Below are 144,179 nucleotides of genomic sequence, written 5' to 3'. Positions count from 1 at the left end.
TATTTGTACAGTAGTGTATGCAATTGAAGAATGGAATCGGAGTTATCTTTGTACAGTGGTGAATGTAATTGAAGAATGGAATCGGGGTTATCTTTGTACAGTAGTGTATGCAATTGAAGAATGAAATCGGAGTTATCTTTGTAGAGTGGTGTATGTAATTGAAGAATGAAATCGGAGTTATCTTTGTACAGTGGTGTATGTAATTGAAGAATGGAATCGGAGTTATCTTTGTACAGTGGTTATGTAATCGAAAAATGGAATAGGAGTTATTTTTGTACAGTGGTGTATGCAATTGAAGAATGGAATCGGAGTTATCTTTGTACAGTGGTGTATGTAATCGAAGAATGAAATCGGAGTTATCTTTGTACAGTGGAGTATGTAATTGAAAAATGGAATCGGAGTTATCTTTGTACAGTAGTGTATGCAATTGAAGAATGGAATCGGGGTTATCTTTGTACAGTAGTGTATGCATTTGAAGAATGGAATCGGAGTTATCTTTGTACAGTGGTTTATGTAATTGAAGAATGGAATCGGGGTTATCTTTGGACAGTGGTGTATGTAATTGAAGAATAGAATCGGGGTTATCTTTGTACAGTGGTGTATGTAATTGAAGAATGGAATCGGGGTTATCTTTGTACAGTGGTGTATGTAATTGAAGAATGGAATCGGGGTTATCTTTGTACAGTGGTGTATGTAATTGAAGAATAGAATCGGGGTTATCTTTGTACAGTGGTGTATGCAATTGAAGAATGGAATCGGAGTTATCTTTGCACAGTGGTGTATGCAATTGAAGAATGTAATCGTTGTTATCTTTGTACAGTGGTGTATGCACTGATAACAAGCAGGTGGTGTATGCAATTGAAGAATGGAATCGTTGTTATCTTTGTACAGTGGTGTATGAATTGATAACAAGCAGGTGGTGTATGCAATTGAAGAATGGAATCGGAGTTATCTTTGTACAGTGGTGTATGCAATTGAAGAATGGAATCGGAGTTATCTTTGTACAGTGGTGTATGCAATTGAAGAATGGAATCGGAGTTATCTTTGTACAGTGGTGTATGCAATTGAAGAATGGAATCGGAGTTATCTTTGTACAGTGGTTTATGCAATTGAAGAATGGAATCGGAGTTATTTTTGTACAGTGGCAGTAGTGTATGCAATTGAAGAATGGAATCGGAGTTATCTTTGTACAGTGGTGAATGCAATTGAAGAATGGACTCGGTGTTATCTTTGAACAATGGTGAATATAATGGAAGAATGGAATCGGAGATATCTTTTTACAATCTTTGTACGGTGGTGAATGCATTTGAAGAATGGAATCGGGGTTATATTTGTACAGTAGTGTATGCAATTGAAGAATGGAATCGGAGTTATCTTTGTACAGTGGTGAATGTAATTGAAGAATGGAATCGGGGTTATCTTTGTACAGTAGTGTATGCAATTGAAGAATGGAATCGGGGTTATCTTTGGACAGTGGTGTATGTAATCGAAGAATGAAATCGGAGTTATCTTTGTACAGTGGTGTATGCAATTGAAGAATGGAATCGATGATATCTTTGTACAGTGGTTTATGCACTGATAACAACCAGGCGGTGTATGCAATAGAAGAATGAAATCGGAGTTATCTTTGAACAGTGGAGTATGCAATTGAAGAATGGAATCGGAGTTATCTTTGTACAGTAGTGTATGCAATTGAAGAATGGAATCGGGGTTATCTTTGTACAGTAGTGTATGCAATTGAAGAATGGAATCGGAGTTATCTTTGTACAGTGGTTTATGTAATTGAAGAATGGAATCGGGGTTATCTTTGTACAGTAGTGTATGCAATTGAAGAATGAAATCGGAGTTATCTTTGTACAGTGGTGTATGTAATTGAAGAATGAAATCGGAGTTATCTTTGTACAGTGGTGTATGTAATTGAAGAATGGAATCGGAGTTATCTTTGTACAGTGGTTATGTAATCGAAGAATGGAATAGGAGTTATTTTTGTACAGTGGTGTATGCAATTGAAGAATGGAATCGGGGTTATCTTTGTACAGTAGTGTATGCAATTGAAGAATGGAATCGGAGTTATCTTTGTACAGTGGTTTATGTAATTGAAGAATGGAATCGGGGTTATCTTTGGAAAGTGGTGTATGTAATCGAAGAATGAAATCGGAGTTATCTTTGTACAGTGGTGTATGCAATTGAAGAATGGAATCGATGATATCTTTGTACAGTGGTTTATGCACTGATAACAACCAGGCGGTGTATGCAATAGAAGAATGAAATCGGAGTTATCTTTGAACAGTGGAGTATGCAATTGAAGAATGGAATCGGAGTTATCTTTGTACAGTGGTGTATGCAATTGAAGAATGGAATCGGGGTTATCTTTGTACAGTGGTGTATGCACTGATAACAAACAGGTGGTGTATGCAATTGAAGAATGGAAACAGAGTTATCTTTGTACAGTGGTGTATGCAATTAAAGAATGGAATCGGAGTTATCTTTGTACAGTGGAGTATGTAATTGAAGAATGGAATCGGAGTTATCTTTGTACAGTAGTGTATGCAATTGAAGAATGGAATCGGGGTTATCTTTGTACAGTAGTGTATGCAATTGAAGAATGGAATCGGAGTTATCTTTGTACAGTGGTTTATGTAATTGAAGAATGGAATCGGGGTTATCTTTGTACAGTAGTGTATGCAATTGAAGAATGAAATCGGAGTTATCTTTGTACAGTGGTGTATGTAATTGAAGAATGAAATCGGAGTTATCTTTGTACAGTGGTGTATGTAATTGAAGAATGGAATCGGAGTTATCTTTGTACAGTGGTTATGTAATCGAAGAATGGAATAGGAGTTATTTTTGTACAGTGGTGTATGCAATTGAAGAATGGAATCGGGGTTATCTTTGTACAGTAGTGTATGCAATTGAAGAATGGAATCGGAGTTATCTTTGTACAGTGGTTTATGTAATTGAAGAATGGAATCGGGGTTATCTTTGGACAGTGGTGTATGTAATCGAAGAATGAAATCGGAGTTATCTTTGTACAGTGGTGTATGCAATTGAGGAATGGAATCGATGATATCTTTGTACAGTGGTTTATGCACTGATAACAACCAGGCGGTGTATGCAATAGAAGAATGAAATCGGAGTTATCTTTGAACAGTGGAGTATGCAATTGAAGAATGGAATCGGAGTTATCTTTGTACAGTGGTGTATGCAATTGAAGAATGGAATCGGGGTTATCTTTGTACAGTGGTGTATGCACTGATAACAAACAGGTGGTGTATGCAATTGAAGAATGGAAACAGAGTTATCTTTGTACAGTGGTGTATGCAATTAAAGAATGGAATCGGGGTTATCTTTGTACAGTGGTGTATCCACTGATAACAAGCAGGTGGTGTATGCAATAGAAGAATGGAATCGGAGTTTATCTTTTTACAGTGGTGTATGCAATTGAAGAATGGAATCGGTGTTATCTTTGTACAGTGGCAGTAGTGTATGCAATTGAAAAATGGAATCGTTGTTATCTTTGTACAGTGGTGTATGCACTGATAACAAGCAGGTGGTGTATGCAATTGAAGAATGGAATCGGAGTTATCTTTGTACAGTGGTGTGTGCAATTGAAGAATGGAATCGGAGTTATCTTTACACAGTGGTGTATGCAATTGAAGAATGGAATCGATGTTATCTTTGTACAGTGGTGTATGCACTGATAACAAGCAGGTACTGTATGCAATTGAAGAATGGAATCGTTGTTATCTTTGTACAGTGGTGTATGCACTGATAACAAGCAGGTGGTGTATGCAATTGAAGAATGGAATCGGAGTTATCTTTGTACAGTGGTGTATGCAATTGAAGAATGGAATCGGAGTTATCTTTGTACAGTGGTGAGTGCAATTGAAGAATGGAATCGGAGTTATCTTTGTACAGTGGTGTATGCAATTGAAGAATGGAATCGGAGTTATCTTTGTACAGTGGTTTATGCAATTGAAGAATGGAATCGGAGTTATTTGTGTACAGTGGCAGTAGTGTATGCAATTGAAGAATGGAATCGGAGTTATCTTTGTACAGTGGTGAATGCAATTGAAGAATGGACTCGGTGTTATCTTTGAACAATGGTGAATATAATGGAAGAATGGAATCGGAGATATCTTTTTACAATCTTTGTACGGTGGTGAATGCATTTGAAGAATGGAATCGGGGTTATATTTGTACAGTAGTGTATGCAATTGAAGAATGGAATCGGAGTTATCTTTGTACAGTGGTGAATGTTATTGAAGAATGGAATCGGAGTTATCTTTGTACAGTGGAGTATGTAATTGAAGAATGAACTCGGTTTTATCTTCGTATTCTGGTTTATGCACTGATGACAACCAGGTGGTGTATGCAATGGATGAATGGAATCGGAGTTATCTTTGTACAGTGGTGTATGCAATTGAAGAATGGAATCGATGATATCTTTGTACAGTGGTTTATGCACTGATAACAACCAGGCGGTGTATGCAATAGAAGAATGAAATCGGAGTTATCTTTGAACAGTGGAGTATGCAATTGAAGAATGGAATCGGAGTTATCTTTGTACAGTGGTGTATGCAATTGAAGAATGGAATCGGGGTTATCTTTGTACAGTGGTGTATGCACTGATAACAAACAGGTGGTGTATGCAATTGAAGAATGGAATCGGAGTTATCTTTGTACAGTGGTGTATGCAATTAAAGAATGGAATCGGGGTTATCTTTGTACAGTGGTGTATCCACTGATAACAAGCAGGTGGTGTATGCAATAGAAGAATGGAATCGGAGTTATCTTTTTACAGTGGTGTATGCAATTGAAGAATGGAATCGGTGTTATCTTTGTACAGTGGTGAATGCAATTGAAGAATGGAATCGGGGTTATCTTTGTACAGTGGCAGTAGTGTATGCAATTGAAAAATGGAATCGTTGTTATCTTTGTACAGTGGTGTATGCACTGATAACAAGCAGGTGGTGTATGCAATTGAAGAATGGAATCGGAGTTATCTTTGTACAGTGGTGTGTGCAATTGAAGAATGGAATCGGAGTTATCTTTGCACAGTGGTGTATGCAATTGAAGAATGGAATCGTTGTTATCTTTGTACAGTGGTGTATGCACTGATAACAAGCAGGTGGTGTATGCAATTGAAGAATGGAATCGGAGTTATCTTTGTACAGTGGTGTATGCAATTGAAGAATGGAATCGGAGTTATCTTTGTACAGTGGTGTATGCAATTGAAGAATGGAATCGGAGTTATCTTTGTACAGTGGTTTATGCAATTGAAGAATGGAATCGGAGTTATCTTTGTACAGTGGTGTATGCAATTGAAGAATGGAATCGGGGTTATCTTTGTACAGTGGTGTATGCACTGATAACAAACAGGTGGTGTATGCAATTGAATAATGGAATCGGAGTTATCTTTGTACAGTGGTGTATGCAATTAAAGAATGGAATCGGGGTTATCTTTGTACAGTGGTGTATCCACTGATAACAAGCAGGTGGTGTATGCAATAGAAGAATGGAATCGGAGTTATCTTTTTACAGTGGTGTATGCAATTGAAGAATGGAATCGGTGTTATCTTTGTACAGTGGTGAATGCAATTGAAGAATGGAATCAGGGTTATCTTTGTACAGTGACAGTAGTGTATGCAATTGAAAAATGGAATCGTTGTTATCTTTGTACAGTGGTGTATGCACTGATAACAAGCAGGTGGTGTATGCAATTGAAGAATGGAATCGGAGTTATCTTTGTACAGTGGTGAATGCAATTGAAGAATGGAATCAGGGTTATCTTTGTACAGTGACAGTAGTGTATGCAATTGAAAAATGGAATCGTTGTTATCTTTGTACAGTGGTGTATGCACTGATAACAAGCAGGTGGTGTATGCAATTGAAGAATGGAATCAGGGTTATCTTTGTACAGTGACAGTAGTGTATGCAATTGAAGAATGGAATCGATGATATCTTTGTACAGTGGTTTATGCACTGATAACAACCAGGCGGTGTATGCAATAGAAGAATGAAATCGGAGTTATCTTTGAACAGTGGAGTATGCAATTGAAGAATGGAATCGGAGTTATCTTTGTACAGTGGTGTATGCAATTGAAGAATGGAATCGGGGTTATCTTTGTACAGTGGTGTATGCACTGATAACAAACAGGTGGTGTATGCAATTGAAGAATGGAATCGGAGTTATCTTTGTACAGTGGTGTATGCAATTAAAGAATGGAATCGGGGTTATCTTTGTACAGTGGTGTATCCACTGATAACAAGCAGGTGGTGTATGCAATAGAAGAATGGAATCGGAGTTATCTTTTTACAGTGGTGTATGCAATTGAAGAATGGAATCGGTGTTATCTTTGTACAGTGGTGAATGCAATTGAAGAATGGAATCGGGGTTATCTTTGTACAGTGGCAGTAGTGTATGCAATTGAAAAATGGAATCGTTGTTATCTTTGTACAGTGGTGTATGCACTGATAACAAGCAGGTGGTGTATGCAATTGAAGAATGGAATCGGAGTTATCTTTGTACAGTGGTGTGTGCAATTGAAGAATGGAATCGGAGTTATCTTTGCACAGTGGTGTATGCAATTGAAGAATGGAATCGTTGTTATCTTTGTACAGTGGTGTATGCACTGATAACAAGCAGGTGGTGTATGCAATTGAAGAATGGAATCGGAGTTATCTTTGTACAGTGGTGTATGCAATTGAAGAATGGAATCGGAGTTATCTTTGTACAGTGGTTTATGCAATTGAAGAATGGAATCGGAGTTATCTTTGTACAGTGGTTTATGCAATTGAAGAATGGAATCGGAGTTATCTTTGTACAGTGGTGTATGCAATTGAAGAATGGAATCGGGGTTATCTTTGTACAGTGGTGTATGCACTGATAACAAACAAGTGGTGTATGCAATTGAATAATGGAATCGGAGTTATCTTTGTACAGTGGTGTATGCAATTAAAGAATGGAATCGGGGTTATCTTTGTACAGTGGTGTATCCACTGATAACAAGCAGGTGGTGTATGCAATAGAAGAATGGAATCGGAGTTATCTTTTTACAGTGGTGTATGCAATTGAAGAATGGAATCGGTGTTATCTTTGTACAGTGGTGAATGCAATTGAAGAATGGAATCAGGGTTATCTTTGTACAGTGACAGTAGTGTATGCAATTGAAAAATGGAATCGTTGTTATCTTTGTACAGTGGTGTATGCACTGATAACAAGCAGGTGGTGTATGCAATTGAAGAATGGAATCGGAGTTATCTTTGTACAGTGGTGTGTGCAATTGAAGAATGGAATCGGAGTTATCTTTGCACAGTGGTGTATGCAATTGAAGAATGGAATCGTTGTTATCTTTGTACAGTGGTGTATGCACTGATAACAAGCAGGTGGTGTATGCAATTGAAGAATGGAATCGGAGTTATCTTTGTACAGTGGTGTATGCAATTGAAGAATGGAATCGGAGTTATCTTTGTACAGTGGTTTCTGCAATTGAAGAATGGAATCGGAGTTATTTTTGTACAGTAGCAGTAGTGTATGCAATTGAAGAATGGAATCGAAGTTATCTTTGTACACTGGTGTATGTAATTGAAGAATGGAATCGGGGTTATCTTTGTACAGTGGTGTATGTAATTGAAGAATAGAATCGGGGTTATCTTGTACAGTGGTGTATGCAATTGAAGAATGGAATCGGAGTTATCTTTGCACAATGGTGTATGCAATTGAAGAATGTAATCGTTGTTATCTTTGTACAGTGGTGTATGCACTGATAACAAGCAGGTGGTGTATGCAATAGAAGAATGGAATCGGAGTTATCTTTTTACAGTGGTGTATGCAATTGAAGAATGGAATCGGTGTTATCTTTGTACAGTGGTGAATGCAATTGAAGAATGGAATCGGGGTTATCTTTGTACAGTGGCAGTAGTGTATGCAATTGAAAAATGGAATCGTTGTTATCTTTGTACAGTGGTGTATGCACTGATAACAAGCAGGTGGTGTATGCAATTGAAAAATGGAATCGGAGTTATCTTTGTACAGTGGTGTGTGCAATTGAAGAATGGAATCGGAGTTATCTTTGCACAGTGGTGTATGCAATTGAAGAATGGAATCGTTGTTATCTTTGTACAGTGGTGTATGCACTGATAACAAGCAGGTGGTGTATGCAATTGAAGAATGGAATCGGAGTTATCTTTGTACAGTAGTGTATGCAATTGAAGAATGGAATCGGAGTTATCTTTGTACAGTGGTGTATGCAATTGAAGAATGGAATCGGGGTTATCTTTGTACAGTGGTGTATGCACTGATAACAAGCAGGTGGTGTATGCAATTGAAGAATGGAATCGGAGTTATCTTTGTACAGTGGTGTATGCAATTGAAGAATGGAATCGGAGTTATCTTTGTACAGTGGTTTCTGCAATTGAAGAATGGAATCGGAGTTATTTTTGTACAGTGGTAGTAGTGTATGCAATTGAAGAATGGAATCGGAGTTATCTTTGTACAGTGGTGTATGTAATTGAAGAATGGAATCGGGGTTATCTTGTACAGTGGTGTATGTAATTGAAGAATAGAATCGGGGTTATCTTGTACAGTGGTGTATGCAATTGAAGAATGGAATCGGAGTTATCTTTGCACAGTGGTGTATGCAATTGAAGAATGTAATCGTTGTTATCTTTGTACAGTGGTGTATGCACTGATAACAAGCAGGTGGTGTATGCAATTGAAGAATGGAATCGGAGTTATCTTTGTACAGTGGTGTATGCAATTGAAGAATGGAATCGGAGTTATCTTTGTACAATGGTATATGCAATTGAAGAATGGAATCGGAGTTATCTTTGTACAGTGGTTTATGCAATTGAAGAATGGAATCGGAGTTATTTTTGTACAGTGGCAGTAGTGTATGCAATTGAAGAATGGAATCGGAGTTATCTTTGTACAGTGGTGAATGCAATTAAAGAATGGACTCGGTGTTATCTTTGAACAATGGTGAATATAATGGAAGAATGGAATCGGAGATATCTTTTTACAATCTTTGTACGGTGGTGAATGCATTTGAAGAATGGAATCGGGGTTATATTTGTACAGTAGTGTATGCAATTGAAGAATGGAATCGGAGTTATCTTTGTACAGTGGTGAATGTAATTGAAGAATGGAATCGGGGTTATCTTTGTACAGTAGTGTATGCAATTGAAGAATGAAATCGGAATTATCTTTGTAGAGTGGTGTATGTAATTGAAGAATGAAATCGGAGTTATCTTTGTACAGTGGTGTATGTAATTGAAGAATGGAATCGGAGTTATCTTTGTACAGTGGTTATGTAATCGAAGAATGAAATAGGAGTTATTTTTGTACAGTGGTGTATGCAATTGAAGAATGGAATCGGGGTTATCTTTGTACAGTAGTGTATGCAATTGAAGAATGGAATCGGAGTTATCTTTGTACAGTGGTTTATGTAATTGAAGAATGGAATCGGGGTTATCTTTGGACAGTGGTGTATGTAATCGAAGAATGAAATCGGAGTTATCTTTGTACAGTGGTGTATGCAATTGAGGAATGGAATCGATGATATCTTTGTACAGTGGTTTATGCACTGATAACAACCAGGCGGTGTATGCAATAGAAGAATGAAATCGGAGTTATCTTTGAACAGTGGAGTATGCAATTGAAGAATGGAATCGGAGTTATCTTTGTACAGTGGTGTATGCAATTGAAGAATGGAATCGGGGTTATCTTTGTACAGTGGTGTATGCACTGATAACAAACAGGTGGTGTATGCAATTGAAGAATGGAAACAGAGTTATCTTTGTACAGTGGTGTATGCAATTAAAGAATGGAATCGGGGTTATCTTTGTACAGTGGTGTATCCACTGATAACAAGCAGGTGGTGTATGCAATAGAAGAATGGAATCGGAGTTTATCTTTTTACAGTGGTGTATGCAATTGAAGAATGGAATCGGTGTTATCTTTGTACAGTGGCAGTAGTGTATGCAATTGAAAAATGGAATCGTTGTTATCTTTGTACAGTGGTGTATGCACTGATAACAAGCAGGTGGTGTATGCAATTGAAGAATGGAATCGGAGTTATCTTTGTACAGTGGTGTGTGCAATTGAAGAATGGAATCGGAGTTATCTTTACACAGTGGTGTATGCAATTGAAGAATGGAATCGATGTTATCTTTGTACAGTGGTGTATGCACTGATAACAAGCAGGTACTGTATGCAATTGAAGAATGGAATCGTTGTTATCTTTGTACAGTGGTGTATGCACTGATAACAAGCAGGTGGTGTATGCAATTGAAGAATGGAATCGGAGTTATCTTTGTACAGTGGTGTATGCAATTGAAGAATGGAATCGGAGTTATCTTTGTACAGTGGTGAGTGCAATTGAAGAATGGAATCGGAGTTATCTTTGTACAGTGGTGTATGCAATTGAAGAATGGAATCGGAGTTATCTTTGTACAGTGGTTTATGCAATTGAAGAATGGAATCGGAGTTATTTGTGTACAGTGGCAGTAGTGTATGCAATTGAAGAATGGAATCGGAGTTATCTTTGTACAGTGGTGAATGCAATTGAAGAATGGACTCGGTGTTATCTTTGAACAATGGTGAATATAATGGAAGAATGGAATCGGAGATATCTTTTTACAATCTTTGTACGGTGGTGAATGCATTTGAAGAATGGAATCGGGGTTATATTTGTACAGTAGTGTATGCAATTGAAGAATGGAATCGGAGTTATCTTTGTACAGTGGTGAATGTTATTGAAGAATGGAATCGGAGTTATCTTTGTACAGTGGAGTATGTAATTGAAGAATGAACTCGGTTTTATCTTCGTATTCTGGTTTATGCACTGATGACAACCAGGTGGTGTATGCAATGGATGAATGGAATCGGAGTTATCTTTGTACAGTGGTGTATGCAATTGAAGAATGGAATCGATGATATCTTTGTACAGTGGTTTATGCACTGATAACAACCAGGCGGTGTATGCAATAGAAGAATGAAATCGGAGTTATCTTTGAACAGTGGAGTATGCAATTGAAGAATGGAATCGGAGTTATCTTTGTACAGTGGTGTATGCAATTGAAGAATGGAATCGGGGTTATCTTTGTACAGTGGTGTATGCACTGATAACAAACAGGTGGTGTATGCAATTGAAGAATGGAATCGGAGTTATCTTTGTACAGTGGTGTATGCAATTAAAGAATGGAATCGGGGTTATCTTTGTACAGTGGTGTATCCACTGATAACAAGCAGGTGGTGTATGCAATAGAAGAATGGAATCGGAGTTATCTTTTTACAGTGGTGTATGCAATTGAAGAATGGAATCGGTGTTATCTTTGTACAGTGGTGAATGCAATTGAAGAATGGAATCGGGGTTATCTTTGTACAGTGGCAGTAGTGTATGCAATTGAAAAATGGAATCGTTGTTATCTTTGTACAGTGGTGTATGCACTGATAACAAGCAGGTGGTGTATGCAATTGAAGAATGGAATCGGAGTTATCTTTGTACAGTGGTGTGTGCAATTGAAGAATGGAATCGGAGTTATCTTTGCACAGTGGTGTATGCAATTGAAGAATGGAATCGTTGTTATCTTTGTACAGTGGTGTATGCACTGATAACAAGCAGGTGGTGTATGCAATTGAAGAATGGAATCGGAGTTATCTTTGTACAGTGGTGTATGCAATTGAAGAATGGAATCGGAGTTATCTTTGTACAGTGGTGTATGCAATTGAAGAATGGAATCGGAGTTATCTTTGTACAGTGGTTTATGCAATTGAAGAATGGAATCGGAGTTATCTTTGTACAGTGGTGTATGCAATTGAAGAATGGAATCGGGGTTATCTTTGTACAGTGGTGTATGCACTGATAACAAACAGGTGGTGTATGCAATTGAATAATGGAATCGGAGTTATCTTTGTACAGTGGTGTATGCAATTAAAGAATGGAATCGGGGTTATCTTTGTACAGTGGTGTATCCACTGATAACAAGCAGGTGGTGTATGCAATAGAAGAATGGAATCGGAGTTATCTTTTTACAGTGGTGTATGCAATTGAAGAATGGAATCGGTGTTATCTTTGTACAGTGGTGAATGCAATTGAAGAATGGAATCAGGGTTATCTTTGTACAGTGACAGTAGTGTATGCAATTGAAAAATGGAATCGTTGTTATCTTTGTACAGTGGTGTATGCACTGATAACAAGCAGGTGGTGTATGCAATTGAAGAATGGAATCGGAGTTATCTTTGTACAGTGGTGAATGCAATTGAAGAATGGAATCAGGGTTATCTTTGTACAGTGACAGTAGTGTATGCAATTGAAAAATGGAATCGTTGTTATCTTTGTACAGTGGTGTATGCACTGATAACAAGCAGGTGGTGTATGCAATTGAAGAATGGAATCAGGGTTATCTTTGTACAGTGACAGTAGTGTATGCAATTGAAGAATGGAATCGATGATATCTTTGTACAGTGGTTTATGCACTGATAACAACCAGGCGGTGTATGCAATAGAAGAATGAAATCGGAGTTATCTTTGAACAGTGGAGTATGCAATTGAAGAATGGAATCGGAGTTATCTTTGTACAGTGGTGTATGCAATTGAAGAATGGAATCGGGGTTATCTTTGTACAGTGGTGTATGCACTGATAACAAACAGGTGGTGTATGCAATTGAAGAATGGAATCGGAGTTATCTTTGTACAGTGGTGTATGCAATTAAAGAATGGAATCGGGGTTATCTTTGTACAGTGGTGTATCCACTGATAACAAGCAGGTGGTGTATGCAATAGAAGAATGGAATCGGAGTTATCTTTTTACAGTGGTGTATGCAATTGAAGAATGGAATCGGTGTTATCTTTGTACAGTGGTGAATGCAATTGAAGAATGGAATCGGGGTTATCTTTGTACAGTGGCAGTAGTGTATGCAATTGAAAAATGGAATCGTTGTTATCTTTGTACAGTGGTGTATGCACTGATAACAAGCAGGTGGTGTATGCAATTGAAGAATGGAATCGGAGTTATCTTTGTACAGTGGTGTGTGCAATTGAAGAATGGAATCGGAGTTATCTTTGCACAGTGGTGTATGCAATTGAAGAATGGAATCGTTGTTATCTTTGTACAGTGGTGTATGCACTGATAACAAGCAGGTGGTGTATGCAATTGAAGAATGGAATCGGAGTTATCTTTGTACAGTGGTGTATGCAATTGAAGAATGGAATCGGAGTTATCTTTGTACAGTGGTTTATGCAATTGAAGAATGGAATCGGAGTTATCTTTGTACAGTGGTTTATGCAATTGAAGAATGGAATCGGAGTTATCTTTGTACAGTGGTGTATGCAATTGAAGAATGGAATCGGGGTTATCTTTGTACAGTGGTGTATGCACTGATAACAAACAAGTGGTGTATGCAATTGAATAATGGAATCGGAGTTATCTTTGTACAGTGGTGTATGCAATTAAAGAATGGAATCGGGGTTATCTTTGTACAGTGGTGTATCCACTGATAACAAGCAGGTGGTGTATGCAATAGAAGAATGGAATCGGAGTTATCTTTTTACAGTGGTGTATGCAATTGAAGAATGGAATCGGTGTTATCTTTGTACAGTGGTGAATGCAATTGAAGAATGGAATCAGGGTTATCTTTGTACAGTGACAGTAGTGTATGCAATTGAAAAATGGAATCGTTGTTATCTTTGTACAGTGGTGTATGCACTGATAACAAGCAGGTGGTGTATGCAATTGAAGAATGGAATCGGAGTTATCTTTGTACAGTGGTGTGTGCAATTGAAGAATGGAATCGGAGTTATCTTTGCACAGTGGTGTATGCAATTGAAGAATGGAATCGTTGTTATCTTTGTACAGTGGTGTATGCACTGATAACAAGCAGGTGGTGTATGCAATTGAAGAATGGAATCGGAGTTATCTTTGTACAGTGGTGTATGCAATTGAAGAATGGAATCGGAGTTATCTTTGTACAGTGGTTTCTGCAATTGAAGAATGGAATCGGAGTTATTTTTGTACAGTAGCAGTAGTGTATGCAATTGAAGAATGGAATCGAAGTTATCTTTGTACACTGGTGTATGTAATTGAAGAATGGAATCGGGGTTATCTTTGTACAGTGGTGTATGTAATTGAAGAATAGAATCGGGGTTATCTTGTACAGTGGTGTATGCAATTGAAGAATGGAATCGGAGTTATCTTTGCACAATGGTGTATGCAATTGAAGAATGTAATCGTTGTTATCTTTGTACAGTGGTGTATGCACTGATAACAAGCAGGTGGTGTATGCAATAGAAGAATGGAATCGGAGTTATCTTTTTACAGTGGTGTATGCAATTGAAGAATGGAATCGGTGTTATCTTTGTACAGTGGTGAATGCAATTGAAGAATGGAATCGGGGTTATCTTTGTACAGTGGCAGTAGTGTATGCAATTGAAAAATGGAATCGTTGTTATCTTTGTACAGTGGTGTATGCACTGATAACAAGCAGGTGGTGTATGCAATTGAAAAATGGAATCGGAGTTATCTTTGTACAGTGGTGTGTGCAATTGAAGAATGGAATCGGAGTTATCTTTGCACAGTGGTGTATGCAATTGAAGAATGGAATCGTTGTTATCTTTGTACAGTGGTGTATGCACTGATAACAAGCAGGTGGTGTATGCAATTGAAGAATGGAATCGGAGTTATCTTTGTACAGTAGTGTATGCAATTGAAGAATGGAATCGGAGTTATCTTTGTACAGTGGTGTATGCAATTGAAGAATGGAATCGGGGTTATCTTTGTACAGTGGTGTATGCACTGATAACAAGCAGGTGGTGTATGCAATTAAAGAATGGAATCGGAGTTATCTTTGTACAGTGGTGTATGCAATTGAAGAATGGAATCGGAGTTATCTTTGTACAGTGGTTTCTGCAATTGAAGAATGGAATCGGAGTTATTTTTGTACAGTGGTAGTAGTGTATGCAATTGAAGAATGGAATCGGAGTTATCTTTGTACAGTGGTGTATGTAATTGAAGAATGGAATCGGGGTTATCTTGTACAGTGGTGTATGTAATTGAAGAATAGAATCGGGGTTATCTTGTACAGTGGTGTATGCAATTGAAGAATGGAATCGGAGTTATCTTTGCACAGTGGTGTATGCAATTGAAGAATGTAATCGTTGTTATCTTTGTACAGTGGTGTATGCACTGATAACAAGCAGGTGGTGTATGCAATTGAAGAATGGAATCGGAGTTATCTTTGTACAGTGGTGTATGCAATTGAAGAATGGAATCGGAGTTATCTTTGTACAATGGTATATGCAATTGAAGAATGGAATCGGAGTTATCTTTGTACAGTGGTTTATGCAATTGAAGAATGGAATCGGAGTTATTTTTGTACAGTGGCAGTAGTGTATGCAATTGAAGAATGGAATCGGAGTTATCTTTGTACAGTGGTGAATGCAATTAAAGAATGGACTCGGTGTTATCTTTGAACAATGGTGAATATAATGGAAGAATGGAATCGGAGATATCTTTTTACAATCTTTGTACGGTGGTGAATGCATTTGAAGAATGGAATCGGGGTTATATTTGTACAGTAGTGTATGCAATTGAAGAATGGAATCGGAGTTATCTTTGTACAGTGGTGAATGTAATTGAAGAATGGAATCGGGGTTATCTTTGTACAGTAGTGTATGCAATTGAAGAATGAAATCGGAATTATCTTTGTAGAGTGGTGTATGTAATTGAAGAATGAAATCGGAGTTATCTTTGTACAGTGGTGTATGTAATTGAAGAATGGAATCGGAGTTATCTTTGTACAGTGGTTATGTAATCGAAGAATGAAATAGGAGTTATTTTTGTACAGTGGTGTATGCAATTGAAGAATGGATTCGGAGTTATCTTTGTACAGTGGTGTATGTAATCGAAGAATGAAATCGGAGTTATCTTTGTACAGTGGAGTATGTAATTGAAAAATGGAATCGGAGTTATCTTTGTACAGTAGTATATGCAATTGAAGAATGGAATCGGGGTTATCTTTGTACAGTAGTGTATGCATTTGAAAAATGGAATCGGAGTTATCTTTGTACAGTGGTTTATGTAATTGAATAATGGAATCGGGGTTATCTTTGGACAGTGGTGTATGTAATCGAAGAATGAAATCGGAGTTATCTTTGTACAGTGGTGTATGCAATTGAAGAATGGAATCGATGATATCTTTGTACAGTGGTTTATGCACTGATAACAACCAGGCGGTGTATGCAATAGAAGAATGAAATCGGAGTTATCTTTGAACAGTGGAGTATGCAATTGAAGAATGGAATCGGAGTTATCTTTGTACAGTGGTGTATGCAATTGAAGAATGGAATCGGGGTTATCTTTGTACAGTGGTGTATGCACTGATAACAAGCAGGTGGTGTATGCAATTGAAGAATGGAATCGGAGTTATCTTTGTACAGTGGTAAGTGCAATTGAAGAATGGAATCGGAGTTATCTTTGCATAGTGGTGTATGCAATTGAAGAATGGAATCGTTGTTATCTTTGTACAGTGGTGTATGCACTGATAACAAGCAGGTGGTGTATGCAATTGAAGAATGGAATCGTTGTTATCTTTGTACAGTGGTGTATGCACTGATAACAAGCAGGTGGTGTATGCAATTGAAGAATGGAATCGGAGTTATCTTTGTACAGTGGTGTATGTAATTGAAGAATGGAATCGGAGTTATCTTTGTACAGTGGTGTATGCAATTGAAGAATGGAATCGGAGTTATCTTTGTACAGTGGTTTATGCAATTGAAGAATGGAATCGGAGTTATTTTTGTACAGTGGCAGTAGTGTATGCAATTGAAGAATGGAATCGGAGTTATCTTTGTACAGTGGTGAATGCAATTGAAGAATGGACTCGGTGTTATCTTTGAACAATGGTGAATATAATGGAAGAATGGAATCGGAGATATCTTTTTACAATCTTTGTACGGTGGTGAATGCATTTGAAGAATGGAATCGGGGTTATATTTGTACAGTAGTGTATGCAATTGAAGAATGGAATCGGAGTTATCTTTGTACAGTGGTGAATGTAATTGAAGAATGGAATCGGGGTTATCTTTGTACAGTAGTGTATGCAATTGAAGAATGAAATCGGAGTTATCTTTGTACAGTGGTGTATGTAATTGAAGAATGAAATCGGAGTTATCTTTGTACAGTGGTGTATGTAATTGAAGAATGGAATCGGAGTTATCTTTGTACAGTGGTTATGTAATCGAAGAATGGAATAGGAGTTATTTTTGTACAGTGGTGTATGCAATTGAAGAATGGAATCGGAGTTATCTTTGTACAGTGGTGTATGTAATCGAAGAATGAAATCGGAGTTATCTTTGTACAGTGGAGTATGTAATTGAAGAATGGAATCGGAGTTATCTTTGTACAGTAGTGTATGCAATTGAAGAATGGAATCGGGGTTATCTTTGTACAGTAGTGTATGCAATTGAAGAATGGAATCGGAGTTATCTTTGTACAGTGGTTTATGTAATTGAAGAATGGAATCGGGGTTATCTTTGTACAGTAGTGTATGCAATTGAAGAATGAAATCGGAGTTATCTTTGTACAGTGGTGTATGTAATTGAAGAATGAAATCGGAGTTATCTTTGTACAGTGGTGTATGTAATTGAAGAATGGAATCGGAGATATCTTTGTACAGTGGTTATGTAATCGAAGAATGGAATAGGAGTTATTTTTGTACAGTGGTGTATGCAATTGAAGAATGGAATCGGAGTTATCTTTGTACAGTGGTGTATGTAATCGAAGAATGAAATCGGAGTTATCTTTTTACAGTGGAGTATGTAATTGAAGAATGGAATCGGAGTTATCTTTGTACAGTAGTGTATGCAATTGAAGAATGGAATCGGGGTTATCTTTGTACAGTAGTGTATGCAATTGAAGAATGGAATCGGAGTTATCTTTGTACAGTGGTTTATGTAATTGAAGAATGGAATCGGGGTTATCTTTGGACAGTGGTGTATGTAATCGAAGAATGAAATCGGAGTTATCTTTGTACAGTGGTGTATGCAATTGAAGAATGGAATCGATGATATCTTTGTACAGTGGTTTATGCACTGATAACAACCAGGCGGTGTATGCAATAGATGAATGAAATCGGAGTTATCTTTTTACAGTGGCAGTAGTGTATGCAATTGAAAAATGGAATCGTTGTTATCTTTGTACAGTGGTGTATGCACTGATAACAAGCAGGTGGTGTATGCAATTGAAGAATGGAATCGGAGTTATCTTTGTACAGTGGTGTGTGCAATTGAAGAATGGAATCGGAGTTATATTTGCACAGTGGTGTATGCAATTGAAGAATGGAATCGATGTTATCTTTGTACAGTGGTGTATGCACTGATAACAAGCAGGTACTGTATGCAATTGAAGAATGGAATCGTTGTTATCTTTGTACAGTGGTGTATGCACTGATAACAAGCAGGTGGTGTATGCAATTGAAGAATGGAATCGTTGTTATCTTTGTACAGTGGTGTATGCACTGATAACAAGCAGGTGGTGTATGCAATTGAAGAATGGAATCGGAGTTATCTTTGTACAGTGGTGTATGCAATTGAAGAATGGAATCGGAGTTATTTTTGTACAGTGGCAGTAGTGTATGCAATTGAAGAATGGAATCGGAGTTATCTTTGTACAGTGGTGAATGCAATTGAAGAATGGACTCGGTGTTATCTTTGAACAATGGTGAATATAATTGAAGAATGGAATCGGAGATATCTTTTTACAATCTTTGTACGGTGGTGAATGCATTTGAAGAATGGAATCGGGGTTATATTTGTACAGTAGTGTATGCAATTGAAGAATGGAATCGGAGTTATCTTTGTACAGTGGTGAATGTAATTGAAGAATGGAATCGGGGTTATCTTTGTACAGTAGTGTATGCAATTGAAGAATGAAATCGGAGTTATCTTTGTAGAGTGGTGTATGTAATTGAAGAATGAAATCGGAGTTATCTTTGTACAGTGGTGTATGTAATTGAAGAATGGAATCGGAGTTATCTTTGTACAGTGGTTATGTAATCGAAGAATGGAATAGGAGTTATTTTTGTACAGTGGTGTATGCAATTGAAGAATGGAATCGGAGTTATCTTTGTACAGTGGTGTATGTAATCGAAGAATGAAATCGGAGTTATCTTTGTACAGTGGAGTATGTAATTGAAAAATGGAATCGGAGTTATCTTTGTACAGTAGTGTATGCAATTGAAGAATGGAATCGGGGTTATCTTTGTACAGTAGTGTATGCATTTGAAGAATGGAATCGGAGTTATCTTTGTACAGTGGTTTATGTAATTGAATAATGGAATCGGGGTTATCTTTGGACAGTGGTGTATGTAATCGAAGAATGAAATCGGAGTTATCTTTGTACAGTGGTGTATGCAATTGAAGAATGGAATCGATGATATCTTTGTACAGTGGTTTATGCACTGATAACAACCAGGCGGTGTATGCAATAGAAGAATGAAATCGGAGTTATCTTTGAACAGTGGAGTATGCAATTGAAGAATGGAATCGGAGTTATCTTTGTACAGTGGTGTATGCAATTGAAGAATGGAATCGGGGTTATCTTTGTACAGTGGTGTATGCACTGATAACAAACAGGTGGTGTATGCAATTGAAGAATGGAATCGGAGTTATATTTGTACAGTGGTGTATGCAATTAAAGAATGGAATCGGGGTTATCTTTGTACAGTGGTGTATCCACTGATAACAAGCAGGTGGTGTAGGCAATAGAAGAATGGAATCGGAGTTATCTTTTTACAGTGGTGTATGCAATTGAAGAATGGAATCGGTGTTATCTTTGTACAGTGGTGAATGCAATTGAAGAATGGAATCGGGGTTATCTTTGTACAGTGGCAGTAGTGTATGCAATTGAAAAATGGAATCGTTGTTATCTTTGTACAGTGGTGTATGCACTGATAACAAGCAGGTGGTGTATGCAATTGAAGAATGGAATCGGAGTTATCTTTGTACAGTGGTAAATGCAATTGAAGAATGGAATCGGAGTTATCTTTGCACAGTGGTGTATGCAATTGAAGAATGGAATCGTTGTTATCTTTGTACAGTGGTGTATGCACTGATAACAAGCAGGTGGTGTATGCAATTGAAGAATGGAATCGTTGTTATCTTTGTACAGTGGTGTATGCACTGATAACAAGCAGGTGGTGTATGCAATTGAAGAATGGAATCGGAGTTATCTTTGTACAGTAGTGTATGCAATTGAAGAATGAAATCGGAGTTATCTTTGTAATGTGGTGTATGTAATTGAAGAATGAAATCGGAGTTATCTTTGTACAGTGGTGAATGTAATTGAAGAATGGAATCGGGGTTATCTTTGTACAGTAGTGTATGCAATTGAAGAATGAAATCGGAGTTATCTTTGTAATGTGGTGTATGTAATTGAAGAATGAAATCGGAGTTATCTTTGTACAGTGGTGTATGTAATTGAAGAATGGAATCGGAGTTATCTTTGTACAGTGGTTATGTAATCGAAGAATGGAATAGGAGTTATTTTTGTACAGTGGTTATGTAATCGAAGAATGGAATAGGAGTTATCTTTGTACAGTAGTGTATGCAATTGAAGAATGGAATCGGGGTTATCTTTGTACAGTAGTGTATGCATTTGAAGAATGGAATCGGAGTTATCTTTGTACAGTGGTTTATGTAATTGAATAATGGAATCGGGGTTATCTTTGGACAGTGGTGTATGTAATCGAAGAATGAAATCGGAGTTATCTTTGTACAGTGGTGTATGCAATTGAAGAATGGAATCGATGATATCTTTGTACAGTGGTTTATGCACTGATAACAACCAGGCGGTGTATGCAATAGAAGAATGAAATCGGAGTTATCTTTGAACAGTGGAGTATGCAATTGAAGAATGGAATCGGAGTTATCTTTGTACAGTGGTGTATGCAATTGAAGAATGGAATCGGGGTTATCTTTGTACAGTGGTGTATGCACTGATAACAAACAGGTGGTGTATGCAATTGAAGAATGGAATCGGAGTTATATTTGTACAGTGGTGTATGCAATTAAAGAATGGAATCGGGGTTATCTTTGTACAGTGGTGTATCCACTGATAACAAGCAGGTGGTGTAGGCAATAGAAGAATGGAATCGGAGTTATCTTTTTACAGTGGTGTATGCAATTGAAGAATGGAATCGGTGTTATCTTTGTACAGTGGTGAATGCAATTGAAGAATGGAATCGGGGTTATCTTTGTACAGTGGCAGTAGTGTATGCAATTGAAAAATGGAATCGTTGTTATCTTTGTACAGTGGTGTATGCACTGATAACAAGCAGGTGGTGTATGCAATTGAAGAATGGAATCGGAGTTATCTTTGTACAGTGGTAAATGCAATTGAAGAATGGAATCGGAGTTATCTTTGCACAGTGGTGTATGCAATTGAAGAATGGAATCGTTGTTATCTTTGTACAGTGGTGTATGCACTGATAACAAGCAGGTGGTGTATGCAATTGAAGAATGGAATCGTTGTTATCTTTGTACAGTGGTGTATGCACTGATAACAAGCAGGTGGTGTATGCAATTGAAGAATGGAATCGGAGTTATCTTTGTACAGTGGTGTATGCAATTGAAGAATGGAATCGGAGTTATCTTTGTACAGTGGTGTATGCAATTGAAGAATGGAATCGGAGTTATCTTTGTACAGTGGTTTATGCAATTGAAGAATGGAATCGGAGTTATTTTTGTACAGTGGCAGTAGTGTATGCAATTGAAGAATGGAATCGGAGTTATCTTTGTACAGTGGTGAATGCAATTGAAGAATGGACTCGGTGTTATCTTTGAACAATGGTGAATATAATGGAAGAATGGAATCGGAGATATCTTTTTACAATCTTTGTACGGTGGTGAATGCATTTGAAGAATGGAATCGGGGTTATATTTGTACAGTAGTGTATGCAATTGAAGAATGGAATCGGAGTTATCTTTGTACAGTGGTGAATGTAATTGAAGAATGGAATCGGGGTTATCTTTGTACAGTAGTGTATGCAATTGAAGAATGAAATCGGAGTTATCTTTGTAATGTGGTGTATGTAATTGAAGAATGAAATCGGAGTTATCTTTGTACAGTGGTGTATGTAATTGAAGAATGGAATCGGAGTTATCTTTGTACAGTGGTTATGTAATCGAAGAATGGAATAGGAGTTATTTTTGTACAGTGGTGTATGCAATTGAAGAATGGAATCGGAGTTATCTTTGTACAGTGGTGTATATAATCGAAGAATGAAATCGGAGTTATCTTTGTACAGTGGAGTATGTAATTGAAGAATGGAATCGGAGTTATCTTTGTACAGTAGTGTATGCAATTGAAGAATGGAATCGGGGTTATCTTTGTACAGTAGTGTATGCAATTGAAGAATGGAATCGGAGTTATCTTTGTACAGTGGTTTATGTAATTGAAGAATGGAATCGGGGTTATCTTTGTACAGTAGTGTATGCAATTGAAGAATGAAATCGGAGTTATCTTTGTACAGTGGTGTATGTAATTGAAGAATGAAATCGGAGTTATCTTTGTACAGTGGTGTATGTAATTGAAGAATGGAATCGGAGTTATCTTTGTACAGTGGTTATGTAATCGAAGAATGGAATAGGAGTTATTTTTGTACAGTGGTGTATGCAATTGAAGAATGGAATCGGAGTTATCTTTGTACAGTGGTGTATGTAATCGAAGAATGAAATCGGAGTTATCTTTTTACAGTGGAGTATGTAATTGAAGAATGGAATCGGAGTTATCTTTGTACAGTAGTGTATGCAATTGAAGAATGGAATCGGGGTTATCTTTGTACAGTAGTGTATGCAATTGAAGAATGGAATCGGAGTTATCTTTGTACAGTGGTTTATGTAATTGAAGAATGGAATCGGGGTTATCTTTGGACAGTGGTGTATGTAATCGAAGAAGGAAATCGGAGTTATCTTTGTACAGTGGTGTATGCAATTGAAGAATGGAATCGATGATATCTTTGTACAGTGGTTTATGCACTGATAACAACCAGGCGGTGTATGCAATAGATGAATGAAATCGGAGTTATCTTTGAACAGTGGAGTATGCAATTGAAGAATGGAATCGGAGTTATCTTTGTACAGTGGTGTATGCAATTGAAGAATGGAATCGGGGTTATCTTTGTACAGTGGTGTATGCACTGATAACAAACAGGTGGTGTATGCAATTGAAGAATGGAATCGGTGTTATCTTTGTACAGTGGTGAATGCAATTGAAGAATGGAATCGGGGTTATCTTTGTACAGTGGCAGTAGTGTATGCAATTGAAAAATGGAATCGTTGTTATCTTTGTACTGTGGTGTATGCACTGATAACAAGCAGGTGGTGTATGCAATTGAAGAATGGAATCGGAGTTATCTTTGTACAGTGGTGTGTGCAATTGAAGAATGGAATCGGAGTTATCTTTGCACAGTGGTGTATGCAATTGAAGAATGGAATCGATGTTATCTTTGTACAGTGGTGTATGCACTGATAACAAGCAGGTACTGTATGCAATTGAAGAATGGAATCGTTGTTATCTTTGTACAGTGGTGTATGCACTGATAACAAGCAGGTGGTGTATGCAATTGAAGAATGGAATCGGAGTTATCTTTGTACAGTGGTGTATGCAATTGAAGAATGAAATCGGAGTTATCTTTGTACAGTGGTGAGTGCAATTGAAGAATGGAATCGGAGTTATCTTTGTACAGTGGTGTATGCAATTGAAGAATGGAATCGGAGTTATCTTTGTACAGTGGTTTATGCAATTGAAGAATGGAATCGAAGTTATTTGTGTACAGTGGCAGTAGTGTATGCAATTGAAGAATGGAATCGGAGTTATCTTTGTACAGTGGTGAATGCAATTGAAGAATGGACTCGGTGTTATCTTTGAACAATGGTGAATATAATGGAAGAATGGAATCGGAGATATCTTTTTACAATCTTTGTACGGTGGTGAATGCATTTGAAGAATGGAATTGGGGTTATATTTGTACAGTAGTGTATGCAATTGAAGCATGGAATCGGAGTTATCTTTGTACAGTGGTGAATGTTATTGAAGAATGGAATCGGAGTTATCTTTGTACAGTAGTGTATGCAATTGAAGAATGAAATCGGAGTTATCTTTGTACAGTGGTGTATGTAATTGAAGAATGAAATCGGAGTTATCTTTGTACAGTGGTGTATGTAATTGAAGAATGGAATCGGAGTTATCTTTGTACAGTGGTTATGTAATCGAAGAATGGAATAGGAGTTATTTTTGTACAGTGGTGTATGCAATTGAAGAATGGAATCGGAGTTATCTTTGTACAGTGGTGTATGTAATCGAAGAATGAAATCGGAGTTATCTTTGTACAGTGGAGTATGTAATAGAAGAATGGAATCGGAGTTATCTTTGTACAGTAGTGTATGCAATTGAAGAATGGAATCGGGGTTATCTTTGTACAGTAGTGTATGCAATTGAAGAATGGAATCGGAGTTATCTTTGTACAGTGGTTTATTTAATTGAAGAATGGAATCGGGGTTATCTTTGGACAGTGGTGTATGTAATTGAAGAATAGAATCGGGGTTATCTTTGTACAGTGGTGTATGTAATTGAAGAATGGAATCGGGGTTATCTTTGTACAGTGGTGTATGTAATTGAAGAATGGAATCGGGGTTATCTTTGTACAGTGGTGTAGTAATTGAAGAATAGAATCGGGGTTATCTTTGTACAGTAGTGTATGCAATTGAAGAATGGAATCGGAGTTATCTTTGTACAGTGGTTTATGTAATTGAAGAATGGAATCGGGGTTATCTTTGGACAGTGGTGTATGTAATCGAAGAATGGAATCGGGGTTATCTTTGTACAGTAGTGTATGCAATTGAAGAATGGAATCGGAGTTATCTTTGTACAGTGGTTTATGTAATTGAAGAATGGAATCGGAGTTATCTTTGTACAGTGGAGTATGTAATTGAAGAATGGAATCGGAGTTATCATTGTACAGTAGAGTATGTAATTGAAGAATGGAATCGGAGTTATCTTTGTACAGTAGTGTATGCAATTGAAGAATGGAATCGGGGTTATCTTTGTACAGTAGTGTATGCAATTGAAGAATGGAATCGGAGTTATCTTTGTACAGTGGTTTATGTAATTGAAGAATGGAATCGGGGTTATCTTTGGACAGTGGTGTATGTAATTGAAGAATAGAATCGGGGTTATCTTTGTACAGTGGTGTATGTAATTGAAGAATGGAATAGGAGTTATTTTTGTACAGTGGTGTATGCAATTGAAGAATGGAATCGGGGTTATCTTTGTACAGTGGTGTATGTAATTGAAGAATGGAATCGGGGTTATATTTGTACAGTGGTGTATGTAATTGAAGAATAGAATCGGGGTTATCTTTGTACAGTGGTTTATGTAATTGAAGAATGGAATCGGGGTTATCTTTGTACAGTGGTGTATGTAATTGAAGAATGGAAACGGTGTTATCTGTGTACACTATTTCTCATCAATAAAAACTGTAAGATTAAAGGGGTCAATCATTACAAATAACTGTAAACAATACATACAAACTATAGACACTTAATATATCACATTGTTCTATGCTCAGATATATAGAATATCTTGAAAATCGTCGTTGTAAAATATATTAAGGGTCTTTTCCTTTTAGTTTATTATTTAAAGTCTATTGCTTATTAGTTGTAATGTATCAGCCCCCCTCCCCCCCCAAAAAAAAATAAAAATAAATAAATTGTAATACATTTACATAAAACAAAATGTCCTATCTAAAGCATGACAGTAATAGATTCAGAAAGAAATTTGTTTAACAACACAGAACATTATTTTACTAATGTGGAAATCATAATTTCCTAATTATGTAGCCTTTGTCATATTATATAGACAATTGTCTATTGTTAAAGACAGTATGTTGACCCCTAAATGACTTTTGTGTTGAAAGTGTGATGTTTTTGTGTTGCTGTCTTCTCTGACCCGCATATTATGTTTCATACCTAACAAGTTCTTCTCTTCGGCATGGTCGCGATAAACAAAATGTAAACACATGTCATATCAGATTTAAAAGAACAGGAAAAGCAAACAAGGCCTCAGAGTTTTGAGAGGCTGTCATACCAATAACACACAGCTGATAAAATAATAAAGCTGATTATCATTTCTCAGCATGCATTTTCTTTTTAAAAAAATCGTAAGGGTTCCGCAAAAACCCAGTGTCTCGCCTACTTTTGCTGTTAATCGCAGGCTCAACAAAAATGAGGAAAAACATCAATAAAAATATTCCTCTCTATACTATCTTCTGATTGTAAGAAGCTTCTGTCCCAGTTTGGTAAAAATAGTTTATGAATCTAATAAATGTTTTAAAACCTTTTAACTGCAGACTGTATGTTATGATAACTAGAAGAAAAACTAAGTCCATAATCATTTATAAGTAAAATACGGAAAAATTGGATTTTTTTTATACAAAATTTACTTCTGGATACTATCTTATGATCATAAACAAACTTTTGTCCAATTTTGGTACAAATCCAGGATAGTTTAAGAAAGTTATAAATTTTTTTAAAAGCTTTAACGAGAGTGAATGAAATGTTTCCTGGCAGAAAAACTAAGTCCCTTTATGAGTAGAATACGGAAAAACGGGATTTTTTTTTTTACAAAATTTACTTCTGGATACTATCTTATGATTATAAACACGCTTCTGTCCCAGTTTCGTAGTTTATGAATCTTATAAATGTTTTAAAAACTTTTAACTGCATGTAATGTTAACTAGAAAAAAAACTAAGTCCATTTATAAGTAAAATACGGAAAAAATGGAAATTTAGTTTTACAACATTTACTTCTGGATACTTTCTTATGATCATAAACAAGCTTCTGTCTAAGTTTGGTACAAATCCAGGATAGTTCAAGAAAGTTATTGAAATTTCAAAAACTTTAACCGCAGAGTGAATATTTGTGGACGCCGCCGACGAAGACAACGACGACGACGACAACGACAACGACGCCGACGACTGAATGTAGGATCAATATGTCTCGCTTTTTCGACTAAAGTCGAAGACTCGACAAAAAGAATGAAAAATTTGTGCTATTTCATCCAAACCACATCTCCTTATTTTTTATATTCCTCATATGTACTGGATGTGCATATATTTATTTTTGCTTGGTGGTGTATGTAAACTTCTTTGATAGTTATCTTGTTCGGAAAAAATTAATGGCTGGTAATGAGTTGAATAGCAAATTTGTTGTCCCTTCGGAACAAACTTTTCCCCTCGGCTGTGCCTCAAGCAATCGTTGGCATCCCATGGATAAAAAAATCCGTGCCATTCCTAGGAAAACATGTCAACCGGTCTTTGCTCTGACTTCTAAAATGCCGCGTGCTGATCGGAAAAGCAAGAAGTACCCATGTGTAAGTCTTTGGTTTGACACGGCCGGGGTTCGAACCAACGACCCCCCACACGCGAGACAAGCACGCTAGCACAAACATTGTATTTACCTATTCAAGAGATAGTTATTGAATATTGTCATACATTTTCAAGTGATATCCGTATTTTGCATTGCAGATATGGGATAAACAGAAGATCACGTTTGCCAGCGGGCTGGTACATGTATATGAAGGATTAATTTGGGCTTCACATTGTGTCTGCGTTGCTAGAAAAGTACTGATTTGTTCAAAATTTAAGATCGGACATCGCTACATACATGACATAAGCTTAAATTATCAGGGAATCAATGCAATGTTGAAAGCAGAATCAATAGAAAACACAAAAAAATACAAAGAAAAAAATTGGAATAAATAAACGGCTACTTTTTTGTTGAAGTGTACTTCCACGAGCGACGAAAAAATCTAACTGAGCAAAGTGTACCTTCACGGGCGACAAACAAATATATTTTAGCAAAGTATACTTACACGAGCGACCAACATCTAACTGAGCAAAGTGTACTTACACGAGCGACCAACATCTTACTGAGCAAAGAGTAATTACACGAGCGACCAACATCTTACTGAGCAAAATGTACTTACACGAGCGACCAACATCTTACTGAGCTAAGTGTACTAACACGAGCGACCAACATCTAACTGAGCTAAGTATACTTACACGAGCGACCAACATCTTACTGGGCAAAGTGTACTTACACGAGCGACCAACATCTTACTGAGCAAAGTGTAATTACACGAGCGACCAACATCTTACTGAGCAAAATGTACTTACACGAGCGACCAACATCTTACTGAGCTAAGTGTACTAACACGAGCGACCAACATCTAACTGAGCTAAGTATACTTACACGAGCGACCAACATCTTACTGAGCAAAGTATACATACACTGGCGACACACAAATATATTTGAGCAAAGTATACTTACACGAGCGACCAACATCCTACTGAGCTTAGTGTACTTACCGTAGCAACCAACAGATCTAATTTAACAAAAAGAAACATCTATTTTTAAACAAATTTAATATTTGATATTCAAAATGCAGTAGGTTTTTTAAAAACACTTTCTTTTTTTAACCTGTCCGTTAAACAAATATTAGCACAGGGTAAATGGGTTCTTCCCCTTTACAAAATATGACCTTTTTCGTATGTTGATGTATTTAAGTTTTTTGTGTTTTCATGTTGCTGTCTAATTGGCTTATTTCATATGTTGATGTATTTCGGTTATTTGTGTCGTCCTTTTTCTGTCTAATTGACGTATTTTGTATGCTGATGTATTTATTTGTGTATTTATTTGTGTAGTGAGGTTGCTCTCTAATTGACGTATTTTGTATGTTGATGTATTATAAGTTATTTGTGTAGTGAGGTTGCTCTCTAATTGACGTTTTTTGTATGTTGATGTACTTTAGTTATTTGTGTCGTGAGGTTGCTGTCTAATTGACGTATTTCATATGTTGATGTATTTTGGTTATTTGTGTCGTCAGGCTGCTGCCTAATTGACATATTTCATAAACGGACAGAAATTTATTAGACAAAAAAGTACATATTTTTCACGTGTTTGTTTTTCTTGCTTGAAAAGTATGCAACGTAACAAAACTGATCTTCGTGAATGCTAAACTTGTTTGTATTAAAAAAAGGGATTTATTACTAAATTGAACGTCAAATATACTATCGTGATACATGTATCTGACTTGCTTAAAGTGCAAATTACAAAAAGGAAAATTTGGGTTAAAAATGGACAATACATAAAATATCAAATGAGTCTTGGTTGGATAATACATTTAGGTTTTATATTTTCACAGCAAACTGGATGCATATTGTTTAAACATTAAAGTTCTATATTGTCAATACAGTTCTTTCGTGGTTTTACAAACAAAACGCATCAGTATGAATAAGAATGCAATGATAGTTGTTGTTATTTCGTCATGTTGATGGGATATTGATACAATGCCTTGGTCTTCTCATCCTATTGGACCTGATTTTTTAATAAGTGGTACCATTGGTTTGTAACTTTACTGCCGATCAACTCCGTCGATCGAATATCATTACTCGATATTGTTTGGTGTCATTGATAAAATCTTTGTGTCAATAATGACACGTGACTCTCTGGTCTTTGATGTTAAAATGTTTACATCTTCTCATCCCTTTTCACACATAAAAATGTCGTTTTTAGAGGGCAAAAAATATAGCGAGTTCAACATCTCGTGACTGGACTAGACGGATTAAGAAAAAAATAATACCGCTCAACTGTATCAAGGATTTGATATTTTAAATATGTGCAACTTAACTTTTTTGTCAAGATGTATTTCCCGCCGAGATATTCATTTGGCATCCAACTTAACGTTTAAGTTAGTTTTTCAGACTATTATTCAAAATAACATAACTTCCGTAAGTTTCAGTTTGTGATCAATTCCCAGTCAAATGTAAAAAAAAACCTCAGCATAGATACCAGCAGCCAGATGAGTTAAGCAAGAATAGAGAAAAGTGCATTAAAAACATCAGGAATAGATAAATACATTTAGATAGATTAAATTTATTTCAAATAGGGGACCCTTCATAGGCTTAGTCAGTATATTAATTTTTATATCAAACAATTGCAATAGACAATACATAAGAATAGAAGAAAAAAACCAACATGAAATATGAATTGAGTAAATAAGATATGGAGTCATGTAAACCATTATGTTTTGTGTTTATTAACCATGAACCAGAAGCAGCATCATATCCATTATAAAAAAAGTTTTTGAGTCAAGTCCTTTCTTGTGGCTGATGCATCTGTACAAATATAATTGGTGTTCATATGCAGGAGTTATCAAGGGCAGATGCCTAAAGGATAAAGACGATTTCTGATTGATCTCGAATACACGATTACCAGATATTATTTAATTCAGATTGCATACTTTAACATTGCCATAAAAGCGCGAGGTTTGGCTAGCTGCAAAACCAAGTCCAACCAACCATTTTATTTACTTGGCATGTCCTGTACCAAGTCAGGAAAATGGCCATTGCTATATAAAGTTTGTTTCTTTTTATGTTACATTTTAGTAATGTGTTTCTGTGTCGTAGGTCTCCTCTTATATTGATGTGATTCCCTCGGTTTTAGTTTGGAGCCCGGATTTTTTTCTGACAATTGATGAATTTCGAACAGCGGTATACTATGTTTGCCTTTATGTAACTCAATATTTGGACAATGTATGAAAAAGTCTTTGGCTTTTTCTTCTGCAAACAACAAGGAACAATATTTGAAAAACTAAGACACTTCACTATATCCATGGTGATGTAAAATTATTTCTGTAATATCATATGTGTTAATATCAACTTACACTCTTTAAAATGGTTTACATGCACACATTGCAACAGCTTTGTCCCTTCATGGTTTATTGTTGTTTGTTTTTATTTTGATAAAAACAACTGGCAAATATTTCAAGAAATACAGTGAACTAGTCAGACTATCAAACAACTACCAATAATTATTAAAATTTTCCTTTTATTATGAAAATTAATGAAACAAGATGGTGGATATATGTTAAAAATTGTGGGACAGATACATAACAAAACAATATTCCAGCCATAAAGTGGTAACTAAATGATAATTCTGTGAATATATATATGGCATCAACACCTGATGCCCTTATTGGCAAATATTTCTTATATCTTTCTTATCAAAAACAAAGAAAAAATGTTTTCCGGTTTTGTCTCATGTTTCTCAAGGCACTATACCCTTACTGAAAAAATCAACCTCCTGCAGACATTTGCTGCAAGTCTACTGCGAACTCGCAGCAGACTTGCAGCGAACACAGAGTCCGTATTTGCGGCGTATTTGCTGCCAATATGCTGCAAACAATTTACCATGCAAATGAGTGTTTGCTGCATACCTGCTGCAAACGTTTATATGCAAATGAGTGTTTGCTGCAGACCTGCTGCAAACATATTTATACAAATTAATCTCCCTCCTGCGTGTTTGCTGCAGACCTGCTGCAAATATTAATATGCAAATGAGTGTTTGCTGCAGACCTGCTTCAAACATATTAATGCAAATTAATCTCTTTCCTGCGTACTTGGTGCAGACCTGCTGCAAACATATTTATTCAAATCAATCTTTTTCCTGCGTGTTTGCTGCAAACTTGCAAGAACTACACACGTTATACTATTAACCAATGTCATGCTGTGTACACATCATATTTACTATATCACACAGCAAATTTTGAAAAAAGTTATGTTACATCCATACATATAATAATTCAATTACTTTATCATCGGAAAAATTATCATACCATAAGTTTATACCTTTTAATAAGTTAGATTAATTCCAGGTACGTTCTCAAATGAATTACATGCATGAATCTTAAATTCAAGAAAGGTTTATTTGAAATTTATTTTGTGCATATATTTAACAGCTAGTTAAATTAAAATTGTCAAAAAATTCAAGTAGACTTACAACAAAATATGTCACAAGTTATAATCTCTAAGCATATGAGGGAGTACTGAATATTGCATGGCTACTTATTTGAAAATGTATTTTAAACCTCATGCAGATATCTGTGGAGCCGCCGGGAAAGAATTTCACAAGTTAACATTCTATGCTCAATTTGAACTCACAATCAATGTCTTTGAAAACTTATCTGTTAATTTCCCAACTATAATGCCTTTTTGGAAACTAATATATATCACGACACAAACATCACCAACATTTTCAAATTTCTAATCTTTATCTTGCAAGAAGTTACCAATAGGCATGCTCAGTCGTTTTATGTAGTTTTTTGCAATGCTCTTGCAAACATAAAATTGTCAAAGATTTCTGCAATCTAGCTGCGAACCTCTCTTAAATTCTAGTTTTTCCTGCAAAAAGCTGCAATGTTTGTATGAGGTTTGCAGCTAGCTGCAAACACCTGCAAACATTATTTTAAGGGTTCCTGCAAGTTTTTTGTTTGCAGCAGACCTGCAGCAAGTTTGCAGCAAATCTGCTGCAAACACTTCAGTTCTGTAATATACAAGTTTTCTTGATTTCCATGCAAGAATAGATACATGTTTATAAAGTTTAACATATATTTGTTATAGTATGTAAATAGCAATTAGATGAGTAGTAAGGTATTACCAATATTACCATTACAGTGTTAGTTGCATTTGAATCCTCTTGAGAAAAAAAACCCAGTAATTATACATTCACATATTGGTCAAATCTTTAACGTTAGTCCAATATTTTCCATTTGGTTCACTTTCTTCATCTTGCTGTCTATAGTTTTATGAATAAATAGTTTCAACCTAAATTTCACAAATTTATGTTTCTATTTAATATAGAAGATCGACTGCATATCTGTTGCTTTGGTAGACTGTGTACTTCTGATGATATATTTCTCTATTATGGTGGAACATTGATTTAGTGCTCAATTTCAACTTCAATTGTCATCCCTAAAATAAAATTACAAGCTCCTTATTGAATGAAAGGACGAGAACAGTTTAACAAAGTGCAATTGGTATGTCATGCCATAGGTGTCCAACAGAATGAATTACGAGAAATTAGAATTGCCACTGGAATTTGAGGGCGTATTTAATAACACATTTTAATATACAACATACAGACCTAATAAATGGCTTTGTAAGGGTTCTTACACAAAGCATCTCCCTTTGACTAAAGACTAAACATGACCATATTTCTATTCCTGAGTCACCCTTGTTATAACTGTTTCAAATTATACTTCAAATACAAGTTTTCCAGAAAAACTCTTTTATCACTGGTAGAATCAGTAGGCGCAGCTAGAATGACTACTCATATCAGGTTACGGAATGCATACAACTTATCGAAACATGGTCTAAGCAAAACTAAACTTTGATAAATAGTTAAGTCTGCATACATTTATATTGTGAAACTGCCTATTCTAGAGGTGGCGTGAATCAGATGTGGATACTTAAAAATTCCAAAGATCTTTTAGAGTACATACAATCTAACTCTCTTTCATCTTGTAACAGTATTAAAACATTTGACTTTTCTACTCTTTACACAAGTATTCCACATTCCAAACTAAAAGACAAATTAAAAGAGTTGGTATTACTTTGCTTCATAAAAAAGAATGGCAAACGTAGATACAAGTATCTTGTCTTAGGGAGGGATAAATCATACTTTGTAAAGAATCATTCTGATTCAAACAAAAAATTCTCTGAAATCGATATTATCAAGATGCTTGATTTCTTGATTGACAACATATTTGTTACGTTCGGAGGACGTGTTTTTCAACAGACTGTCGGCATCCCAATGGGAACAAACTGTGCCCCTCTACTTGCTGACTTGTTTCTTTATTATTATGAGGCTGACTTCATGCAGGAACTTCTTAGGAAGAAAGATAAAAAGTTAGCAATATCCTTTAGCTCTACTTTCCGCTATATAGATGACGTTCTTTCACTAAACAATTCAAAATTTGGTGACTATGTGGATCGCATCTATCCCATCGAATTGGAGATAAAGGATACTACAGATACAGTTAAGTCGGCTTCATATCTTGACTTACATCTAGAAATTGACAATGAGGGTCGGTTGAAGACAAAACTTTACGACAAAAGAGATGATTTCAGCTTTCCAATTGTAAACTTTCCATTTCTAAGTAGCAACATTCCAGCAGCACCTGTATACGGGGTATATATCTCCCAATTGATACGATATTCCCGTGCTTGCATTTCCTATCATGATTTTCTTGATAGAGGGTTACTGCTCACAAGGAAGCTATTAAACCAAGAGTTCCAAATGGTGAAGTTGAAATCATCCCTTCGTAAATTTTACGGACGCCATCACGAGTTGGTTGACCGTTATGGAATAACCGTTTCACAAATGATATCGGATATGTTCCTTACGTCGTAACTACAATCCCCTTCCCTTTCATGAATTTGACCTACCGAATTAGACTATTTACCGGATTTGTAATCACATAAGCAACACGACGGGTGCCGCATGTGGAGCAGGATCTGCTTACCCTTCCGGAGCACCTGCGATCACCCCTAGTTTTTGGTGGGGTTCGTGTTGTTTATTATTTAGTTTTCTATGTTGTGTCATGTGTACTATTGTTTTTCTGTTTGTATTTTTTTATTTTTAGCCATGGCGTTGTCACTTTGTTTTTGATTTACGAGTTTGACTGTCCCTTTGGTATCTTTCGTCCCTCTTTTAATACAAACAAGTCTCAATTCAGCCTTATTCTTATACAAACAATTCTAGTAATGGTTATTGTCATTATAACGAAATCATGAAAATAGCCCAGATTATATTAATGGACATCAAACATTACAGGAAAAACAAAAAAGGCTCAGAAATAGAAAAAAAAACAAAAAAAAACTGTTAAACGAATATTTACCTAATATTTCATTTTCAATTGATTTCACTTCCTCTGCAGAAATAGTTTTAGCCAAAATGTCATTTAGATGATCTGTATACAGCCTTGTTGGTGTGTTATGACGATCAAACCTTTTTAAAATGTCTCTTGACTTATTACTTAGCTCATTAAAACGTGTTTCGTCAAGTTTAAATATCCTCGAGTGTTGTAGTTCATTTCTCGTAAGTCTAATGCGCTCAATATCATCTCCAATCGCTATGTCTGTTGTCTGAATTGTTTGCCATGATCCTCCCCAAGAATTACTAGGAATGTGTTTATTTAGTTTCCTGTGTTCACGATATAAATATGTTATATCACAATCGGTCCTTGTGCATACATTTGCTTTGTCTTGTATTAAGAGGTCATATAAAACATCAGCAAAAATATTCAGCGCAATCATTCCCATCTTTGTAAAATTTATTTCCTCTTTGGTGAACTGAAATGAATATATGATTATAACGAAAAGTGATTTAAAATATGAAAAAGGTCAATGTACTTTAACGTTAATCAACCTAATGACAATTCACGTCAAATGCTGAACACATACTACCAACACGTGTTAGGCTGTCTGTGTATTCTTGTCGACTCATAAAAGTGTACATACAATGCTGAACACACACTTATAACCTCACATTTTAAGACTTTAACAGTACAGATGTTTGTGTATGTTTATCGACAAGATGGCAGTTTAATTCCTATGTTAAACACACACTACATACTTCACGTGAATACTAGTATGATGAAACTCAGTTTGTGTTATTATGTTAATATCAACTCGATATCATATGTGGTATAATTGTCAATGAGACAACTCTCTACCAGAAAACAAATGTCATAGAAATAAACAACTATAAAACTATAGGTCACTATACGGCCTTCAACAATTAGCAAAACATATACCACAAAGTCAGCTCTAAAAGGCATCGAAATGAAAAATGTAAAACAACTCAACTAAAAATACTAACGGCCTGATTTAGGAAAAGGAATGAACGAAATACAAATATACAGCAACAAGCGACAACCACTAAATTACAGGCTCCTATCATGTTTACCCTCTCCAAATTTACATCCAAAGCTGAAAAAATAGTACTCACTTCACATATTAATACGCAGAGTTATTCAGTGAACCTGTTTTTGTTTCTTTCCTAAAAGACTAGTACAAAAATACCGAACTCCAAGGTAAATTAAAAAAGAGGATGTCCATATCGGAAAACTGAACATCTCTCATTTCTTTTTAAAAACTGTATCTGTCATGAAAGTTCATGTTACTTACCACTGACGAACTGTCTGTTCCTGTTGCTTCATCGTTGATATTTGAAAATACTCTTTCACCAGCTTGGACACGGACACGTACCTGCAAAGAAACAAGAATGGCAATATCAACAGTAAAAAGTATAAACTTCAAGAAAATTGTCAATGGGGGTAGCACCTATCATTTTAATTCACACTATTTTGAAAATAGAACATAAACTGGTTTGATAAATCAACACGATCAAGCATGCACTGTCTAAATTCTCTGGATCATTGATAAAAGAGATAAAAAAACCAGTGAATCCAAAGAGTCACAAAGCGTGGTATGTGCCTTATTAATGGTACATTTCTTTTCAATAATAAAATCCTGTAAACATTGTTTTGTAGGTTTTTAACGTAGAACAATAAAGTTCTGCATCTTAGTTATATGACTTGTAAGGAACTTTTACAATAATCTATGATCGCAAGTTTTGATTTGGTGGTTCTAGAAAATTGAACCATTGAATCAGTATTGGCACCTGGAATGAAATTGAGAATGGAAGTTCAAAGAGACAACAACCCTACCAAAGAGCAGACAACAGCCCAAGGCTACCAATGATGCAGCCAGAAACTCCCGCACTCAAGAGTCGTGCTTCAGCTGGAAGCATAAAGAGCATTTCCGGACAACGTAAGCAACACTTAGATTATAAGGAACACATCTGCATAGTTTGCTTCATTTAAATTTTTTTTTACATTCCAGTTTATAAATATTTTATACGCTTTCATTGTAAACGTTTACGTTCACTGGAAGTCATTTCACAGACATTTTATGTTGACCAACAAGCCATGAAAAAATAAAGTCATAATCATATCAAGTTTATTCACATGTGATATAAATACTGCAATATAATGCATGTAATGGGAAAACAAAGTTCCAGTTATCGGCCAAATAATCAAATAAAACTTTTCCAAAACAATCAATTTGAGACCTTTAATGTAACACTTTTAAAGATGTACTCATGTTCTATGTATATTCTTTTTATTAATAATCAATGACATTTTCAATCCAAGTACTGAAGTACTGAACATCGGGTGATAGCAAGTTATTGTGGATTGTCACAAGAACTTGTTTCAGAAAAAAAACATATCTCTTAACTTGAAAGTGATATTTAAGTTCGCTCATCCGATGTTAAACTTACTTGGCCGTATAACTGAAACTTTACTTTGTTTTTCTATTATATGGCAGTATTTACCAGATAAGAGGATCTATCTATACTTAATATAAAAAAAATCTTGCAACAATTTCTTTAGGTTGCATTTATATGCCATTGTCTGTTGAAGCGTACCTTACATTATATCATCATTGATGAATATGAGTAATTACTAATTAATAAATCGATCACACCGAGCTGTCTCTGTTAATTCTATCAACCGACCGTTGATGGTCTGTTAATTAAATATGCATGTTTGTGGGGACAAAAATTCAACTTAATACATGAAGCATATGTCCAAGCTATCATTTGCACGTCTGTGTCGACATGAATTATCATTGATATGGAAATATTTATGAATTAACTGTTCACAAAAACTTCGAATTTTTGAAATGCTTAGGCATTTCTACCTCAGGAATAGATAACCTTAGCTGTATTTGGCCCAATGTTGACGAAATTTGGTCCTCAATGCTCTTCATTATTTGAGCTTTTTAACCTTTTAGATTGGAGCTTCACTCGTGAAACTGTTGTAGTCGAACGCGTGTCTGGCGTAATTGCAAAATTAAATCCTGGTATCTATGATGAGTTTGTTTGGTATATGTTGGGACCTATTGCCTATGTCGCTCCCCTTGGTCTATGTGTATATCAATCAACGACACCGATGAATTCATGTCAAAATTGTGTTTTGGTGATGGTGATGTGTTTGTAGATTTTACTTTACCGATTTTTTTGGAAAAAAATACTTTGATTTAACCAAATTTATGAAATTTGTTGAAAATTCTAATGGGTTCATTTTGGGCATGTGGACATATTTGTAAATCTTACATTGCTGCACATCATTGCTGTTTACACTTTATCTCTATTTATAATATTATTGAAGATAATAACCAAAAACAGGAAAACTTCCTAAGGAATTACTTATTCAGGGGCAGCAACCCAAGAACTGAAAGTCTGATTCATCTGAAAGTTTCACGGCACATAAATCTAGACCGGATTTACATTTTAAACCTCATGTAGGCTTTGCTGTAAATACTTTGGTTACAGAGATATAGGCTGATAACAACCTTTTACCTCCATGTTCTATTTTTAGCCATGGTGGCCATCTTGGTTGGTTGGCGGGGTCATCCGACATCGGACACATTTTTTAACAAGATACCCCAATGCTGATTGTGGCGAAGTTTGATTATCTTTGGCCCAGTGTTTTAAAAGGAGAAAATTTTAGTAAAAGTTAACAACGACGGATGAATAACAGCCTTCTGACTGATCTTCGTTATATTTTTGGCTATGCGATAAACTGAAAAACCTAGATTTTTCAAAATGATAGCTAACAATCAATTTTCACTGGTAAAATGTTTAATCGTAAGAAAGTTTGCTTTATTTAAACTGTGTTGTTATTATGAAACCAGATGACATTTCGTTAACGTTCAAGGACAACGGATATATAAAACTATAGCCAAAGCTCAAATGGTCAGATGAGATAAGAATTATCACGAGAAACAACTTAATTCAACTTATATTGAATTAACATGAGTTTTCTGACTTGTTTTCATTCCAACAGTTACCAATATGTCATAGGATGCTTTATCAATCTATAAAGTAATACAATCAACATTAGATTATCTTATCTTAAATGTGTAATAATTACTGCAAGTCATATACATAATAATCTATGCTAACTTATAAGCTTCAAAAAGTAGCTTGTTACCTTGGTGGATGTACCCGTAGTTTGGATTTGTCCCAAGCTTTCTGCGTTAGGATAATATCTGGGAATATCTTCAGGACTCTTTGACAACTAAAATCATTTGCAAAATAAACATTATCGTTATTTGATAATCACCGCTTTCTAAAAACGATAGCACTGTACTTAAATCTATAAAACATTATTGAAACACATTACAGCTTTCCAAAGCCAAACAAGGAAATCACATTTGCTTCAAGTCTACTTGGATAATTTGCTATTTGACAACAATAGTTCTTCAGATTTGTAAACAAATATGTGTTTGATGACAAACATGATAAAAGCACTAAAGTTGACATGGTATTGCAAGGTGTTGCGAGCCACCGAGACATTTCAATACATCAGGTATTTCAAAGATGGCCGCCATAAAACATAATAAAATGCTCTAGAGGGTGCAGCTTGATATGACCACAGAGGTTGAACCCTAAACAGATGGGGCAAGTATGGACACTACATTCAAGTTTGATACAACTCTGTATAGAGACACAGACACGTTAACTTTTATTTCTATAGAAGTCGCTCTTCACTATACTACTACCTGTCGAAACATTTATTTTTGGCATTGCACAAGTCAAGTCTTCTTTGACTATTAATGACGTTAAAATACTAAATCCCTGTGATGTGTTTTAGTCGATTTTAGTCTCTGATGCATGATTTTTTACTATTAATTGGTTTTGGCTTTTAACTAGCTGTCAGTAACTGCGAGTACTCTCAAATCGTATTTTCTTGTTAATTCGACCTGTTGATACTGTTTATAATGCTTTTTTGTCATTTTTTATTTATATGGATCTTGTCTGTACACCAGCTTTGATTATTTGTAATATCTTCAATTCTTCACTTATTCTTACAACATTTGTATAAACTTCAAGATTATAAAAAACCGTTTTTTTTCTGAAGTGAACATTGATTTGTTAAATATTTCTCAGTGTGTTTGAATTTGTTTGTTAGCCTTTTGGTCATGAATGTTTGTCTCTTATATTTAATTAACTGTGCATTTGTATACAGATATCGCAGATCAAATTTATTCGTTCATTGTGTAATCATACGTTTTTTGATTGAGTTAAGTCTGCCAATTGATATTTTATCGTATGTTTTTCTCTGTTGTGATGTTATGCTATTGTTTCAGAAAAAGGGAGAAGGTTTGGATCCATTAAAACGTTTTATCCCGCTGCAAATGTTTGCACCTGTCCTAAGTCAGGAATCTGATGTACAGTAGTTGTCGTTTGTTGTTGTAATATATACGTGTTTCTCGTTTCTCGTTTTGTTTATATAGATTAGACCGTTGGTTTTCCCGTTTGAATGGTTTTACACTAGTAATTTTGGGCCCTTTATAGCTTGTTGTTCGATGTGAGCCAAGGCTCAGTGTTAAAGGCCGTACTTTAACCTATAATGGTTTAATTTTTAAATTGTTATTTGGATGGAGAGTTGTCTCATTGGCACTCACACCACATCTTCCTATATCTATTTACCTGTTATGGTCCATTATCCAGAATTTAAATACATGGTTAGTATCAGCATATCAAAGAATCCCAAGAATTCAGTTTGAATAGACAAAGTTTTATTTTGGACCCTTTTGACCTCAATGAGGGCCAATTTGATAACAGGGTCAAAAAATAAAAATTATAAATACATGGTTGGATTCAGCATATCAAAGTACCCAAAACATTCATTTTTTGTTGAAATCAAACAAAAGTGAATGACTTCCACCCTGATTTGGACCAACTTAAAAACTGGCCCTATAATCAAAACTCTAAAAACATGTTAAGATTCAGCATATCAAAGAACCCCAAGAATTCAATTTTTGTTGAAATCAAACACAGTTTATTTTTTTACCTTAATGTAGACCAATTTGAAAACGAGACCAAAAATAAAAAATCTAAATACACGATTAGACTCTGCATATCAAAGAACTCCAATAATTTATTTTTTGATAAAATCAAACAATGTTTAATTTTTGGACCCTTTGGATCTCAATGTGAACCAATTTAAAAACAGGGCCCAAAATCCAAAAACTTAATACTTGGTTAGATTCAGCATATCAAAGAATTCCCTATATTCAATTTTTTTTTACCAAATCCATGATTTTACAAATTTACTGTAACATATATGTACATGTATAGTTGATAGTTTCCAATGTCCATCCGTCCATTCGTCGTCAACATGTGGGACATTGACTCAAAAATGCTTTATTCAATTTGCATACAACTTTGGTGAATTGTTTATATCTATTGACGTAAGCTTTCATTTGTTTTATAAATTTTAGATTTTACGTTTCCGCATTATGGTATACACGTTTGTCATTGAACACGAAATGGTTTGCCCTATGTATGAAGACATAAGATATGATTTGTTTAAAATGGCACGTCAATGTATTGAAAACTTTGAAAACATGAGTACAGAGCTAAAGGTCAATGCTTCAATGATTGACTTATAATGACATTCAAATAACACTGTCCTACTCTATTCACAAATTCTATGTCACGAGGAAAATATTTTTGTAAACATATAAATGTCCATAGAGCCTATTTTTTCAGGATAAAAGATAATTTATGTTTCAGGGAAAAACTTTTGGTACATAAATAACGAAAGTAAATTTGCCCCTTCCAAAATCCTGGAATCGCCCCTGACAAAAAAAATAGGATATAACATTGTTGGGCTGATGTTATGATGAGTTATATATACAGAATGTATTGACAACCTTGTATCACCATCACTGCTGGTGATCCGAATGATGCAATCTATTGTAGATTCATCAGTGGTTCAGAGGTACTTATAATATACTTATAATTCTGTGGCTTGTATGTATCTGCTGCTGTCGAGAATACCGCGGGAGTCAAGACGTCGCGTTTTACTGTTATGTATCTAGGGTTGACGTCAGTGGTATACGTCGCCTTAGCAGTTCTGATATACGGGAGTAAACGTCAAACTGTATGGTTGTTATTGCTTTCTGTATACGATATTAGAAGTTAGCCTCGACATTTATGGTGCCGTGACCAAAAGAGAAAATGGACACAAAGCTGAAAGCCGTTCGTTCCGGACATAAAGGAGCAATTACAAGACTTTGGAAGAATTTTGGTGAGATACGAGACCTTTCCGAAATAGAAATTGGGGACGTCACAGCTATTTTAGATTCCGTGTTACAGAAAAAGGATATTCTTAAAGATTTGACTGATAAAATTGTGGAAGCAAGCTCGGATGAAGACGTGGTGGATGAAATTCAACAAACAGATGAGTACATGTTTAATTTAGATTAAAAAATTCGTCAAATTAGAAAACTCATTAACCCCTCCCGAAAAGTCATAATTCACCCGTCAATACTACAGTTTTTCAAGCTAGTCACGTTACTCCCTCTTATACACCCATGCATACCTTGATTTCACCTACAGCAAAAAGTGTACCCGCAAGCGACTTCTCTCAATTGAACCCGCACGCCAATTGTTTCACATCGACATCTCATGTACAATCGAATGCAGTCTCGTTTTATACAAATAACCCCGCTATATCAGAGACTATTCCTACTACGAACCCGTCTATGCATATTCCAAGTTTACATTCGTCTTCTAGCACAAATAATCAATACCACAAATTACCAAAGTTGAACATGCCTACGTTTAAAGGGAATATTTTAGATTGGCAATCCTTTTGGGAATCAAATGAGACATCTATACACACAAATCCAACACTCAGCGACGCACAGAAGTTTAACTTCTTAAGGTCACTACTACAGGGAGAAGCGTTTCAGACCATATCAGGTTTTTCGATGACAAACACTAACTACGGCAAAGCTATTTCGTTGTTACAAGAGAGGTATGGACAGATACATACTATAATACAAACATACATGCAAGCTCTACTTGAGATTTCGCCGCCGATTTATACTTTAGTAAGCCTCCGCAATTATTATGACAAAACTGAAACTTACGTACGAGGTCTAGAGTCACTCGGACAGACTACAGACACTTATGGTTCATTACTGGTACCCGTTATTCTGAACAAGTTGCCCGCAGAAATACGCCAAAACCTAGCAAGACAACACGGACCGTCAAGTTGGAATTTGAAAGATTTGAGGAGGAGTATACAGAAAGAAATTCAAATCATAGAGGCAGGACAAAATACAGGTACTTATCTTGTTTCTATATATCATCAGTTTGCGAACTCATCTATAAGCACATTTCACACAGGAAATAATTCACCACAAGGAAATACAACACACAACGCGAAGAAAAGCCAGCCCCAGAATATTAAGGAGAGACCATGTGAGAGACATACATCCACCAACATACTGTACCAAGATTAGTGATCATAAAGCCCGCATATCTAAAGTCAAACGAGACAATTTGTGCTGTATTTGTTAAGGAAATCATCATGCTAATGAGTGTAAATCTAAAATAACGTGTAGACACTGTGACAAGAGACACCATTCCAGCTTATGTAATGTAAGTAACCATGGTAACAGGGAAACTACAAACAACCCAGATCTACAGAATAATCAAAGTCAGAATCAATCTACATCTGTAAGTCTCATCAATACTACTGAAAACAAGGAAGATACGAACATTTTACATTCATCGACACAGATGCGCACAACTGTGCTATTGAAGACGGCTGTAGCTCCTGTATGGTCAGGTAGTATATGTACGGATACGAATATTTTATTTGATGAAGGTGCACAAAGATCTTTTTTAACAGATGATCTAGCGAAAAAATTGAATTTGAAAACTGAAGGACTTGAAGTTGTACACCTATCGGCATTTGGAAAGGAAAACACCATTACGAGAGAACTACGTAAATCCACCGTGCACATTGAAACAGGAAATAAACATAAATTTCCAATTGAAGTTCTAATTTTACCTACAATAGCAGTCCCACTTCAGAATCACATGCGCAACGTTAACCGAGATATGAACTATCTAAAAGGATTGAGACTCGCTCATCCAGTTACCAAATAAGATTCTTTTGAAATTTCTTTACTTATTGGTGCCGACTATTATTGAGATCTTATTGAAGACGAGGTTATACAAGGAGATGGACCGACCGCGGTAAGATCAAAGCTTGGGTATTTGCTGTAAGGACCCTTACAGTCAGGTATAGCACGTTCGTCTACGACAGCTGGCATCTTTAACTAGTTTCGCACAAATCAGAAGAATTTAACTTGGAAGCGTTCTGGAAACTTGAATCGATAGGCATAGATTCATCCGAAAATCAAGAGAAAGAGACAAATTATTTGAAAGACAATCCGGAGTCATCAATTGAATTTCTAGGAGATAGGTATTCGGCGAAATTACCATGGAAACAAGATTACGAAGAATTACCGTCAAATTATGATGTTGCAAAAAGGAGAACGAACGGAGAATGTTATCAGAAGAATAGGCAAAGATGTGACCATGTTAAAGAAATACGAAGATTTTATAAAAGAACAGGAACGTCGTGGATTTATTGAGAGGGTTGATGAATGAGAACCAACAATTCACAAGGTACATTATATACCACACCATGCCGTTGTTAAGAAAGATTCCAGTACAACACCAATACGTATAGTGTATGACTGCAGTTGTAAGATGTATCAAAATCAACCTAGTCTGAATGATTGCTAAAAAAAGACTCCTCCAGATGTAACGACTTATCCAAGATCTTGGTAAGATTTAGACTTCATCGTTATGCTATCACTACCGATATTGAGAAGGCTTTTTTACAGGTAGGACTCAACAAAGACGACCGAGATGTAACACGATTTATATGGTTAAGTAACCATTCAGACGTAACCAGTCCGTTAATGACGTATACATTTAAAGTAGTACTATTAAGAGCAACTTGCTCACCATTTATCTTGAGCGCTACTCTGTTGAAACATTTACAGCAAACCAACAGTAATACCGCAAGAATGCTTGAACGTGATTTATATGTGGATAACATTTTGACTAGAATTGACAGAGAGAGTGTCGCTTTAAACTTCGTTGAGCAAGCAAAGGAAATGATGAGTAAGGCAGGATTTTATTTGAGGTCTTGGAATTCGAACAGCATAAAGGTACGACAACAAGCAGTATCTCAGAATGTTTTAGACACGGACACAGACACGAAAGTATTGGGAATGAGATGGAATAGTTACACAGATTATCTTTTCTATCAACACAAATGCAAGGAAGAAAGTACGACAAAACTTGTAACTAAACGAGAAATATTGAGATATTCGTCAGGAATTTACGATCCGATAGGATTACTGAGTCCAGTGACAATAACGGCTCAAATTTTGTTGCAAGAAATATGGAAACTTTGATTACAATGGGACAGTATAATAGAAGGAGACCTATGTAACCAATGGATCGGTATACGCGAGAATATTGAGACCGCTACACAAACAGTATTTCCTCGATATTATTTCACTGAGACTACAGGATCAACACTACACAGTCTTCACATATTTGTTGACGCAAGTACAAAGGCATATGGTGCGGTAGGATATGTAATGGACAAGAGACAGCACTTGCAATGGCAAAGTCACGAGAAGCTCCGTTAAAGGAACTGACACTCCCACAACTTGAGTTAATGGCAGCCGTAATCGGAGCACACCTTCAATCAATGTTGGAGTGCGAAAACATCACATTTTGGCCAGATAGCCAGATTGTTTTACACTGGCTTAAGTCAACAAAGACATTAAAACGTTTCATACAAAATCGTGTGAACGAAATAAACGAATTGACAAAATCATGGGAATGGAAGTATTGCCATACAAGCGATAACCCAGCTGATCTAGAAACACGATGGATAACGACCGAACAATACACAAACAACACATTATGGATTAAAGGTCCGCATTGGTTAACAGACAGTTCAACATACCTAAAATCAACATTAATCGACACATCTTTATCAGTTTTGTTAACAGAAAATGAAAGTACAATTCGATTTGTAAAATTTGGAATTTGGAATTAACTTTATTATTGATATTGAACGTTATTCGTCGTACCAGAAACTGTTACGTATCACGTCATATGTACTGCGATTTATAGAAAACTGTAGAATTGAAAAAAGTTTAAGGACACTAGAACATTTAAAACCAAGTGAATTATCCAAATCTGTTGAGTTATGGATTCGAAATTGTCAGGAAACGGCTTTTGCTACGGAATATAACGCATTGAAGTATAACAGTAAATCACGGAAATGTTTACCGAGAATCAGACAATTAAGATTATTTCTTGACGGCAAAAACATTATCAGATGTGGAGGAAGAATCCAGAATGCATCCTTATCGGAGTCCACCAAATTTCCATATATCTTACCTAACGATCATACAATTTCTAAACTTATTGTATTAGATGCCCATGAAAGAATTTGTCATTCCAGAGTAAATGCCACAATCGTACATTTGAGACAAAGGTTTTGGATACATGAATCCGCCAGTTTGTTCGTAAAACACTCAGGAAATGTGTTACTTGTAGAAAGACTGTTGGACAACCATATGCAGCACCGGATCCGCCGCCATTGCCTTAAATTCGACTACAAGATGCTGACCCTTTTACAGCTACAGGGATAGATTTCATAGGCTCATTACAAGTAAAAGATAACGAAAATGTCATAAAGAAAGTCTACATATGTTTATTCACTTGCGCCTCTACTAGAGCGAAACACCTGGAAGTCGTTACAAATTTGTCAGAAGAAACATTTCTACAAGCCTTTCTGCGCTTTTCAAGCAGAAAATCGTTACCAAAAGAAGTTATGACAGACAATAGTTCTACTTTTGTATCAGCGTCAGAAGACATCAAACAACTTTGTAATTTAAAAACATTTAAAAGAGACATTATCAGCACAAGGAATCGACTGGTTTTTCATCCCTAAACGAGCTCCATGGTTTGGTGGATGGTGGGAGCGTCTTATTGGAATGACGAAAACGAATTTGAAAAAAGTACTAGGAAAATCACTTGTAAATTTAGAGACTCTTTAGACAATTGTTAAAGAGATAGAATCCGTCTTAAATGATTGACCCTTAACATATGTGTCTTCAGACCCGGAGGATCTTCAACAACTTACACCAGCTCATCTTCTTTATGGATCTAGGATAAATACATTACCGTACATGGATACTCGTGAAATTGACATGTTTAATGAGACATTTATGAACAAAACAAAGTTTATCAAATGTGTGCAAAGACAATCATTACTATTACAACAATTCTGGAACAGATGGAAAACAGAGTATTTGACGTCATTGCGTGAATTCCACAAGAAAACGGGAAACAATTCCACTATAATCAGAATAGGCGATATAGTTCAGATTCATGATGAAAACAGAAGAATAATGTTGAAAACCGGGATATTGGAATAACTAACCAAAAGAAACGATGGTCTAGTTCGTTCCGCTATTATTCGAACCAAAACTGGAACTACATCACGTCCGATTGTCAAGTTGTATCCTTTTGAACTTTGTACAAACATCGAAACATCAAAGGACGAAGAAGCTCGACAGAAGAAAGAACCAAGTGCGACGACAAGCCGGATATTGCCAAACCGAGAAGCAGCCAGAAGAGCCAGGGAAAATATAATAAAATGGACTAAATAATGCGTAATCTATTAACTGTTCAGATTTATTATGGACTTTACGAATAGGCTTGATTTAATTGGCTAAGTGCAAAAAACAATTATTTACTATGTGAACAAGTGCGCGGAAAATATAGACACTGTTAATTATCGAAATAGACTAATTGGGATTTAATCGAAAGATAACTAGTCTGGAAGCAAGTGACTGTGCTAAAGTTTTAAGTTTAAGTTTGAATTTGAGAGACAGTAATTTTAATTCATTTGTTTTCTTGATTTAATTTTGATATTTACTTTTCGCCGCCAGGAGAATGTCGAGAATACCGAGGGAACTCTGTATACGATATTAGAAGTTAACCTCGACATTTATAGCCTCGACGGCTGCTGAGTTCAGATGTACGTATATATATAATTACAATGATTATCAAACTTTTAATTTAAACTTTCACTTACAGACAGCACTTCATGTCCTTCTTTTGACCATTCGCCAATAAATGGATGAAGTGTTGTACATGACCCACAAAGATATTCTGTTATCTCCTCCTCACTAAATTCATTAGATCCTGTCACTAGTTCTGGTTCTGTAAGGCCACAATCAAACTTTTTCTCAAACTCTACATTTGGCATTTTGAATCTTGTATGTATTATCTTTTGTAATTCGTCTGTTACAAAGTCGCCAATGTCTTTGAACAAACCTCTTTTGATAACAGCACCTGTTCCAAATTCCAGAACCTGAACCTGAATTATATTTTGAAATTTCATTAAAAGCAATTTTCTCAATTTTGTCTGCTTTAACTCAAATACCACATTGTCTTTAAAAAGAGCAACTTGCAATTTCTTATGATTAGGGACAGTCAGTTGTGCAACTTCGAACACTCGACTCAGTGAAGCAATTAAATGATTAATTAGATGTGGTGGTAAGAACCTAAATTTGAAACATAACCATGTGGATTTCTGACAGGTATCTTTGGTTACATTCAACATCTTAAATGTGTCATACTCGGATTGTGATTTTACCATGCAAGGAACATAGTAGCAAGGTTTTTCATCAGCACTTTCTCGGGTTGCAGGTATAATGATATCAAACTTCTCCATAATATTAAGGATATCATCTTTATGTTGCTCATGTTTATACAAAACATTTCTTTTATCTTTAAAAATATCGTCCAAAACCTCAGTATGTAATATTCCTCTAACATTTAAATCCTCCAGTTTGTCCTTCATTTTATGTCTGCTTACATCAAATTGAAATTTCTCTGCTGTTACTATGCATTTAAAAGCGTCCGACAGCCACTGTGTATCTAAAATAATAAAATCAGGAAGATCCCCAAAATAAACTATAGCTCTTAATTCATGGTGAAGTTTCAAAAACAACTTAAGTTCCTCATCATTCATTGGCATTGGTGTTTCAAGAGAGATTTTCATCAGTTCATTGAAAGTTATAATTGGAATTTGTAACTCCAGCATCTTCTCTTGAAGACTTTTTTCCAGTTGTGTAAATTTCAATGGGTAGGCTTTATTCCATGATTTCATTCCTCTGGCTAAGTTTAATATGTCCTGTTTTATTTTCTGGAATACACTATCATCATCTTTTGTATTTGAAATGAAGTATTCAGATCGTATATGTCCACAGGCATAATCTGAAACACCTTTCATATAGTTTTCAATCTGCTTCTTGCATTTAATCCCCATCTGTAATGAAAGTAATTTAATTACTAATTATGTGATAAAGGAAACCTAACAAAACATGTCAATGTTAAAAATTATACTATGAGGTTAACTGACATAAATATATTAGAAAGGGAATATCTACATGTATATTTAATATCCCTCATGTATCGTTCGCCCCTCTTTTATGACCGTTTTGAAAATTTCAAAAATCGATGGGCGACCTTTCTTTTTATTTCTGACTCATCATATTGGGTGGGCATTCTAGAAGTTTCAAGTCCGTCTGTTATGTACATATGTTATTGTAAATCGTCATAATTTATATAGCAAATTATGGATGACCTGAAATACTTGGGGACTTTCATCAATTCTTTAGGATATCCTGGATTCGAATTCTGTTGATCATCTAATACCTAACGAATATGAATTAAACGACCTCCTGAAATAAAGCAATTTCTATCCTATCATCAATTATTTGTGTAAGTCCATACTCGAATTATCCTCAAATAGAATAATGAAGGTCCTGAAACATTTCAGGATAAAAGGCAATCAGCAAGCAAATTTTCGAGGTCCTGAACTTTTTCTTGAGGTGCTGAATGATAATATGTATTGTGTCTTTTTGTGTTGGGATGTATAAGTACCCCGGCCACATCCACTTGTATTTTTGTCCATCTCATGAGTTCAGCCTTTTTCAACTGATTTTTATAGTTCGTTCTTATGTTGTACGTACTGTTATACCACTGTCCCAGGTTAGGGGGAGGGTTCGGATCCCGCTAACATGTTTAACCCCGCCACATTATTTATGTATGTGTCTTTCCCAAGTCAGGAGCCTGTAATTCAGTGGTTGTCGTTTGTTTATGTGTTACATATTTGTTTTTCGTTCATTTTTTTTATATACATAAGGCCGTAAATTTTCTCGTTTGAATTGTTTTACATTGTCTTATCGGGGCCTTTTATAGCTGACTATGCGGTATGGGCTTTGCTCATTGTTGAATGCTGTACGGTGACCTATAGTTGTTAACGTCTGTGTCATTTTGGTCTCTTGTGGACAGTTGTCTCATTCGCAATCATATCACAATTTCTTTTTTATATTGATACCCAGAATTCAAATATGTATTCCTAAACTATTTCCGGGATGCTGGGTGATTATATGTTTGGATACCCTGAATTTAAATATGGAGTTTGTAAGCTATTTCAGGACGTGCTGAACTATCGTTTGTATGGTTATCCAAATTCAATTACAAAGGTTCTGAAATATTTAAGTGTCTCCAAAAATACATGCATTTTTAAAATAAAAGAAATTACATAGAGCACATATTTGGTAGTCAACAATAATACATATTGGTCAAAGACATCGATTTAATCAACAATCGAATCAGTTATATTACTACGACACCAAATGTCTACAATTATTTGACATCGAAACAATGTATGTTATATCATTTTAGTGATTATTTCTCTCTTAACACTTTATTTTAATATGTATAGAGTACTACATTAAGGTCTGGTATACATGGTGATTATTTGTAAAACAACAGGGTCAATGACACCGTTGGTAGATGTAGAGTACTCCATTAAAGTGGTATACATGGTGATTATTTGTAAAACAACAGGGTCAATGACACTGTTGGTAGATGTAGAGTACTCCATTTAAGTCTGGTATACATGGTGATTATTTGTAAAACAACAGGGTCAATGACACTTTTGGTAGATGTAGAGTACTCCATTAAAGTCTGGTATACATGGTGATTATTTGTAAAACAACAGGGTCAATGACACTGTTGGTAGATGTAGAGTACTACATTAAAGTCTGGTATACATGGTGATTATTTGTAAAACAACAGGGTCAATGACACTGTTGGTAGATGTAGAGTACTCCAATAAAGTCTGGTATACATGGTGATTATTTGTAAAACAACAGGGTCAATGACACTGTTGGTAGATGTAGAGTATTTTGCTGTTCATTTCATTATTTTGGTCAATTTTACCAACACAGTTATTAATATTAACTACTAAAATATTATATATATATTTAAGATCTTTTTTTTGTGCTTATCCAAATCGAAGGCTAGTAGTCTCGTTTCGATCAGGGGTAAAGAAGGACTGTTTGGTCTTGAACTTATCTTATCTAACATCCTTCAAGATGTGGTGTGAATATGCGAATGAAAATCAGTATGCTGCTACGGTTTGTATGCTTTGAAAACATATTGTTCTATGTTTTAAGGGTTTGTGTGCTTTAAACACATGTTATCCTGTACTGTTCTTTGTCAAGGCAAAGCATCAAACCAGTGAACTTTGTCGCAAAACTAACAAGACATAAATTGATCTAATTAAACATTATTTTGTTTATTCAGGTAAATAAATCAATAAGGGTTGACTTTCTCTATGAACAAATTTAAATAAAGAACACAGAGAACAAGCATGACAAATGTGATGGTATAAATTAAATTGGACAATATAACTAACAAAGGTTTAAATTCCTTCAAACAACCAGATGACACTGTTGGAAAGTATCATTTGTTTTTCTAATTATTTAAATCAACTTTCAACGAATTTGCCTCTTCCTTTTCAGAAATATTGATTTCTTGACTTTTGCCATCATAGTAACCCAAATCTTATTCAGTCATGTAAAGTTAACTCTGTTTGTACAGTAATACAATTAAATGTTTTTTTCTGCTTTGACTTGATATGAATATTTTAAAACTGTATGCTGGTGATCTCACATACCGTTTCTCCCTTTGAATTTCTGACTTTGTCTTTATGTGAACCAACAAGAATTACTGGTGGATCACACATATTTGTCTCCTCTTTTTCCGTACTCTCATCCATTTTAACACTTTCAGGTTTATTTTGCTGATCATCAAGTCTACAGTAGCAATGTATTGAATTCATCCACAACTGAAACATTTCTACAAAAAAAATGATTGTAGCATGCAGCAATTTCTAGAGGTGTTCATTTTAGTTAATACCACCCGTTGCTTACATTATCATATTATCACCTGATACCACAAGAATTTAATAAGCATCGAATATTTTTGTGTCTAATAGATGAATAGGGAAATACCGAATATAGAATAGTATTTTCATATGAAGCCTGATACCAACTACAGAAAGCCCTGACTTCCCGTAAGAAAATCCAATTATACGTAAACATTATGCGTAATAAAATATAGACATGATAGATGTTCAAGATAATAATCAAAAACTCGATGCCTAAAGGAACATGCAAAATAACATACTAATGCAAAATATATAAATGTATAAGTATTATGTACAGGCTGAATCTTAAACCTGTATAAGTTAAAACTGCATAGCTAGTATATTTATTGATTTCACATCTGTTTGTCGGAAGGATTTATGTAGTATAATGTTATAAAATAAAAAATTAAATACATTTGGTCAAATAAATGCCCCTATTACACAATATCCATACAGAAGTGTTGATAAAGGTGAACTGAAGCTACCATAAGGAAACAAACAAAAAAAGACTTACAGACGAATGCACAGAAGGAAATATATTTGAATTAATATATACATGATATACATGAACCCCAGTTTCTGTTCAAAGAGATGTAATTAAAGTAAATGTAATCAAGTCAGTCTTGTTAGCCAAGTTTTGTGAAAACTGGTGAGTGGTACAAGTAATGATTATACCAGAATCATGTTCATCACATATCATTTTTTTTTCTTTTCAAATTTATGTATTTTTCAATTACTTATAACAAACACGTTTGAATAATATGCATTTGGTACTTAAAAGTCCTAAATTTACAAAGAGGATAACAGTCAAAACCCAAGAGTAAATAAAGACTCACAAAACCAAAGGACATTTACATCAACAGTTATAAATAATAATTAAGAAACAACACAAACTCCACTAAATACCGGGAGTGAAATCAGGTGCTCCGAAAGGGTAAGCAAAATTGACAACATGGTAATTTCACCCACAAAAAATATCACAATATGATACAACTTTCTGATTTTAACACCTATCTATATTTTTTTTAAGTTAATTTATTCCAAGGCCCACTTCATCTTTATTGAAAGTATAAAAACAAAATTTAGTTGTATAAATGAGATTTTTTTTCACGATTATAGCCTGAAAATAGGAAAACTATGATGAATAATGGGAAAATCATGAAAAAAAGGTATTTTCAAAGGGGGATTGTAAAAAACAAATGAAGCTCAATATGATGCTTTTCTTCACAAACTAATTTTTTGTAGTCATATAGATCTAAAAATCAGTATAAGAAAAAAATGTGAATTCACAAAATGTTTGGCTCATCAGAGGTGGACATCCTGAATTTGAAAATAATTTCAGCACAGCATTTTCATGTTAATGGACGAACACTGTTTAGCAGCGCCCGATTTTTTCTTTCGAAAATCTGGTAAAAAAAAAGTTTTAAACATCATATATCAATACTTACCTTGTGCATTTTTGTCATCAGCCTCATTCAGTTTTGTAACAACGAGATAAATTGCATCTTGGGACAGAAATGTCTGGTGTGTGTGGTAAAATTCTTCATCACCTGCAAAATCCCATAATAAAAAGTTGACATACTCCTCTTTGTCATGTAAATGAATTTTAGATTTGTCCATCATGGCTTTGATATCCATATGTGCTTTTGATAATAGTAGGTTTTCTTGCTCTTGGTTGGTTATTTTAGATTTAGTGGTTACTGGAGGTTCAACTTGAGTGACTACTGGAGATTTTATTTTTTCACACTGTTGAGAAAAAATTATTGAATCATTTGATTCATCAACACGTCTGTAAACATTGGTTATGAGGGTATTGTCTTTAACCATTTCATGAGCTCCGTCTGAATGTTTAACTTGAGTGTCTTCTGAGGGTTTTTCAGTATAGACAGTGGCTACTTGGCCTTCGATTTGAGAGTCTTCTTGTGTTTCTTCAGTGTCTAGTGGATGTTTTAGTTTTGTAGGCTGAGATGTTGATAAAGGTATCTTTGATTCATCAAAACCTGTCGGTGAAGTGGTGTCCTTAAAGGTATTGTGGGCTGCTTTTACAATGCTGGCTAAGCTATGCTTATTGGCTAGTTTTTCTTCGTATGGTTTTAATAATCTTGCATTAAGTTCAGTTTCTTTATAGTTACCTATAATAAAAACAAATTTAACTGCTATATGTTTCCCTTAAAACGTGTTAAAACAGATATGAAATGAATTATTAGTAAACAAAAATTAAAAGAAATATGTGTTTGATGACACCAATAGGCCTGAGAACACAGTTATTTCGTAGTGCATTTCTTTAAGACAATAAATTCAAATTAAAATAATCCCACCTTCTCTATTTCAAAAATAATTTTATAGTGTAGTGTTCTACTACAAATGTACTATTGGAACAAATAATACCAAAATTACAGAAACGTCTACCAGCTATCTCAAAATATTGACAATTCTGTGTTAAGGTAGATAGAGTGTCTTCCTCCATCTTGGATTTTGAAATACTAGAAAACAAGGTCTAGATCGTTGATGAAATGTGCAAATTTTTATAGTAGTAGGTAATTCATGTGTAAGAATTTATTTTCATTATAATATAGAAAATGCCATGTTTGATCATATTTATGATTGTATTTTACAAAAATAAGAATTATTTTGTTTGATTCATTTTTTTCCAACTTTGTCAAATAAGGGGAGGCAACTCAAATGCAAGGGCAGATAATTCAGATAGTGTTACTTTTACAATAGAATGTGTTAGGAATTTACCCATTTTTACATGTAGCAAGAAAACGAGTCCAGTGACCCCATTTTTTTCTTTTTCTTGTCTGAAAGCATAATATTAGAGCTATCTTTTCATATCTTATCTCAAAATTCTATGGTGTGGTTTGCGTTTTATGGCGAAAAAATGGGTTATCCATGCATAATCTATACAAAATCTTGACAATTTTGAACAACCTGTAGCGTGAAAATAAGTCCGGTGACCCATTCTTTTTATTAATGTTTTTAAACAAGCAGGATATGAACTACATTTTGGCAAATTATTAAAAGATTCTATGGATTATAATTTAGACACCCCATCTACCTTAAGATTCAGCACCCAATTTTTTTTAACATATAATCCACCTACTTATTATTGCATGCATTAAATACTAAGAAACAAATTGGGACAATTTATAAAAAAACTAATTATACACTGTTTACACTAGGGACTTTATTCGTAAACAACGAAAACCAAAGGTTAATAACTGTGTCCTTGAACCTAGTAGAGCAGAGAAACTTGAACAATCTTAATAAAACTTTACATAACATACGCTTAGGGAATGAGATAGTTGGCCAAATTTTGTGGAATTATATTATAGGGTCACTTTAGTATCGACATGTAGATGGTTTTTTTTAAGTTTAAATAAAATATTTTCATTTGTCAAAATGTAGGCCTAAACAATTTAAATATTGCAAAAATTAGCTTTTTAAATGCTTTTGAGTATTATATATTAAGTATTATAAGCATCTGAACACTTATTTTATACATCAGATTCATAACAATTTTTCCAAAGTCAAATTTATATGAGCCTATATCTGTAAATAGAGCTATTCGAATTAAGGGAAGTCTTACATAAACATGCATTTTTTCAACCAATTTGAAGATTTTAAGGTTTTTTAACCATCAATTATTCTTTCATATATATTTAATGTACTTTAAATGTAGATATGAGATGAGAACATGTTAATGTAATGTGAAAAAATATCCTTTGTACTAGATGACCCTGCTGATCTGGATTGTAATTTATTAATGTGAATACATATAAGATACAAAGAGTGTATTAATAATAGACATATACAGACTTACAGCACACATCATACATCTAACACAGGCTTTATTCAAATGTTTACTTTTTTTACTTTTTCGAATTTATGGCACTTTTGCTTTGATAGATACATTGTACTATATTTGTTTTACTCATTGATATCAATATGCCGGCATTTAGTTAGCAAGCTAGTCAAGCTGGCTACATTAATCTATAATTGTTTATTGTTTATATATTGTGACTTGGATGGAGAATTGGATCACTGGCACTCCTACCATCTCTTTTTATTTATAGTCATTACATTAAAGCTACAGACGTCATTGATGTTATAGTGTCCCACTTTCACTTCACATGCTAGACATCTCTTGTCATTCAAACTTTAAAAAACAAATTATACCGTACTGTTAGCTATAATTTCTTTTTGACAGAACTTTTTTTTCATAATGGGGTGTTGTGGTTTTCAATCGTACCGCATTCTCATTTTTGACAAGTTAATTCTCATTGTTCACTACAGGTGGTCTTGTTTGTTAACATGCTAGTTCACAAGAAGCACAGGAAGACATGTCATCCTACCTGGACACATTATTCTTACTCCGAGATGATGAGTCTACGCTCTTACTTCTTTTAATGCTTTGTGCTTATCACTTTAGCTGCACAAAGTTAAAAAGGAGTAATCTAATTTTATTTAGCAATAGTGCAAAGTGGGTAGTGCTATACATTTTAAGCATTTTCAAATAGACATGGTGACTTAATAAATCTGAACTTGAAATTAGTCTTCATTTTTATTCAGGTTGAAAACTTACAATGACTTACATCCATATGTGTTAATTAATTATATATATCAAAACAGCTCTGATCTTTAAAATGATATAATTTCTAATTCATACATGTAAACCTGTCTGAGAAAATGAAGTCATAGAGGTAAAACATCTTAAATTTTAATACCATATATGCCATACCTTCTAATTTATTCCAAATGCTATCACCAAATTCTGCTTTACATTTTATCACATGAATTTCTATTCCATTCGTGCTTGAAACATCTGCATTATTTCTTCCAAACAATCTTTTAAATAATGATGTGGGTCCACCATCTTTCTTTCCCTCTTTGAATAACCTGTTAACCAATGAAGTCTTACCCGCACCTTTCTTCCCAACTATTACTAAACGTATGTCTCTTTTTTTCTCAGATCCTGACTCGAGTAATTTGAGGTACAAAGGAACAGATCTTTTGTCAGCCATTAATTCTATTTCAGTTGGAACTTTATTATCTACAAAGATATGATAAAGAGCTATTTTCATTAATTAGAACATTATTCTTTTATTTATTTGAAATTATATGTTATCAATGTAGGAAACTATCAAACATTTCGTTTAAAGTAAAGTAAATATGCTCAAACGCTTATAAAGCAAGACTGTCGTGAGTTGAAATTTTTTGCTCCGTGCTTGAGGACTTACTGTGGATTTTAAACAGGGAACAAAAGGTAGAATGCCTACGACATCTATGATGCCTTATTGTTACAAAATCATAACCAAAGTTGAAGCGTCCCAATGATCAAATTAATATCTAAACAGGGGACGGTTACGTAACGGTAATGAAATAAAATGTGTAACAAATAGACAGCTGTTAATCGTTACACAATAGTGTTTGACAACAATTTAGAACAATTTTAGTGAAATCATCTTTGTATCAATCGTTTCAAGTCTAATAATAAAATAAAGAACATACCTTTAATCCTTAGTACAGCAGTCTGTAAAATAAGTAGTAAATATTGTGAGTATATAAGAAAACTTGTAGAAATGTTAGATATACAATATAAAACCATAAAACATAGTCTGCATAACCAATTATGGAAAACAAATTGACTGTAATTGATTGAATTTTCGTGTTAAATGCTACTTTCTGTATAACTATAGGCTAATTCTTGCGTGCCAACTTTTATTAGGTGAGGAAGCCAAAGTACACAAAAAGAACAACATTAATTTGCCAAGAAAACTGACAGAAGTTTGACATCCACTAGATCAATGTAGATCATGACTAAGGGGACGGGGTCACATTATATCATAGACACTAACCAATAAGGGTATACAGTTTAAGTAGACCTCACAACCTCATTTTATAAAATACAAGCCAGTACGATGCTCATTTGCCTATATGTTGTGCAAACGACCATTTATCATTATTATAGTTTATTATCATAAAACCATGCAAGTACAAAGGTTACAGAGAAGTTAAAAAAATAATATGCATAATAACAAAAATAAAAATGCATTAAAAATGCGTAAAAAATTTCGGATGAGATAACATATAAAAGAATATATATATACTTATACAGTCAAATGTGAAAGCTAAAATTGTATAAAAAAATACTTTTTGTGTATAAGGCCACACCAATTAAGTTTCTTGTTCTACGTATTTTTGGACTCCAAAATTTGGGGCGAGCGAGCGATTTGAAAATTTTAATAAAAAAAAAATTATTTTGCAAATTTTTGAGGCGAAGTCTGAAAAGTAAAGGCGAGCGATTATAAATTTTTTTTTTAAACATATAATAGTAGGTTTTGACAATATTAAAACTTGATTTGTCACTTGTACTTTGACATTTCTTTAATTTCTGAAGTATTTTTTCCATGTTCACCAAGAAATAATTAAATCTGGACTATTAGGTTGAGCCAAGGCTCCGTGTTGAAGGCCGTACTTTAACCTATAATGGTTTAATTTTTAAATTGTTATTTGGATGGAGAGTTGTCTCATTGGCACTCACACCACATCTTCCTATATCTATGTATATGTGACTGACATTGAGACAATTTTCCATCCAAGTCATAAACAGTTTTGGGGCAACCCCTTAATGTTATAAATATCCCTTTTACATGTTTTAGGAGGGATCAATATAAGTTATAATACATTTGGTTGTACGAAAGGGCCCATATTTTCTCAAAGAACTATACATCTATCTGGTATTAAATGGTCAACACATGTCCAAGAATTTTGTAATATTCCTGGACTTTAACCATGTTAACACATTTACTTTTACAAGTTTACTATTATTCAAAATAAGTGGACCACTATTGTAGCATGTTTAGAAAAATTTGTTTAAAATATGATGTAACTCTCCTCATTTTGAGTACAAAATTCTAAGTTTTCAAGGTTTTGTATAGAAGAACTATACACATCCTTGGTATTTCTATTTTCTTTTCTACATCAGTAAAATGACCTTTGTCTGAGGATTGTTCTCAACCTGAAAATAACAAACACAGGTCAAAGTACGGTCTTTTACACAGGGCTTTGATACAGGCCAAACAGCAAGCTATAAAATACCCCAAAATTATTAGCGTACACAATTCGAACAGGAAAATCAACGATCTAATTTATATATCGAAACGGGAAAATACCAACAACATCAACAAACGATAACTGCTGAACGACAGGCCTCTGAATCAATCAACACAGGTGCATAAACATGCAGCAGTTATGGATAGTTTTGTTTCGCCAGCATACAATATCATTGCAGTTGAAGGCAAATCCTTCAGAAGTTCTTTGTACTTTATTCTAACAACAAACATTTTTTGATAGGGAATATAAGTAAGGGGAAAGAAACAAGTTTTTTGTTCTTTCCATGTATTTCCGCTGTTATAAATTTATATCGAAGCACTCCCACTTTGGATAAATAGGTTTCATGCTGAAACAAATATTCTCACAGATTTACAGTGTGGTGGGGTGCTTTTATGTTTTAAATTGTTATATACAGGTTAGACTGTGTTTTTAAAAACAAATGTTGATATCTTTTTATAATATTTACAAACAAAAAAAACGGTGCGGGAAATGGACATGATTACTTTTCCGGATGCGGGAAGCGGGAATATAAATTTAAAAAAAAAAAATCTGTTTTGAAAAAAAGAGGTGCGGGCGGGTCCGTCGAACATGGAATCAAATTGGTGTGGCCTAAGTATGATAAATAAATTATGCTTGTTAGGAAGGAGTAAGCTTAGTATTAATACATCATATAAAATTGCAGAGATTTCTTATTGTCTTTGGTTGTTTTGAAAATAAACAGTGTGTTAAATTTGATAATGTGTCTGAGTATTAGATTAAGGAAGATGTGGTGTTAGTGCCAATGAGACAACTGAGTATTAGCTCATTTGGAATAAATCTTCTTCTTTCATCTTTTTCAATGTTATGCAATCTCCATTTTTCTATTGGCAGTGAATGATTTGATGTTCGGAAATTACAAAGTTTATATAAATCTCGGCCCTTTATGATGTTGAAATAATTCTCAAATTCAAAATGTTCTTAAAGCGTCTATACATATTATACCCGCTATATGGAACAGTGTTTACTTTCACTGCTGGTAATCCATTGAATACCAGTACTTTCGATCTTGTAAAAGGTGTAAAAACTACAATTGATTAGTTAGGAAACAGGCGGACATTTGATATACTAATTAGGTTGTAAATTTATTTTTATAACTTTGACACTAATTAATAAAGATAATAAAGAACAGAGTATCAATGTCCTCCGTGTTGCACATATTTCATATTTCTAAAACTCTTTTTTTTTAAAGTCGATCGTCCACCATTATAGAATGTGTCTGAGATATTGCTGATAGTAAACTATAGAATAAGTTTCATAAAAATCTTACAAGAATTATACCTGTGAGAGCGTTAACGAAGCCCTTTTCCATAAATTTGATATTTCCAAGGATTGATTTTCCATATAATATTATGTCTTGTGATCATGTGTCCATAAGTATAAATAACAGATAAAAATCGGATTCAATCTTAAAAAATCCGTTTTATTCATAAGAAAAAAGACAATTTTATACCCATTTGAATTGCCCGCGTATTTTTTACTCTTGGATGATCTCCCTTTACCTACTACTTCATACGTGTTATCGGCGTTTGACATTGACAGAAGTTGAAATTAATTGAGCGTGTATGAATTGAAATCTATATTTAGTATGGTGTATTGTGTTGCATTTAACTGCAAAACTGGGTCAGGTCAAGGAGTAGGATTATTTGAGTTTCCGAAAGATGATAGACGACGTAAACAATGGACAATCAAAGTGAAACGGAAGAAGAACTTTCAGCCATTCAACACATCCGGATTGTGCGCTAAACATTTTAGCAATGATCAGTTTGTGGTAAATCCACTATTTGCAGCTTCAATTGGATACAAATTTTTAAAAATACAGTTAAAATCAGACGCAGTGCCGACTATTTTTGACTTTTCTTCCCCCAAAAAGCTACATGACACAACACTGTCAGTGTCAGCAGAAGATAAAAGAGAAAGAATGTTCGGCAATCGGGAGCGGTCAGAAAGAGAAAAAGAATAGAGGTATTTTAATTTTTACATTATCTTTTTTAATTTTTCATTACTCGCAAAAAAATTCATTTTCAAACAATTTTTAATTTATAATGAAATTTGTGAAAGGGCAGTGGTGGATCAGGGGGGGGGGGGGGGGGGTTGACCCCCCTTTTTAGGCGATCAATGCATTTGAATGGGGACATATGGTTTGACCCTCCCCCTTTCGTCCTAGGTTGGGCACCCTGCCTCTTTTTAAAATGGCATGATCCACCCCTGTCAGAAGGGGTCATCTATTTATTTTTTTAAGGGTGGGTTTGGAAGTTGGTGGGGGCGTGTCCCTTGGATGAAGAATTTTGTTCAGGATTTTTTTTTCGTTTGTAACCCTGGACTGGTTGTTTTTTTTCATACATTGTCAGTCATCTTTGCAAAGTTGAGGTTCCTCATCCGGATTTTTTTGGATCTTTTTCTGTTCTTTCTTTTTAAAATTTTATCTGAGCCCCTCCCCTGGAATATCAATTGGTACAATGTACAATGTAGCTCCCTATGTCTGTTTTTAGCGTTGTGATATATCTTATCTCATTGTCAGTCAGGGGTACTACTTGTACAAGTGTATTTTATTTATTTGAAGAAGTAAAAAAAAAAATAAACATATAAGTAAATTTGTAGGATACTTATACAAGTGAATTTTATTTACTTGTATAGGTAAAAAAAATTGACTTAGTTATGTCCCTTGCAGCAATCAGATTTTTTTACTTGTATAGGTAAAAAAATCATCCTTTCTTCTTTTCTTGAATTCTGAAGATTTTTTTGCTCTAATAGAATTTTAAATTGTGTACCCTTTGCAGATGTCTTTACTAATCATTTAAGTGTAATTTCATGGACAATGAAAGTCCCATTTGGCTGTTATCTTCTTAACACTGCTCATTTACAAGCCCCAAAGGAGCAATTTTTGATTGCCTTGCGCAAATATACAAGATCTTTGCTCAATCAGTTTCTTTGATGAATTAATAAGATGAAACATTGAACTGTAATGAAAAAATTTCAGCAAACCTGGAAAAAATCATTAAGGCCATGATTTTACATCTCAAAATTTTTGTGGGATTGTAAGAAAAATTTACTTATACAAGTAAATTTTTCAGAAAATTAAGGGGAGATTATTGAAACATTATTTTTTTACTTATATGTGTATATTTTTTTTCACTTCTTCAAGTAAATAAATTACACTTGTACAAGTTGGTCGGACACCATTATAGAACTTGTTTGAGATATTGCTCATATTAACCTATACATGCTATAGAAGAAGTTTTATTAAAATCTGGCAAGAATTGTACCTGTGAAACTGCTAAAATGACCAAAAAGGACAGACAGACGCCAGTATTTCCATGTCACCTGAAGCACATTGCGCAGGGGACACACATACCCGACTGAGTATCTAACAATTAAATATTTTGACACTTTTGAATAAGATATACAGTTTAAGACCTGGCAACATCATTTTATAAAAGACAAGTGAGTACAATGCCCATTTGCATTTATGTTGTAAAAGCTACCATTGTATCGTTATTTACCTGCTGACAAAAAAAGATCATTCAAAAAACGCTTTAACTATTTAAAATTAACAAAGGTATGCATACATTTTCCGCTATTTTCATTTATCCGCCTAAAAAGGCGAAAATAAACACCCTGCGAAAATAACCCGCTATATGGAACATAACAGTGTGAAGTTTCACTGCTAGTTAGGGTATCATCTACCTAACAGACTGCGTCAACTACCACTACTGGTTAATGGTATCATCTACCTAGCAGACTTTGTTTAGAAATTAGTACCACTACTGGTTATGGAATAATCTACCTAACAGACAGTGTTTAGTACCACTACTGGCAATGGTATCATCTTCTTAACAAACAGTGTTTAGTACCACTACTCGAAATGGTATCATCTACCTAACAGACAGTGTTCAGTACCATCACTGGTAAGGGTATCACATACAGTACGGGTAGGGACTTATTTTTATGGATGTCTTAATCCGACTAGTCGGATATCAATAATCGGACATTTTTATGGTAGGTAGTATGGCCATCAATCAACAAATCCAGGTGTGATTGGCAATATATTTGTCCTTTCATCTTAATCCGTGCTGCTAGAATTACGGTTCACTGATTTCAGAATCAGGTTACCTGTAATTTTAACCTCTCAGTCACTTTATTGATTACATCGTTTTTGACATAAAATATTTTTTACAGGTGAAGTACTGGAGAAAACTTTGTTTTAATAAAAATAGCCTATTTTTTTAATTATGGTTTTTATATTTCTACTGCTATTTATTTTCTAATTTGTTCCTCAAAATTATTTTTGTTCTATGTTTTTTGTTGTTTATTTTTTTTTTTTTTGTGTATCTGTTTCTTATTTGTTTGCATAAAATTTCAAACATTAATATTTTTACATGTATTCTATTTCTGGAAGCTTACGGTTATTTTTGTTTTACTCGTAATTCCATTAGCAGAATGCTGTCTCCAGGGTTAGTTTGACGCGGCCACATGCAAAATATTTCTATAAGGCCACACCAATTTGATTCCTTGTTCGACGGACCCGCCCGCACCTATTTTTTTCAAAACAGATTTTTTTTATTTTTATTATATTCCCGCTTCCCGCATCCGGAAATGAAATCATGTCCATTTCCCGCACCGGTTTTTTTTGGTAAATATTATATAAAGATCTAAACATTTGTTTTTTAAAATCACAGTCTAGCCTTTATTTAACGATTTTAAACCTATCAGCACCCCACAACACTGTAAATATCTGCGAGAATATTTGTTTCAGCACGAAACCAATTTATTCCAAGCGGGAGTGCTCCGATATAAATAGAAATACCAGTACAGAACAAAACGTTGGTTTCTTTCCCCCTAACTTATATTCCCTATAAAAATGTTCGTTGTTAAAATAAAGTACAAAGGACTTCTGAAGGATTTGCCTTCAACTGCAATTATAATGTATGGTGACGGTCATACCCGCTGCAGGTTTGTGCACCTGTCCTGGTTGATTCAGAGACCTGTCGTTCAGCAGTTACCGTTTGTTAATGTGGTTCATTGGTATTTTCCTGTTTGAAAATATAATTTAGATCGTTGGTTTTCCTGTTCGAATTGTTTACAATACTAATGTGTGGTCTGTTATAGCTTGCTGGTTGGTCTTGATCAAAACACTGTGTAAAAGGCCGTACTTTGACCTGTGTTTGTTATTATCAGGTTGGGACCAACCCTCCCTCAGACAAGGGCCTTGAAGGGGTCATTTTACCATGTTTATTGTTCAGTCTGTTGTAGAAAAGAAAATAGAAATACTAAGGATTTGTACAGTGCTACTATACAAAACCTTTGACAACTTAGAATTTTTTACTGAAAAAGAGGAGAAATACATTATATTTTAATCAACTTTTCTAAAAGAGGGATTGGTCCACTTATTTTGAATAATATTTTAAGTTAAAAACTTTTAAGTAATTTTTTTAACATGGTTAAAGTCCAGGAATATTACAAAATTCTTGGACATGTTTTGACTGTTTAATACCAAATATTATAGTTCTTTGGGAAAATATAAGCCCTTTTGTAATTTAAGTGTTTTTACAAAAAAAAATATTATAACTTTAATATTTTGACCCCTCATGAAAGATATATTCATTGCTTTAAGGGGTTGTTCTGAACCTGATTATGACTTGGATGGAGAATTGTCTCATTGTCAGTCACACATACATAGACCAGATTTAATTATTCAATTATTTCTTGTTGAACAGGGAAAAAATACTTCATAAATTAAAGAAATGTCAAGGTACAAGTGATAATCAAGTTTTAATATAGTCAAAACCTACTATTTTATGTTTACAAAAAAAAATTATAATCGCTCGCCTTTACTTTTTAAGCTTCGCCTCAAAAATTTGCAAATTAAATATTTTTTTATTAAAATTTTCAAATCGCTCGCTCGCCCCAATTTTTGGAGTCCAAAAATCCGTAGAACAAGAAATTAAATTGGTGTGGCCTAATATGTATTTAATATTCAATTCAGTCTGTGTTGGGTCAGTTCCGAGATATAAAAAATAATTACAGTGAGCAATACTTGTATATTATTTAGTAGATTGCTGATTCTTTGTAGTTTTTACTTTTTACTGTAAACAATTTATTGTCCGAAACTTCAAAGTTGGAGATGTATCAATAAAATATAACGCAAATAATAACACTAGAAGAAGATATTGATTCTTCCCGGACATAAGTTTATTTTAAGATTTCCGTGTTTGTTCATTATGTTAAATTTATATAATTGATCTGCATTTGGGGGTAGGGGGTAAATAGGGTCCGGATCTCGAAATCCTGGGCTTAAAAACACGAAGTCCCAAGGTCCCGAATTTAAATAAATAAAAATCCCGATATCGCGAAAAAAAGAATTCCCAGATCCCGAAGTGTTAATCCCGAAATCTCGAGCTTAAATTAATTGCGTAATATTAATTTACGCACAATCCATGTAAAAAGGAAACTTGTATGTTATATATTTTTTAACAGCAATTTGTTAAGAAAAATTTGCCGTGAAAAGATAATTGCATGATACACATATTAGTGATCAACAGCGTGTGCACGTGGTTGAACTTTAACTTAACTCCACTCACAATATTATTGAATGCTAATAAAAGATGTTAAAGATCGATTTTGTCCACTGCACGAGATTCTTATATGGCGGGAAATGTCGTAACAGTAAACTCAGGTGACCTTACTGAACGACCGTGGGAAAATCCATTCAATATTAAATTTGATGTGGAATGATTGACAGTATTGTGCGTTAGTTTTGAGGCTCTTGGTCGATTGACCAGAATAGAAATTTAATCGATTTACATACATGTAAAATCAAAACAAGATTTGGTCTTCTTTAACTATTTTTTATTTTATTTTTATCAGTCATTTCCCGGATTCCCATTTAAATATTCTACTTTGGAGAACTCCTTTAAACTTTGGACAACATCGATTTAAAAATTCTTACGGACTGCGCGAGCTAGAAGTACGACGAAAAAGTAAAGACAGCTGATCATGAAATAGTACGATTAACCTTCAACCCCATTGGGGTATAAATGTGCATTTATTCAATAAACTATATAAGGTTAAATTTTGATTTTCGTGTATCGATTCGTAAAATATATTTATAATAAAAACACCGGCGATTTTCATAAAAGAGTCGACTGAGACATGAAAATAGAAAGGCAATATTTCGATTGTCAACAATTTTTTGTTAAATAAAAAATAGGAATCGAAATATGATCACGGCGTTATAAATATTGTATTTAAAGAAACCAATTGTTTGACTTTCAAAGAGATTAACGGGAAATATGTCAAAATAGAAAGCACGAGTGATCGGGCGCACTACGTTTGCGCGCATTTGGGGATTAAAATATTTTACGTTTGCGCGCAGCTTTTGATTACATTTGCGCGCATTTATTTTACAGGTAAGTCTCAGGTAGAAATATAAATGAAAATTATATTAAGTTATAAATAACTATCTTTTTTTTTGTATTTTCATATTAATCAATTATTAATTTTGAAAATAGTTTGTTTATCAGTCAAATTATAAACTGTTCATATTGAATTCTAAAAGCAAGTAAAAACTTTTGTTATAGCTTAAGGTCATGTTACAATATATGAATGGGCTATGTCACGGATTTTCTTAAATTTTTGCATACACCTTTGACTCATTGAATTGTGTCTGAAAATCGAAAAAAATCTGCGGTTTTATCTCTTTTTTTCTGCCTAGTGAGACTTATACTAAAGGAAGGGGCCGTACTGATACCTGTAAATAATTGAACAAATTAATAGATAAATAAGCATTATTACCTGTATTTTCCCTAAAAATGCTGATTGAATACTTTCAAAATATGTGCCTTATGATAACATTAAGAATGGAAAATAAGAATGGAAATGGGGAATGTGTCAAAGAGACAACATACTAAGACTAACAACGGAAGGGATACTGATACTTATAAATAATTGAACAAATTAATAGATTAATAAGCATTATTACCTGTGTTTTACCTGAGTTTACCTGAGTTTACCTGCCAAAAAAATGCGCGCAAATGTAATGGGAAGCTGCGCGCAAACGTAATGATTTTTGCGCGCAAATGTAATGGTAATGCGCGCAAACGTAATGCACCGGAGTGATCTGTCTGACCAAAATGTTTTACTTGCGAGAAATGATTGACAGGTGTGAATTGATGTAGAGGCTCCGACGGGGAAAGTTGTATCAAAAGGAAAATAACTTTATTCATGTGTGCAATGCCTATACATATTTTATAAATACGATATGTTGGCCTTATACTGAAAATTGTGTTTCTAATAATAACATATAAAGGAACAGGACCTTAAAAGGGGGAAATAATATAACCATCAATGAAAACTCGTATAATTTACGGGATTGATGTCTCAACAATTTGATTTCAACTTCGATTGAAAACAGTCTTGGTTGTTATTAGGCTTATTATTTTGAATTAGATGAAATATTTTCGGTTTACAAATACAAATGCAAATACAAAATAGTTTATTGGCACAAAACTATTATAATAATTGGCAACACAATATATTGTTAAAAATCGTCTTTATTTCATTTTCAAATTATAAAAAAAAAAATCCCACATTCATGATATTCAATTTTAATTTTAATTCTAAATATTCAATTTTTAATTTAAATTCTTAAATTTAATTTTAATTTCAATTCTTTCTCTGAATACAAAACAATATTTTACATTTATCTATTCTCCATAAATACAAATATATCTGTACAGGTAAAATTTAATTCTAATCAAGCTGGTACAGATTGATTTACGACCTTCCACTTGGATATTGCACAGCAGGTGTTTATTACTCTGGGACAACTGTCCGACCAGTCTGACATCTAGACGGATTAAGGCTTCCATAAAAATAAGTCCCTACCTGTACTGTACCTAACATACAGTGTTTATTACCAATACTGGTAATGGTATCGTCTTCCTAACAGATAGTGTTTAGTACCACTACTGATAATGGTATCATCTACCTAACAGACAGTGCTTAGTGCCACTGCTGGTAATGGTATTATCTACCTAACATACAGTGTTTAGTACCACTACTGGTAATGGTATCATCTACCTAACATACAGTGTTAAGTACCACTGTTGGTAAGGGTATCATCTACCTAACATACTGTGTTTAGTATCACTACTGGTAAAGGTATCATCTACCTAACATACAGTGTTAAGTACCACTGTTGGTAAGGGTATCATCTACCTAACATACTGTGTTAAGTATCACTGTTGGTAAGGGTATCATCTACCTAACAGACTGTGTTAAGTACCACTGTTGGTAAGGGTATCAACTATCTAACAGACTGTGTTAAGTACCACTTTTGGTACGGGTATCATCTACCTAACATACTGTGTTTAGTATCACTACTGGTAATGGTATCATCTACCTAACATACAGTGTTAAGTACCACTGTTGGTAATGGTATCATCTACCTAACATACTGTGTTAAGTACCACTACTGGTGATGGTATCATCTACCTAACAGACTGTGTTTAGTACCACTTTTGGTACGGGTATCATCTACCTAACATACTGTGTTTAGTATCACTACTGGTAATGGTATCATCTACCTAACATACAGTGTTAAGTACCACTGTTGGTAATGGTATCATCTACCTAACATACTGTGTTTAGTATCACTACTGGTAAGGGTATCATCTACCTAACATACAGTGTTAAGTACCACTGTTGGTAAGGGTATCATCTACCTAACATACTGTGTTAAGTATCACTGTTGGTAAGGGTATCATCTACCTAACAGACTGTGTTAAGTACCACTGTTGGTAAGGGTATCAACTATCTAACAGACTGTGTTTAGTACCACTTTTGGTACGGGTATCATCTACCTAACATACTGTGTTTAGTATCACTGCTGGTAAGGCCCCCATCTTCTTGACAATATGAAGTACCAATGTAGGTAAGGGTATTATATACTGTATAGCGGGTTTTTTTCACGGGTGTAAAACATCTTGATCAAGGGGCAACCATGTATACGAACGGTTTTGGCGGATTCATAATTCTCCATTCAATATTTTGACTGAAAAGGTTGCAGTTAAAAATGTCAATCAAACAATTGACCATTGTCAATGATTGTTGTGATTTAATTGTTGTTTTTTTTGGTTTTATTCACTTTAATGACACCTTAGTTATTGATTATATCTTGATGCAGTTAATCAAAAGAATACCAGTATCTTCAATATTTGTCACAGGTGTACAAACTACAGTTGCTTAGTTTCGAAATTAAGCGGACCTTTGATGTACTAACTAGGTTGTAAAATTATTTAGAAATTTGGCACTAATTAACATGATTAATAAAGATATAAAAGAACAGAGTTCCTATGTCCCCCGCGTTGCACATACTTTACATTTTCAAGGGTCATATCTATGTTTAAAAAAGTCTATCGTCCACCCTTATAGAATTTGTCTGAGATATTGCTGATTGTAACTTAAAGTATAAGTTTGATAAATATCTGGCACTAACGAAGCCATTTTCCATAAATTTAATATTTCCAAATGGCATAACTCTTTTAAAAAAAGTCAATCATTAATAAATATTGCTGATATTAACCTATAGTATAAGTTTTATAAAAATCTGTCAAGAATTGTTCCCATGAGAATACTGACGAGGCCATCTACCATAAATTTAATATTTCCAAGAGGCATACACTCTTTATAAAAAGTCGATTGTCCACAATTATATAACTTTTCTGAGATAGTGTTGATATGTACCTATTGTATAAGTTTTATAAAAAAATCTGGCAAAAATTATACCCGGGAGAGCACTTAGGAGGCCATTTATCATGAATTTAATATTTCCAAGAGACATAACTCTTTTAAAAAAAGTTGATCGGACACCATTATAGAACTTGTCCGAGATACTACTGATATTAACCTATAGTATAAGTTTTTATTAAAATCTGGCAATAATGGTACCCGTAAGAGCGCTAACAAGGCCATTTTCAATAAATTTAATATTTCCATGGGGCATAACTCTTTTAAACAAGAGGCTCTCAAGAGCCTGAATCGCTCACCTTAATTCTTTTGGTTAAATCTCTCATCAATGATTATTTTGGCTTTTCAATTTATTTAAATGTTTTTTGGATCGTCCTATTTTCTTCAAAAGCCAAAAAAAATAATCATTTTCTCCTATGTTCTATTTTAGCCATAATAGCTATGTTTCTTGACATACAAGGAAATAAAATATAAAATTTATACTAAATACTCTGAAACTCATTTAGCCTAAGTTTGGCTGAAATTGATACAGCAGTTTCAAAGGAGAAGATTTTTTAAAGTAAGTCAACATGATGAACAAATTGCAAAAAAAGTCCTTAAAGGGCAATAACTCCTTAAGGGGTCAATTGACAATTTTGGTCAAATTGACTTAATTGAAGATCTTACTTTGCTGAACATCATTGCTGTTTACAGTTTATTTCTTTCTATAATTATATTCAAGATAATAAACAAAAACAGCAAAATTTCCTTAAAATTATCAATTCAGGGGCAGCAACCCAACAACAGGTTGTCTGATTCATCTGAAAATTTCAGGGCAGATAGATCTTGACCTGATAAACTATATAACCCCAGGTCAGATTTGCTCTAAATGCTTTGGTTTTTGAGTTATAAGCCAAAAACTGCATTTGACCCCTATGTTCTATTTTTAGCCATGGCGACCATGTTTGTTGATAGATCATAACTTCGGATACAATTTACAAACTAGATACCATAAGGAACATTCAGTTAAAGTTTGAAAGTATTTTGCCCAGTAGTTTCAGAGGAGAAGATTTTTGTAAAAGATTACTAAGATTTACGAAAAATGGTTAAAAATTTACTATAAAGGGCAATAACTCCTAAAGAAGTCAACTGACCATTTCCGTCATGTTGACTTATTTGTAAATCTTACTTTGCTGAACATTATTCCTGTTTACAGTTTATCTCTATCGATAATAATATTCAAGATAATAACCAAAAACAGCAAAATTTCCTTAAAATTACCAATTCAGGGGCAGCAACCCAACCACGGGTTGTCTGATTCATCTGAAAATTTCAGGGCAGATAGATCTTGACCTGATAAACAATATTAACCCATGTCAGATTTGCTCTAAATGCTTTGGTTTTTGAGTTATAAGCCAAAAACTGCATTTGACCCTATGTTCTATTTTTAGCAATGGCGACCATGTTTGTTGATAGATCAAAACTTCGGATACAATTTATAAATTAGATACCCTAAGGAACATTCAGTTAAAGTTTGAAAGTATTTGGCCCAGTAGTTTCAGAGAAGATTCTTGAAATAGTTTACGACGACAGACGACGGACGACAGACGACAGATGACGACGGACGCCAAGTGATGGCATAAAAATAGTCGATCGGATATCATTATATAACTTGTCTGAGATATTGCTGACATTAACCTATAGTATAAATTTTATAACAAATATGGCAATATTGGTACCAGGAAGAGGGCTTACAAGGCCATTCTCAATAAATTTAATATTTCCAAGAAACATAACTCTTTTCAAAAAAGTTGATTGGACACCATTATAGAACTTGTCCGAGATACTACATATATTTAAAAAAAGTCGATCGGACATCATTATATAACTTTTTCTGAAATATTGCTGATGTTAACCTATAGTATAAGTTTTATAAAAATCTGGCAAGAATTGTACCTGTGAAAGTGCTAACAAGACCAAACGGACGGACAGACGCCTGGTATTTCCATGGTCCCAGCAAAACGTTACGCAGGTGACAAAAATACCCAACAGAGTATCTACCAATTAACTAGACATCACTGAGATGGGAGCCATCTCTGTAGGCCCCACTGTGAATAATGTGTGGTAAAAAATTGTATTTTTACCATTGGACATGGGGTTGTCAACTGAAACCAAAGTTTTTGACCTTGACCTTTGACCTAGGAAGTTGTACATACATTATGACACACCCTCTGGTGTTGGTTAATATACATTTCAAGTATAAACTTTGAAATCAATCCGGTTCTCTAGATATAGAGCAGACACAATTTGTTACAGACGGACGGACAGACTGATCACTATAGGGGGTCTGCCATTTGGCGGGGCCTAATTTAATTGTTTGACACAAGAAATATAATCAAAAAGGGTATACAGTTTAATTAAGCTTCACAACCTCATTTCAAAAAAATACAAGTGAGTACAATGCCCTTTTGCATTTATGTTGTTAAAACGACCATATATAGTTATTGACCTGCTGACCAGAAAAAAAAGATCGTTCAAAAAACGCTTTTAACTATTTGAAATTAACAAGCATATGCATACATTGTTTGCTAATTTCATTTATCTGCCAAAAATAAACGAAAATAAACACCCTGCGAAAATAACCCGCTATCTGGAACCCAACAGTGTTTAGTTTTACTGCTGGTAAGTGTATCCTCTACCTAACAGACTGTGTTTTGTACCTGATTTGTTCTAAGTGTAAGCATATGTAATTCAAAAGTATATGTACCTGTAAGTATTCCATCACTTCTTTATACTGCCCATTTTTTCCTGCTGCTGCTAGATCGTATGGAGTCTTACCCTGAAATATAGACAAATCTTTATATTGCCTTCATCTGTTAATTACAAAGAAGACTTTTGTAACACATATCATACAATAATCAAGACCAGTAGCAGCTGAGTGGTGTGTTATTTTGTTTTTACATGTGCTAACCATATCATGTTCATTTATAAAATATAACTCATGAACAACATTCTGATTATTTTTATAACTTTTTCTGTAGCCTTTAAGAAGAATTTTACCTTTTTTTTCTTAAAGCATTTGAAATAATCTAAGTCTGTCAGCATTTGGTCTTTGTAATTTTTTTCGCGTTTTTTTTTAAAATCTGTTAATGCATCCTTATGTCTAGATGAGGGTTGTAGGATTAGGGGGTCTTTTTAACCTTTTTTTTTTTAAATTTTAGCACCTCATTTTTCTTTATTCTTTATATTTTTGCACCCCATTATTTTCTATTCATCATCTTTTTGCCCAATTCTCTCTTTTCCTGAAGTTTTTTTCTATCATTCATGATTTTTCTACTCTGTATACCCTATCCATATCCTCCTATAACTATATATTGTTATTGTACAGATTTCATAGTTTTTAGTTTTATCACTGACATCGTATAAATAAGGAAATACATAAATTATGGCACAGATGAGAGATTTTCTGCAACTAGATAGCTTAAATACAAAAATATGAAGAACTTTGCAGTCTTGAGGAGGCTGGGGCGTCTTCTATCTTGGATTTTGAAAAAAACAGACAACAAACAGTCTAAATCTTTAGTGAAATGTGCAAATTTCGAAAGTTGAATGTAATTTATGTGTAAGACTTTTCATGTTGATATAGAAAATTATGTGTTTTATCATATTGACGGCTATATTTTACAAAAAAAACCAGATTAGTGTTGTTTTAATAATTTATTTAAAACTTTGCCATATAAGGGGAGATAACTCAGAGAAAGTAACTTTTACAATAGAATGATTTTTTAATTATTTAATTATCAATATACGATGAACTTATTTTAATGTATTGCTTAAGACTATTTTGATACTATTTAATAACTTTGTTATCATTGTCACAACAACAGATTGGTGTGTGTGTGTCTTTTGACAGTTTGTTTGTTTACATTGGGTTTAATGACAACAAGTGTCATATTCAGGATATTGCGAGGTCTAATTTTGAATCAATACAAATGATTATTTTTGATATCAAAAACTATTTTATCCATTTACTTATAGGTTATTACTATTGCTTATTTTCCCTAAAACTGAGATATTCATATAATTTGGCTAACAAATTATGGAATAATAAAATTATCTCCTTTTAGTATAACTAATTACCCAAAAAGTGTTAGTGGTCTATACACAAAATCGTTTTATTTTTGAAGATTTTGAAAACAAATACTGGATTTCTTTTATATGATCATCTATGTTCACGTGTTTTATAGTAAAACTAAGTCATCCAAGTCTATAAAACACTTTAATATTTTTAGTTCAATTTAAAGGATCATATGACATATGTGTAACTATAACCTTGAGAAAAAAAATCCATTTGACCAAAAATATCTTAAACATCATTTTAGTGATGCATTATTTACTACATGTAGCAATAGTTGAATATTAGGCATTTACTATATAATATTACCTGATGTGTTTTAACCAAGGGACTGATATCTCCTTCTTCTACAAGACATCTTGTGGTCTGTAGATATCCCCACTCAGCAGCCAGATGTAAAGCTGTTTTTCCATCTACCTATAATAATACCAAATAACATGTAAATATTATGTACAATACTTTGTTATCAATATCAATAATATACAACATATCCTACAACTGACATTAAAACTTGTCTGATAAACTGGACAATGTTGTGTAATAAATATAAACAAAATGTATATCACATGAATCAGTGGTCAAAACTGAACAAAATGACCAGTCAAACTTGTATTCATATTGTACATAAACAACAAATAAACAACAAGTTTTTTTGTGGGATGTCAGACCTTCCATCAGAAATGTCATGTTAACAAAATAAAATATTTTTCATGAAATGCATAAAATATTTATATCAATGGATTCAGTGTAATGCACAGAGATAAATGAGATCTCACTTTATATAATTCTAGCAAGTATTTGTTGATATAATAATGAAATCTGTCTGATCAACATGGTTCAGAATAATTATCAATTTAAAAAAAAATAACTTTTTAAAAGAAATATGAAAAATAGTTACATTTCCTAATTAAGTACGAGGAGACAAGTAAAATGAGACCCCACTTAATATGATTCTGACAAATATTTGTTGTCCATTAAACCTGTCTAATTAACAACATGATTTTGTGTTGATTAAAAGTAAAGTGATCAGATTTAGTAGATAACATACATATGTGATATCTGTTTTACATCTGTTCTCCAGGAGAAGTTGACACACTTCCACATGTCCTTCACTGGCAGCCGACATTAATGCTGTCCATCCTCTAACCTGGAATAATACAACTGACATCAAAACTTGTCTGATAAACTTGACAATGTTGTGTAATAAATATAAACAGAAATAAACTGTCGCATTAATTAAAACTGTCTGATTAACAACAGGATTTAGTGCAGATTCAGATTAATCATTAATTCTAATAAAATAATTTTTTTAAAGAAAAATTAAAAAAAGTTGTATTTTCTGATTCAGAACAATACTATGAGTAAAATGAGACCCCACTTTATATAATTATAACAAATATTTGTCCATTAAAACTGTCTAATTAACAACATGATTTTGTGTTGATTAAAAGTAATGTAATCAGATTTAGTAGATAACATACATCTGTGATATCTTTGTTACATCTGTTCTCCAGGAGAAGTCGACACACTTCCCCATGTCCTTCCATGGCAGCAAACATTAATGCTGTCCATCCACTAGCCTGGAATAATACAACTGACATCAAAACTTGTCTGATAAACTGGTCAATGTTGTGTAATAAATATTAACAAAAATAAATAGTCACATTAATTAAAACTGTCTGATTAACAACAGGATTTAGAATTTTAGTGTATATTCAGTAAAATCATTAATTGTAATAAAAATATTTTTTCAAAAAAATATGAAAAAAGATATATTTTCTGATTCAGAACAATACTATGAGTAAAATGAGACCCCACTTTATATGATTCTGACAAATATTTGTTGTCCATTAAACCTGTCCAATTAACAACATGATTTTGTGTGTTATAAGCATTTAGTGTAGATTCCATTTAATCATTAATTTTAATAAAATAAATCATTCAAAAAAGCTTGAAAAAAATTATTATTATTATTATTATTATTTATACAAGTATTTGTTGTCCATTAAACATGTCTAATTAACAACAGGATTTAGTGCAGATTCAGTATACTCATTAATTTAAAAAAAAATCGAAGAAAAGTGAAAAAGAATAGTATTTTCAGACATGTCAGATACAGAACAATTATATGATTAAATGGAATTACATTTTATATGAATCTAACGACTATTTGTCCTTTTTACAAGATGTTTCTGCATTAGATCTTTATACATATCACTACCTGACCGAAGTTGTTAACACAACATCAAGTGAAACATAAGTGTAAAAAAATATTTCTTGTCAAGAAGCAAAATAAGAACTTCACCATCCATAACTCAAACAAAAAGAGAAATATTTTGAAATCAAACCATGCATACATTTTTTCCATTAAAACTGTCTAATTCAATTCAGAATTTTGATTTAATCTTGACTCAGTATAATGACTAAGTATCAGCTAACATACAGACCAATGGTATTTGAACAGTGCAGGGTTTATTATTGTCTGTTTTATTTTTAATACCAATGGTCTAGATAGGCCAAGGGGGAATGGTACAAAAGCAAATATGGTTTAACCCCTCCACATTTTGTGCCCGTACCAAATCAGACAACCTGGACCATGTGTTGTTTGTTGTTATTTTTGTTTGTCTATTTACTGAGTAGTCAGGTCAGGTCTGGTCCATGTGTTGTGTGTTGTTATATTTGTTTGTATATTTACTCTGAGTAGTCAGGTCCAGACCGTGTGTTGTGTGTTGTTATATTTATTTGTCTATTTACTCTGAGTAGTAAGGTCAGGTCCAGACCATGTGTTGTGTGTTGTTATATTTATTTGTATATTTACTCTGAGTAGTCAGGTCAGGTCCAGGCCATGTGTTGTTATTTGTTGTATTTGTTTGTCTATTTACTCTGAGTAGTCAGGTCCAGACCATGTGTTGTTAGTTGTTATATTTGATTGTATATTTACTCTGAGTAGTCAGGTCAGGTCCAGGCCATGTGTTGTTAGTTGTTGTATTTGTTTGTCTATTTACTCTGAGTAGTCAGGTCAGGTCCAGACCATGTGTTGTGTGTTGTTGTATTTGTTTGTCTATTTACTCTCATTAGTCAGGTCCAAACCATGTGTTCTGTGTTGTCATTTTTGTTTGTCTATTTACTCTCAGTAGTCAGGTCCAGACCATGTGTTGTTTGTTGTTATATTTGTTTGTATATTTACTCTGAGTAGTCAGGTCAGGTCCAGACCATGTGTTGTTTGTTGTTAAATTTGTAAAATTGTTTGTCTATTTACTCTGAGTAGTCAGGTCAGGTCCAGACCATGTGTTGTGTGTTGTTATATTTGTTTGTCTATTTACTCTGAGTAGTCAGGTCAGGTCCAGACCGTGTGTTGTGTGTTGTTATATTTGTTTGTCTATTTACTCTGAGTAGTCAGGTCAGGTCCAGGCCATGTGTTGTGTGTTGTTATATTTGTTTGTCTATTTACTCTGAGTAGTCAGGTCAGGTCCAGGCCACGTGTTGTTAGTTGTTGTATTTGTTTGTCTATTTACTCTGAGTAGTCAGGTCAGGTCCAGACCATGTGTTGTGTGTTGTTGTATTTGTTTGTCTATTTACTCTCATTAGTCAGGTCCAAACCATGTGTTCTGTGTTGTCATTTTTGTTTGTCTATTTACTCTCAGTAGTCAGGTCAGGTCCAGACCATGTGTTGTTTGTTGTTATATTTGTTTGTATATTTACTCTGAGTAGTCAGGTCAGGTCCAGACCATGTGTTGTTTGTTGTTAAATTTGTAAAATTGTTTGTCTATTTACTCTGAGTAGTCAGGTCAGGTCCAGACCATGTGTTGTGTGTTGTTATATTTGTTTGTCTATTTACTCTGAGTAGTCAGGTCAGGTCCAGACCGTGTGTTGTGTGTTGTTATATTTGTTTGTCTATTTACTCTGAGTAGTCAGGTCAGGTCCAGGCCATGTGTTGTGTGTTGTTATATTTGTTTGTCTATTTACTCTGAGTAGTCAGGTCAGGTCCAGGCCATGTGTTGTGTGTTGTTATATTTGTTTGTCTATTTACTCTGAGTAGTCAGGTCCAAATCGTGTGTTGTGTGTTGTCATATTTGTTTGTCTATTTACTCGAGTAGTCAGGTCAGGTCCAGGCCATGTGTTGTGTGTTGTTATATTTGTTTGTCTATTTACTCTGAGCAGTCAGGTGCAGAACATATGTTAGTATTAGTATGTCAGTGTTATGCTTTAAAAAAAAAAAGGTAGGTTTCACATTTAGTGCAGTACTCTGATTACATGTATAGTTAAGTGAGGTGTAATGATGTGTCTCATTTTCTGTGTGGAACATTAGTGGTGTGTCCTGTTGTGTATCATGTTCTGTGTTGAACATCAGTGTTGTGTCCTGTTGTGTCTCATGTATTGTGTTGAACATTAATGTTTTGTCATAGGATTCATGTTCCGGTGTTGTACATCAGTGTTGTGTCCTAATATGTGTCTTGTTCTGTGTTGAACATAAATGTTGTGTCCTGTTGTCTCTCATGTTCTGTGTTGAAAATCAATGTTGTGTCGTATGATTCATGTCCTGTGTTGAATATCAGTGTTGTGTCATAATATGTCACATGTTGTCTTTAAATGCATGTTGTTTCATGATGTGTCTCCTATTTTGTATTGAAAACTAGTGTTGTGTCATGATGTGTCTCACGTTTTGTGTTTAACATTAGTTTTGTGTCATGATATGTCTCATGTTCTGTGTTGAATATCAGTGTTGTGTCATGATGTGTCTCATGTTATGTATGAACATCAGTGTTGTGTCATGATGTTTTTCTAGTTCTGTGTTGAGCATCAATGTTGTGTCATGATGTGGCTCATGTGTTGTGATGAACATCAGTGGTGTGTCGTGATATGTCTCATATTCTATGTTGATCATCAATGTTATGTCATGATGCATCATGTGGTGTGTTAAAAACCATGTTCTGTGTTGAACACCATTGTTTTGTGTCCCATGTGTTGTGATGAACATCAGTGTTTTGTCAGGATGTGTCTCATTTTCTGTGTTGAACATCAAAGTTGTGTCATGATGTGTCTCATGTTCTGTGTCGACATCAATGTTATGTCGCTGTGTCTCATGTTTTGTGTTGAAAAATTTGTAAGGGTTCCGCGGAACCCAGTGTCTCGCCTACTTTTGCTGTAATTCGCAGGCTCAACAAAAATGAGGAAAAAAATCAATAAAAATATTCCTCTTGATACTATCTTATGGTTGTAAGAAGCTTCTGTCCAAGTTCGGTAAAAATCTAGGATAGTTAATGAATCTAATAAATGTTTTGAAAACTTTAACTGCAGACTGTATGTAATGTTAACAGGAAGAAAATCTAAGTCCATTTAAAAGTAAAAGACAGAAAAAATGGAGTTATCTTTTACAAAATTTACTGCTGGATACTATCTTATGATAATAAATAAGCTTCTGTCCAAGTTTGGTACAAACCCAGGATAGTTTAAGAAAGTTATTAAAATTTTAAAAACTTTAACCACAGAGTGAATGTAATGTTTCCCAGCAGAAAAACTAAGTCCATTTAAAAGTAAAATACGGAAAAAATGGATTTATTTTTTTACAAAATTTACTTCTGGATACTATCATATGATCATAAACAAGCTTCTGTCCAAGTTTGGTACAAACCCAGGATAGTTTAAGTTATTAAAATTTTAAAAACTTTAACCACAGAGTGAATGTAATGTTTCCCGGCAGAAAAACTAAGTCCATTTAAAAGTAAAATACGGAAAAAATGGATTTATTTTTTTACAAAATTTACGTCTGGATACTATCTTATGATCATAAACAAGCTTCTGTCCAAGTTTGGTACAAACCCAGGATAGTTTAAGAAAGTTATTAAAATTCCAAAAACTTTAACCACAGAGTGAATGTTATGTTACACGCAGAAAAAACTAAGTCCATTTATAAGTAAAATACGGAAAAATGGAATTTTTTCAAACAAAATTTACTTCTGGATACTTTCTTATGATCATAAACAAGCTTTTGCCAATTTTGGTAGAAATCCAGTATAGTTTAAGAAAGTTATTAAAATTTCAAAAACTTTAACCACAGAGTGAATATTTGTGGACGCCGCCGACGACAACGACGACGGAATGTAGGATCGCTTAGTCTCGCTTTTTCGACTTAAGTCGAAGGCTCGACAAAAATCAGTGTTTTGTAATGATATGTCTCATGTTGTGAGAACATAAATGTTTTTGCATGATGTGGCTCATGTTTTGTGTTCAACATTCATGCTGGGTGTCATGTTCTGTGTTAACATTTTGTTAAACGCCAGTGTTGTGTCATGATGTGTTTTGAGTTGAATATCAATGTTGTGTCATGATGTGTTTCATTTTTTGTATTGGACATCAATTTTGTGTCAAGTGTCTCATGTTGAACATCAGTGTTGTGTCATGTGTCTCATGATCTGTGCTGAACACAGATGTGTCATGATGTGGCTCATGTGTTGTGATGAACATCAAAAGTGTGTCAGGATGGGACTCATATGTTGTGTCATGATGTAGCTTGTGGTCTGAGTTGAACATCAATGTTCTGTCATCATGTTTCTCATGTTTGGTGTAAACACCGGTGTTGTGTCATGTGTCTCATGGTCTGTGATTATCATCAGTGTGGTCATTATGGAGCTAATGTTTTGTATCAAATATCTGTGTTGTGTCTTATGTGTTATGATGTTGATAATGTTCTGTGTTGAACATCAATGTTCTGTCATGATGTTTTGTATCAAAGTGTTGAATCATGATGTGTCTTATGTTTTGTGTTGAACATCAATATTCTGTCATGATGTGTCCCATGTTCTGTGATTGATATCAATGTTGTGTCATGATGTGTCTCATGTTGTGTCATGATGTGTCTCATGTTGTGTCATGATGTGTCTCATGTTGTGTCATGATGTGTCTCATGTTTAGTGTTGATCATCAGTGTTGTCCTAATGGAGCTAATGTTTTGTATCAAATATCTGTGTTATACATCAGTTTTGTGTCTTGATGTGTCTCATGTTAAGTGTTGATCATCAGTGTTGTCCTAATGGAGCTAATGTTTTGTATCAAATATCTGTGTTATACATCAGTTTTGTGTCTTGATGTGTCTCATGTTAAGTGTTGATCATCAGTGTTGTCCTAATGGAGCTAATGTTTTGTATCAAATATCTGTGTTATACATCAGTTTTGTGTCTTGATGTGTCTCATGTTAAGTGTTGATCATCAGTGTTGTCCTAATGGAGCTAATGTTTTGTATCAAATATCTGTGTTATACATCAGTTTTGTGTCTTGATGTGTCTCATGTTAAGTGTTGATCATCAGTGTTGTCCTAATGTAGCTAATATTTTGTATCAAATATCTGTGTTATACATCAGTTTTGTGTCTTGATGTGTCTCATGTTAAGTGTTGATCATCAGTGTTGTCCTAATGGAGCTAATGTTTTGTATCAAATATCTGTGTTATACATCAGTTTTGTGTCTTGATGTGTCTCATGTTAAGTGTTGATCATCAGTGTTGTCCTAATGGAGCTAATGTTTTGTATCAAATATCTGTGTTATACATCAGTTTTGTGTCTTGATGTGTCTCATGTTAAGTGTTGATCATCAGTGTTGTCCTAATGGAGCTAATGTTTTGTATCAAATATCTGTGTTGTACATCAGTTTTGTGTCTTGATGTGTCTCATGTTAAGTGTTGATCATCAGTGTTGTCCTAATGGAGCTAATGTTTTGTATCAAATATCTGTGTTATACATCAGTTTTGTGTCTTGATGTGTCTCATGTTAAGTGTTGATCATCAGTGTTGTCCTAATGGAGCTAATGTTTTGTATCAAATATCTGTGTTATACATCAGTTTTGTGTCTTGATGTGTCTCATGTTAAGTGTTGATCATCAGTGTTGTCCTAATGGAGCTAATGTTTTGTATCAAATATCTGTGTTATACATCAGTTTTGTGTCTTGATGTGTCTCATGTTAAGTGTTGATCATCAGTGTTGTCCTTATGGAGCTAATGTGTTGTATCAAATATCTGTGTTATACATCAGTTTTGTGTCTTGATGTGTCTCATGTTATGAGTTGAGTGCCCAGAGAGAACCATCAACTTTTGGTTGGAAAATTGGAGTCGAACATACCTGCCAAGGCGGACTAGAACTTATAACATTAGTGTTGGCAGGAAAGTGGTACAGTAGTTGAACTACTTAGAAAACTCGTTCACCAAGCCTAGCTATTTTTTAAGTATCCTGCATTTTTGTGTCATGTACTGTTTATGTACAATCTGCTGTGTTTTGAAGTACCTTGTATTTGCATGTTTTATACTGCCTATGTACATTCTTCTATGTTTGTATTGTTGTTTGTTTTTACTGTATATGTACAAAGTAATAGTCTGACCTCATGTTTTATAGTACTTATTCAAAGTTGTCTTGAATTTTACAAGTTTACCTTCTTGATATTCAATGTCACAAGTTTACCAACTTGATATTAAATGTTACAAGTTTACCTACTTGATATTCAATGTTACAAGTTTACCCTCTTGGTATTCAATGTTACAAGTTTACCTATTTGATATGCAATGTTACAAGTTGAAATTCAATGTTACAAGTTTACCTATTTGCTATTCAATGTTACAAGTTTACCTATTTGATAGTCAATGTTACAAGTTTACCTATTTGATATTCAATGTTACAAGTTCACCAACTTGATATTCAATGTTACAAGTATTCCTATTTGATATTCAATGTTACAAGTTTTCTTATTTGATAGTCAATGTTACAAGTTTACCTATTTGATATTCAATGTTACAAGTTCACCAACTTGATATTCAATGTTACAAGTTTTCTTATTTGATATTCAATGTTACAAGTTTACCTACTTGATATTCAATGTTACAAGTTTACCTATTTGATATTCAATGTTACAAGTTTTCTTATTGGATATTCAATATTACAAGTTTACTAACTTTATATTCAATTTTACAAGTTCACCTACTTGATATTCAATGTTACAAGTTTACCTACTTGATATTCAATGTTACAAGTTTACCTATTTGATATTCAATGTTAAAAGTTTACCTATTTGATATTCAATGTTACAAGTTTTCTTATTGGATATTCAATGTTACAAGTTTACCAACTTTATATTCAATTTTACAAGTTCACCTACTTGATATTCAATGTTCCAAGTTTACCTACTTAATTTTCAATGTTACAAGTTTACCAACTTGATATTCAATGTTACAAGTTCACCTACTTGATATTCAATGTTACAACTTTACCTACTTGATATTTTATGTTACAAGTTTACCTACTTTAAATTCAATGTTTGCTCCATTCTCTATGCAAAGCTTTAAGTCCTCTACGCTTCCATCTCTAGCAGCTTTAATAAGTTTCTGTAAGTAAAAAATAGATTTTACATATAACAGAATGTAAAGTGTGTAGTAACTGAAATGGTTTTCACAGACAATAATTATCAGACACTTTAAAATTACAAATTTTTTTGGTTGATACAAGGGAGACATTTTACTCTATACCATGGCTCAACTGGAAACCTTTTTTTGAATGTCACTTTTTCCTGCAGATCAATCAAACATCAATAATTTAAAAGAAAACAAACTGAATTGTTCATTGACCAGAAAAACCTAGTTTCCCCCTTTTTTTGCCCCTAATTTCCCTTTTTTTTGCCCCTAATTCCAAAACATTTTAAGAATACCCCCCCCCCCCCCAAAAAAAAAAAAAAAAGTCATAACTAACGATCTCTTAATGGTATGGAAACTTGTGGTATAATTTCAGAGATATTCATTCACTTAAACACAAGTTACTGTTTGAAAACTACAAAAATGCTTATTTTGGACACCCTTTTTGGCCCCTAAATCCTAAACTATTAGGACCATAACCCCAAAAATCAATCTAAACCTTCCTTAAGTGGTATTGAACCTTCTGGTAGAAATAAATAGAGATCCATCCAGTAAATCTGAGTTAGTCTGGAAAATCTAGTTTATCCCTTTTTTAGCCCCCAATTCCATAAAATTTAGTCATAACCAACCCCCCCCCCCCCCCCCCCCCCCCCCCAAGTCATTAATTACCATCACTTCATGGTATGGAAACATGTGGTGTAATTTCAGAGAGATTCATCCACTTAAACACAAGTTATTGTTTAAAAACTTCAAAAATGGTTATTTCGGCCCCTTTTTTGGCCCCTAATTCCTAAACTATTGGAACCATAACCCTCAAAATCAATCCCAACCTTCCTTTAGTGGTATTAAACCTTCTGGTAAAAATTTATAGAAATCCATTCACTAAATCTAAAGTTATGACGACGACGACATGAAACCATTATACAACGCTAAAAAAAAATTTGCGGTCGTATAAAAAGACATCTTGCTTCATTTTTGTTGTTTTTTTAAATAACTGTAACAATGTTATGTATATGACATCATAGTTAATCACTTTCAATTTACGATTTGAAGAAGATGACATTTTTTAAATAATACCAAACTTATAGATGTAATACTTTCAATGTTAACAAAAGACAGGTCACAGATATTTCAATTATTCACTGAGGGATGTCAAAGAGTGCAACATTTTGTGTGTATTCAAAAATATTATCTTGTCAAAGTTTTCAGGGGAAATTCTGTTTTGCAACTTTGTAATAAACAGCCATACAAACCAAACTATTTGCTCTGACTTTGCTCTGACTTAACCTTTGCTGCAGAAACGTTACGGTGTAACAAAACAGATGTATGTTTAACCCAGACACATTCTGTATGTATGTACCTGTCCCAAGTTAGGAGCCTGTAATTCAGTGGTTGTCATTTGTTACATATTTGTGTTTCGTTAATTTTTTTGTACATAAATTAAGCCGTTAGTTTTCTCGTTTGAATTATTTTACTTTTGTAATTTTTGGGCCTTCCAGTCTGCTTATGTGGTATGGGCTTTTCTCATTGTTGAAGGCGGTATGGTGACCCATAGTTGTTATTTTTGTGTCAGTTGGTCTCTTGTGAACAGTTGTCTCATTAGTAATCATACCACATGTTCCTTTTTTTATATAAGCCAAAAGTGCTGGTCCAGGAAACTGATTAATCAAGTATCATTTTGAAGTATGGAGTATTCGAGTACTAGTTGATATCCCTACAAATTATCACATGCTTATATTTTCTATCCGATAAACAAAAAGCACTAGACTGTATTGACTTTAAAGAAGAAATAATCTTACAAGATTCCAATCTTCCATTATTTCCTAAAATAGAAAAAAAAAATATTTATAAACTTTTGTCAGATCTAGAGTTATTATTGTTACTGTTACATGCAACTGAAAATCAAATACTGTTTTTGAACATGTAAATACTGACCTAATCTTTTCAGATATATACAAAATCAAATCATGTCGTCAACCAATGACTGCATTGTTATCCTCTACCCTAATATTAAAGGGACATAACTCTGGAGGATAAATGTCAATGGAACTTAACCAATGCTATGTTTAAAAATTCAAAAAAACATAGTTGCTATAAAAAGCCCTGAAATAACAAATGTTAACCAATTCAAACGAGGAAACTAACTGCAAAATTTATGTACAAAAAATACATATATGACAATACAAAAACAATAAACAACCACTGAATAACAGGCTCCTGACTTCGGACATTCTTATTCACTACATCATTATAATAAAGCTTCCAATGCTAACATTATCATACCTGTCAACTGACCTGTACTCTGAGGTATCACCTGGGACACCCGCTGGGTTATTGAAATACCCGGAAATACCGAAAAATGACCCATTTTGACCTGGATTTCTGAGCCTTGAGATTGATTTCATTAGTGATTTTTCTTTGAAATACAGGCAATTTCGTAATTCTTTCATGAACAGGAAGTTCAGCTAGCTGTGTAAACTGTCAAATTTAGTGACCCATTAAGTGCATGGCTTCACTTGACAGCTTTGGTGTCAAACACACTGTTAATTAACACCAATTACCTTAGCCCTTTAGGTCGTAAATAATTTGTGTACAACTTGAGTTACTTCCCCTTTTTTGTCACCATTTAAAATTATTCCTTATATTTACGTTTTTCGGGGTAAAAATGATTAAATCTTGTACAAATAGAATTGAAATATATATTGAAATATTACTTTTCATTATTTTCATACATTAATACAATTATACAATTTTTTCCTTTAACTTTTTAACTTTATTTTACTATACTCTAATTTCAATAACTTGGTGTCTCATCAGATGTTTAAGGGTTGAAAAGCCAGTAAACATAGTTCCTAATATAGAATATAAAATTAGTAATGATATTTGAAGTTAATATCATGCATGTAATGGTAATCAGATGTAGTACATTGTATGATTATCAATAAGAAAAGGAGTTGAGGCAGTGTTACACAAATTAATCAAAAGCTCTTAAAAGTGCAATGAAATAATAATTTATAAAATTTTAGATTACGTAACCATTGAAGTGAACATGTTTTGAAACTTTTAATTATAAGAAAAATGTCCCCTCAATACTGAAATTCAGCTCTAAAAAGTTCGTACTATTGTGACCTGAGATTTCATTCTTCAATGCAGGTCATGACCTGCATTTTCATTGTCACAGGTTGACAGGTATGCATTTTGAAGGTGCTACTATTGCATAATCATTATATATGAACCTTTGATGCATAGCCTAACATGCATCAAAACACTGCACTGCAATGTACAATAAATCATTTCAACCACAGTTTTATTTGATGGCTATTCTTTTCACAATCATAAAAGTATAAATCAAATTGAGAAGACCACATTCTAATAGCTAATAAACAGCTACGCCAGGAGCACATGATATGCCCGTCATCTTGTGTGTGAGGTTTTATGCAATAATCATAAAAAGTTTCTGAGATACGATGCAACATGTGAAAAAAAACCTTTTTTATAAAAAAAATCAATTTCTCTTAACTAAAATTTAGAATCATCACCAAAAAGAATACAGATCTTAAGATTAATTTAACTAAGAAGTTTGTAAAGTTTTAAGCAATAATCATAAATTGTTTTTGAGACACGGCGCTACATGTGAAAAAAAACCACCCCCCTGTTTTAGTTACAAAGTCCTGTAACTCAAAAAGTTTTAATCTTATTTTCACCAAAAAGTATACAGATCATTTGATAATCATAAGAAACAACTATGTCAAGTTTCATGAAATTTGGATAAGTCGTTCTCAAGTTACACTTACAGTCAACATGCTGACGACGGACTGACGGACAGACGCTGGACATTTGTATACCATAATACGTCCCTTCAAAATTTGACTTCGTTAATAGGGGACTTATTATGAATCAAGTGAAGAATAATAATATATATATGTAATGTTTAACCTCATTTTAGTGTCTGTAGGTCATACATGACATTCACTTTTCTGTTAGAAAGTTGTCCTATTGGCAATCATACCACATAGCCTTGTTATTGAATCAATATTTAATTCAACAAGCATTCTGAGAGTATTGCATGGCAATACATATAGTCCCCTACTGGGTACAAATTACATTAAAATGGAACAAAATGCTAATTTGTTCTATAACTTGTCTTGGTGTAAACAAAGAGTAAATATCAAGTCATTTTATTTAAGCATGACTAAAAACAGTGTGAATAACTGATTATATGAGTGAATTTTTCAAACTATATACCAATTATCAATCAATATCACTTAATAATATTTTTTTATATATATAGCATTCAGAAATTTAGTACAAAATAACAAACACACAAAGTGGCACAAATGTTTCAAACAATTTACTAAAGAATTTCTTTAATAAAATGAGTTATCTCTCTTTGTATAGACAAATGGTTTAACATAGTACTCTTTCATTAGATATGTAGTCCAGTCAATCTAGCATAAATTTGACCCTAACCTAAAACTAATTGCAACAGAAGATTTTTAAGTTTTAATCTTTAGCATTATACCCCAAATATACACAGAAAAAAGTCCCATAAAATCTAACTTGAGGAAGACTAAAAAAATCACCATTTAAAATGCCTATGTAGATTTGTATTGAAAAGGGAGATAACTCTTGCAAAAAAGGCAGAAATATCAATAAAAATTGATACAAAAATTATAACTTTACCGCTTCTATCCATCAGAATGTATTGATTTTTGAGCGGTCTTTACAGTATAATAAACAACTCTTAAGGTGTTTTCATATATTTTATCAAGCTATAATCTAGATTTCATTATTCAATAGTTGACCATTTATTGTATTTTTCAACATGTCAAGGTAAAGAATCTCAAATTTAATAAAAATAATTAAGCATGTATTCTTCTTTTTGTGGTTTAAAGTTTCTTTAGATAGGTAAGTTGCTGAAATAATATACTATACAGATATTAACATTACCAAATTTTCACATTATTTTTTCAAAATGGTTACAAAGCTTCAAATTTGCAAATTCTTTAATGAAAAATGCATGAAAAAAATAAAACTACCCATACCATTTTGGTTTTGTACATTTCATGAACAGAAGATTATATATTTCAGTCAAATACAAACTTATAACCCCATCAAAGTATCATACTGTACATACATTTCAAGAAAAACAACCAAAAACTGACCAAAAAAGACTCATTTTTGTAAGAGTTATCTCCCCTTCCAATGTTAATTTCCATAGGAAATTAAAAGTGCTGATTTTGAGTTTTCCTCAAGTTAGATTTTATGGGACTTTTTTCTGTGTATATAAAGGGCATAATGCTATAGATTAGAACTAAAACATTTTCTGTTGCAATTAGTTTGAGGTTAAATCTTAGTTTGACTGGACTAATGGGTTTTTTTTATGGACCATAGATCTGGACTAAATCATCAGAATGAAACAAAGTTCGAACTTGATCTGTAACTTGTCATGATAAAACCAGATAACAAAAATATCAAATCAATATATATATCTTAAAGAACGAAGAACAGACGGACAAGGATAAAACTTAATGCCCCCTCTGCTACGGTTTGAGCATACAAAAGGAATACATATATGAATCACATTATCAATTCATGTAATAAATGACTATCCCCCTGCTGACCCCTTTCCATCCTCAAACACACGCTACTGTTAATAAAGCAAGAATGCACATGCTTAAATGTCCTGCCTGCTTTACTTTTTATGATTTACTTTATATCGATAGTGACATAAATATGAATGAAACTTTACTAAAAATATGATTTAAACATCATCAATGATCCATGAAAATGAGGTCAAGGTCAGATAAACCAAGCTAGACAGACATATGTACATCCTACACTCATTACATACACCAAATATAGGTGATCTATTGCCATAGTATACAAGAAATAGACACAACCATGAAAGCTTAATATTGACAAATGTACCATGGAAATGAAGTCAAAGTCAGATGAACCCTGCCTGACAGACATATTCACATTACAATCATTCTATACATCAAATATAGTAAACCTTATTGCTTATACATGTAGTATCTGAGAAACAGAACTAACCAGGAAAACTTATCATTGACCAATAAACCGTGAAAATGAGCTAAAGGTCAGATGAACCCTGCTAGACCGATGTGTACACCTTAAATTAATTGCGTACACCAAATATAGCTGACATATTGCTTGTAGTATTTCAGAAAAGGATTTTACTACTGAAACTTAATATTGAACCTTCTGAAATATAAAGCTTTATACAAATAGTTTACAGTGCTGACGCGTAATAGGCATTTTACACCTATGTTCTATGTTAAGCCGTGTTGGCCATGTTGGTTGGCAGACAGGGTCATCTGACACCTTTTATAAACTAGATACTCTAATGATGATTGTGTACAAGTTTGGTCAGCGGAGAGGATTTTTGTAAAAGTTAACAACGACAACAATGGACGACAAACGTGAAGTGATGAGAAAACCAAGGTGAGATAAAACATAAATTATACAATACATACTAATTCGATTAAAACTGATGAAAGTACGTCTGAGGTAGGCTAAATTTATCAGAAAGGAAATGCCACCATCTAAAGCATCTCTGAAAAATATTTTTAAATCATATTTACTTGTTTAACCATGATATATATGTAAAATATATGTATCACTAATTAATAATACTTTATTAGTACTTCTTATTTTTCTGTAACTATATGAATGTTCCTTATAAACATACCAATGTTTGTGTGTTTACTGTCATCTCCTGTTTTAAATAAAATTAACTATGAACAATAAAAAGATATATTTTTTTAATTATTTCATTAACATGAATAAAACCTTACTTTTATGGCCAGCATCATGAAAATCTAGACCTTGTCATTTGAATGTTTGAAGATATTTTGTATTTATTGACTATACACTGACCTCTACATACGGTATTTCCGTTCTTGCTTTATTGGGTTGCGTTCTCATAGATATATACTGTTGAAATATTGCGGGAGTTATAATGTTGTGGTGAACCTGTTTAATATAGGGTTGATATCAGTGTGATGTACACAATGTAGCCTTAGCACTCATTTTTTTTCTATCCTTTACCCAAAGTTCACACATAAGTTTAACCTATCTATTTTTAAAAAAAAACAATTTTGCAATGATGTCATGTGTGTGTCTCATTTACTATAAAATATTGGTCTTGGGTATTATGTATGTTAAAACTATTTAGTTGATTATCTCCCCTTATAGTTTGAATATTTTACATTCGAAACAAATTTCAGTATTAAAATGATCCTATATATTTCACATATGATGTACTTACCTATAACAACAGCCTGACTGGACAAGGATCAACTTGACTGGACAGGGATTAACTCCACTGGACAAGGATCAACTTGACTGGACAAGGATCATTTTGACTGGACAGAGATCAAATCGACTGGACAGGGATTGACTTGACTGGAAAAGGATCAAATAAATACTGATGATATATGTTTAAAATGAGAATATGAATGTTTCTATTTCAGGTTGAAATATAATTATAACTTATTATAAAGATGCTTGTCTATTGTTTGTTACAAATGTGACCCCTTTTATTGATTGGTTGCTGTCTCATTGATATAACAATGCTTTGATATTTTAAATGTAAAATATATCTGTTAATTATCTCCCCTAGTAAGAGTTTAAAATTCTACATTCGCCTCTCTTTTTTTTAAAAATCATTAGAAAATGATCCTATATCATGTATATTATACAAAAATATAGTTTACATATGATATACACTTACCTTTAACAGCTTGACTAGACAGTGATCAAAACAACTGGTCAATGATCAACCTGACTGGACAGGGGTCAACTTGACTAGACAGCGATCAACTTGACTGGACATGGATCAAATAAATACTGATGTTAGATGTTTTAAATGAGAATATAAATGTTTCTATTTCAGGTTGAAATAATATTCACATGTTATAAAGATGTTTGCGAATTGTTTGATTCCATTTTGACCTCTTTCATTGATTGATTGCTGTCTCATTGATATAGACCTCTAAACCTTCACTCATACAGAATGCATTCTTAGTTTTTAGAGTCTTACTTACTACATAAAAACAGGGGTCTTGTGATATTTTGAATGTGAACTATATCTACCCTGTTACAGTTAAAATCCAATATTCACTCTTTTGAAATAAATTTCAGAAGTAAATGATCCTATATACATTGTAGTTCACATACAATGTACACTTACCTATAATAACAACTCAACTGGACAAGCATTAAATTGATTGGACAGTCAATGATCCCAAGGACTGGACAATGATCACAACGACTTGACAATTCTCAAATAAATATTGATTTTAGACATTATAGATGTTAAAACTGAAAATATAAATGCAATAAACACAACACTTTATAGAGATATGTTAAAAACCATGTTGACCTCTTTTGTTGATTGGTTGTTGTCTCATTGACATAGACCTCCCATTCTTACAAGCATAAAACACAAATTTGATTTCTTAGTTTACATCTCTTTCTGTAATGCTTGCAATGTTTAGTTTCAACTCCCAAATTCAATTTATTTTGTAATTGTGTCATTTTTTTTTTGTATCCCATCACAAAAGTTGCTGAATGCAAAATGTTAGCCTTGTTCTAAAAGAATTAACAATTTTCACAATTAACATTTCAATATATTTCTGAGTTTCATTTGATTAAATAAGTCATAAAATGTTCCAATACAATTTGATTTGTGTGTCTTGTTTACTTTAAAATATTGGTCTTGGGTATTTTGATGTTGATTATCTCCCTTTCAACATGTTAAAGAGTTTGAATATTTATATTAGAAACAAATTGCAGTAGTATCAAAATGATTCTATATTGTTCACATATGATGTACTTACCTAAAACAACAGTCTTACTGGACAGGGATTAAATCCACTGGACAAGGATCAACTTGACTGGACAAGGATCAACTTGACTGGACAGGGATCAAATCGACTGGACAAGGATCAACTTGACTAGACAGGGATCAAATAAATACTGATAATAGATATATAAAATTAGAATATAAATGCTTCTATTTCAGGTTGAAATAATAATTACATGTTATAAAGATGCTTGTCTATTGTTTGATACAAATTTGACCTCTTTCATTGATAGGTTGATCGATGTCTCATTAATTAGGCCAACTAAATTCTATTAGTAGATTTAATCTTGGTTATTGTATAAAAACACAGGTGTTGTGATATTTTGAATGTATATTGGTTAATTATCTCCCCCTGTCAGAGTTTTAATTCTACATTCGCCTCTCTTTAAAAACAAATTTCAGCAGTAAATGATCCTATATAGTTCACATACAATGTACACTTACCTATACTAGCAACTCAACTGGGCAAGGATTAAATGGACTGGACAGGGATCAACTTGACTGGACAGGGATCAACTTGACTGGACAGGGATCAAATAAATACTGATAATAGATGTATAAAATGAGAATATAAATGTTTCTATTTCAGGTTGAAATAATAATCACATGTTATACAGATGTTTGTCTATTGTTTGATACCATTTTGACCTCTTTCATTGATTGGTTGCTGTCTCATTGATATAGACCTCTAAACCTTTACTCATACAGGATGCATTCTTTGTTTTAAGTGTCTTATTTACTATATAAAAACACAGGTCTTGTGATATTTTGAATGTGAACTATATCTGTTAATTATCTACCCCCGTTACAATTAAAATTCCACATTCACTCTTTTGAAATAAATTTCAGTAGTAAATGATCCTACATAGTTCACATATATACAATGTACACTTACCTATAATAACAACTCAACTTTTCTCGTTTGAATTGTTTTGCATTGTCTTATCGGGGCCTTTTATAGCTGACTATGCAGTATGGGCTTTGCTCATTGTTGAGGCTGTACGGTGACCTATAGTTGTTAATGTTTGTGTCATTTTGGGGTTTTTTTTGTGGATAGTTGTCTCATTGGCAATCATACCACATCTTCTTTTTTATATGGACAAGCATTAAATTGACTGGACAATGATCACAAGGACTGGACAATGATCACAACGACTTGACAATTCTCAAATAAATATATTGATTTTAGACATTATAGATGTTCAAACTGAAAATATAAATGCAATAAACACAACACTTTATAGAGACATGTTAAAAACCATGTTGACCTCTTTGTTGATTGGTTGTTGTCTCATTGACATAGACCTCCCATTCTTACAAGCATAAAACACAAATTTGATTTCTTAGTTTACATCTCTTTCTGTAATGCTTGCAATGTTTAGTTTCAACTCCCAAATGCAATTAATTTTGTAATTGTGTCATTTTTTTTTTGTATCCCATCACAAAAGTTGCTGAATGCAAAATGTTAACCTTGTTCTAAAAGAATTAACAATTTTCACAATTAACATTTCAATATATTTCTGAGTTTCATTTGATTAAATAAATCATAAAACGTTCCTATACAATTTGATTTGTGTGTCTTGTTTACTTTAAAATATTGGTCTTGGGTATTTTGATGTTGATTATCTCCCTTTCAACATGTTAAAGAGTTTGAATATTTTACATTTGAAACAAATTTCAGTAGTATCAAAATGATTCTATATTGTTCACATATGATGTACTTACCTATAACAACAGTCTTACTGGACAGGGATTAAATCCACTGGACAAGGATCAACTTGACTGGACAAGGATCAAATCGACTGGACAAGGATCAACTTGACTGGACAAGGATCAAATCGACTGGACAAGGATCAACTTGACTAGACAGGGATCAAATAAATACTGATAATAGATATATAAAATTAGAATATAAATGCTTCTATTTCAGGTTGAAATAATAATTTTATGTTATAAAGATGCTTGTCTATTGTTTGATACAAATTTGACCTCTTTCATTGATTGGTTGATCGATGTCTCATTAATTAGGCCAACTAAATTCAATTAGTAGATTTAATCTTGTTTATTGTATAAAAACACAGGTGTTGTGATATTTTAAATGTATAATGGTTAATTATCTCCCCCTGTCAGAGTTTTAATTCTACATTTGCCTCTCTTTAAAAACAAATTTCAGCAGTAAATGATCCTATATACATGTAGTTCACATACAATGTACACTTACCTATACTAACTGGGCAAGGATTAAATGGACTGGACAATGATCACATTGACTGGACAATGATCACAGGGACTGGAAAAATATCAAATAAATACTGATAATAAACATTAAAGATTTTCAAATTGAAATCTATATAAATGAAAAAACAACACTTGTCTATTTTTAATTAAAATGTTGACCTCTTTTGTTGATTAGTTGCTGCCTCATTGACATAGACATTCCATCTTACATTTATAGAGAATAAAGTTGATTTTTTACATGTTCTAAGTTAACAACTCTATTTGTAATGTTTGCAATGTTTTGTTAGTCTCAGCTCCCAAATGCAATTAATTTTGTAATTGTGTCATTTTATCTTTTGTATCCCATCACAAAAGTTACTGAGTGAAAAATATTAATCCTGTTCTTAAAGAATTAATAAAAGCACTGGTCTAATGTTATTTTGAATGAGTCCAATAGCTCTGGATTACCTCATTTTAAAAGTAAAACTGAGTCATAAAACTTTACTTTATTTTTTATCAAAGTTTGTAAAAGAATAATTTAAATAACATGTGATGCCATTTTACCTTACATTTTCATTAAATAATAGAATTAACACCTTTATTAATAATTAGTCAATGGTTACTGATCATTGCTATTATATCACATGCAATGCAATCAGCTGATTATTCTGTAAAAATCAATACGTGTGACGAGTGAATTTATGAAAATTAACCAGAAGGGCGAAGTCGAACCAACCGTTTTATATATATTTCCAGCGCCTAATTCTTTCGCCAATCATGATTTTTAATCGCCATAATTAATTTTTTTCGCAAAATGCAAAAATGGCGAACGCCAGTCGAAACCCTGCATAGATCAATGGTACAGACAGGGTTGAGACCAGTTGAGACTAAATTTTAAGGTCAAGACTAGTTAGGTACTGTCAAGATAATGCCGAGCTTGTCAAGAAAAATATGTGGCTGTGCTCAACATTACTGGTTGAGCAAAAAATATGGTCTTTTCAGACTCTGACATTTTGTAATTCATCACATTTAAAGCTCTACTATGAGTTTACAGCTACAGTGTATGAATATTTCAACAGCATTGGTTTGAAATAGTTTATTGCTTTATGCTCGACACAAAACCCAATTATAGCTAATAGATTTATCATTAAAAATGTTTTGCATGGTCAAAGGCTTAAATGGTTTTTATATATGCCACTTAGATCACTTTTCTCTGATCTGTAGTAACTTAAATCATTAATGGCTGATTTCATTTTAACTAAATACTGTTTATATAAAGGTTCATACTACCCTGAATTAACTGCACAATTTACCTGAATCACTTTCCTCCTTTCTATATAACAGATTTATGTAGGCCACATGTATATATCTAACAGGACACAATTTACCTGAATCACTTTCCTCCTTTTTATATAACAGATCTATGTAGGCCACATGTATATATCTAACAGGACACAATTTACCTGAATCACTTTCCTCCTTTCTATAAAACAGATCTATGTAGGCCACATGTATATATCTAACAGAACACAATTTACCTGAATCACTTTCCTCCTTTCTATATAACAGATCTATGTAGGCCACATGTATATATCTAACAGGACACAATTTACCTGAATCACTTTCCTCCTTTCTATATAACAGATCTATGTAGGCCACATGTATTTATCTAACAGAACACAATTTACCAGTTAGGGGACTTACTTAAACAAGTGATTTTCTAAATCACTGATTCAAGTAACATTATTTCCATAAAGGTTGGACGTTAGAGTTGTCTTTCTTTAATAATCACCTGTTTAAGTAGTACAAATAAATCACTAGAAGACGTGATTTTATTTTAATGTAGCTTTAAATATAGAATACTAATGATCAATGGACTAATTATGTTCCTAAACTTATCAGAACCAACATCTGTGTTGTCTAGGATGACCAGGTCATTTCAGGTGATGACCTTGTACTGAATCTAGGATAATGACATAAAAATCACTTGTTTACGTATCAGACCTCAATTTCCTTCCCAAAAATCACTTCTTTAAGTATCATACTGTTAATAACCCACACTAATTTCAACACCCCGGAACAGTGAAATTTTTATCGGGAACAGTGGAATTTTATTACATAATCTGAAAGACGAAACCTTGAACTTCTCAGGAAAAATACTCCCACTGCTGTGAAAAATCTTTTATGAAAGTATCAGCTCATTATGTAAAGCCATTATTATAGCATTTTTTCAACATAAATGGAATTTTTAGCTATATGATAGCATCAAAGGCATGAACCTTGCTACTTAAAAGAAGCAAAAAGTTCATATTTTTTTAATTTTACTAATTAAAAGATATTATCTAAACCTATGTGTTTAAAATTTTGAAAAAACTACAAAATCCAAATTTGTGTTAAAACCTCAAATTTGCTACTCAAATAAGTCATTTAAAAATCACTTATTTCAGTAAGTCCCCTGACTGTTTACCTGAATCACTTTCCTTCTTTCTATATAACAGATCTATGTAGGCCATATGTATATATCTAACAGGACACAATTTACCTGAATCACTTTCCTCCTTTCTATATAACAGATCTATGTAGGCCACATGTATATATCTAACAGGACACAATTTACCTGAATCACTTTCCTTCTTTCTATAAAACAGATCTATGTAGGCCACATGTATATATCTAACAGGACACAATTTACCTGAATCACTTTCCTCCTTCCTATATAACAGATCTATGTAGGCCACATGTATATATCTAACAGGACATTATTGTTTTTATGTTTCTGTTCTCTTATCTTCAGCGTTCACTACTTTTTAGACCTAAAAAAAGAGTATATAAATAACATTTTGTTTGTGCTGAAAAATAACAAATCTAGTCCCAGTTTCAATTCTAAAATAAAATAGTTCCCCCTTTATACATGTTATAAACACATTAGACATGCATGTGTCTGTCTCAAGTCAAGAAGATTAACGCAAGTTGCGGGGCCATGCAAATGAGACTTGCTTTTGTAACGGTTTATTTCTTCCTCTGTGATATTTTATCCTAGGGATAATTTGTCACAGTTATTTTTTTCCAGACATGGTATTTCACAGGAAGATTTTATCCAGATGAGTGACATTCTATCTGTCTTATGCGGATAGAGTTTACCAGTATATATTTACCGTTTCATATTTCACAGAACCTTGTGAAATAGAGTCCCATTTTCTTCTATGTAAGGTACTCGCAATTAATATATACCTGATCATAATTATAAATGTTTCACCAACCAAGGTAGAATGTATTTGCATAATTTATCAATTTATCAATCAAAGGGAGGTAATTATGAGTCATTTATATTTTACAGATATTATATTCCGTAATCTATTTCAAAAATATTTCTACCTTTATTTTTTTTATTTATACTGAGATCTGAAAACAACTCACTTTTACCTGTCATTTTGCCTGTATTTCACTTAACTTATTTTATATACATGTATTAAATTGATCATTATATTATTTCACAATTAATTACTTCTGGTTTGTTTCATATGTTTCATATTTGTTTTTTAAAGAATGATATTCACTTTAATATTTCAAGATATTATTTTCAATTACATGTATAATCTGTGAAATTATTTCCCATTATAATACATTTATTTGTTTTTTATTTACTAATCTAGCTTATATTCACAAACGCTATTATTATTAGTACATAGTAATTTGCAAAGATTTTTTTTTTTAACTATTCAATATTTTAACTTCCCAGATATAATTTCATGGTAATGGATAATTTATATCACAGTGAAAATTTTTCCTCCTGATCAAAAATAACAACAACTTCTGTAACATTTTTTCCCCCAGATGATATTTCATCCGGATATAATTTTGCTTTCCACTAATGGTTATATACATGTATATGCATACCAATTAACATTTGTCTACTACTTATGGTTCCGCTTGAACTGACCAAATCACAAACTAATACATGTAAACTAAGCAAAAGTTTTAACGTCAATAGACCATTACTGAGGGGGCAGGGCCAAATAATCTCCATGGAATCTGAGTCTTGTAGTCATAAGTCATGTAAGTTAGTGCATCGGACTACTGACACAAAGGTTCCTGGTTTAATAGATTCCCATTCTGGGATGAAAATTTAAGGGACTGATTTTCGGCTCTCCCTTGACACCATTTGCGAGTATGGTCTTGAGGAAACGATGATAGTCCGTCGGAAGGGAACGATAAATGGCTGGCCCGTGTTAAGAGAGAGCCATATCTCTTGCACGTTAAAGACACCCATGTAGATTTCGAAAAAGAGTAGGCTAATGCCGCTACAAGGCAGCTCTCGCACCCGCAAAGTGGAAAGGATTAATATAAGTTCCAAAACTTGTTTCCCAATCCACTATAAATAAATATGTTTAAACTTAGTCATGTAAGTATTGTGTATAAGTTTCATAACATTTGGTTGAGGCAAACTTAAGTTAGAGAACGGAAACAAAAAATTCAGCAATTTTTCCTTTGTAAAGGGGCATAACTCTAGAACAGTAAAAGTGAAACCATAAAAAATCAACTTTGATCTGTATTTTGTGGTAATAAGCATTGTGTATAAGTTTCATAACATTTGGTTGAGGCAATCTTAAGTTAGACATGTTAGAGAACGGAATCAAAACAAGAGGCTCTCAAGAGCCTGAATCGCTCACCTTAATTCTTTTGGTTAAAACTCTCATCAATGATTATTTTGGCTTTTCAATTTATTTAAATGTTTTTTGGATCATCCTATTTTCTTCAAAAGCCAAAAAAAATAATCATTTTCTCCTATGTTCTATTTTAGCCATAGTAGCTATTTTTCTTGACATACAAGGAAATAAAATATAAAATTTATACTAAATACTCTGAAACTCATTTAGCCTAAGTTTGGCTGAAATTGATACAGCAGTTTCAAAGGAGAAGATTTTTTAAAGTAAGTCAACATGATGAACAAATTGCGAAAAAAAGTCCTTAAAGGGCAATAACTCCTTAAGGGGTCAATTGACAATTTTGGTCAAATTGACTTAATTGAAGATCTTACTTTGCTGAACATCATTGCTGTTTACAGTTTATTTCTATCTATAATTATATTCAAGATAATTAACAAAAACAGCAAAATTTCCTTAAAATTATCAATTCAGGGGCAGCAACCCAACAACAGGTTGTCTGATTCATCTGAAAATTTCAGGGCAGATACATTGTAGATCTTGACCTGATAAACAATTTAACTCCAAGTCAGATTTGCTTTAAATGCTTTGGTTTTTGAGTTATAAGCCAAAAACTGCATTTGACCCCTATGTTCTATTTTTAGCAATGGCGACCACGTTTGTTGATAGATCATAACTTCGGATACAATTTACAAACTAGATACCCTAAGGAACATTCAGTTAAAGTTTGGAAGTATTTAGCCCAGTAGTTTCAGAGGAGAAGAATTTTGTAAAAGATTTTTAAGATTTACGAAAAATGGTTAAAAATTTACTATAAAGGGCAATAACTCCTAAAGGGGTCAACTGACCATTTCCGTCATTTGACTTATTTGTAAATCTTACTTTGCTGAACATTATTGCTGTTTACAGTTTATCTCTATCTATAATAATATTCAAGATAATAACCAAAAACAGCAAAATTTCCTTAAAATTATCAATTCAGGGGCAGCAACCCAACAACAGGTTGTCTGATTCATCTGAAAATTTCAGGGCAGATAGATCTTGACCTGATAAACAATATAGCCCCAGGTCAGATTTGCTCTAAATGCTTTGGTTTTTGAGTTATAAGCCAAAAACTGCATTTGACCCCTATGTTCTATTTTTAGCAATGGCGACCATGTTTGTTGATAGATCAAAACTTCGGATACAATTTACAAACTAGATACCCTAAGGAACATTCAGTTAAAGTTTGAAAGTATTTTGCCCAGTAGTTTCAGAGGAGAAGATTTTTGTAAAAGATTACTAAGATTTACCAAAAATGGTTAAAAATTGACTATAAAGGGCAATAACTCCTAAAGGGGTCAACTGACCATTTCCGTCATGTTGACTTATTTGTAAATCTTACTTACCTGACACATTATTCCTGTTTACAGTTTATCTCTATCTATAATAATATTCAAGATAATAACCAAAAACAGCAAAATTTCCTTAAAATTACCAATTCAGGGGCAGCAACCCAACAACAGGTTGTCTGATTCATCTGAAAACTTCAGGGCTGATAGATCTTGACCTGATTAACAATATTACCCCATGTCAGATTTGCTCTAAATGCTTTGGTTTTTGAGTTATAAGCCAAAAACTGCATTTGACCCCTATGTTCTATTTTTAGCAATGGCGACCATGTTTGTTGATAGATCAAAACTTCGGATACAATTTATAAATTAGATACCCTAAGGAACATTCAGTTAAAGTTTGAAAGTATTTGGCCCAGTAGTTTCAGAGGAGAAGATTCTTGAAATAGTTTACGACGACAGACGACGGACAACAGACGACGGACGCCAAGTGATGGCATAAGCTCACTTGTCCCTTCGGAACAGGTGAGCTAAAAAACAGCTTTTGTAAAGGGGCATAACTCTAGAACGGTTAAAGTGAGACCACCAAAATTAAACTAGATCTGTATGTTGTGGTAATAGGCATTTTTTATAAGTTTCATAAAATTTGGTAGACATGGTAGAGGCAAACTTAAGTTATAGAGAATGGAAACCAACTTTGTGATGTACATAAAATTGAGAAAGGAAATAGGGAATGTGTCAAAGCGACAACAACCCAACCATAGAGCAGACAACAGCCGAAGGCCATCAATGGCTCTTCAATGTAGGGAGCATTCCCGCACCCGTAGGTGTCCTTCAATTGGCCCCTAAAAAATATGTATACTAGTATACAGTGATAATGGACATCATACTAAACTCCGAATTATACATTGTACACAAGAAACTAAAATTAAAATTCATACAAGAATGTACATACGTATGGACGGACAAGGGTAGAGCGTAATGCCCCCTCTGCTACGGTGGGGGGCATAAAAACGGAGAGGGAGAAATACAGAGAATATGAAAAAATGAAAACAAGAATTTGATTGATTGATTGATTGTTGGTTGCCTAATGTCCAGTGGCAAATATTTCATGCATATTCAGGACAAATGAGAATTTGAAAAGTCATGCTTAAGGGCATCAAATACAGTTTCAAGTGAGTTAACACCTGGTGCGCGTTAAGGGTTCGAATTCCCGCAAAACGTCACTTTTGGCGGGACGTAATGCGTGTAATTTTCCGTGATAAGAATCGTAATGTGGAATTTCGATGCTCCAATTTCTGTTTCTCCCGCATGTTAACTTGTACACCATTACTATTAGTGCATTTGATTCTAACAGAATAACAGTTTAATACTATCATAAGAAATAAAATACATTATTGTTTCCATGAGATCTTCCAAAAAATGTCATATAGTAAGCAACCTCAAGACGACTGACCCTTTTGGTGTTACAAATATCATGTATTTTTATTATCATTCATCATCAATGATTTTGTCCGGATCCGATTTTCTGACATTTTATTACAGCACAAGAAACCAATGATATTTTAAAACTAATACCGAAAATGTAGGTACACGAAGAGGTAAATTTCCTTTCTGAACAATCTATTCAATTAATTGATGTTTAATAAATAATGGTATGCCGCTAATATAAACAATCATGATACAACTTTTATAAAAGAACAAAGTTCCTTTTTCCTCCACTTTGCACATATTCTATCTAACAATGTCTAACAAAAGGCAATAGCCAACAATATGTTTATACCCCCGTAAAAACTTTGACTGGACGAATTATGGTATACAAATGCCCACGTCCGTCTGTCTGTCGTAAATATGGTACAGGATATTATCCAAATTTCATTAAACTGTACATGGTTATTTTTTCAGATATGATGGTCAAACGATCTGTATAATTTTTGGTGAACTTTTTGAGTTACATGACTTTGTAACAAAAGCATTTTTTTTTTAGAGTTCTTGCTGTATCTCAAAAACGATTTATGACTATTGCTTAAAACTTTACACACTTCTTAGTTATATTAATCAGAAGATCTGTATACACTTTTAAAGAATGATTCAGAATTTCATTTTAGAGTTATTGGGTTTATAAGGCCAAAATAAATTAATAGTGTGTTTCCGGTTTCCCGACCCTACCTCCGTTTCTGACGCCGACCCTAAACATTTTATTGACAAAAATAAAAAAATTCTGAAAAATCCGGATTTTTCTGTCTGTCCGGATCCGACTTTTTGTTTAGAAAACTATAGATCTTCAAAACGTTTGATAGCAATGACCCATATAAATAAGTCAAGCGTTTCAAAAACCAAGATTTCAAATAAACAAGCATGGCTGCAGCTATTTTTTAGCTGTCAAATATGCAAAATGTGATCACATGTTTGCAAAATATAATGACATCAATTCTGGATTATAACAAAATGATGATTTTTTTTTAAGAATAACATGATGGGCAAAGAAAAGTTTTATGACATACGAAAACATTTGTCATGATTTGACAAGACCATAATTGACCAATATTCTAATATGACGTGCTTGTTTCGCTTTGTAAACAACACTGTGTGAAAATTCTCGATATATCTATACTTAGCGCAGACTCAGAGATATACATAATAATGGATGTTACAATATACCTCCCACGTAAATCCACATGTATTTGAACCTACATTGAAAACGCTTTGCCAAATTTATTGTATTACTAATTTTAATTAAATAAAAAACATTACAGAACTTTTATTCTTATTCAGATGCATAATAAAAAGAATTAATGTATTGCAACTAGTTTTGTTTATTTCCTAAATATAGTAACACTGTATATGTTGTGCAATGTCAATTTCATCATGGAACACTTTCTCTACAATGAGGGGTTCAATAAGGGATCCAAATAAGCTTGATATTTATGTTACGATTTAAAAAAATATCAATATACTAATTTAAGTTGAGGTATAAAAAACAATATTTAGTCAATATCACAAAAATAACCAGATGCTCCGCAGGGCGTAGCTTTATACGACCGCAGAGGTTGAACCCTGAACGGTTGGGGCAAGTATGGACACAACATTCAAGCTGGATTCCGCTCTAAATTTGGATTGTGATTAAATTGTTGACACAGCATAGGTTTCTGACACAGAATGAATGTATTCAAATGAACTTAAAATTTTTGTTTTCTCTTAGAGCAATTCACTATGCTGTTGAATATTAATCCTCTCAAAAAAATGTTTGAAGAAATTTTCTTTTTATTTATGAAATTTCAAATGAGAAAAATTGAACCCAATTTTTTATTCACATCCCCCTTTCCCTTATTCCAAAACTAATTTCAATTAAAATATTCTAATGGAGTTTGCAACAATTACTACTCATTTAAATACATCATAAAATATTAAGATGTAAAAAAACTGCTTGTTATCACTGAATGGTAAAGATTATTTAAATTTATCAGTTGGTAGTAAAAAGTGAATATACATTGTATATTGTATATAACAGAGATTTAAGTTGATTCTGGACAAAGAAAGATAACTCCAATTAAAAAAAAATTCTTGCAGATATTTCTTGCTTACTATACTGGACAAAGAAAGATAACTCTTAATTAAAAAAAAATTTGCTATTTCACAATATTGTGAAATTAGATATTTCTTGCCATTGCACAATACTGTGCAATTGAAAAGACTTGCTATTGCACAATACTTGATATAATAATTTTAGATCCTGATTTGGACCAACTTGAAAACTGGGCCCATAATCAACAAGTATGGACACAACATTCAAGCTGGATTCCGCTCTAAATTTGGATTGTGATTAAATAGTTGACACAGCATAGGTTTCTGACACAGAATGAATGTATTCAAATGAACTTAAAATTTTTGTTTTCTCTTAGAGCAATTCACTATGCTTTTGAATATTAATCCAAATTTCAAATGAGAAAAATTTAACCCAATTTTTTATTCACATCCCCCTTTCCCTTATTCCAAAACTAATTTCAATTAAAATATTCTAATGGAGTTTGCAACAATTACTACTCATTTAAATACATCATAAAATATTAAGATGTAAAAAAACTGCTTGTTATCACTGAATGGTAAAGATTATTTAAATTTATCAGTTGGTAGTAAAAAGTGAATAAACATTGTATATTGTATATAACAAAGATTTAAGTTGATTCTGGACAAAGAAAGATAACTCCAATTACAAAAAAAATTCTTGCAGATATTTCTTGCTTACTATACTGGACAAAGACAGATAACTCTTAATTAAAAAAAAATTTGCTATTTCACAATATTGTGAAATTAGATATTTCTTGCCATTGCACAATACTGTGCAATTGAAAAGACTTGCTATTGCACAATACTTAATACAATAATTTTAGATCCTGATTTGGACAAACTTGAAAACTGGGCCCATATAATCAAAAATCTAAGTACATGTTTCGATTCAGTGTATCAAAGAGGCCCAAGAATTTAATTTTTGTTAAAATCAAACTTAGTTTAATTTTGGACCCTTTGCACTTTAATTTAGACCAATTTTAAAACTGGACCAAAAATTAAGAATCAACATACACAGTTAGATTTGGCATATCAAAGAACCCCAATTATTCAATTTTTGATGAAATCAAACAATGTTTAATTTTGGACCTCGATTTGGGCCAACTTGAAAACTGGGCCAATAATCAAAAATCTAAGTACATTTTTAGATTCAGCATATCAAACAACCCAAAGGTTTCAATTTTTGTTAAAATCAAACTAAGTTTAATTTTGGACCCTTTGAACCTTAATGTAGACCAATTTGAAAACGGGACCAAAAATTAAGAATCTACATACACAGTTAGATTCGGCATATTAAAGAACCCCAATTATTCAATTTTGATGAAATCAAACAAAGTTTAATTTTGGACCCTTTGGGCCCCTTTTTCCTTAACTGTAGGGACCAAAACTCCAAAAATCAATACCAACCTTCCTTTTATAGTCATAAACCTTGTGTTTAAATTTCATAGATTTCTATTTACTTATACTAACGCTATGGTGCGAAAACCAAGAAAAATGCTTATTTGGGTCCCTTTTTGGCCCCTAATTCCTAAACTGTTGGGACCGAAACTCCCAAAATCAATACCAACCTTCCTTTTGTGGTCATAAACATTGTGTTTAAATTTCATTGATTTCTATTTACTTTAACTAAAGTTATTATGCGAAAACCAAGAATAATGCTTATTTGGGCCCTTTTTTGGCCCCTAATTCCTAAACTGTTGAAACCAAAACTCCCAAAATCAATCCCAACCTTTCTTTTGTGGTCATAAACCTTGTGTCAAAATTTCATAGATTTCTATTAACTTAAACTAAAGTTATAGTGCGAAAACCAAGAAAATGCTTATTTGGGCCCTTTTTTTGCCCCTAATTCCTAAAATGTTGGGACCAAAACTCCCAAAATCAATACCAGCCTTCCTTTTATGGTCATAAACCTTGTGTTAAAATTTCATATATTTCTATTCACTTTTACTAAAGTTAGAGTGCGAAAACTAAAAGTATTCGGACGACGACGACGACGACGACGACGACGACGACGACGACGACGCCAACGTGATAGCAATATACGACGAAATTTTTTCAAAATTTGCGGTCGTATAAAAACTGTTTTGTAACCAACGAAGTTCGTATAATATTGTATTAAAATGGAATTCTGAGGTTTTCTATTCTATTGCCTTTGATTCAGCGAGTCAACATGGCAGCTCCTTCTTTACGAAATGTCAATTTTGGATTTGACGGTAGTTTACGAGAAAACATGTAAATTAAAAATCGGAAATATTGGGTTTGAGAATTAAACATATTTTTTCTAGCGGTTATTAACGAAATAATTAATGCAAGTTAAAGATGTATGAGAATATTTGAGCTTTATCTAACAAGGAGTAAAAAAAACACCCTCACACACATCATACCAACCCTCGCTTCAGTATTTAAATTAACTTATTTGTCCTATTAGAATCGAAATAATTCATGGAAGCCATAGATTTGTTGTAAATTTACACATGGCCTGGGCCGTGATATTCGTTAATTTTATCCCTCGCTAACGCTCAGGATAAAATTCGAATATCACGGCCCAGGCCATGTGTAAATTTCCAACAAATCTATGGCTTCCATGAATTATTTCTTAAATTTTAAGAGTAAAATGAGATCAATTTACTGCTAAAATCAATCCAGCTTTTGTTGTAAAATATGCTCTTACCAATGTTGTAAAAAATTGCTCTCGGAAATGATATGCTTTTGGGGATTTGACAGTTGGTGTTAATGATGACAAGAGGCAGACAATGTGCAACAAGAAATATAGAAAGCTCTCCCCAGTAGGCAGACATGGTGTATGATTCATGTTCATTTATAAATGAATCTGCCCCTGCACCATGTCTACTTTTATTCTTTTAAATTTTCTCTGGCTGGTCCCAGAACAGTTTATACCAGCATAACCAGAGACAGAAAATAAATCTACAATTTTTTCCATATATCAAATATAAACTAATAAAGACAAAAGACACTTTTCTCAAAACCTGAAATTTCAATATTGTCAGAACCCCACTCCTAAAGATTAAATTCTGTCAAACATCAAAAGACATCTGTTTATTAAATAAAGAGGGTGCAAGAGTATTGCCTCTCAAAAAATCATAGGCTGCTGCTTGGCATCGATTTACTACTAAGGGGGAGGGTAGGACACAAAAAAAGTGGGGTAGGAATCTGTTCCCACACGCATACCCTTAACTTAAATTTATGTTTAGCTTCTGCAGATACAAAAACATTAAATTGAGAGGGAATTTTTGTTATTAATGAAAATATATGTGGTATTAATTAAGTACTATTATAAATATCAAAGAAGCATGCAGGCACATCAAATGATTTCATTTGAATCTTTTTCTGCTATCATCGACAGAAAAAAAAAAGTTTTCATAAAATAAAATGTTTTACCTACCTACCCTACCTAATTTTTTTCAGGGTGAAATAGGAAACACACTATTTATTTATTTTGGCCTAACAAAAAGAAGGGGTTTTCACATGTCCTGCCGTATCTCAGAAACTATTTATAATTATTACATAAAACTTCACATACTTTTTAGTTAAATTAGGCCTATAATAAAATATTGTTTGTTTCCCCAATCCCAACCGATCCTTCAAAAACGGTGCTAAGTACTCATCAAATTTTATTGTCAAAACTAAGTCAAATATTATTTTATTAATTTTCCATTTTCAGGCTTGCCGGATCGTCTGATATTGTTCAAGCTTTTTGGAAAAAATAAAACTATTTCCCTACCTACTTACCCACACCTGGCTTGGCAGGGTCGGGATAAGGGAAACAAACAAGATATTAATTTAGGCCTTATTCTTAAGATCTGTATACTTTTTCCTGATGATTCTTTAATTCATTTTTGAGTTCTTGAATTTTGATTGGGCTTCAATTTGGGGATCATATAAAACATGTGGTGATACATAAACTTCCTATTGAGCAAGAATAATAAAAGAGTCAGGATATACTCAGCATGAATTCCCCCATGTTATTTTAAAAACTTGTATTAATTTTTTTTTCATAACACGATGGACGTATCATGCGCTCGTATTTTATAGAAAGTTAGCAAGAATTGTACACTTGAAAATGAAATAAACCAGAAGGACCAGAAAGACAGACAGAGGAATGGACGTGCGATATTTCATGTACTCGCTGTGGTGAAAAAAATATCTAGTTTTTTACCAATAAAATTACGCTATGAGAGAAGGACTTTGATCTCAACTAATCGTAATATATCCAGTCCTCTCGCTATTAATTCAATCGTTTTTGCCAAATCAAAAATTTCAAAATTATAGTTTCTCTGTCTGGACAAAAGCATCCTTTAGCAAATTGAAGATTCTCCTTCATAAGATTTTCTTAAATGTTTTCTGACCACATAAAACAGAAGATGTGGTATAATTGCCAATGAGACAACTCTCAACAAGAGACAAACATGACACAGAAATTAACAACTATAGGTCACTGTACGGTCTTCAACAATGAACATAGCCCATACCGCATAGTCAGCTATAAAAGGTCACCAAATGACAATGTAAAACGATTCAAACGAGAAAAGGAACGGCCTTATTTATGTGCTGCAATTTATGTAAAAGAAAAGAAGTTCCTTTTGCAGGATAAAGCTGAGTTCACACGTTATTTGAATTCGATTCACATTAACTAACGTTTGAATTAGTTTAATAACATTCGAAAAAAATTTACGTCCTTATGCAAATTCTAATTCGAATTACAATGTGCGTCAAATTTGATTTACTGTCCAAATGCCGTTAACCTTTTATTCGTATCAACAAAACCGGATTTCTCAGTGATTAAAACTTGGTGATTTATTTTTTTCCTTAATGTCACTTATCACAGCTTCAAATTGAACCCGATCTAAATAATTTACGACGTAGAACATCTGCTCCAAAAAATTTATAACATTGCCTTTTTTTTTTTAAATTGCACAAATCCCCAATTTTTAGCCTCAATTTTCTCGAAAACAAGCACTGCATGTGACCTATGTTTTATTTTGTGTTTTATTTCATAACTCGCCAAGGTCTACAATATATTTCAAAATTATAAAAATGACATTATATCGAGAAACTCACAGTATCGGATGCCCTTAACATATTTCCCTTGCCCTTGGCTCTCCAGTAAACATGGTAAAGAAACTTCTGAAATAAATTTAATTTTTGCACAATTTATGGGAGACTTAATCATTTATTATAAATACATGTATTAATTAGTCATTTCTTCGCTCGTCTCAAAACTTATAAAATATCATGGATCTATCTATACCATGTATACTGGCTATCATTAAAAAAACATTGCAAAATTGCCCTTCAGATGTGTTTTGGTTGGTTTGCTGTTGGGTTTCTGTCTTATTGAAGTTAACCATATACATATACATCCTTTTATTCATACACATAAACTAATATCACAAACATACTTTTTTTTGTGATACAGTTAAAAATTACATGTAAGTCAAATTAAGAATCATACAAGCTTACAATAAATTACCTCAATATCTATTGGGAAATTCAGGGCAAGTAGCTTTTTTCTTGACAAGTAAAATTTAGTTTTACTTGCCTAGGGACAAGTTCTCACAACAAATATTTCCACAACCCTGTTTATTTCTGTCAATCATACATGTATTTGTTTTTCATAAATTGCTTTGTTATAATTCAGGCCGTTTGTTTTCTCCCTTGAATTTATTGTTCCCCATTTTTCATGTCGGGGCTTTTATAAGCCAGCTATACGGTATGGATTTTTCTCATTGTTGAATCCTTACCATTGCCTAAAGCCCTATGTTTGCTGACATCCCTTTCATATGAGTTGTCTCATTGGCATTCAAACTACATCTTATTTTCATATTATGACATTATCCTTTCATAAAAAAACTCAACACTCCCTATTATGATATTGCATTACTCAATCAGTTACAATGTAGTCTACGTTTAAATCTCCAGTTAAAGGAGCAACCATTTAACTTCAAGGGGGGGGGGGGGGGGGGGGGGGGGGGGGGGGGGGCAGGTGCATGTTTCTTGATAATTTATTTACCCTCAATTTGTGTTCTTCTTGTTTCTCGGTGCTACAGTCAAACAGTTTAAGTTAAGTGGAGACAACTCGTATCCAAAAGTTTAATTATTGATATGAAAACTTCTATGCGATCACAATTTTTAGAAAAATAAACAAAACTAGTTTATTTCTGTTCATAACCATAGTAAATAGGTCGTTATATACTGTACTGGTAACGATATTTTTTTATAAATTCATATTTTTTCACATGTCGACTGTCGTTCTAGAAGAACCAACTTTTTTACGATTGAAGTCTGTTTTATTTTCACTTACTTTTCTGTGTTCTCACAATATCTTGGTATATCTTAGAGTATATTTTAACAAAGTAGTCTGTTTTTCCATTTCTTTCACAGGAAACAGACTTTTGACAGGGGGCGCGAAATCTGGTGCGCATATTGTACAACTCGTTTCAGGACTTATTTCTCCGGAAAATCTCATGATAAATATATCCGACGAGGTTGGCTTTAATTTGCCCTCGCAGTGGCGGATCTAGGTTGACGTAGAGGGTGTACGCTCCCCCCTTTGAACGAAAAATAAAGAGTTCTCATGTTACTCACGATTTATGTGTTTTTTACAATAAAGTTGTAAAAAAAAAATCGGCTCGCATATAAATTCCGTTTTTGGGAATACCCCCCCCCCCCCCCCCCCCTCATCCCCTCAGTTTCAAAAATCCTGGATCCGCCCCTGAGTCCAGTATACTAACTGCTTCATAGTATTTAATATTGAACAGCTGATCTTTAAAAAAAAAAGCCCCAATAAAATGCATCATGGACAGGAGGCGGCTGAGAAGTTGGATGAGCCGGTACTTCTTTTCTATATATTTAATTTTTCTTACTTTTTGTCCAAGTTTTGCTTTTCTTTATACCTTAGCACCTCAATATTCTCTATTCTTTATTTTTTGTGTCCATTTTTCTCTATTCTTTATATTTTGCCCATTATTCTCTATTCTGTTAACCCCACCCACGTGACTCTCCTATAGATGGGCGTGTTTTTTTGTTTCTTCGGTAGTGATCCAGAAGAGGTCAATATCTGTTTGTATTTCTTTGCATTGGAAATATCTTCTGTCTCTCTTCTTCCTTTTCCTTTTACATATATAGTTTAGACGACACATACATAACAAACATGATGCGTTTATAGTCTAAATAGCATTAATAAATTTATGAATGCAGATATAATAGAATGTGAGCTGTGTGATAAACGTTTTCATGGTATGGCAGCCTTAGTAGAACATCCCTGTAGGGACGATAGGCTGTATGAATATGATAACTACACGGACTAGTACAGTAAGAAGATGACTACTAGTATTTGATATTCTGGGGAGAGGAGGGACAGGATGATTTTTTACTGATTTATTATTCCGATTTCAATTGATCTGTCGCTTAGCTTCCCATTTTTGTCAGCTCTTACCAGACCATCATATTCATATTCAAAATCATCGGACTTAGATTCAGATGCTCCATACTAAGAATCACACAAAAAAAGACACCAGTCAACCATGACTACATCTTTCATGGTCACATTCTTCAAACTGAAACAGCTTCAAAATATTTGTGCATAACCATCCAATCAGATCTCAAATGAAATAAACATGTAGATAATAGAACAGCAAATGCAAATCGACAACTAAATTTTCTAAAACGTAACCTAAAAGAATCATCCAAACAAATAAAAGAAAGGGCATACATGTCGTTAGTTAGACCAAAGCTTGAGTACAGCTCGAACACCTACAGTACAGTGGCCTACATTACAATTGAGACGAATACAGACAAGACTAAGTCTAGTGGTTTTCTATAAAATTACACACCAACATTTAGTAATCTACCCTAAAGATCTTCTCATTAAATCAGACAACAGAACAAGACATAAGCATGGCAATCACTATATAAACAAATTCAAACCAGTAAAGATTCTTACAAATTCTCATTTTATGCGCATACAATAGTACAATGGAACTTACTTCCAACCTCAGCAATCCAATGTGCAACAGTTGACGGCTTCAAAGAGCAGATTTCTATATCTGCTCTTTCGCAAATATTCTGGATAACATGTACATAGTTTTACCAAGAAATATACATACTCATTATAGGATAACATTTTTTTTTAATTAAATCACTGTTATATATTTTATTGTATTTTCTGTTCACCAATGTAACGTATTATTACTGGAAAGTTTATTTCTTTTAAATTGTAAATAAGCCACGCATGCAACAGCAAGTGCTAGTCAAAGTTGTGACTGAGTGCGGAAATACGAAGATAGATAGATTTATCACGAGTTTAAATTGATTGATGGTTGATTATTTTTAAAGTCCAGTGACAAATATTTCATGAGAGTTATTGAAAACACAAGTTCAAAAGTCAGGTAGATAATATAGAAAAAGGGAGGTCTGGTATGGTTACAATCAATCAGAGTTCAAATGAAGTGGATTTAAGCAATTAAAGGCACCAGTTCGGCCTTCAACAATGACAAAAATTCTTACCGTATAGTCGGCTATGAACGCACAATCCTTCCATAAACTGGGACAGCGGCGTAATAGTACAACATAAGAACAAATGTTAAAAATCAAGCAGATGCAATAGGATAAACTCAAAAGACCGGTACGAGAAAAAAAAAGATTAACTTTAAGACTATAGACACAAAACACTGACAAAAATTTCAAGGCCCCCCCCCCAAAAAAAAAAAACAAAAAAAAAACAAACACCAACAACATAAATACAAAAAAAACAAAAAACAAAACAAAACAAATAAATCTTGTTCTCTCAGACTAAAGTATCAATCAGTACAGAACCAACGAATTTAGTCATTACAGTCTGAGAAACGCCATGACCTTGTGAACCTTAAAGACAGACTAGTTGTCTCTGACGGAGAGTTGTCTCTGATGGAGAGTTGTCTCTGATGGAGAGTTATCTCTGATTGACATTTGTCCCTGTGGATAGTTGTCTCTGATGTAGAGTTGTCTCTTCTGGAGCGTTATTACTGATTGAGATTTGTCTCTGTGTAGAGTTGTCTCTGTCGGAGAGTTTTCTGATAGAGAGTTGTCTCTGGTGGAGATTTTTCTGATAGAGAGTTGTCTCTGGTGGAGAGTTGTCTCTGATGGAGAGTTGTCTCTACTGATGGGGAGGTGTCTGTAATAGAGAGTTGTCTGTGATGGAGAGTTGTCTCTACTGATGGGGAGGTGTCTGTAATAGAGAGTTGTCTCTGATGGAGATTTGTCTCTACTGATGGGGAGGTGTCTGTAATAGAGAGGTGTCTCTGATGGAGAGTTGTCTCTGGTGGAGAGTTGTCTCTGATGGAGAGTTGTCTCTGATGGAGAGTTTTCTGATTGAGAGTTGTCTCTACTGATGGGGAGGTGTCTGTAATAGAGAGTTGTCTCTGGTGGAGAGTTGTTTGTGATGGAGATTTGTCTCTGATGAAGAGTTATCTCTGATTGAAAGTTGTCTCTGATGGACAGTAGTTTCTGATGGAAGTTGTCTCTGATGGAGAGTTGTCTCCGATTGAGAGTTGTCACTGATGGAAAGTTGTCTCTGTTGGAGAGTTCTCTTAAAGAGAGTTGTCTCTGGTGGAGAGTTGTCTCTAATGGAGAGTTGTATGTAATAGAGAGTTGTATGTGATGGGGAGTTATCTCTTATGGAGTGTTTTTTCAATGGAGAGTTGTATGTAATAAAGAGTTGTATGTGATAGAGAGTTGTACCTGATGGGGAGTTATCTCTGATGGAGAGTTGTTTAAATGGAGAGTTGTATGTGATAGAGAGTTGTATCTGATGGGGAGTTATCTCTGATGGAGAGATGTGTCTGATACAGGGTTGTCTCTGATGGAGAGTTGTATTGGATGGAGAAATATCGCTGATGGAAAATTGTCTCTAATGGAAAGTTGTATCTGTGGAGAGTTGTCTCTGATTGAGAGTTGTCTCTGTGGAGAGTTGTCTCTGGATGATAGTTGTCTCTTATGAAGAGTTTGTCTGATGGAGAGTTGTCTCTATGGAGAGTTGTCTCTGGTTGAGAGTTGTCTCTGATGGAGAGTTGTCTCTGATGGAGAGATGGAGAGTTGTCACTGATGTAGAGTTGTCTCTGGTGAGGAGTTGTCTTTGTGGAATGTTGTCTCTGATGGAGAATTGTCTCTAATGGAGAGTTGTCACTGAAGGAGAGTTGTCTCTGATAAGGGTTTGTCTCTCATGGAGCGTTGTCTCTGCTGTAGAGTTTTCTTAGATGGAGAGTTGTTACTGATGGAGAGTTGTCTCTGATTGATAATTGTCTTTGATAGAGAGTTGTCTCTGATGGAGAGTTGTCACTGATGGAGAGTTGTCTCTGATTGATAATTGTCTTTGATAGAGAGTTGTCTCTGATGGAGAGTTGTCACTGATGGAGAGTTGTCTCTGATTGATAATTGTCTTTGATAGAGAGTTGTCTCTGATGGAGAGTTGTCACTGATGGAGAGTTGTCTATGATTGAGAGTTGTCTCTGATTGAGAGTTGTCTCTGATGGGAGAGATATCTCTTAGGCAATGACGTACATTTTTGTATCGAGAAACGGTCTGCATCATTAATAAGAATATTTAGCTTTAAAAAACGCCCCTAGCGGAATACGGGATTAATAATTAACGTTCGACGTTAGTTACGCAAGTTATCTCCCTTACTCCAAGAAAGGACACACGAAAGAGAAAATACTTCGTGCGGTCTGTCATAAATCCAACAAGCACGCCCGTGCTGTCTTAAAACCTAATCATGAGAAATTATCTGAATTACTCCTTTTAGAAATCAAAGCATTCGATTGTTTCGTGCAGCCTGACTTTAATACTAGTTGATTTTTGTTTTTGTTTCAGACGCATGGCACATGAAAGACATTTCGTGTAAAAACTTATATCAACAGATTGTAAAAACGCCTCACAACAGAATTATAAATAAATAAACATGTGACGATTCTACTTCTATTATTAATTATTTAATTATTAAAATTAATCCTGAATTGACCCAACAATATCGTTTTAAAAGTCGTAGTTTTGAACAAAAACACACAGTACTCAAAATACAGTTTTAGGTTACCGAACAATTAATGAATGACAAAAATATACTCATAGTAAACTAAAAAGTGAACACTCTAAACAGTTATCTTAGAATAAGTAAAAACTATGTCATTCAAGTTTTCAACTTTTTATACATGTGCAGAAAATAAACAGGTGTCTTCTATTCCGTCCGAAATTTATTGAAAAACTGAATCTAAATTTAGAACCAGATTGAAATTGAAAGTACAAATACACATGATTCATGTATGATAAAAATATAACACGTACGTCATTTCTTCTTTTTCAAATTCCAATTTCGAACAGATAGCAAAATTAGTTTTCTTTTATTGTGCCTGTGTGCATCATTTCAAATTAGAGAGAAAAATGAAGTCTACTACAAGGAATGCATATAAACGACCTCAATGATTATCCAGGAAGATCTCGCACTCAGTCAGCTCTATGCTTTCACTTAGTTCGTGATAAAAGATCATGATACAAGAATTGAAAAGCCCGTGGTGTACTAGCAGGGGCGGATCCAGCCATTAAAAAAAGGGGGCCCAAACCCATGGCAAAGGGGTGGTTCCAACTATATGTCCCCATTCAAATGCATTGATCGGCCCAAAAAGGGGGGTCCAACTCCCGTAAGGATCTGCCAATTACTTGTCCAATAATGTAAGAATCTGGAGTTTCATATCATTTACATTCAACATTTTTTTTATAGGATATTACTTTTCTGATTATAAACATTGACCCCCCCCCCCCCCCCCCCCCAAAAAAAAATGTATCCGATAAAAATCGTTGAATATAAATCATTTCAAACTCCAAAGATTTGTATTATTTGACTAATAGTTTACTGGTTGTTATTCACTTTGGTTCAAGTCTTTTACCTCACAACATGGTATTTGTTTTTCGTAACTATTTTTTTCATGAATAAGGCTGTTGATTTTCTCGTTGGAAATTATTTGCATTTTTCATCTCGGGTTTTTTGTGGCCTACACATTATGTTTTTGTCCCTTTAATTGTTGAAAAGAGTTTGGTTGTTAATAGTTATTACTTACATCGACTTTATTTAACCAATGGCGGGTAGTTGACTAATTGGATGTCATTCCACATCTCCTTATTGTTTTGTATGAAATAAATAGGAAAGCCGTGCATTTGCATTATGCAGAGGCTATATTCGTACGGCACTTTGCTAGGTAAACCCGTGTAGCAATACAGTATGAATAATCTCCGTGCATTACACTGAGTACATTCTTGTAACATTTTATTAGGTAAATTTTTAAAGCATCGAACATGATAATTCTCATAAGGTCGCATTCTTATATAATTAATTCTACACCAGTTAATTTAAAGCGTTACTCTAGATTCATCGCTATTTAAAGCATTCTCCTACACACATTTTATTTCATAACACTGCATGGGTATGTTACGGTCGTTATTGCACTGACTAGGTACGTCGATCTCAAAAGAATCACATAAGGTGTAAGGTTTTCATTTTGAATATACATGTATGAAATATCTGCGACTGGTAGTTATACCAAATACTCCGATCTTTTCTAAATTTTTTTAAAATGTATATATAAGCGAGTCCTGCTTTTTAACCTCATTGCGGTCTAAAAAATTCTGAAGATAAAATGAAATGAAGCGCTTTTCTGGATTAACCTAGATAAGGAACACTAAAGGCAGAACATTTTTAAAGCCACGGATGTATAAGAACTAGAATAGTTGAAGAACCATAGTATGCATTATGCTTATTGTTTAAATCCGTGTTACCCCAAGGGTGACTGGGGAAACGAAATATGGTCCGACCGGCAGTAAAACATTTGCCGAAGAGGAGCGTCCGTTTGGCTGTGCAGGATTTATGAAGCTCGCAGTCACGTCCGGTCAGAATGGGAACGCTAAATCCGATGCCTCATGTAAAGAGAGTGCCACACTCTATGCCCGTTAAAAACCATTGCAACAACTATAATATAAGGGTTGAATGTGTGGGCTGTTGCACGCGGCAGAATTTCTGTCCCTATCCAATATACATGTACTCTAATTTTCTAGTGGCACTCCAAATTTCCCAGACCATCATTCCGGATGGCCTCTGTTATGAACATTTGTATTTATTATTAACTTGTTCTCGTCCTGAACATGCATGACATATTTGTCACTGGACGTTAAACAACCAACAATCAATTTAAATCCTTAAATGTGGATTTTTAACAAATAATGCATGGAACAAACAAATATTTTCTTATGTTACTGAAACTTCATTCAGCAAACATTACATTATTCTTTGTCATTTAGTAAAACAAAATGGAAAGTGATCGAGATTGGAAATTTTGTAAAATAAAATGTTTTGGCAGAGGTGCGTCTTTAGCATGTGTGTAAACATGACTAATGAAATAGGTTTATGATGTAGACTATATTGTGTGCAAATCCTCAGATTAACAACATGCAGAAATGACGAACATGAAAATATGCAGAAAATAGGTCTAATTGTTCAAACATACAGAAGTAAGATTGAAAACGAGGTGTATACCCGATCTTAGTATTAGTGCCGATCAATTCATTCTGACAACACTGTGTTAACCGGGACAAATTCAAACTCGATATGTGATTCATAAAAGAATTAAACAATCCATGCCAGCATTGAAAAAGGTTCGGAAATATAGAAAAGATGAAATAAGAGTATACGGCAAATTTCTTTCATTTGCAGTAAATTAATTTACAAACTTGCATTTTCTTTTGCGACAGAAATATTCTTTAAAATTAGTCAGTTTATTTCCTTATCAAATTATAGCGTAAGATCATTTGTATTACATAGGAAGATGGGTAATACACACGAACGCCATTGCTACGGCATTGTACGGTATAATAAAGTTTCGACGTAGAAGTTGTGGCGACGTTACTGCAGACAATGACGTCGCCAGATAATTTCAATGTTCCAGCCAAAAACTAAACTTCAACAGAGAGTAGTGTAAAAACTAATACGGTTGCTAAGGACTTTCTTTGCACCGATGGATTCGTCTTTCATTTTTAAATTGTATATCAATTTTAGAAAAAAAATCCATTGTCCAACAAAATAGAAAATCTTGATAATGTAAAAATATCTGCTAATTTTGATGATTTTCCCTATATATCCTTTGTAATTTTGGTGTATCGTGTAGTTAATTTCAACGGCTCGTATCTCAAAAACGAAAGCGGTTACCCCCTTTTTTTATTTCATTTTCTGGTGTAATTTTACAAGCAGAATTCGTATGTGAAATTAAAAAAAAATCCATTGTGAAGTTTCATTACGTACACTTCGCCTTAAAAGGGTCTTAAAGTTACAAATGTTTCAGACTGATGGAGTATTAGTTCAGACTTTTAAGTATTGTGGTCGAGTACAAATCAATACATACAAGTATGGTTAAGATTGGGGTCAAGTAAATTTCCAGTAAAATTTAGACTTATTCAGAATAATCGAGTAATAATCAGTACAGTAGAGTACAATTACTGCTAATTTTAGACTTATTCAGAATGATCGAGTAATAATCAGTACAGTAGAGTACAATTACTGCTAATTTTAGACTTATTCAGAATGATCGAGTAATAATCTGCACAGTAGAGTGCAATTACTGCTAATTTTAGACTTTCTGGTTTGTATAATGTAGGGTAAAAGTAAGATTTATAGAAAGTTTTTAAAATAACTTTTCATATAAAAAAAATGTAATAAAAAACTTTTCACATATTTAAGGAGAGGTAATTCAATCTATTGACATTCCTGAAGTCGCCTACTGCTAACAATCTTTACTACATGTAGGCAAACTAAGTAGCATATTTACCCTAAAGTTCAAATTCAAATTTACGAAAAAGTAAATTTGGCCTCACAATTTCTCATTCAGTGAAGTTTCATTTATATCCATCTTATTGCTAGTTTTAGTTAACAGCAACGACCAAATCACTATGTTTTGTCAGAGTAGGCTTTACATGTTCTAAATACTGATTGGATGAATTGGTAGTGTGACACCACACTGAGGAACCGTTTTACTTCAAGTCCAAAATCGAACACATGAATTATCCATCATGATATTATTTTCGTTGCAATTTGAGAAATTACTTTGCAAAAAGCTATATAATTCAACTCAATAACCAGTACGTAACACTCTGTCGATATGCAGTTTTCATAAACAGTAAAATCCATTAAGGTCAAGGTAAAGTAAACTTAGTTATGTCGCATATTTTGGTAAAAATTTGCATGTATCTTTGGCTCGTTTTACTAAAAATGAAAAAAAACAAAACAGAATGTCTTTTATCTATTTAATTTTCTAAAATATTTCAAAAGTTATCCTTTTAAAAAAAAGTACATTTGAATAGAAACTAGACTAATGAGGGAAGAAAGATACCAGAGGGATAGTCAAATGCATAGATTGAAAATAAACTGACAACGCCAGAGTTAAAAATAATACGACAAACAGACATTTCTTTAAACAGGCGAACACTTTTGATTTTTAATTTTAAAATAATCATATCGCATATCACCAATGCATAGATTTTTCTGTCAAAATTGATATATTATTGATATATATTTTTCCGTTTTGATAATGTGAAATAATGACACAGTTCAAAGTTTAAATTTTATTTTCAAATTGCCGTCTTCCTATATTTTACTACGTGTAGGATGCGAGGTTTCCGCTTCTCCGGGAATTAGCTCTTTAACCATATATGTCATGAAGTGAAGTAAAACACATATGTTGATAAATAAAAAAGTCTTTATACAATCATGTTACTATACAGTTTTTGACAGGGTCTAAACATTTTTTTTAGAAATATAAAGTTAAATCTTGAGTTCTGACGTTACCGATTGGACAGGCTTCAGCAAAAGAATTCATTCTTTTCCTTGTCGTCAATAAATTCTTCCGGATTTCTATAGTGATTGTGTACTTGTAAAAGCACTATATTATTTATTTCATTGATATAAGCTTTACTGATTCGAGTAACGACCTTACTCTGTTTAGTCTTTCTATAAAATTATTTGAAAATAATATTTTTTAAAATTCCAATTTTCCCACATATTAAGGAGATGTAATTCAGTTTATTGACATTCTGGAAGTCGCCTACTGCTAACAATCTTTACTACATGTTAGCAAACTAAGTAGCATATTAGCCTTAAAGTTGTAAACTACGTGCCCATGTTTTGTCAGCGTAGGTTTTACATGTTCTAAATACTGATTGGATGAATTGTTGGTGGTGTGAAAATTACTTTGAAAAAAAGCTATATAATACAATTCAATTGCTAATACGTAACACTCTGTCGATATGCAGTTTTAATAATTTTTTTTTACATTAGATGTATGTTTCATTATAATACGTTATTCTGATTGGCTACACTGCAATCTCGCGTTATTTCTTGAGCAATTGCATTACACAATAATATTTATCATTCATGATGACACAAGGTCCCACAATAGAGTACATAGGTAAATTAAATAAAAACTTGATAAAAATCGTGTTTTCATGATCCTAGCTAAAAATGTAATTATAAGTATTGAATGCTTCTTTTTGTTACTTCATAGGGTTGTAAAAGCGTTGACCGTGTTCACATTTTTAAAATAAAGCGCCTCACGCTTGATACAAAATGTACTTCGGTCAACGCTTTTACACCCCAATGAAGTTACAAAAAGAAGCATTTAATTCTTAAGTAAAATCCATTAAGGTCAAGGTAAAGTAAATTAGTTGTGTCACATATTTTGGTAAAAAAAATGCATGCAACTTTGGCTCGTTTAACTAAAAATGAAAAAAACGGAATGTTTTTATCTATTTAATTTTCTAAAATATTTCAAAAGTTATCCTTTTAAAAAAGATGCAAATTTGTATAGAAACCACACAAAGGAGGGACGAAAGATACCAGGGAAAGTCAAACTCATAGATTGAAAATAAATTGACAACGCCAGGATTAAACATAATAAGACAAACAGACATTTCTTTAAACAGGCGAACACTTTTGATTTTTAATTTTAAAATAATCATATCGCCAATCACCAATGCATAGATTTTTCTTTCAAAATTGATATATTGTTGATAAAAAAAATTCCGTTTTGATAATGTGAAATAATGACAGAGTTCAAAATTCAAATTTTATTTTGAAATTGTCGTCTTCCTACATTTTACTACGTGTATGATGAGGGGTTTCCGCTTCTCCGGGATTTATATTTTTAACCAAAATATCATGAAGTGAAATTATAAAAATATGATAAATAGAAAAAATCTTTTGACAATCATGTTACTATACAGTTTTGGACAGGGTTTAGAAAATTTTCAGAAAGATAACCTTAAATCTTGATTTCTGACGTTTCCGTTAGGACAGGCTTCAGAAAAAATAATTCGTTCTTTTCCTTGTTGTAAATGAATTGTTCCGGATTTTCATTGTGATTGTGTACTTGTAAAAGCATTAAATTATTTATTTCATTGATATTAGCTATATAATTTCGTGTAACCATGGTAACGACCTTACTACGTTTAGTCTTTCTATGGAATTATTTGAAAATAATAGATTTTTGAAATTCCAATTTTCCAACGGTTTGAAAAAGGCATTCAGTCACATTTTTTTCAAGTTGTAAAAAAATATCTTATCATAACGAAGGAAATAAACTCATCATAGATACCAAGACTAAATTTAGTAAATACGCCAGACGCGTTTCGTCTATAAAAGACTCATCAGTGACGCTCGAATCCAAAAAAGTTAAAAAGGCCAAATAAAGTACGATGTTGAAGAGCATTGAGAACCAAAATTCCTAAAAGTGTTGCCAAATACAGCTAAGGTAAATCTATGCCTGAGGTAGAAAAGCCTTAGTATTTCAAAAAATTCATAAAATTTTAAACTAAATTTATAAATATAACCATATCAATGACAATTCATGTCAGCACAAAAAGTGCTGACTAGATTATCATACAGTCATATAACTTAGCATAATTACATTACTGGACAGTACGTTAGAAAAATCGCCTTGCTGCCTTAAAAGGCATCATCTCGATTAGTAATGAAAACAGGAAGAGACACTATGTAGTGAAAACGAGACAATAATAAAAGTACTGACGTACTGTAAACTCTCAGTTTATTTATTGGTCTGTTTACACTTTACACACACTGCTTGGCACGCTTTAAGCAAAAACAATTGTGTTTGACTTTATCTAAAAGGGGACATGAAAGGGTGATTAGGGTTCGATACATGGTTTTGATATAGGATTTGTGTAATTCATATACATTGTGTAGAACTATTAAGATCATAAAAAAGAGTCCTGTTTTTCAACATAAACAGCTATTATAAGAATTGAAAAAAAGTGACAAGGCCATAAGGAATAAGACTTGACTGAAAGTGAAAGTTAGAAATTCATTATTATAAAATATTTCGGGCACGAAGGACAGCTGACAATACAGTGGAAAATATCACTTATATCGTGTGAACAACATTGTTCTTTTAAGCTCAAAACATAACGTTCTGGTATACAGTAAAAAAAAATACACGAAAGTTGGCTTAAACATATTAATATCCTGTTATATTATTTTCGTTGCAATTTAAGAAATTACTTTGAAAAAAGCTAGATGATACAATTCAATTACCAATACGTTACACTCTGTCGATATGGAGTTTTCATAAACAGTAAAATACATTAAGGTCAAGGTAAAGTTAATTAGTTATGTCACATATTTTGGTAAAAAATTGCATGCAACTTTGGCTCGTTTAACTAAAAATGGAAAAAACGGAAGGTTTTTATCTATTCAATTTTCTAAAATATTTCAATCGGCAATCACCAATGCATACATCTTTCCTTCAAAATTGATATATTGTTGATAAATTTATTTCCGTTTTGATAATGTGAAATAATGACACAGTTCAAAGTTTAAACTGTATTTTCAAATTGCCGTCTTCCTACATTTTACTACGTGTAGGATGAGATGTTTCCGCCTCTCCGGGAATTAACTCTTTAACCATATATGTCATGAAGTGAAGTAAAACACATATGTTGATAAATAAAAAAGTCTTTATACAATCATGTTACTATACAGTTTTTGACAGGGTCTAAACATTTTTAAGAAATTTAACTTAAATCTTGAGTTCTGACGTTACCGATTGGACAGGCTTCAGCAAAATAATTCATTCTTTTCCTTGTCGTCAATGAATTCTTCCAGATTTTCATTGTGATTGTGTACTTGTAAAATCATTATAATATTATTTATTTCATTGATATAAGCTTAACAATTTCGAGTAACGACCTTACTATGTTTAGTCTTTCTATGAAATTATTTGAAAATAATATATTTTTTAAAATTCCAATTTTCGCACGGTTTGAACACTTTTTTTAAGGCATTTAATCACATTTCTTAAAAGATGGAAGAAAACTGTCTTAGCACAGTGAAGAAAAATTATCAGGCTGTCATTAAACTTATTATATTTACCTTTCTGAGCAGTACGTTAGACAAATCGCCTTGCTGCCTTTAAGGCCACATCTCGATTAGTAATGAAAACAGGAAGAGGAAATATTTAGTGAAAACGAGACGAAAATAAAAGTACTAACGTACTGTTAACTCGACTTTATTTCTTGGCCTGTTTACACCCATACCGCTTGGCACGCTTTAAGTACAAACAATTTTATTTGACTTTATATAAATGAGGCAAATGGAAGGAGGAGAAGGGTTCGATACTGTACATGGTTCTGATATATGATTTTTGTAATTCTTATAAATATTGTAGAACTAATGAGATCATAAAAAGAGTTCTCTTTTTGTCAGCGTAAACAGCCATTATAAACATAAATTCTGGTGAGCATTTGTTTTCATTTTAAACTTTTAGATTCGGTCTAGTCTTCTTGTTGGAGAATTAGCATGTACCAAATGTTTTTGTATTTGGTGACTATTAGGGACAAGAGAAATGTATCTAGTCCTTATTGTAAGACACCTAATCAATAGAACTGACTGATCAATGTATATCAAGAGTAAGACGACGGAATTCCAATGTGGAGATGGAACTGTTGCTTTACCCTTCGGGAGCACTCGGTCCCCGATTTTTTTATTTGTCTGTTTTATTTTCTGAAATATCACTACATTTGTAATTCTGGATTGATTCTTTTAAAACAAAACAAAATGCACAATTGCATTTAACAAGCATTTAAAATCGACTAAAACATTCTTATAATTGTCATAAAATAATCAAATTTGAAATAACCAATTAATGCATAGATTTTTCTTTAAAATTGGTTTGATTGATATGATGTTGAGTTTAACTTATAAATTTCCGTTTTAATGATGTAGAATAACAAAACAGTTCAAAGTTTAAGTTTTAATTTTGACATCCGCTTTGTATATGTTTCAATGAGTAGAGGTTTCCGCTAGTCCATGAGTCATCCTTTTTCTTGAGTTCAACAAATTGTGTTAACTGACAAATTATCATATCAAGTGTGTATACCATACTAGTATATGACAAGGTTTTTTGAGTATTTTGTCCCAACTATAAGCATAAAGCTGAAAGCTTGATCGCCCATTCCGAGACAAGACAGGCGTCTACAAAAGAGTTAATTCTTTACCTGTGTGTTTATATTATTGATGTACGCTAATTTGGATATATACTATATACTTACGTGTATAAGTAATAAACAATAATATGATTTATAATTTAATTTTTTATATATACCTGGTCTTTTTGTGGTTGGGAAATTTAAATAACTCTCAAAATAACCAAATTTGACACATTGTTGTTAATCAAATCTCCCGGTCGACCTTTCATTGGTAATGCATATTTTAGAAATCATGTTAATCTATGTATTTTTTGTCAATGATATCAATAGAAATTCGTTTTATGATCCTTCTGATTTTTTTCCATCTATAAAAATGTTTAAAAATATCATATAAAAACTGATTTTCTCACGGGTTTGCATTGAAATATTTTTTGTTTAAGTTGGGAACAAATCTTCACATAGTGAAGGTAAATTATCAAACTGCTACATGCATATAACTAATCAAGTTGTCCTTTATGAGCAGTACGTTCGAAAGATCGCCTCAATGCCTCAAAGTGCCTCTTATCGATTAGTAATGAACACAGGAAGAGAAATATGTAGTGAAAACGAAACAATAATAAAAGCACGGACGTATTGTTAACTCTTAAAACACCATGATAGCTCTTGTTTTATTTCATGGTCTGTCTATGTGTATCGCTCAGCACTTCTTACATTCGACACAAACAATTGTACTTAACTTTATTTTAAATACAAAAGGAAGAGGGTTCGTTATTATCGTATATCATTTTGGTAATTTGAGAAATATTGTAGGTCTAGTGGGATCATAAAAATATTCCTATTTCTTTTTATTTCTAACTAAGTCTACGTATACATAAACATAAGTTCAGGTTTGTACGCTATACATGTATTATTAAGGCACCATTTTCACCTCCTTCTGGGGCACCTCAAGTTAGGTTCATGCTGTTTTTGTTTCTCTATTTGGTGATATAATAAACAAGTGACATTTACAAAATCGCTATTGCAAGATAACAAAGCACTGTACATGACTGTTATATGTTGAGAGTAACACTACAGGATTCACACGTGGTGCAGGATCTCCTTACCCTTCTGGAGTACTTCAGATATTTTAATGGGACTCAAAACATGTTGTTTAAAATTTAGCATCATGGTGCAGAGCTATAATTTTCAATCGACATACACGCCATCTTGTAAAGAATCAAATGCCGGAAAATTAACTATGTGTATTACAGTTCCCATCAACTGTCAATAATTCTCGTTCGTTTTACTATGCATATATTGCTCACTGAAACTCAATACTAAAACATCAATTATTAATGCGTGTTTATAAGCTTTGTTTAACTGCATTATGCACCATTTGTTCTAAAAAACAAACAATGTTCTTAAACTGCACTATCTGCATTTTATAACTTCCGCTAATCTAGGCACACCTCCAGAGTCGTGTCTATTTGTAAATGGTTTCAACAAGTAAAGTGAACATTTTTTAAAGCATGGATTTATAACGCAAGTCTTCAAGATCTTCAATTAAATCCAATATACTGTAAATCAATCAATATCTTCAAATACAAATATTCCAATGCTAGATCAACAACCACATGCATACATCAACATATTAAACTAGAAGACCTCATTTTGTGTGTCGCTTCTCTTCCTTCCACAATTAATTTACCATTATGACTCTGTATCCTAAAGGTACCTAACATAATCGCATTTGTCATCTTTGCTTATGATTATTCCGTTTGGGTTATTTTGGGAGGAAAACCGAAATAATGACGTCCGGATAGTGTTACCGTCATCAGCGCGATTTTTAGGTCATAGACAAGAGTTCCGTTTAGGGTTGTCTTAAAATTGTCTTAGTACTTTTGAACTGTTGACTCGTTTTTCTGTTTCATTGATCATACTTATACTATAAATAAACTCATCACAGATACCAGGACTAAATTTAGTATATACGCCAGACGCGCGTTTCGTCTACAAAAGACTCATCAGTGACGCTCGAATCCAAAAAAGTTAAAAAGGTCAAATAAAGTACGAAGTTGAAGAGCATTGAGGACCAAAATTCCTAAAAGTTTTGCCAAATGCAGCTAAGGTTATCTATGCCTGAGTGTATTTGCTATTTGCTATAAATTTCAAGTTTATCCACGGCGGTCATTGATATATTATATAGATAGTCTCTATATAATATATCAGTGACTGTGGTTAGTAAGTAAACTTGGAAATGGTAGTAAATAGCAAATACACTTTATTTTTAGTATATGTCTGTTCATGGTATACAGAAAAACCGAAATTGAACAATAACGGACTTTGGGAAAAGGGGAGTGCTAAAAAAATTAGCTATGACACCATGGCACTCACAGGCTAATACGTTTGATACCCTCCCTAGAATTCTTCAATCTTAAAATCTTGTTTTCATTCTTCAACAGTTTACATACTTTCCATCACGCACTAAATGACCGCGATTTCGTGGGTGTGTTCTAGAATTTACGTTTAATACATTATAATATAGCAAAGCAGTCCTCCGAATTCAAAAAAAGCTTAAACTTGTATGTGCATTGTATTGCTATTTCTAATTGTATTTTCGTCGTTTTTTAATAAATAGCCACCATGACCACTGTAAGGATGTTTTTGTTGAATTTCCGATTTGTCCCTTGGTATTATCTCTAACTTTTCGAGCATTATATTATGTATCTCATTGATATTAGCTTTACAATTTTGTGTAACGACATTTCTTTGTTATGCCTTTCTATAAAATTATTTGAAAGTCATATATTTTGAAAATTTCAATTTTCCCACGGTTTGAAAAGACAGTCAATCATATTTCTTAAAAGTTGAAAAACAATATTTTGTCATAATGAAGGAAAATTGTTATGCTATCATAGAACTAATCATATTTACCTTTCTCAGCAGTACGTTAGAAAAATTGCCTTGCTACCTTGAAAGGCCTCATCTCGATTAGTAATGAAAACAGGAAGAGATCATATGTAGTGAAAATGAGACAACAATAAAAGTACTGACGTACTGTTAACTCTTAGTTTATTTCTTGGTCTGTTTACACCCATACTGCTTGACATGCTTCAAGTACAAACAATTGTATTTGACTTGATATAAAATGGGAAATGGAAGGGGAGAAGGGTTCGATACATGGTTTTGCTATATGATATTTGTAATTCTTATAAATATTGTAGAACTAGTGAGATTATAAACAAGAGATCTCTTTTTGTCAACGTAAACAACTATTATAAACATCAATTCTGGTGAGCATTTGTTTTAATTTTAAACTTTGAAACTCGATCCAGTCTTCGCGTTGGAACATTAGCATGTACCAAATGTTTGTATTTGGTGATGTCTTAGGGACAAAAACATGTATCAAGTCCCTATTGTAAGACACCTAATCATTAGAACTGACTGATCAATGTATATTAAGAGTAACACAACGGGATTCCCATGTGGAGATGGAACTGTTGATTTACCCCTTCCGGAACACTCGGCCCCCAATTTTTTTATTTGTCTGTTTATTTTCTGAAATGTTACTGCATTTTGTAATTCCGGAGTGATTCTTTAGAAAAAATGCACAATTGTATTTCAAGCATTTAAAATCGACTAAAACATTCTTATAATTGTCATAAAATAATCAAATTTGAAATTACAAATGCATAGATTTTTCTTTAAAATTGATATATATATTGGTTTATGAATTTCCGTTTCAATAACGTAGAATGATAGTTCAAAGTTTTAATTTTGAAATCCGCCTTGTATATGTTTCAATGAGTAGAGGTTTCCGCTAGTCCATCAATTAGCCTTTTATAAGTGAAAAATTATCTTATCAGTCATGTTTACCATACCAGATTATGAAAGGGTTTAGCTTTTTGTCCGAACTATTAGCATACAGCTGAAACCTTAATCCCTAAACAGGAGAGGCTTCTACAAAATAATTCTTTCTTTACCTGTGTTTTTATACTAATTGATGTACTTGTTTAAATATATAATATATACTTATAAGTAATAAACAATACTTTTCTTAACAATTTACAAACATAAAAGTTTTTACTTGGTCTTTTAGTATTTTGAAACTTATTTCAAAGTTGAAAATTCTGACACATTGTGAATTAAATCTTCCGGTCGACCTTTCTTTGATTTTGTAAATTTTAGAAATCGTTTCTATATATGTTTTTGTCATTGATACATGTAACAGTAGACATTTGTTTAGTAATACTTCTGCTGTTTAATCTAACAATAGAAGCGTTTAAAATTATTGCAGTTCGAATAGTTTTCCAACGGTTCAAACAAGCCCATGCATAATTTCTTTTTAAATTTGGATACAATTTAAGCATTGTGAAGGAAAAACATCATACCTCTATAACAAATCTTATTCAACTTTCTGATCATGATCAGTACATAAACAAACTCGCCTTGCTGCTTCTAAAGGCCTCATCTCGATTTGTAATGAACAACGGAAGACAAAAATATGTAGTGAAAATGAGACAATAATAAAAGCACTGACGTACTGTTTACTCGTAAGAATCAATATATCTTGGTTTATTTATTGGTCTGTCTACGTGCATAGCTCTTGGCACTCTTCAAGCACAAATAATTGTTAAGAGAAAAAGGTAGAGGATTCGTTGTTTAATATATGATTTTTGTAATTTTGAGAAATATTGAAGGTCTAGTGAGATCATAAAAACACTATTTCTTTCGATTTCTCTCTTAATCTACTTATATAGCTATGTTATCAACATAAATTCGGATTTGTACGCTATACATATATTACTAAGGCACAATTTTCACCATTCTGGAGCACCTTAAGTTTGGTTCGTGCTGTTTTGCTTTAGGTTTTAGTGTTATTTCGTGCTATATTAGTTTTCTTATTCTAGGTTGACTTTCGGTAACAAAAATATATGGAATATCCATCGTTATTATTTTAAAATGCCATATCCGGTCAAATCTTGTTAATCTGAAATTCTAATATGACGTGCTTTTATCGCTTTGTGGATAAACCCATGCACTAAATTCAATAAAATTTGTTTGCACTTGCGTATATTGACTACTGCAGAATAATGAAATTTATCAAATTGGCCTGCATTTAATATATTTCAGTAACTTACAACACTTCCAAACTCTTAAATGATGCATATGTTGTTACTAATTCATTTATTATGACTGTAATCTGTTGCATTACGAAATTGACATATTTGACCTGTATACGACAACCGTTCATGCTGGCTGTTCAAAACTCCTCCTTTTGAAAAATCACAGTGCCAGCCGTTTGCTTCTTAACAAACAAAAAAGGGAGAATCATGGAAACACAAACACGTTACACTTATACAGATTTGACATAAAAATTACAGTCAGTGTCCTTATCAGAATCGAAATAATTGATGCAAGCTATACTTTATTGCAGTTTTAACATATGTAGGAATTATATTCGTGTTATTTTAGCCCTAACTATCGCTCGGGCAAAAAGAATTACGAATATAATGCCTACTCATGTTAAAACTACAATAAAGTATAGCTTGTGTCAATTATTTCTCAATCAAAATGAATACTTGAATGATCAGCTAACAAATAGTTATGCTTATAAAACTTGGGTTTTTTACCAATGGAACAGCAATCAAGCGACACAATAAACTTAAACATCTACAGGAATATGTCGTCCACAATAGCCATGTGATTATGCAATATGTAAATATCTACATCGAACCTTGTCAAACATTGTGAAACTTGCTAACAGGAAATGTCTAATGGTAAGGAAATAATTGTTTACATTTGTTTGCCTACAAAGAACTTTCATAATTTGAATATTGTAGAATATACTTGACCTTTGGCAATTGCTCGATATAAATGAATGAAAACCACGTGACAGAAACACTTGAAACCACGAGATAGTTTTTAAAGTGTGTAGGGTTTACAGAATAAAAACTGATGGGAAAAAACTACTGAAAAAAGACAAGAGAAAAGTATTGCAGACAAAATAAAAAATAGAGAAAAATAGTGGAAACAAATTTGAAAAATAGAAAAAAAAATGGCGGCTAGAACACTTTTCTCAAAGTACTTTTCTAATTTCACAACAATTGTAGACTGTACTTGAACTTTGATGATTGATTGATTAAATATGAATGAAAACCACGTGACAGAAAACACAGAAATGTTATAAGTATTTATATCTCCTATTGAATGATCAAAAATTAAAATATAATTTAATAATAATACACAAAAGTCTAGTATTGAGGACAGATTTATTAACTTTGTATTTTTCCAAAGCAGAAACAAAAGTTGGTATTTTTTATCTGAAATAACGAAGAGGGTATACTTGTTGTGACATTCATTACAATATCGGCTTTCTATTAAAAAGGGGGCTGTTTTCTAGTCTGTGCGTCCGTTTGATGGTATATCATGCATTAAATTAAGGTTTTTGTTTAAATATTTTATTAGAAATGTGTGTTATTATCGACTTGATAATTAGGCAATTTTCACATCATATAGCAGATAAAAATTCAATCCAGATTACATCATGGTTCAGTGAACAGATAAATTTGATTGTTTGAAATAATTACAGTTTCAGGTTAGTTAAAAGTTTACCATGAAGTTTCGATCACACTAGACTTGTACCAGACCTTTATTTGACAAGTTAGACAAAAGTGTTTTATTCCGAGGGCATACTGATTTTTTTTGGAGGAAACAAACTTAATATGGCCACACTGAAATAAAACTTATTTCACATTTTTATTTAAATGAAATTCCTACAAATCAAACAAGAGTGAACACGTTCTCCTCACTCTCTGTACGTTTCGTGAATGTTCTGTCTATTTCATGTAGATTCTTCTTACAAAATTTCTTATGTTATATAATTTCTTATATCCGATGGAAAAATCTGTTGTAGAGTTGTCACTGGCTCAGACGTACTTATAAATATAATTATTTTCTGTGACTGTATCTTACATTAATTTGTAGGATCCTTTACTATAGATAATTTAGCTGATCTGTAAAAAAATAACATCTCCATGCCTTATATATCATGTACTGTAGTACGACGCTAGATTAAGACTGACGTGGAAAGGTAACACCCGGCCACCGAAAGCTTCATTTTTATGAAGTCCGGGTGGTCGCGCAATCTAGCGGGACGCCTACAGTGCAGGCGATTTGGTGTCACGATATCTCAGTAGCATGAGTTCGAATCCCGGCGAGGGAAGAACAAAAAATTTGCGAAAGTTTCGATGGAGCAATACATAGAAATGTATTGAGTTTCTGAAAATGTTTCGATGGAGCAATACATAGAAATGTATAGAGTTTCTGTGAAAATTGCTATCATTAACTAATGCACCTAATAAAACTAATAAAAGTGCTGAAAAACTGTTCACTCGGAACAATTAAACAAGCTTTGTGGATTTTCTTGGTCTGTCTATTTGCATAGCGCGTGGCACTCTTCAGACACAAAGGATTGTACGTGGATTTATATGTATAATAAGGGGGAAAATATGTGTTGTGTGTGGAAAAAATGGGGGGGGGGGGGGGGGGGGGTGCGATCGATACCTTTTTTTCGTTTGTGATTTTATGTAATTGTGAAAAACAATAGTTATTTATATATATTAGTTTCCTATTGATCTTACAAGTAAATATTCAAGTTTAATACATAAAAGATCTGAAACGAAGGTCAATACCCAGCCTATATAACATGGAAAATTGAATGTTTTAAGAAACTACTAATATGAAATCTGCATTATGTAAAGCGCCTTTGGCGGAGATGTGTATGTAAATATTGATGGGTGCTTTCGTCGAGGTCCGCGTTGTTAGCTTCCGTGTTGTGTATTCAAAATGTAAACAAGTTGCTTTCTTAAATAAAAAAAATGAAATCATGAATATTAATGCCTGTTTTTATGAAATTTAAAGATCAGATAATTGTTATATAAGGATCCATGATTTCACCTGATTTTTGTTTATATAAGATGTATGCAAACTGACGGATTCTTAATGAAACTGCTGTCCATCGTTGGGCATAATTGTCTTGTTAAAGAAATCATTTCTCTCTTTCCCAGCCCTCTCTCTTCCGATAAATAACATCACTACATGGTAAATAGGAGGCAACCACGTACTGAAAACAGTCTTTGTTTTGAAGAAGATAAATGAATTGAATCATGATTATTTGTTTTTGTAGCCGGTTTAAAAATAGTTCAAAACCCTAAGCTATATTCTTATTTGTTTATATAATCCTGAACTAAAACCGTTTTGGAAAACCAATTACACTGGTTTACATGGTTTGGTGATTGACTATCATATATAAAATATGTTTGATCTCAATTTATTTATACCCAAGGCAACAAACTCCAATCGACTTTAACATGTTTAAGAGTAGGAACAGTTTGAGCCTAAAGTTAAATCAATTTGTTTAAAAAAATCTATTTTTTTCATTCCATAACTTATCCTTTTGTTAATAAGCCAAAATATAATGACATGCTGATTTGTTGATTTCTACGATTGTGTGACAGGGTGAGCAGGAATGACAGTGAGAATTCAGTCCACCTCATGTCCTGTTTTGCAATCGCATGTCTGTTGAATACGGGTGTTTCCTGTTTGAATTGTTTTACACTAGTCATTTTGGGGCCCTTTAGAGCTTGCTGCTCGGTGTGAGCTAATGCTCCGTGTTGAAGGTCGTACTTTGACCTATGATTGTTTTACTTTTTATACATTGTGACTTGGATGAAGAGTTGTCTCATTGGCACTCATACCACATCTTCTTATTTATGTTGATTTTAAGAAAAATAATGTGTTACTAAGTTGTGCTTTTATTTGTTTATGCATACAAACGTTTTTGTGTCGCCTAATTTGTAAAGATATCGTCCTATTTTGTCACAAAAACGCCCTAGGTCTCTGTCAACGGGTGCATTGCATTTGCGCCAATTTTTGAAAAGTGCAATATATTTTATCTGCATCATTGGTACGCATGAAATGTATCATTGTGGTGCAAATTAAATATGGTTTATGGCACAAATAAAAGATTTTTTTGGTGCAAATAAAATGCCAATTGGCGCAAAAGCAACGCACCGCTGTCAACTAGACCTTCTGAATTCGCTAATGAACTCCTCGAAAACAAAGTGACGTAATGCCCATAAACTAGCACTTATTCTTCTTTAGGAGGGACATGAAGTTGTGCACCTGCAACTTCAACTTTTAGTCTGATTGTGTGTGTGTTTACGTTTGGGGAAAGAGAGGGTGAGGTCCACATACCGCGAAGAATAGCACTCAGTCTGTCGGTTTATCGTTTCATATCTTTATGACTATTTTAAGGACTCAAACGCGTATCATTATGAAATGGCAACACCCGAAAACTCTTCGGACAATAGATACCAGGATTTACCATAAACAACAAACTTCCTACACCCGATTCTTCAGACAATAGATAACAGGATTAACCATAAACACCCAACTTCCAACACCAAACTTTTCGGACAATAGATAACAAAATTTACAATAAACACCCAACTTCCAAACCCAACTCTTCATACAATAGATACCAGGATTTACCATAAACACCCAACTTCCAACATCAGACTCTTAAGACAAAAGATAACAGGATTTACCATAAACACCCAACTTCCAACATCCAACTCTTTAGACAATATGTAACAGGATTTACCATAAACACCCAACTTCCAACATCCGACTCTTTAGACAAAAGATAAGAGGATTTACACTAAACACCCAACTTCCTACACCCGACTCTTTAGACAATATATAACCAGTTTTACAATAAACACCCAACTTCCTACACCCGACTCTGTGGACAATAGATAACAGGATTTACCATAAACACCCAACTTCCTACACCCGACTCTTTGTACAATAGATAACAGAATTTACCATAAATACTTAACTTCCAACATCAGACTCTTTAAAAAATAGCTAACAGGATTTACCATAAACACCCAACTTCCTACACCCGACTCTTTGTTCAATAGATAACAGGATTTACCATAAACACCCAACTTCCTACACCCGACTCTTTGTACAATAGATAACAGGATTTACCATAAATACCCAACTTCTAACACCCAACTCTTCATACAATAGATAACAGGATTTACCATAAAAACCCAACTTCCAACATCAGACTCTTTAGACAAAAGATAACAGGATTTACCATAAACTACCAACTTCAAACACACGACTCTTAGGACAATAGATAACAGGATTTACCATAAACACCCAACTTCCTACACCCGACTCTTTGTTCAATAGATAACATGATTAACCATAAATACCCAACTTCCTACACCCGACTCTTTGTACAATAGATAACAGGATTTACCATAAATAATCAACTTCTAACACCCAACTCTTCATACAATAGATAACAGGATTTACCATAAAAACCCAACTTCCAACATCAGACTCTTTAGACAAAAGATAACAGGATTTACCATAAACTACCAACTTCAAACACACGACTCTTAGGACAATAGATAACAGGATTTACCATAAACACCAAACTTCCTACACCCGACTCTTTGTTCAATAGATAACAGGATTAACCATAAATACCCAACTTCCTACACCCGACTCTTTGTACAATAGATAACAGGATTTACCATAAATACCCAACTTCTAACACCCAACTCTTCATACAATAGATAACAGGATTTACCATAAAAACCCAACTTCCAACATCAGACTCTTTAGACAAAAGATAACAGGATTTACCATAAACTACCAACTTCCTACACCCGACTCATTGTACAATAGATAACAGGATTTACCATAAATACCCAACTTCTAACACCCAACTCTTCATACAATAGATAACAGGATTTACCATAAAAACCCAACTTCCAACATCAGACTCTTTAGACAAAAGATAACAGGATTTACCATAAACTACCAACTTCAAACACACGACTCTTAGGACAATAGATTACAGGATTTACCATAAACACCCAACTTCCAACATCCAACTTTTCAGACAATATGTAACAGGATTTACTATAAACACCCAACTTCCTACATCCAACTCTGTAGACAATTAATAGAGGGGGCCTCAGTGGCCGAGTGGTCTAAGTAGTTACTATACTGTAATCACTAGCCAGGGGGGGGGGGTGCACGATGATAGAGAAAGTGATAGAAACTCTTTAGCTATTTCTTTATTTATTAATTTATTTTGAAAATAAAATGGAACATGGTTTAACAAAGTATGCAGTATTTTATATAACTGCAAATAAAGCAAATTAGGGAACATGGTTTCACACAGTATGCAGTATTTTATATAACTGCAATTGAAGCAAATTAGGGAACATGGTTTCACAAATTATGCAGTATTTTATATAACTACAATTAAAGCAAATTAGGGAACATGGTTTTACACAGTTTGCAGTATTTTATATAACTGCAATTAAAGCAAATTAGGGAACATGGTTTCACACATTGATCGTTGTTGGTTAACTGATGCAGTATCGTTGATTAGGGTGTTCGCTGCAAGTCAAAAAGGGGGTGGGGGGGGGGGGGGGTGCACGATGATAGAGAAAGTGATAGAAACTCTTTAGCTATTTCTTTATTTATTAATTTATTTTGAAAATAAAATGGAACATGGTTTAACAAAGTATGCAGTATTTTATATAACTGCAAATAAAGCAAATTAGGGAACATGGTTTCACACAGTATGCAGTATTTTATATAACTGCAATTGAAGCAAATTAGGGAACATGGTTTCACAAATTATGCAGTATTTTATATAACTACAATTAAGGCAAATTAGGGAACATGGTTTTACACAGTTTGCAGTATTTTATATAACTGCAATTAAAGCAAATTAAGGAACATGGTTTCACACAGTATGCAGTATTTTATATAACTACAATTATAGCAAATTAAGGAACATGGTTTCACACAGTATGCAGTATTTTATATAACTGCAATTAAAGCAAATTAGGGAACATGGTTTCACACAGTTTGCAGTATGTCATATAACTGCAATTAAAGCAAATTAGGGAACATGGTTTCACACAGTATGCAGTATGTCATATAACTACAATTAAAGCAAATTAGAGAACATGGTTTCACACAGTATGCAGTATTTTATATAACTACAATTACAATTAAACTTTACCCATAAATAATAGTTACATTAGGGAAAAAGACAAAACTGACAAATCAAAGTACCGACATACTGGTAACACAGATAAGTCTGGTGTAAAAATCAAATCATGTCAATATGATGGTAGCACATCATGGACGGACTATTTGTCCCATTTTGAAATGTGTGCACTTGTAAATGATTGGTCGGAAAATCGAAAAGCGTTATACTTACCGGTATCGTTAATGGGACAAGCACAGGCTGTACTTTGAGATTTACCAAGTGAGAAAAGACAAAACTTTTCCGATTTAGTCAGCGCACTTGAAGAGCGATTCGCACCTTCTAGTCAAACTGAGTTATACAGAGTTCAGTTTAAAGAAAGACGTCAAAAAGCCAGCGAATCACTTCCCGAATTAGGCCAGTCAATTCGGAGATTATCCAACTTGGCATATCCTATACTGCCCCATTGGACCTACGTGAAACTCTCGAGAAAGAGCAGTTTATTGACGCGCTCGTTGATTCGGAAATGCGACTTAGAATAAAACAATCGCGACCGAAAGGTTTAAATGATGCCGTGAGACTTGCCGTTGAACTAGAGGCTTACAATAAAGCCGAAAATAAAGTCAGAGAGGGACGAGGTTATTTATGACAAACTATGAATGATGACGAGTTAGATAGGGAAGAAAATATTACCAAAAGTGACTCACCAACGACTGACATTGCATCATGGATGCAAACAGTGGAGAAAGTCTAAGTATTTTTTCGACTAAAATGGCAAAATTAAGAACTAGTGGTACAAATAAGGAATCTTCTTATAATAAATTAAGATATACCCAAAGTGAGAGGACAGATAAGGGTTGTTACAATTGTGGCAAATTTTGTCATTTGGCAAGAAACTGTCGCCTACCCAAAAAAAATCAGAACAATCATAATCGAAATAAGGGGGATGGGTCTGTCAAAATATTAATGAAAACTAGGAAACAAAATAACCGTAAGACAAATGAAGGTGCAGTTACAACTGAACAGCATCCGCAGATGCTGGTACATGTATGTATGTCAAACTAAATGTAGGAGACATTGAAGCCAAGTTTGTGGTTGATACAGGAGCAACTTTACATTGGTATCTTATACGATATGTTGACTCCATCAGATAAATCATATCTAAGCGAAGTTAAGACAACTGTTAGGTCAGTGTGTGGCAATAAGCTAGAGCTTCGTGGAAAAGGCAGGTTCAATCTGCATTTCGGTCCAAATATGTTGCAGTCTGAAGCTGTTGTGACTGATCTGCAAGTTGATGGTATACTTGGTTTAGACTTCATGAAACGACATACTAGTAATTGTTTAATTGATGCTAAGAATGGGCACTTTTGTATTGGGGATTTTAAGGTAGATTTGGGTTTTCAGGGATCAATAGGCGGTTACCGAGTGGTTGCTTCAGAAGCGGTTGTTATACCGCCAAGGTCAGAAGTTGTCATTAATGGCACGGTTTGCTTAGCAGAAGGTCAAAAATTACCTGCTGACAATGCTTTGTTAGAAGCAAGTGATCATGCAGAGAAAGACTACTTTTTGACTGCTAGAACGTTGGTAAGGTCAGGCGAAAAAGTCCCTGTTAGATTAATGAACACAGAGCTAGATCTTAAGACAATATATCCTGGTACAACTACAGTGGAGATCACTTCTAACCTCTCGTTAAATCTGTCAGAAGAACTGTTCTAGAACAGTACGTAGAACTGTCAGCCTGATACCTTTTAGTCAGTTCTAGGTTAGAACTGTTCTAGCTAGAACTGATTTGGTCAGTTCTACCTAGAACTGATCCTGACAGTTTTACCCTAGAACTGATTTGGACAGTTCTACCTAGAACTGATCCTGACAGTTCTACCCTAGAACAGTTTTAGTAAGTTCTACTTCTAGAACAGTTCTGCGGTTAGAATTGATTACAAATTATACGGCTAGATTTTGATTTATAAGATCTACGGCTAGAATTGATTTATAAATCCTACGGCTAAAATTGATTTATATATTCTACGTCTAGAATTGATTTATAAGTTTTAAGAACTCTTTGTCTAAATATAAAGGCTTCGGCAAAATAGCGATTAATATTATAAAGAGTTTTGCTATTTTGCCGGTTTTATTTCAAATTTTTCGTCGGCAAGAGAACATGTTTAACCCCGCCATATTCTGCATGTATGTGACTGTTCCAAGTGAGGAGCATGTAATTCAGTTATTTTATTTTGTTGATGTGTTACATACATACATTATTTGCTTTCTTCCATTTTTTTTAACATAAATTAAGCCATTAGTATTGGGAGGGGGGAGAGGCATTTTTATTTCAAGTGTTTTACATTTGTCATTCGGGGAGTCAGCATGACTCGTTTTACATAACAATATTATCTGACCTTAATGTAATACGTTATTCCGGCCCAGACCACCACGGACGGATCCAGCAGTTTTAAAAGGGGGTCCCAACCCAAGAAAGGGGGAGGGTCCAACTAAATGTCCTCATTCAAATGCGTTGACAGTCAAAATAAGTGGGTCCCCCCACCGCTCTGGATCTGCAATTGATCCACTATAAACTTAAACTGATCATATTTGATTTCATCATATAAATATATATACATTTAGCTGCACACTGTAGGAATCCAGTTTATTTTTAGGCAAGGATACCAATTATATTGGAAAACATTAATGATTTCAAAATTTTATTTGCACTCAATTTATAGTACTAGCATGTCCTCTTTTTATTTAAAATATTGAATCGTAAACAATTGTGAATTCCATTTACGAGTAGTTTTCCTACCTCGGACGGACCTGTTATACAAAAATCTTTTGACAGCATCACTCTAAACTGACCTTATTTGCTCTTTTTTCCTGCAAATCTATATAGCTGCACAGTAATTCAGTTATAATTTTAGGTCAAGAGGGACTGTAATATACAAGTTACAGCAATATTGGAAAACAATGACCTCAAAATTTAGTTCCCATGAATTTAAAGTGCCAGCATGACCTCTTTTATTCAAAGTATTGAATCGTAAACAAATATCAGTAGTTTTCATACTTCAGACGGAGTCGTGTAATAAAATATTTTGACCGCATCAATCAACCTGACCTTATTTGCTCTGTCTTTCTGCAAATCTATATAGCTGTACAGTAATTCAGTTATAATTTTAGGTCAAGAGGGACTGCAATATACAAGTTACAGCAATATTGGAAAACAATGACCTCTAAATTTTGTTCGCATGAATTTATAGTGCCAGCATGTCTTCTTTTATTCAAAGTATTGAATCTTAAACAAATATCAGTAGTTTTCATACTTCAGACCGAGTCGTGTAATAAAGTATTTTGACCACATTAATTCAAACTGACCTTATTTGCTCTTTCTTTCTGCAAATCTATATTGCTGCACAGTAATTAAGTTATAATTTTAAGTCAAGAGGGACTATAATATACAAGTTACAGCAATATTGGAAAACAATGACCTCAAAATTTTGTTCGCATGAATTTATAGTGCCAGCATATATATCCTCTTTTTATTCAAAGTATTGAAATGAAACAAAATATCAGTAGTTTTCATACTTCAGACTGAGTCGTGTAATAAAATCTTTTGACCGCATCAACCAAAACTTACCATATTTGCTTTTTTTTTATGCAAGTCTATAAACATGATATAGTTGGACAGTACTTCAGTTATAATTTTAGGTCAAGAGGGACTGTAGTTTATAAATAACTTCAATATTGGAAATCAACAACCCAAAAAAATAAAATCACATCGATTGAGAGTGCCAGCATTTCCTACTTTTATTCAAAATATCGCATCAGAAACAAACATTAGACCGTTGGTTTTCCCGTTTGAATGGTTTTACACTAGTAATTTTGGGGCCCTTTATAGCTTGCTGTTCGGTGTGAGCCAAGGCTCCGTGTTGAAGGCCGTACTTTAACCTATAATGGTTTAATTTTTAAATTGTTATTTGGATGGAGAGTTGTCTCATTGGCACTCACACCACATCTTCCTATATCTATCAGTTAGTTTTCGTACCTCAGACTGACTCATGTAACAAAAACATGTGTCTGAGCAACAACAACCCGACCATAGAGCAGACAACAACCGATCACGATGGATTGTATAATTCAAATGACAGTGTGTCCTCTTTTTATTCAAAATATTGAATTGTAACAAATTTCAGTAGTTTTGATATATCAGACTGAGTCGTTTTAATAACAAAATTATTTGACCGCATCAACCAAAACTGAACATATATTTTTTGTCAAGTAAATATGGCCTCATTGTAAACCAATAATATTTCTATGTCAGGACAGATATTGTATGAATTAAAGAGGACACCAAATTTTGTCCACATCAATTTAGAGCGCCATTATTTCCTCTCTATATCAACAATATTATTATTTAAGGAATGACTGTAATATTTTTTCTGTCTATGAAGAAATAACATAAAAAATTTAGTGCACACTGAAAAATGCGCGTAGTGGGTTTTTTAACAGTGTGCACCACATTTTTTACGTTATTTCGAATTAACAGAAAAAAGTATTGCAGTCATTTCTTATAATTTTAATTCTAAATTCCATTTTAACAAAATGTTTAAACCTTGGCAAACCATGAAAAAACGTTGATGACGTTACGGTCACATGACTAGCTTATGTCTATGGGTGCTGATAACAAAATAACGTCAGAAGACCCGTTACATCCAAACTTAAATAATTAGATATGGACCGTCACAAAAGTGACTTTTTAAGTCAGTAGTTCATGATGTTTTTTTTTTATAACAAAACTATTTAACGGCATCATCCAACACTCACATGACTGATTCATATACTTTATTTTAAAAAGAAAAGTACATATATGAGAAGTTCTCTTCTTGGAATATTATACTGACTATACTGTTAATATAATTTGAAGAAGGACAATGATTGGTTTTGTTTGTAGCCTAACGTCCAGTGGCAAATATTTCATTCATGTTCAGATCGAGTCTATTTTTCTGAAGTTCCAGACTCCAAGATATTATTCATAATCGTTAATATGGATAAGTTTAGCAACGAGATAATGCAAATGTACATAGTGTTTTTACGTTTAACAACACTGTTTTCATTAATCCCATAATTCATCCACTGTACAATTTTCGTTTGAACATTTGTCAAAACAGAATCCTAAATCATGAATGTAAATCCAAGGCAAACAAGGTAAATTAAGATTAAATGTCCTTGAATTAAATGCAGTTATATTTACGAAGAGACTGTTAAAAACGGGGAACGAAAAAACGTAAACAATGATGTTTCATTTGCAATCTTATAAAAATATTTCTCCGATAAGTTGGATAACCTCCTATCCACTTCGATATTTGTACATAGAATTTTGATCAGTAAAAAATATAGAAAATTTGTTATTATATATAGTAAAGTAATTGGAACTGTTTTTTTCTTCTAAATTCTAAAGTGCCCTTTCTGCAGTGACGTCATTTAGAACTGTTCTTCAGTCCTGACTGATTTGGTCAGTTCTGCTGACAGTTCTACGGTTAGAACTGATTTGGTCAGTTCTACCTAGAACAGTTTTAGACAGTTCTACCCTAGAACTGATCCTGACAGTTCTACCTAGAACTGATCCTGACAGTTCTACCTAGAACAGTTCTAGGGTAGAACTGTTCTAGCTAGAACTGTTCTAGGACAGGTTAGAACAGTTCTATGACAGATTATTCTGACAGTTCTAATGAGAGGTTAGAAGTGATCTCCACTGTATAGCCCAAATGTCTGGTGTTGATCAAGTACAAGATGGTAATATTAGTTCAAATGAACAGAAACATGACGGACTTAGACCAGATATACAAGATCTGTTAGACAGGACATCAGATGAATTGACTTCGAAAGACAAACACAAAGTAAAATCTTTGTTGATAGAAAATCAGAACTTGTTTGCTTCATCTAATGTTGACCTTGGAAGGACCAATCTTGTAAAACACGAAATTAATACAGGAAACGCAAGGTCATTTAAAGAACTGCCTCGTCGTAAACCGTATCATTTGAACAAGGTAGTAAAAGACAACCTTGACAAAATGTTACAAAAAGGGATTATTGAACCCTCACACAGTCCTTGGGCGGCAGGAATAGTCTTAGTAAAGAAAAAGGACGACAGTTATCGCTTTTGCGTAGATTATAGACGCTTAAATAGTGTGACCCTTAATAAAGAGGCACATCCTTTACCGAGGATTGATGATTCGTTAGATCATTTAGCAGGAAATAAATGGTATAGTACTCTGGACTGTTGTTCAGGATATTGGCAGGTGGAGCTGGCCGAAAATGACAAACACAAAACCGCTTTTGCAACGCGAAGGGGTTTATTTCAATTTCGGGTCCTGCCGTTTGGGTTGTGTTGCGCTGCACAGACATTTGAGCGATTGATGGAAATAAAGGCAACAGTAGTATACCGCTGTTCAAAACTCATAAATCCATGGACAAAAAACAAAATCGGGGTAACAAACCAAAACCGAGCGAAACGCATTAAATATAAGAGGAGAACAACGACACAACACCGAAACGCAACACACACAGAAACAGACCAATCATCAGACACCATACTAGCTGGTTTACAGTGGGAGACATGTCTGGTTTACATTGACGATATAATCGTTTTGGAAATACACTAGATGGTATGCTTGATAATCTAAAAGACTTTTTGCTAGGCTTAACTCGGCTGGTTTAAAGCTGAAGGCAAAGAAGTGCACCTTGTGTACCACCAAGGTTCGTTTCTTACGACATATTGTATCTGAGGAAGGCATTTCCACTGACCCCGATAAGATTAAAGCTGTTAAAGAGTGGCCTACCCCTTGGCCTACCCCTAAAAATATAACTGAAGTTCGTTCCTTTTTAGGTCTTTGTGGGTACTACAGAAAATTTATCAAAAACTTTGCCCACATTGCTAAACCGTTACACAAAATTACAGCGAAAGAAACTATCAAGTTTGTTTGGACTTCAGAATGTCAATAATCTTTTGACCAATTGAACGGTAAATTAATAAACGCACCAGTTCTTCATATCCAGATTTTAACAAAGAGTTCATTTTGGATACTGATGCAAGCAATTTGGTGGAACTTGATAGTACAGGGCCCATGCATATGTCTGTAGTGAGGTTTTGGATTTCAATGTTTTACTAGTAAATTATAATGTCAGAGATTTCGTTACCCAAAATTACTTAAAATCTTTACTAAATTCTTCCATAGATACAAAGATTTAGTTCGCAAGTTTTGCTGTACCTGTATAATACTTATTTCAAACGGAATTATATAGCAAATCGTAAATTTTACGGTGATGTTGTAAACAGAGCCAGGA

General features: G+C 33.6%; 1 protein-coding gene and 1 long non-coding RNA gene across 3 annotated transcripts; both read right to left on the bottom strand.

The window, feature by feature from the left end:
* Positions 1-30,928: 30,928 nt before the first annotated feature.
* LOC134702295 (uncharacterized) lies at positions 30,929-94,321 on the bottom strand. Of its 2 annotated transcripts, XM_063563278.1 has the most exons (23): positions 94,192-94,321; positions 92,911-93,009; positions 92,441-92,579; positions 91,792-91,922; positions 91,333-91,426; positions 90,868-91,004; positions 90,477-90,572; positions 90,074-90,153; positions 85,373-85,396; positions 83,469-83,549; positions 75,668-75,766; positions 75,235-75,333; positions 74,496-74,603; positions 72,819-72,890; positions 57,683-57,704; positions 56,913-57,224; positions 53,620-54,303; positions 51,920-52,101; positions 47,978-49,216; positions 38,963-39,049; positions 36,090-36,170; positions 34,799-35,252; positions 30,929-32,870 (listed from the first exon to the last, which is right to left on the bottom strand). In XM_063563278.1, the coding sequence occupies exons 9-23, from the start codon at positions 85,388-85,390 to the stop codon at positions 32,839-32,841; spliced, it is 3,570 nt and encodes a 1,189-aa protein (XP_063419348.1). In that variant the 5' UTR covers positions 85,391-85,396; positions 90,074-90,153; positions 90,477-90,572; positions 90,868-91,004; positions 91,333-91,426; positions 91,792-91,922; positions 92,441-92,579; positions 92,911-93,009; positions 94,192-94,321; the 3' UTR covers positions 30,929-32,838. The 2 variants fall into 2 exon arrangements, with proteins under 2 accessions (XP_063419348.1, XP_063419349.1); XM_063563279.1 differs by lacking the exons at positions 91,333-91,426; positions 91,792-91,922; positions 92,441-92,579; positions 92,911-93,009; positions 94,192-94,321 and having other exon boundaries at positions 90,868-91,022.
* Positions 94,322-94,687: 366 nt separating this feature from the next.
* On the bottom strand, positions 94,688-123,785 carry LOC134702302 (uncharacterized). Its single transcript, XR_010104384.1, has 3 exons — positions 123,717-123,785; positions 97,376-97,496; positions 94,688-94,756 (listed from the first exon to the last, which is right to left on the bottom strand). It is a non-coding gene; the product is annotated as an uncharacterized LOC134702302 (long non-coding RNA).
* Positions 123,786-144,179: the final 20,394 nt, after the last annotated feature.

The sequence above is a fragment of the Mytilus trossulus genome, unplaced genomic scaffold (assembly GCF_036588685.1).
Source record: "Mytilus trossulus isolate FHL-02 unplaced genomic scaffold, PNRI_Mtr1.1.1.hap1 h1tg000429l__unscaffolded, whole genome shotgun sequence".
Taxonomy (NCBI): Eukaryota; Metazoa; Mollusca; class Bivalvia; order Mytilida; family Mytilidae; genus Mytilus; species Mytilus trossulus.
This window is presented reverse-complemented; position numbering and strand designations above follow the sequence as displayed.

Excerpts from the sequence above, each read along its gene's own strand:
- LOC134702295 (XM_063563278.1), bottom strand. Across the intron at positions 57,705-72,818 it reads AAGTGATGGAATACTTACAG|ACTGCTGTACTAAGGATTAA; the intron begins GTACATATACTT and ends CTTATTTTACAG. Across the intron at positions 39,050-47,977 it reads AAGGACATGAAGTGCTGTCT|TTGTCAAAGAGTCCTGAAGA; the intron begins GTAAGTGAAAGT and ends AAATGATTTTAG.